Consider the following 136431-nt stretch of genomic DNA (forward strand, 5'->3'; position numbering starts at 1 on the left):
GTTGAGATAAGGTTTTGTGAGTTCTTGTTTGCTTGTTTTTTGTTGTGGTCGTTTTATGTTCAGGATGGCCTGGAATGCATTCCTACTGCTCTTGGCTTCCTGAGTAGGTCTAATTACAAGCATGAGCTATTGCACCTAGCTGTGTTGTTGCTTTTATTGCTGTAAAGTGAAGGTTCTGGGGGTCTCTGTAATCTGAAGATGTTTAGGAACCAAAGGGTGGTGGTTGCCAAATCCCATTGAACTCTGAGTTTCAGATGTGGTTCCGTTACAGAGACTGTTGCTAAGGAGACTCTTGTTGCTTGTATGGGGTTGCATGTCCCACATGCAGTAGGTTAAGCAGTTTTGTATGGCCTGACCTTGCTGCCTGAGGTCATGTGTCACATTCATTGAATGAAAAGATTATATTTTCGTTGATCAAGATCACCGTATATGCTAGAATGGAGGATTACATGAATATAAATGCAGATGTGGTACCAAAAGGAATCATTAAATAGAACGGAGGTTTCCTATGAGGTCCTCTCTACTTTCCTGTGATTTGTGAAGCCCGTACAAGATGGCATTGTGACATCATTATACACAGGAGAAACCTTCATTGTCACGTGGCCTTATGCAGATGAGGACCACTTGCCACTTCCTGACCAAATGCTGTGGCTAGACATCAGAGACGTGCGTGAGGAAGCCTTTGACTGCATCAGGTCCTCCTGATCAGGGGAGGGTGAAGTCTGAGGTGGTAGGTCAGCCTGTCAACACCATTTCCTTTTGCATTCCAGATTAATGCTGATGGCCTTGTACAATGTGAGCATCAATTCCAAAGGCTTGAAATACATCAGCGAGAGCCCAGGATTCATCCCTTTGCTGTGGTGGCTTCTGAGCGGTAAGGAGCAGTGTGCTGACCCATCTAGATGGCTACTCTTTCAAAACTGACCTCAACCCAGGTGCTGGTGCCCCAAATCTGTAATCCTAGCTACTCAGGAAGCTAAGGCCCATGAATTGACATTCACATGATAACCTCGTTTGATGAGATGCAGAAGCTGCTCGGAGGACACAAACAGACTGAGGCTTGATGTCATTGATGAGGTCGTTGGCAATGCTGAGGAAGCCATTGTAGCACAGCTGGCCTCGATAGCCCGTGATCAGCTTGTAGAGTTGGTAATGGCCCTTCAGGTGTACTTTGGTTCTGTGCATCTTGGAAAAGAAGACAGCTTCCCTTACTGGTGGCATGGTCAAGATGTTCACTCACCAAACCCTGACTTTATCTCAGATGCAGCACGCTTGAGACCAATATGCTATTATTTCATGGACTAATTAATACCCAGTCCTGGATACCTTGGCAGGTGCTAGAACCACCATAGATGTGACAGGCTCCACCGCTTCTGGGCTCTTCTTGAATGCTTGATGGTGGCCAATCTAACTGGGGCAAGATGGAATCCCTCTGTTGTTTTGATTTGCATTTCCTTTATGGCCAGGGATGTTGAGCATTTCCTCATATGTTTATTTGGCATGCTTACTTCTTCTGAGAAGTCTCTCCTTAGCTCCTTTTGCCTATTCATTGATTTGTTCATTAGTTTTGGAGAGGATTAGTTTTTTGAGTTCTTTGCATATTTTGGATATTAGGCCTTTGTTGGATGTATCGCTGGTAGAGATCTTCTCCCAGTCTGCTGGCTGTCCTAGTATAGTAACTATGTCCTTTGCTGATGTAATCCCATCTGTTAAGTCTCTCTCCTATCTATGTATGCCCTTGGGACTCTTTTAAAAAAGTTTCTGCCTATGCCTATAAGTTTTAGTGTTTCCTACTCCTTTTTGCAGTAATTTCAATATGGTCTATATGCAGACTTCTTCAGAGAGCTTCCTTTGCTACAGTGCTGGGAATCAGCAGTAATATACACAAGGGGCCAGTTTTAGACCCGGCTCTGTTCTACTGATCCGTTTTTGTATTGGTTTGTCAATATCATTAAGTGTAATGAAACCTAATAGTTTTATAATAAGTCTTAAGTCCCTTCGAAGTTATTTTGGCTGTTTCTAAGCCCTTTGCCTTTTCATATGTATTTGAGAATAAGCTTGTTAGTTTCTGCCAAAAAAAAAACTCCAACCAAAAACACTTTTTGGAACATTTATCAGGACTGTGTTGAAGAGTTCAATTAGGGGAGAATTGATCTGTTAGCAATATTATCTTTTTTCCCCCCTGTGGGGCTTAAACACAGGGCCTGGGTGCTGCCCCCAAGCTTTTTGGTTCAAGGCTAGCACTCAACCACTGTGGGCCACAGCTCTACTTCCTGTTTTCTGGTGGTTAATTGGAGATAAGAATTTCATGACTCCTGAGTAGCTGGGATTACAGATGTGAACCACCAGCACCCAATGCTGTCTTTTTTCCATGAACCTGAGGAACATCTACACTTATTTAGGTGTTGCTAGGACACACAGTGTCTCCTGTGTCTTCACATCCTGGGAGTAGAAAAACAAGCTTCCTGGCTTTTGGCTATCTTTTCAGGGATATGTATAGTACAAACCATTTCCCCTCAGTGCAAAGAGTGGGTTTGTTTACATCTTTGTAGTGAAGACATTGTTTGCCTCTAGGCCAGGTAGGTTGACTACCCATTCATTACATGAGATTTGATCTCTCATGCTATGATACAGACTTTGGCATGTGCATGGCCCTGTGGCATTGGATCTTTTGTTTATTTGTTTTGATTTTGTTGCCAGTCCTGGGGCATAGACTCAGGGCCTGAGCACTGTCCCTGGCTTCTTTTTGCTCAAGGCTAGCACTCTACCGCTTGAGCCACAGCGCCACTTCTGGCTTTTATCTGTATATGTGGTGCTGAGGAATCGAACCCAGAGCTTCATGTATACGAGGTGAGCACTCTACCACTAGGCCATAGTCCCAGCCCCTGGCATTGGATCTTGAACTGGCATAAATACAGATACTCTGGCCATGGCTGTGAGTAAAAAGTGCTTTGTCTCAGACAAATCCACATCTGCCAGTGTCCTTTAGACCAAAGCATGCAACTTGTGAGCTCATAAGTGAGGCGAAACCCCAATCCAGAAGCTGTTGGGGACAGTTTTCTTGTATCCCATGATAAAACCCTTATCTCCATCAGAACTGAAAGCTTAACCAGCTTTTTTCCTCCTGAGAAGCATGGAGGCCAAGGAAGACCCTAGACCTGATCTGTAAGTAGTTACAGGTAAGAAGGGGCTGGCTGCCATATGCAGGTAGACAGTGCCAATTTGTGGGAAGGAAGTCCGGTGAGCTTAGAGAACAATAATTGGGGAAGTCCTTCCTGAGTTCAAGTCGTTGCATTACATGCACCATGTGCATTCACTGATTTATTTCTGCCAGGGACCTAAGGCTAGTTCTGGGTTCTAGCTGAGGAGACTGAAGCTTGAGGAGGCAGAGTAGTTTGCACAAGGTCGGCAGCCGCCTTACACCACCGATAGCTGCTTGGCAGGCGGTGACTTGGGGCCGGAAGCTGTGGTGCTGGAGAAAATCATCTAGTCCATTAGGCCAGGCTTTCCTTGGCGTTAGGTAAGGCTCTGCTTGGTTTTGCAGAGAGTTGCTCTGAAACAACGTGCTGACTGCCCGGGCTGGGCTGCAGCCAGTGGTCCTTCAGCAGCCTCTGTGAGCTGTTTGCTTTCTCATAAAAAGAAGAGCTTAGGCCAGAGATGCTGGCCTTTCCTAGCTGTGCTATTCCAGAAATCACAACACGTTTCACCTTATGCAGCTCCACTGACGGCATGCAGCCCCAGTGCTAGTTTCTCACACTCGTCAGAGAGAGCGTTCTTTGACGTGGGTGGATTTTCTGCCAAAACTTTGGGTCACAGATAGTGTGGGGTAGTTGTTAAGGTATCTTTTGTTGTTGTTGTTGTTGTGAGGCTTAAACTCTGTGCCTGGGTTCTGTCCCTAAGCTCTTCAGCTTAAGTCTAGTGCTCTGCCACTTTGAGTCACAGCGCCACTTCCAGTTTTCTGGTGTTAGTTGGATTTTTTTTTTTTTTGCCAGTCCTGGGCCTTGGACTCAGGGCCTGAGCACTGTCCCTGGCTTCTTCCCGCTCAAGGCTAGCACTCTGCCACTTGAGCCACAGCGCCGCTTCTGGCCGTTTTCTGTATATGTGGTGCTGGGGAATCGAACCTAGGGCCTCGTGTATCCGAGGCAGGCACTCTTGCCACTAGGCTATATCCCCAGCCCTCTGGTGTTAGTTGGAAATAAGAATCTCTCAGACTTTCATGCCCAGACTGGCTTTGAACCACAATCCTCAGATCTCACCCTCCTGAGTAGCTTGGATTACAGTCCTGAGCCACCAGCTACAGGCAGACTATCTTAATGTACCATTCTAGTTCTGGGGTATACCAGGCTTTCTCTCCCCAAAGACAGTTTCTGGCCCTTTCAGTGCAGTAAACAGTTCAAAACACAGCCGCTTTGTACAAGGTCACATCACTTGGCATCTTTAGATTCATTTGTTTTAAAATCAGGCAACGTAAAGTCTACTCAGGGTAGCCCAAGGTATTTAACTACTGTTATATATGGAATTGGATGGGTGTTTTATTTTGAAAGTAGCAAGACTCCATCCATCCAGAGAGGGGACTAAAGAGGAGTCATTGGATAGGTGGTTTAAGTTGTTTTTGTTTTTGGCAGCCTTGGGGATGGAAGTTGGGTCCTCAGATATGCTAGGCAAAGTGCTCTATCCCTGTCCGTGATGTATTTTAGAAAGCTGAATATGCATTGTGCTGTACAGTAGGAAAACAGGAGCAAAAAGCAGCCCCCTGCATAGGTGTGTGCTGCTTGGTGATGCCATTGCTGTTTTCGGAACCCAGGGTGCATGACTGCTTTGGATCAGAAGAAGATTTGAAGCCTGGATTGAAACCTGCCTACTTCCACTCTTGCTTTAGATAGTAGATCTGGTTTGCAGAAAATACATTGCACTGGGGCTCACACTTGCTTAACTTGTTTGCTTGGCTGACAGTCTACCACTCGAGTCATTCCCTTTGCTTATGGTGTGGTTTTAAACTGCTGTCCTTCAGATCTCATTCTCCTGAATAGTTTAGGGCTTCAGGTGTGTTTTTGGTGCTAGTCCTGAGGTTTGGACTCAGGGCCTGGGTGTTTTCCCTGAGATTGTGCTCAAGGGTAATGCTCTAGTGCCTGAGCCGCGCAGCTTTACTTCCAGCTTCTCTCTCTGTCTTTCTCTCCCTCATTTCCTCCCTCCCTCCCTTTCCGCCTTCTCTTTCTTTCTCTTGGTGGTTAATTGGAGATAAGAGTCTCAAGAATGTCTCAGGCTGGCTGCAAACCACAGTCCTCAGATCTCAGCCTCCTAAGAAGCTAGGATTACAGGTGTGAGCAACTGGCACCTGACCTCAGTCTAATTTTTTAAAGATCTGGAGAAATTTTCTTATTTTGTTAGTATCTATTGTTATAAAATTGACGTATTTAAACACAAGTGTTAGACTTAGTAGACCCAGATTTGAATTGAAGCTATCCTACTTGGAAATTTAACTTTTTAGAAGCTCAGTTTTGTGATTTACAAGTGGGAATTTCTACCTCAAATGTCTTAATACCTAATATGGTGGGTGTCAATTAAACAGGTGCTATTTTCCCCTTTTATTTCTAATCTAAATATCTTGTGCTGTGATGGAGACTCCCTTCCTCTCATTTTGCTTGGCCTGGACAAGTTACTTCCAAGTGTCACAACCCTTCTGATCCTGAAGAACTGGACTAGATGCTGGCAGTCTCCTCCCTGAATAGATCATTTCATTCCCTCCAGCCTCTATTGGATTTCACTTCCCTTCCTTTTCTTCATCTACATAGCTTGCTTTTTCCCAGGAGTGGTCCAAATTCTTCACATTCCTCTTAAGCCACAAAACTGGCATAGAACTCTAGCAAATAACTGCTGAGAACAGAGTGTTTTAGGATGGTGAGCACATGTTATGTAACTGCTAATGCAAACTGGTGTCCTCATCACACTTGAACCTGTGGAGCCGTATTTCCTGTCCATGTCTACAGAGCTGAGTTGGACATACAGGCATTAATACCTCATGTGAACATCTGGCTTCTCTGAATAATCTTGTCAGACTTGTGTCTTCAGGCTAGACCTCTCTCCCAAGCTTCAGACTCACAGATCCAATTCTGACATCACTATGTGGACATCTAATGTACCTTTCTGTTCTATTGGAAGTGCTACCTACAGCCTTCCCGGTCCCATTTGATTACAGATCTATTTTGATTTCTCAGGCTATTAAAACCCTTCCAGTGATGCCTGAGTCTTTTTTTTTTTAATTTTTCATACTCCTACTGAATCCATTAGGTATTCCTGGTGGCTCTGCTTTTGAAACATTCCCCACTCCCTGTTCTGAGCAACCATCATCTCATGAGGAGAACACAAAATCCTTCAGGCTATGAACTGAGGGCCAGGAGTATGAGGTAGCAGACTCCTGACCAGCTCTCCTCACTGAACAGTGCCAAGGACTGGGAGAGATACAAAAAAATGTTTTACATGCTCTTTTGAGTTAAAAAAACAAATTATACATAGAGCACAAAAGGGTAAAATGATAGGTGAAAATATTTCAAAGGATGGCAGGAAAAGAAGAGAAAAATCTAAGGTGGAAGCAACATATTCAAATATATGTGCAGTTACAACAAATAAATGAAACAAATGACTAAAGTACAGTATTTCAGACTGAGCTTAAAGCAATTATTTAACTATATGTTATTTACAAGTGATCCATCTAAAACAGCAGAATAAAGACTGAGAGTGGAAGAAAACACCTGTTTCATTAGATTACTAGGAGACAGGAACCATTCTAAACTGATGTAATGTACCCACTAACAGTCTCAAAATGAATAAGAAAAGCTGGAAAAGTATAAGAAATTATTCACAAATCCTCCACCGTTAGGGAGAGTTTAACACTCTGTGGGAAGTAATTAACATATCAGAAAGACCAAAGAATCAATAGGGATGTAAGCCACTTTGCCCTGTTGGATCCATAGAACACTGCATCCAACTAGAGCGTGTATGTTTGCTTCAAAGCACATGGGGGTCATTGGCCAGTTCATACAGACCATATATATCTCATACACACACACACACACACACACACACACTTTTCAGGAGTATCTTTTCTGGCTACAGAAGAATGAAGCAGAGAATCAGTAATTAAAAAAAAAAAGAATTAAAAAGTACTCCATATAGAAATTAAGTATTCCAGGAGTAAAAGATACATTATACAATTAGAGTTTTGTTGTAAATAATGAAAGTATTACATATAAAAATTGGTGAGATGTGTTTAAATCAATACTTAGTGGAAAGTTTATATAAATACTTAATATTAGAAAAGAAGAAAGTGTAAGATTAGTGGCCTAAACATCTAATTTAAGAAATTAAGAAACTGAAAGAACAGTCCAGGGAGGAAAATAAAAGAAACAGAAATGAATGGATTTTACCATTCATTTTACCACAGATGGTAAGTCCATCTGTGGATTTTAAATGGTAGTAGAAAGAACCAGCACATTTAAAAGAAGGTCAGTAGAGACTATGCTGTGTAAACAAGAAAGAGAAAAGACCAAACAAAAATGGTCAAAGCTGGAGAGCTATGGGACCTTGTCGAGCATACCAGGGTATGCATAGTAAGTAGTTCTAGAAGGGAAATGAGAGCAAGAGGTGGAGAACAACTTGAAGAAGTGTCAGAAAACCTCTTAACTTTATTGAAAGAGCGTACATCCAAGAAGTTCAGTGTTGGGACAACAAGATCTCCCTCTGGACACAAATTGTAGTAAAAAAAAGAAATAAAACGATCTCTGTTTGCAGGTAACATCTATAATAGATGCACTCAATTGCATCTGAATCCTTCTGTATTTTAGCATTCAATTTTTTTCCCCTAGCAACTGAAACAAGTATTTATTTAATTTTATCCAAATTCAGGTTTTAGGTCCCTGAGAAAACTTATAAAGTCTCAACATCCAATCACTTAGCTTGTAGAAAGTGACCTATGTACGTAGTAAATTCTTAACTGTTCCAAACTGTTCCCAAGTCCCCAACACTAAAAGACCAAACAACAAAAACATAGCGCGAAGACTTGGATGGGAGAAATGTCACAGGACTTGTTCCCGGGCACTTGTCTAGAAGTTTTCAATGAGAGTGTCCTCTGACCTCTTAGGCATGCGGGGGTGGCCGATACCCCCGGCCGGCAGCGCGCTGCCCTCCCTAGCACACCCAACACGCAGTGCCCAGGGCTGAAGCGCCCCTCCCCGCCACGGGCCATCCCGAGGGCCTGCTACCGTCGCTGCTCCTCAGGACAGCGTGCACAAGGAGCAGACTTGCTGCCCTAAGTCACTACGCAGCTTTTCAGAGCTCTCCTGGCCTGGCTCCATTCTCAGCTCAAATCAGGACAGTGCAGACTCCTCCTCCCTCGGCTGGGCTGGGACGGAGGGACACCTAAGCCTGACAGGGCGGTGGGGAGGCACTCTGCCTTCACACATTTAGCATTCAATCTTACACGTAGATTTCTACTTAAATGTTTCATGTTTTGATGCAATTGAGTACTCTATTAAATTTTTGATTTTCCGATTTTTTTCATTGCCAGCATATAAGTAAAATTTTATCATTGTACTCTGCAACCTGGAAAAACTCAATTAGTTTAATGGCTTCTTGTTCATTCTTTGAGTTTTTCTACTATAGATGTTACCTGCAAATAGAGATAGTTTTACTTCTTCCTTTCCAATCAATAAGCCTTTTACAGAATTTCTCATCTTGCCATACCGGCTAGATCTCCAGTGTGTGTTAAACAGGAGTGGTGATGATGGCACCTTGGCCTCCCAGGAAAGAAGCATGGTCTCCCACCATTGAGATGTCAAGCAGATGCCCTAAATCTGATCCAGGCTGTCCTGAATGCCGTCAGGTTGTTCTGTTCGATTCCGTGACTTTTTTTATTTAACATTATGAATAGGCATTAAGTTCTGTCAGGAATTTTCTTTTTTTTTTTTCCCAGTCCTGGGGCTTGAATTCAGGACCTGAGCACTGTCCCCGGCTTCTTTTTGCTCAAGGCTAGCACTCTACCACTTGACCACAGTGCCACTTCTGGCTTTTTCTGTTTATGTGGAATCAAACCCAGGGCTTCATGTATACAGGGCAAGCACTCTACCACTAGGCCATATTACCACCCCCTCTCTTGCTATTTTTTAAATTTAATTTTGTTGTTGTTGTTATTAAGTAGTTGTTCAAAGAAGTTACAATTTCGTAAGTCAGATTCTTGGTCAATATTACTCTTTCCATCTTTTTTTCCCCATTTACCCCTCCTATCCATACGCCCACCATTTTTGGTGGCTATTACAAGATAAGCAGGGCTTCCAGGTTCTGTAGCTCCTGGGGATATTCACATGAAAAGTAATGGAATATAGTGTAAGTACTGCTGCCTGTGACAGCAGTACTGTGTAACTCCACAGCCTGAACAGTCACTCTATCTATGCCTGTTGTTTCTGAATGGTTTGCCACAGTTGGAATGCAAATCGCATACTAGCTTGAAGACAATTATGTGAGCAAAATTATGGCAAATAATATGAAAAGCCCTTGTGTTAGTCAGCTTTGTGTCACTGTGACAAAATACCTGAGAATATCATCCTAAACGGAGGAAAGGTTTATTTGTGTTCGGTTTCATAGGTTTCAGTGATGCCCTGGGCCTGAGGCAGCATACAGAATGTCACGACAGGAACAGGTGTCAGAGAAAGTCTTCTCACCTCATGGTGATCCAGGAGGCAGAGAGAGGCAGAAGGGGACAAGGTCTCCACACCCCTTTCAGGACACACCCCCAGTGACATCACTTCCTCCCAGCATACCCCATTTCCTAGAGGCTCACCACATCCTAGGAGCACTACAGGCCTTGGAGGCCCCTTCCCAGCTCCCTTCACCCCAGCATCTCTAGTTCATTGTTCTAAATTATATGATTATAGCGTTTATACATGGATCATTGTCCATTTATGCTGATAGTTTTGTCTACTGTTTTGTGAGCAAGGCTTTCACATCAAGAAACTACTTTTGTTTCTGGAATAGCCATCCAGTTGTCACTCAGAAAGAGCCCTCCAAGGGTCGATTCCTGAAGCAGCTCTGATTGTAACCAGAAGTATCACCCATCTTTCTCAGATCCAGATGCAGAGGTATGTCTTCATGTACTGCGGCTCATCCAGTCTGTGGTTCTGGAACCGGAAGTCTTCTCCAAGTCAGCCTCTGAGTTCCGGGATTCTCTACCTCTGCAGCGCATCTTGGCCATGTCAAAAAGCCGCAACCCCCGCCTGCAGACAGCCGCCCAGGAGCTCCTGGATGATCTCCACACCCTAGAGCGCACCGAGTAGGTGCGCTCAGTCACCAAGGGGTTTAGTGACACGCCTGTGTCCCAATACTCCCCAGGTTCCTGATTTTGTAGTCAAACCATCAGTATGTGCCGCGTGACTGACTAGAGATGGGCACGAGTGGATTGGTATCCCACAGCACTCTCTGGAAAGTTACACGCGCAGTGGGTGTTTAATCTTTCCAGAGCAGGGAGTCAGACAAGAATGTCCTCTGGAATGGCCATACCGGGACCACCTGGAAGAGGGCTTTTAGCTCCTTACCACCCCACAAGCCGCACCGTAAGGCTGGGAGACCAGCTCACCATCTGCCTATGGTCGGCATTTCTCCACAGACAGTTCTTTGAAAAACAACCCATTCTCTCTCTAGTAATCAGAATGAATGCCCCTACTCTGCATATTTACCTTTATAACCTTTTGGGGACCCTGCAGTTTCATATGACATTGGACATTTTAGCTGTTTATTTTTTGGGGCCTCTATTTTTGAATAAAGAAGAATAGGGATATTAAAACTATTGTATTCTGAAATGTAAGTTTGATGTTAGGAGATTTATTCCCTTTGTGTAATTGGCTGGCAAAACAAGCTATCTTTGTCTATGGGCTTAGATGTCTAGTTTTTCTTATAACCAATATTGGAAGATTGCCTTATAGATTAGAATTCATGCAGTTAGTTATGATTCTCTAAATGGTAGTTCCATTCCCCCCCCTCTGTCTGTGTGTGTGTACACCAGCACTTTATTGTGTATATGTACCTTATCTGTGTGGTTATCGTGCTGTACAGCTTAAGTTCTACATTATTGGCAGAGAGCAAAGAAGAATATACCATACCTCTTTTAGACATTGCAGGGTGTGAGCCAGAGTTGCCATAATCATGAACTTCTTTCTTTCTGTGGCTGCTTCCTTCTGTGTGTCACTGCAGAGCATTAGGCTCTGTCATCCCATAAAAGAGGAAGTAAGTCCCAGTGTCCCCTCCCCTTTTAATGGGAGCCCAAACAAATCTAAACTTTTTTTTCTGCTGCATGTGGCATTGTAGTGTAACTTCATGTTTTTCTAAGTGGATTTTTAGAGGGAACATGTGGCTTATGGCTGAGGCTGAATGTAGAGTGCAAAGGAAGACATAGTTTGAATTTCACGAGCAAACACATTGTGGACTGCTGGCTCCGCAGATCCAGAGACGCTATAAAAGGCAGTTTAAGATTCATGGAGGCAGATGTGGGTCTATCTGTGCTTTGTGGTTCTGTTGTCTTGGATTAGTGGTGTGGTATCTTTGTACTTGCACTAGGACGATACCTCTTAATGGCTGTTGCTTTGTTTAGTAAGGTAGTGGAGATAAGCTGGCATGATGAGTTTGTGCTGCTTTGTGGAACCACAGGGGTTTTCCTGCCAAAAACTAGGCTAGCCCTGTGCAGAAAGAAGAAATAGCTATCCTGATGTATGTACCTTGGAAGTCATTGCAGATGGACAGGAGTAAAGACTGTTCTTTTCTTCTGATCTGCAATTTTAAGATAGCAAGAGTTCCTGGGCAGACTCCCCAGGAAAAGATGTCACTCAAGCCTGCTCTTCCCGAGTGCCACAGGGAAGGAAGGGGCTGGAGTCCAGAAGCCCTGTTTTCTACTGCAAGGCTAGCAGGGAAAGCCCAGCATCCTTAACTTTTCTGCATCTAGCAGCTTAAAGAAAAACTATTCAGCTAATAAACACAGGGCCAGTGTTTTAACCCTTGTGAATTTGAAAATCAACCAAAAGAAGTAAGGTACTGCTATTAATATTTTTAGTTTAACTTTTAAAGAGTTCCTCTTGTATGTATTCAGTTATCTAACTTTTTTTTTCATTGGCAATACTAACTAGCATGTAAAGATATAAAACCCAACAGACTAAAAGCCAGATTCCATCCATCCCTCTTTCAGTCCCCTGCAAACTATCTCAGTTGCTTTCCTTCAGGCCTGAAAGTCAAGATCCCGCTTACAATGTAGAGTGCCGTCAAGTCTCTGTGAGTGGCTTTGAATCCACTTTCTCATGGCATGACGTGGGGATAAGCTGGTACAGAAGAGTTCTATTTGCCGTAGTTGTACAGCGTGTGTTCCCTATATAGCCCAGTGGCTTTTTTTAAAGGTAGTTGAAGTACCAGGTATAGGTCACAAGTCTGTGGCCTAAGAAAAATCACACCAAGAGAAGAGAGATTTCTTACAATCAACCAAGGAGAGAATATAAGAAAGGATCTAGATTCACATGAAACTAAAAGAGGAGATAAGTAGTAACAAGGTGAGCACACTGGAGTGTTGTGAGTGTGGGCACGGATGGTGGCTCACGCCTATAATCCCAGCTATCTGAGGGGCAGTGGTTGAGAGGATTGCATTTTGAGGCCAGCCTGGATAAAAAGTTAGTGACGCCTCATCAAAACCAACAATCTGGGAGTGACGTCCAAATCTGTAACCCCAGCTGTGAGAGGAGGAATGGGTAGGAAGATGGTGGTCCAGGTAAAAAATGCACATCCCAGAAATAAAACTAGGAGGATGAAGGTGTGGTTCAAGCGGTAAAACGTCGGCCTAGCATGACGTTTGCAAGACGGCGAGTCCACACTCCAGCACTACTGTAAAAAAATTGAAAAAGAAAAGCAAGGTTGCAAATGTGCCTGCAGTACAGGTTCTCGCTGGCCTGCGGGACGTCCGTGCGTGGGAGAGGTTCACCAATTTCTGGAGTGCCACATTCCCGGGGCTCAGAGAGCTGGAAGGGGAGGGAGGGCCCAGAGCTCTGGGGGTCTGCAGGCAGCATGGGTGGGGCGCCCCAAGGACGGCTGTGGAGCCTTTCTTCTGCATCTTGACGACAGGTTCTTGGGGAATGGGGGAGGAGTAGTGTCGATTCTTGTTTTAAGATCACGTGGTGGGGACACTGTGCCTCCAGCCATGCTGTCCTATGGGTGCCCCATGGAGCGGCAGAAGGCCATGACTCCATGACTGATGAGATGCGTTAGTTACCTCCCCCTACCTCCCCCAGGGTGAGTGGCGAGTCCTTGCCACCTGCCCTCATGCCCTGGAGGAAAGTGCATTCCTGGGGCTGCCCTCCTCCTCGCTTCTACCAGCGGCCTCACGCCTGCTTTCCCCTTCTGAGAGTTCACGAGGTCTGGGCTTGTGAGCTCTCTGGCAGGCAGCCCTTTGCTCTGTGCTCGAGAACCACCTTGACTGAGCCTGGCGTAGCACCGGGCCGGGTCTACAAAGGCATTTTTGCATGGCCAGCGGTGGGGGTGCCAGGGCACTGGTGGCAGGGCTTTGATTTGCATCTGCCCCTTTCTGTGGCGACTCTTTGCTCACAACTGGGGTGGCCTGTCCCTTTCTGGGCCTTGTCCATGTCTCCAACTTTCAAACTATGGTGCCGTGCTCCTGGGTGTCTGCAGTTCTGCTGGCGAGGAAAACCAGTGGAAGCAGCCACCTGTCGTGGATATGCTTGAGCGTGTTTGTATGGATGTGTTTCTCTGTCTCTGAGTGTCTGTGCATCTCTGGGTATATGTCCATCCCTGTGCGTGTGTCTATATGTGCCTATCTGTGTATATGTGTGTGTGTGTCTTTGTGCAGGTGTGTATAGATTCCTATACCTTCCTCGCATGCTAAACATACCTATGTCTTTCCTCCTTCCCCAATCTCATGAAATCTTATCAAGGATTTCTCTGAAAATCAGAAAACCCGAGCCTTCACGTGTGGGTTTCTCTCCAGAGTGGAAGGAAAGTGCACTGAGCACAGAGTTAGAGGAAATAGCATCCTGGGAAAGGCAGGCTTGGCGGGATGAGTTTTGCTTGAGGCTATGGTGTACTTTGGTGTTTTAAGTGAGAGCTGGGCCGCTGCACACCTGCTTCTGCCTGTGTTATGTGTACCCCGAGTGACCCTGTTGTGAAGGGGTGGTTTATAACAGATACTGTGGTCTGGCATATACTGTGTGGTGTCCAGGAACCCAGGATACGTTTTCTGGGGACAGGGGGAAGTCCTGGCCCTAGTTGTGTGGGAGTAGAGCTGGGGTTCAGGCGAGCCTCTCCATCCCCACCCCTCCTCGTCGTTGCCCTGGCTGTGAGACGCTAAAGGGAACAGTGGCTACAGGATTCCATGGGCCTGGGAAGTGCAGTTTCACAACCCTGGACAGCCTGAAGTGTCCACATGCCCAAGTGTCCCAGGCCATATTATTTGTGTACCTCTTTTTGGCTGTGATAGGTGACAGAGCTGCCTCTGAGCCCCGCGGGTGCGGATTTCTCTTTGCACTTGCAGATTTGCATTTCTCCTTACAACCCAGCTCACAGCCCTCTGACCAGAGCCCTGGGCAGCGCCAGCCTGCGCTGCTGCCCATCTCACCACCTCTTCCTCCATCTCATTCTTCTCATATGACAATCCCGTTCCTACAAGTTGCCAGAAGAAATACTGTGTTCAGAGTCGAGGACAGGTGAAAAGCCATCCTGTATATCCTCAGTTAGTCACACTCAGTTCTAGGCCAAGCTCTCTGACCTTGGCATTAATCTCTGGTCCTGGAGGGCATCGGAGGGGCTTGACACCCCACACCGAGGCTGCAGCTGGCTTTTCCTCCCTGTAATTTGCAACCTCTGCCCTTACTCAGCACTCACTTTCTTATTTCCAAGTCCTCCCGGAACGTTCTGACCTGGGGCATGTCTTATGCAGTTTCAGAAAGCAGCCTTCGCCTGAGTGGGAAATGAAGAGTTCTTATGCTGGGAGGGCTCAGCCTCCTTCCAGGGACTGCTGTCAGGCCTAGGGAACCTCCATTTCCTCTGTGTGCTTAGAGGCAGGGACAAGAACACTGGCTTTTGCCAGCATAGGCTTGGGCTTCTCTGCCAGAGAGTGGCCTCACTGCCAATGAGGAGAGAAAAGGCCAGGCAGCATTTTGCTTCTGCCCTCCTAGGAGCTAAAGATTATACACACCAAGAAGAACAAAGTTCAAGTGACTGTTCCTTACAAATAGGTGTATATTATCTTTTGAGGGACGGATTACTTACCTTGCTCCTCTGCGAACGATGTCCTGTGTAAAATGACAGACTGCTTCTCAAGGCCCCTAACCTGCGGCCTGTGCGCAGCCGTGGCCACCCACAGGCACCCGAGCTTGAGGCCCAGCCTTCTCAGAGGCGGAACACAGCCAGCTCTATACTGAGAAAACCCATGCAAAACGGCAGGGCGGCTGGTGTGTTTGCACCTTTCACAGAGGAGGAGGAAAACGTGCTCCCAGTCACTCTGGTTACGGTGGGGCACTCCTTCCTAGGTGTGATGACTTTTCTCAGTTCTCAGAGCAACAGGATGGAAAGGGCAGGGCTGTGTCCAGGAACTGAGGTCGGAAGTCCTAGACTTTCCCTCCTGACCTTGGGATGCGTCATAGGTTTTTGGCCTAAGGTTTCATTTCCCCCCTCTGGTTGCCTTTCGTTTGGTGCCTGTTAAAATCCATCTGCATGTCCTTGGCATCCTAAGCACGAGCTTGGTGAGAAGTGGGACTTCAGCCAGGGACCTGGATGTGCTTGTAAACAGCACACACGGAGACAGGCGGCTGGCCTCCTTATGCCTCCCTGCTCCTTACGCCTAAACCTGGCAGCTTGAGCTTAAGAATCCGCTTGGCTTTCCGTGTTGCACAATATCTCCTTGCTGTTCTTGGGGCATCCCTACCCCTCAGTCTTAGAGAATGCCAGCTGGATGGCAGCCTGGCACCCAGTGAGCTTTGGCCCAGGGATTTTTCTCTGCCTGACTCTAATCTCTTATTGGGCACTAGTCTGAGGCTTGGATACTACTGTGTCACATCTTCCAGGTTCATCTTCAGCCACCACTGTACTTAAGTAGGCTGATAGCTCCCCTTAGTAGTCTGGGATTTTTCTGATGAGGGTAGGTGGGAGGACTCCAGCAGGCCGGTAGTCCCACAGAGCAGGCCCATATTTCATCCGGGCAGTAGAGAGTCCCTGAGTACACTGCTTCATTTGTTCATGGAAGTGACCAACCGATACTGGCCTCCCCTCCTCCTCTCTGCCCCGCTGGCCACACTCCCTCCCTAGGTTTCCTGAATATGACCCAACCTCTTGCACAGGAACTCTGCTTCAGGCTCTGCTACAGAAAAACTTGGAACAGGAAAAAGTCCTCCTAAGTTCCTACTTGGTACAGGTCAGTGTGTGTTCCTGGTCATCCAATCTTTCCTACATAATTACATGCATGGAAGGATATAGCATCACAAACGATTGTACAGGTGTGTTATCCACCCAGTGCTTGGAGTCTTCTCCTCTTGGTAGGACTCATCAGTGTGGTTGTGTGTGTGGCAAAGCCACACCAGAGCCACACTATTGGTCCTGAGCCAGACCCAACGATTCATATGTCAGAGTTCTAGGGGCTAGGCATAGCACTGTCACCAAAATACCAAGCTGATGTTTCCTAAAAGCATAGTAGGCAATAGTATATATTATTTGCATCGCTTAGATTCCTCGTGGATCCTCACCAAATCTTCTGGAAAACCCTATTTATTGTTTCCGGGGTGTGGGGGGGGAGGTGGGAACTGAGGGTTCAAAGTCAAGTTGTAGAAGGAGTGGGAATTGCCTTCATCTGGGGATGGGGCAGTGCACAGAGGAGGAAGAGATGGCCTCTGGTGGGAAAGGAGTCTAGTAGCAGTGTGGCCTCTGAATTGGATTCTGAAGGACGCATGGGACAGAAGTTGGATACAGAATAGGGCTGGTGGGGAGAGCCAGGATGTGCACATTCAGGTGGCTGTCACTGGTAAGGCCAGCATGCCCTCACGAGGCCTTAGTGTACCTCTGCAGACTCTGGAGCTACTGCACACCACCTGCAGTAAATGTTGCTGACTTCTCATGAAGGCCTCTTTCTAGGACAGAGTTCTGGAGGAAGAGATGGATTAGAAGGAGCCTACTACAACTCCTTAGCAAGGCTTAGCAAGGGCTTGGCACCTGGCCTTGTTCTGCAGTGGCTAGTTTTTCTGTCTGGTCCCTAAGAATGGTTGACATTGTTTGGATGGGCAAGCTGCTCTGGTGAGGTTGTATTCTTGGCAAGTTTTGGTCATCCAATGTGGGTGACTCACACTGGGGAAGGACTGTGTGTTCTTGAGTCACTGGACCAGAAAAGCAAGAGGAGTGAGGTCACAGAGCTCTAGCTCCACAAATTCAAGGTGGCCCAAACCATCTTTCCCACCCCTCCCTGTCGTGTTGATACGGACACGGTGCCCTGACAGGGCTGCATGATGGGGAGACACTAGCCCACGGCTGCCTCCACAGGTTCTACTCCCAGGCAGTGAAAAGAAGGCCTGAGCACTTCTGTCCACGAGGCCGAGTGGAAAAGGGGTGTGGCAGTCGTACCCTGTGTGAGGAAGAGGCCAGCTGGCTGGTGATTTGGAGGCCTTTTCAGGAGAGGTGGGCAGGGCCAGAAGCCTAACCTCACGGGTTCTGGCAGCAGCCTGGGGGCGGGGCGCCATTTTGTCTCAGAAGGCACTCAGAAGGCCCAGCCTCGTAGCATGATGCTGTAACACTGGATGCCCACTGACTGGCCCCGGAGACTGGAGACCGGCTCTCGACCTGTCGCTCCAGAGACCCAAACCTAGGACTAGTCTTCCTAAAAAGAATTTTCTAGATGACTGGACCCTCCTTGGAACACAGAGGGCTGGATATGCCCCAACCTCGGCATCAGCTTAATATTTGCATCTGGTGGGTTTTTTGTTTTGTTTTGTTTTGTTTTGTTTTGTTTTTGTCTCCAGGGAAGTAGACCCATCTATGTTGGTGACGTTTCAGGGTACTTATTTCTTACCTGTGCCCCCAGATCTGCACCAGCCTTGGGGATTAGGCTAGAGGAGGCTGGAAAGGCTGGGGGCACCTAAAGGTGGCTGTCATGAAGGGTTGGACGGGAGTCATGGCCCAGGCATTCCGGAGGGAGAGTCACAGGAACATGGTAGAGCACTGGGGCCACCCTAGGGACCTCTGGTGTGTAAATGTGTGCGTTCTGTATCATATGTGCGCTTGAGTGTGTATAGAAGGGACAGCGGAGGCACATTCAGGCGTGTGCGTGCACATGTTTGTGTGTATGGGTTGGGATTCACAGGGAAGGAGCACTTTGGTTTCATAGGTCCCCTGCCGTGGGAGCCTGTCCTCCAGGTGCCCGCTGGCATGGTCTCTGGAGAGGGGACTGTGCCCGAGAGTCACCGAAGGAGGCGCTGTGGCAGGGTGCTGTCCCTCCGCCCACGCCGTCAGGCACTGCGTGCGCCGAGCGGAGGCACCTCAGACACCTCCTCACTGGTGTCTGGAAACATGGACTCACCCTGGCGGTCCTTCCGGGTCACCCTTGGCCTACTGTCCCTCTGAAAGACTCCCTCGGGTGTCCCCTGCCTGTCTTTTCCTGCCCTTTTATGATTCATGAACTCCAGGCCCCACCCCAGCAGGCTGGCGTCAAACCTGGACCTCTGTCCACCAGCACAGGGGCTTCCCGCCACTGCCGAGGACAGGGCCTGCCGACGGCAGCCTGGCCTTCCTCCCTCCAAGGCCTTCCCTCCATGGCGGAGCCACACTGAGTCGCGTAAAGGCCACTTCCCTGCCAGCCTGCACTTGTGCGGCTGCTCTGCAGCTGAGCTGCGTCAGGGACATCGGGCAGCTTCCATCCACACATCATCCCCGCTCCTGCTTGCCACACACCAGCACCCCACCTTGCGCCCCCTTCTGTCTGCCTCCTGCCCTTTCCCTCGCACGTCGCTGTCTCAGTGCCCTTCTGCCCACCCCGGCCTCCCCTTCACTCCCCTTTCCTTCCTGGGGTGCTCCTGTCCCGGAGCCCGTCCCCACGTCGCCCGTACCTGGCCTCCGTGTGAGCTGCCACCTAAAGATGGTCGTGGAGACCTTTTCTTCAACACGCTCAGGTGCTTCCTGGGGCGGCGTCCGGCACCGCAGGGCCGGGCTTGTGCCTCTGTGAGGCTGGTTAGAAGGCAGGCCTATGCCCTGTACTCATTGAGGGAGGGAGAGGCCTGACAACTGAGGTGGGCTGCCTGGGAACTCAGCAGGGGCTAAGACAAGGGGTGGGCTTCCTCCTCCCGCAAGAAAGCCTCAGGGGTACTAGAAGCTTCTGCCTAGTAAAGAGCTTCCTGTTTGGAGGTGGTGACTGACCAATAGGCTTCTGTGGCCTGGCCGCGTGGGCTGATAAACTTGGCGATCACAGTCGCCAAGGCTGACATCCTCCTCTGCTATTCAGAAGCCAGCCAGTTAAAAGCAGAATACACCAGACCACATCGCATGACGCTGTTTCACATCCCCCTGCCGTCTGAGCCTGCCGCTCAAGTCCTGGCCCCACTCTCTCAGGTGCAGGCAGACACAGCTCTTGCCGACCATTTGAGGTTTCCCTCCTTGCCTGTGTCCCACGTGTAGAAGGGTGCTTGACACAGGTAGACGGGCAGTAAAACCTGACGAAGGAGAGACGGATGACGTGCACTTGGGTGGTTAAGCATTCTGGGAGTGAGCACCCAATGACACACACCTGGCTGGGGTGCTCACTTAATGACAGGCTCCTTGATGGTCAAAGACGCCCTCGCCCGTCAGTGCCCTGAAGCTAACCTTCCTGAGGTGTGGTGGGCGCTGAAGGCAGAAGATTCCTGTGGCCTGAATGTGTACTGCGGTTAAGCCAGTCTCTTGGTCTGAACCAGACCTGCCCTAGCTCCTCTCTGCCTCCTGGGAACCTGACCCTAGCTGCACACATTTTCTGTCCTGACATTTTGTACGCACCTTGGAGACATCTAAAAAAAGACTAGTACAGAATCCCTCGGGGGACGGCTGTACCCTGGACTTCTCTGCACCGGGAAGCCTGAAGGTTTCTGTTGTGGTGTCTCTTCCTGCCTCTCACCGGGGCCATGGCTTCTTGTCTGGTTCCCATGTGGAGCCAGCCTTGGCTGGTCACTGGTGCTGGCCGCTGTCTTCCGGCCTGTGTCTACCACTAGGTTCTTGTGATGCTAAGATACAGCGTTCAGTTCAGTGAGATGGGCCTAGAGGCCTGCAGCTCTGAGATTTGCCTCCTCTGCGTAGACCAGAAGAGGTAGAGGAAACCCTGGAGGAGTCCCCTGCTTTCCTTTGCTTCACTCAGGCCTCTCTGGCCAGAGGGCCTCCTCCATCCTAGCCAGGCTCTGCCAACTCCTCGGGTGCTGAAGTGTCAGCTGGGGCTTGCTGAGCCAAGAGCAGGCTGCTGATTGTCAGGGATGGAAAGGAAATCAGGGTCCAGATGGCTCAAGTCTCACAGAGGCTGATCTGAACGTCAAGAGGACTTGGATGGGAGCTATGTCCGTCCACCCAGGACCATGCACGGCTGTGGGACTTGAGAGGGGGCGGCTAGGATGTCTTAGTTGCCAGGGTGGGCAATAAATTCCTATTGGGGCTGGAAAGAGGAACTCATGGAGAGTTCTCACAGTTCCAAAGTTCTCTGAATAACATTGAGCCGTGTCTTCCTGTAACCCTGACCTAGGAGTCCTGGCTGGGTCTCCTGGGGCCACGAAGACTACTTTATTCCTTTTTGTCTGTGGCCGACTCACCTCCCATCCACTACCCCATGGACACAAGGAAGAAACCTTGGGAAGGTTTTAGGCTACAATCACTGTCACTTGTATGTAGTGTGTGTGTGTGTGTGTGTGTGTGTGTGTGCACACATATTGAATGCACATGAGTTGCTTCAAATGTTCCTGTTGTTCCTACCTGTGGGATTCTGTGCCCTTTCCCTCCTGCCACGGTGCTGAGACCGTACCTGTCCAGGGGGCCTCCCTGCCAGGGCTAGCCCTCCTACAGCGTAATCGAGGGGACCCCCTGGGGAGACTTCAGTCTGCAGGTGCCAGCCCTCCTGCAGGGAGCATGCCAGCGTGAGCACTCAGCTCCGCTGTTGCTGGGGGTCCTAAGTGGGCAGACACTTGCGTGGTTTAAGGTTCACTGTACCCTGTAGGGTGGCAGGTGGAGGGCCCACTAGCCTGGGGGACGTGGCCTGTGGCAGGTAGAGGGTCTGCCGAGGCTGCCCTGACACCCCGGTGCTGCAGTAATGAAGTACACACGCGGCCTCCCTCAGCCAGGTTCGTTAGGTCACGGCCTGGCGTGGAAGTCCCCGGGCCCCGGGCCAGGGGTCTGGGGCCTCATGGCAGGGGGGGGGTCTCCCCTGGACTTGCCGATGATGTCTTTGCCCTGCGTCCTCATGGGTCTTGTCCTCATCACTCCTTTTCACGTGTGCACAGTGAGGCAGGGCCAGGGTTCTCCCTAATCAGCTCTGTACACACAGACTCCATCTCCAAACGGCTTCGTCCCTGAGTGCCGACGGTCCGCGACCCCCGTGTGGGTCTGGAGGTCGCGGCTGAGTCCCGGGTAGTAGCCTTTCCTGGAGACGCTGGCGTGGCCCCGCTCAGCACGCAGACAGTGCTTTAGTTGCTGATTTACCTTCCCGGAGCTTCTGGAAGGGATATGACATTTTTGAATGTATTTGTCAGTAGCAGGCTTGGATTCGGGGCCTCGGGCTCTTGCTTGGCTTTTTTACTCTTGGCTGGTACTCTACCACTTGAGCCACTTATCCATAACCCAGCTTTTGTCCTGGTTAATTGGAGATAGAGTCTCCCGGACCTCGGCTTTCAGCCTCCGGAATAGCTAACCTCACAGGCGCGCGCCGGGAGCACCTGGCTGTGGAGGTGTTCGTGGCCAGGTTCCCGTCGGGACCCTTCCAGAGCCCCCGAGGGCTTCCCTGGGCAGCTTGGGGGGGGGGAGTGCCCCCTGTCTAGGGGGCGTGGGGGTTTATCTCCGTCTGTGATTGGGCAACTAAGGCATGCAGGGCAGAGCTCCCAACCCGACAGCCCCGGCCGGCATCTTGGCAGGACTCACCCTTCCATCTTGTTTGTGCGCCTGTGGTTCTGAGAACGTGAGGACTAGGGAAGGACTCTGTGGTCCCAAGGGAGGCTTCTCAGCCACCGGGCCAGGTCCCCTGGGCCGTGTGACCTGAGTCCACCTCCTCCCCCGGCCCCAGGAGCGGCTTCCGCTAACACTCAGGCCACGGACCGGATTCCTGGAACTGGCCCAGGGTGGGGGCTCCGGCAGGCCGTGGGGCCGGGCCAAGGCTGTGGGAGGCAGGCCCCGTTGGCCCCCTGGGAGGGATTACTTGACCTTCCAGGAAATCCCTGCCACGGCGGTTTATTGATCGACTGATTTCAAAAGGATTGAATTCAGGCTCCGGCCAGCCGGAGGAAGCGCTGCTCCCACGGGGACTCGCCAGGCCAGCCTCCAGTCAATAGATCAGTTTACTTCTCAGGAAGCGTGTGGGTGGATGGGGGTCCCTGGCTGGGAGCCCCCCCCCCCCGGCTGTCCTCTCAGTCTGTGAGAGGAGGAACGGGGCTGTGGGGGGGGGTCCCCTGCTCTCCCGGCGGCCACTTGGGTGGGCTGTGTGTGGCAGGGCAGCATCCGGCGGTGGTCAGGAGCTTTGTCCCTCCACTCTGCTGGGCTCCTTCCCACCCAGTGAGGTGCTGTGAGGTGCTGTGGTCACCGTCAGGAAGCGCGGGATGAGGGGAGGACACAACTTCGGGCTTCTGTGAGTCTGGGGCCAAGACAGACAAGAGAAGGCAGCCAGGCCGGAAGCGGAGCCGGGGCAAAACCACAGGACAGACCCGAAGGGGAGGCCGCTCCAGAAGAGCAGGGCCTGTCCCATCTGGCTCTGCCGCGGTGTTCCTGTCGGAGGAGGACAGCGGCAGGCAGCGCCCGCTGAGCAACGAGGGACCCCCCCACTGCAGACTGGGGGTGAGGCAGGCAGTGCAGATGAGGACAGAGGAAAGGGGCGAGCAAGTCAGTAGTGCATGGCCAGCAAGGGAGAGCCGGGGGGGGGTGGGGGGGCTTGGCTGCCTAGGAAGGGGTTGGCATAGCATGAGCAAAGACCCCGAGGCCCGAGGGACACTGGACCAAGAACAGGCCAGAGGACAGGCTGGGCTCGGCTGGCGTTGTGGGGTCTCACCAGACCGAGGCCCAGGACTCCCCACTGTCCTCATGGCTTTGTTGGCGGGTGGCCAGTGCCGGCGGGGCCCATGACCTCTCCCCAGCCGAGACCTGCACCCTCCCGGTCCCCTCCCTGGTGATGGTGGCCGCAGGTGGTGACCACAGCTCTAGTAGGTGACCGAGGGTAGGCCACGGTGGGTTCTTCACCCGTACCGCTCCCTTTGGGAAACGGTCCAGGAACACAGAGGCCCCTCCTTGCCCCCGGCGGCGCCCAGATAGCACGGTGTGCAGCGAGCCCCTGTTGTGCAGGGGTCTCAGAGCTCCGGGGCTGTGAGTTATAAATGGACCAAAGCAGCTGTCACCACCACGTCCAGAGTGACAACACCAGGCGCCCTGACAGTCCTCCACACCCTCTTGGGAGCTCGGGGGCTGGCGGGGCCCCGGCCTTCTAAGGGCATTTCTGGCCAGCACCTCCATTCCTGGGGCTCGGGCTGAAATGTGATCTTGGCCAGAGCTGAGGCTCTCCTGTGGGAAGGAAGACAGCTGCCCTGCCCACCCCACCGGTGGCGAGGAAACGCTCCAGACCTGCTCCCTCTGTGCCCGGGCATGGCGGGCCGCAGGGGCGGAGGTGCCCAGCGGAGCCCGCCGAGTCGGAGCCAGGTGAACGCTCTGTGACTTGCAGTGAGCTGCTTGCTAGATTTAGTGCAGCCTGCCTGGTGTGGGCGAGGTCTCAAAGCCCGCGTGCCAATCCTTTCGGGCTAGAGGGGGCCTGCCGAGGCCAGCGAGAGGCTCCGGGGGCCCGCCACTCCGGAGCGGCAGCTTGGTGCCCGCACGCGGGCTTTGTGAGGTGACGGGCGTACAGGGCTCGGCACGAGGCCTCGAGTGGCCCTGGTAGAGCGGCGCCTCTGGCTCAGGCTGCACCGAGCAGGAGACACCGGCCGCACGCGGGGTCCTGCGCCTTCCTAGCTTTGTACTGGAGCTGACCCGCCCTCTAGGCCGGGACCCTCTCCCTGCTCTCCATAGCCCGAGACAGGGGACGGCGTGAGCTTCACACGGCCCAGCAGCCCGCGGGGCAGAGCGAGTCCTCCTCCAGGGTTCCCACCCCCAGGCCGGGGCGCACGGCCCCGAGGGCGGCCGAGCTCCTGTCACCGCGGCAGCAGGGCGGGCCCGGCCGGGAAGGCTGGGCTGCGGGCTGCGGCGCCCCGCGTTGCATGGCGCGCGTAAGTGGAAGGGCCTCGGCCTGATGGAGGGAGCCGGGAGGGCCACGGCTGAGGTCACACTTCACGCCGAGGAGAGATTCTGTTCCCTGTCAGCAGGGCACATGGACGGAGCTTGTTCTCCCACCGTCTGGGGGGCGTCTTGCGGCCTGGGGTCCCGTCCAGCCTCCCCTGGCTTCTGGAGGCACCGCTGGCCTTCCTTGGCCTTCCTTAGTTTGCAGAAGCCTCCCCCGGCCTCTGCCTCCGCCTCCTCCACACCTCCTCCTCGTGCGGGTGTCTGTGTCCAAATTCCTCCTCTCTCTGAGGACAGTCTGCTGAGCAAAGGCCGCCTCCTGGCCAGCACCCTGAGATGGCCTCCCCTCCGGCAGCACGGGTTTCGAGGGACAGAGGGAGAGGAGGCCTCCAGACTGGAAGGGGGAAGCCATCATCGATCAGTAGAAACCCTACCGGGATGCACAGGAAAGCTCCGACACCCAGACGCAGGCTTAGCCAGGCGAACACAGGTTAATGCACAGAAACATCACGTTCTGTTTACTAGCAGCAGATAATTCAACACTGCAATATTTAGGGCTAAATATTTAAGGAAATACTGAAAAGCACAAAACATGGGTGAGGGAAATGAAAGATGCACTCCGTGGAGAGATGGAGAGCGATTCCGCGCCCATGAACTAGACTGTGATACTGTTACAAGGCCAGGCTTCTCGGGTTCATCTGTCCCTCTAGAGCAACAAATTTGGAGGACACACATTTATTTGACTTTAAGACTTCTCATAAATATACCACAATTGAGACTGGGACGGTGCTCAGGCCCTGAGTCCAAGGCCCAGGACTGGCCAAAAAAAAACAAAAACAAACAAATGCAGACACATTTCCACCAAGAGTGAGAGCGTAATTCTGTGGAGAAAGGACCGCTGGTCCTTTAGCAAATGGGGAGGAGCAAGTGCACACGCGCGAGCCCAGAGCGGAGCTTGGACCCGAACTTCCCAGTGCGTTCAAGGCGCACACTCAAGACGGGCCGTGGACTGAATGGATAGCCCCACACGATCAAATCGCTAGGCGAAGATGCAAGAAAGCCTTAAACCTCCCGAGCCCTAGGTTCAACCCCAGATGCACAAGTCACAGAGCAATTGGAAGACTGCACTTGAACTTCAGAGCTTTCCCTCTTGAAAAGGCGCTGTGGCTGGACTGCAAGTCGAGGTGTGGCTCACGTGGTACGGCATCTGCCTGGCAATGCGAAGCCTTGAGTTCAAAATCCCAGGACCGCCAAGGGGGGGCGGTGTGAGGGCGTGGGAGGGAAAGGAGGGAAGGGGAGGTGGGGGGGCGGGAGAGGAGGGAGAAAGGAGAGGCATGGTGAGGAGTGGGGAGAGGGGGAGGCAAGGCAAGAGGGAGGAGAGGCAGGCGGGGGACAAGGACAGGGAGCAGAGTCCGGCGGTTGCTGCGTGGGACCACGTACAGACAGCTAGGATCCTGGGAAGGTGGGCGGGGCCGCGGCAGCTCTGCCCTGCCCCGCAGCAGATGCCGCCCTCCAGCGCTGCCCAGGGCCTGGCGGGGACTGACCGAGAGCTGGGGCAGTGGGCACAGGTGAGGCTTCCAGCTGCCATGGCCGGGGTGGGGGGGGGGGTCAGGGAAGAAGCTTTGTGACACGCAGAAGCAAGTTCGGCATATGTGTTGTATTCCATGTGTGATGTGGCCTGGCTGCCGAGTCACTACACCGGGGCACTACCACCCAGGCAGGTGCGAGAGCGTGGCTGCAGCCTCCCCCCTCCCTGGAACCCTCCCCCTGACCCCCTCCTCAGCCCCTGGATGCAGGCAGAACCATAGCTAGGGATGGCTTCATGTCACGCGAGCCAGCCCTGCCGGAGGCTCACCGTGGTCCTGGGACTGTATCCCCAGCACCGAACCAAGTGTGGAGCCCTTGCTAGAGGCGTCAGTGACAGAAGCCAGGCTGGGCGGGAGCCGTGGACAGCAGGCTCCTAACAGAGCACATTCTGAAGACTGAAACAGAATTGGGTTGCCTGGGTGAAGCCCCCCATTTTTCTCCAAAGCACTTTTTATTTTCTGATCTTCAAACGTTTGAACAAGGAGGGTGGTTTACAATATATAGCGTGTCTATCAAACTTGCCACATTTCGGAGTTAAAAATCCACTTGGATTTACTTGTCAGGTGTTAAATCATTTCCTCTGAGAAAATCCAGAAGCCCCAACCCTTCCGAGTGTCACATTTCAGAAAGTGGGGCATCAAGTTAAGATGTCACACCAGAGCAGGACCCCAGCCAGCGTCCCCAGAGAGAGGGGAAGTCTGGACAGAGCCTTGCTCCCACGGAAACAGTGCTCACGGAAGGCCAAGGCAGAGGTTGGGGCTGATCTTCCCCCGAGCCAGTGACCACTGGGGGTTGCTACCAAACCCCTAGAAGCTGGGAGGCCTGGAGTGGGCTGTGTCTGCCCTTCGGCAGAGAAAGCCAGTTCTCGTTGGCAAGGGCGGGTCTGGCCATGTGGGCGCCTCCGTTGGAGACGGAAGCGCGTCTGGCGTTAGTTCTGCTGTGTGTGGGATTCCTCCTGCGACCCCCCCACCCTTCCCGGGCAACGGCGTGACCAGGGCCCTGCTATCGCCTGACCCCTCTGAGGGACGGCCACACCGTGGACAACAGCCGTCCAGGGGAGGTCGGCGTGAGGGGTAAGATCTACATGCCAGAGAGGGCTCGGAGGGCACCGTGAGGGCGCGCGTGTGTGAGCCAGACAGGCGGCCATCTGTCCAGGGCAGGGGTGGTGGTTGGAGGCCCTGCAGGGGGGTCTGGCCAGCTGGAACCAGTTCTGTAGGCTGCAGTGGACGCATCCAGAGCCAGATGCCACGGAGGGGCGTCAGTCAGCAGGCGGTGACCCCTGACCTGCCTGGTGGGCCCGTGACTGCGTGGCATCCTGTAAAGGCCTCCGGGTCAGGCGTGGCCATCTGCTGTGTCTACCCTGCAGCAGAGAAAGCCAGACCACAGGAGGACGTCCGGCCACATTGGCGCCTGCCCCGGGCATGCAAATATGTCTGGGCCTGGCCTGGCCACCGGGGCGCAGAAAGAGGGAAGCCCCACCTCGGGCCAAGAGGATTGACTGGACTGCTCCTTGAAGGACCCCGGTTTGGAGCGCCACCCTTGGCAGATTCTTGGCGCTGCGCAGGGGTGAGTGGCTCTGTGTGCTCGCGGCCCACGCTGCCCCTTCGTGTTCCACAGAGAGGGGGCCGGCGAGCGGAACCTCACCCCCGTCTTCCGGTCCTGAGACACTCGGCCTGGGCCTCCTCCCTCCTCTTACTTTGAGAAGCTTGAAAGTCAGGAAAGGTCATTGGAGGTCACGACCCCGTCCCCCGCCACGCGGGTCGCCTTCCCCGCGTTCTGGCCCGGCGCGTGTGGCCCGCTCCGCCCCGGCTGAGCTCCGCCCCCGCTGAGCTCCGCCCTCGCTGAGCTCCGCCCCCGCTGAGCTCCGCCCCGCTGAGCTCCGCCCCCGCTGAGCTCCGCCCCCGCTGAGCTCCGCCCCCGCTGAGCTCCGCCCCGCTGAGCTCCGCCCCGGCTGAGCTCCGCCCCCGCTGAGCTCCGCCCCCGCTGAGCTCCGCCCCCGCTGAGCTCCGCCCCCGCTGAGCTCCGCCCCGCTGAGCTCCGCCCTCGCTGAGCTCCGCCCCCGCTGAGCTCCGCCCCCGCTGAGCTCCGCCCCCGCTGAGCTCCGCCCCCGCTGAGCTCCGCCCCGCTGAGCTCCGCCCCCGCTGAGCTCCGCCCTCGCTGAGCTCCGCCCCGGCTGAGCTCCGCCCCGGCTGAGCTCCGCCCCCGCTGAGCTCCGCCCCCGCTGAGCTCCGCCCCCGCTGAGCTCCGCCCTGGCTGAGCTCCGCCCCCGCTGAGCTCCGCCCTCGCTGAGCTCCGCCCCCGCTGAGCTCCGCCCTCGCTGAGCTCCGCCCTCCGCTGAGCTCCGCCCTCGCTGAGCTCCGCCCCGCTGAGCTCCGCCCTCGCTGAGCTCCGCCCTCGCTGAGCTCCGCCCCCGCTGAGCTCCGCCCCGGCTGAGCTCCGCCCTCGCTGAGCTCCGCCCTCGCTGAGCTCCGCCCTGGCTGAGCTCCGCCCTGCGAGCTCCGCCCGCCTGGCTGAGCCCGAGCCTCGTGCCCCGTGGGCGCGCGTCCGCCTCAGCCCAGCCCCCCTCGGGACGCGTGCGTCTCGCCGCACGGTGCCCGCTTGTGCCCGGCAGTCCGGGAGAGGCCACGGGGCCCTGCTGCACAGACTCGGCTTCGCGTCCGGCCGGGAGGAGGCCGGCCGGGCCGTGTGCTCCGAGCCAGGCGCCTGGCCTGAGGGCACCCTCGTGGGCCGTGCGCCCCCTGTGCGCGGGCGTGCGGGGCGGCGGGGGCAGCCGGCCGGTGCCGGGCCGAGGCCGCCCCTCGGGTGCAGGCCTGGAGTGTCCCCTCGGCTCCGGGGGTCGCAGGAGCTGCTGTCCCCGCTCACGCTCAGGCCCAGTACCCCGCCCGGTGCCTTCGCGGGTGGCGGGTGGGTGGCCGTGAGTGGGGGTCTCGGAAGTAGGGGCGCTCCCCGTGCGCATGAGCAGGAGACAGCAAAGGCCGGTGTAGCGAGCCCCGATCAGATGCCTGAGCACCGGGCCGTGCGCCCCCCTGACGGTGGTCCTCTGGGGGCAAGGGCCCGGGGCTCCTAACTGATCCGGAAGCGGGTCACTGGCAGGACCCCAGCTCAGGGCCACGACCGGCGGGCGCGCGGGGCCGGCTCGGCGTTCCGGGTCCCCGGCACATTCCGGGGGAGGTGGGCCGGGCCGGGCAGGGGCTCGTGGTCCCGCGTGGGGGCCGGGCCACCTGTCCTGAAGGCCTGCCCCTTGTCACCCGCTCCCACGGGACTGGCTGAGCCTCCCTGTCACGGCCTGGCTGTGTCCGGAGCTGCCCTCTTGCGCTATGGGCAGCAGGTGCGCGTGGCCACCAAGAATAGCAGCCACAGTGACCCTCCCAGCTGTCCCGGGCCTCCGGTGTGGGCAGGACGTGCGTCCAAGCTTCTCACGGGTTCTTCTGAGAGCGGTCATCTGTTCTCGAATGCCCACACCGTGCCCTCCCTCAGAAGGCCCCGTCTAGCCCCAGGGCTTGGGAATGTTACATCATGTGCCTCGTGGTAAGACATGTTCGCACGCCCAGCGGCTTATGCACGTCAGGTGGACACGACAGGCAGCCACGGTTGGTTCTGGGCCTTGCACGGGGCCCTGGAAGCCCAAACCAAAAATCCCAATAGACTCACTCTTGCTGCAGCTCCACGCCACCAAATGGAAGCTCAGCTGTTGTTAGGAGGAGAGAGCCAGGAGCCAGTTTCCCACACGGGCCGCTTCTGACCACAGGAAAATGAGGTTCCAAGTAAACATCCACCTACCTCAGCGGCTAGGCTGACTATCACCTCACGTAAATGGAATCAGGAAGCGTTTGTCCTTCTGTGTCTGGCTTATCTCGCTGGGCTCGTCTCTAGGTCCTTTCGTGTGGTACTATCTGTAAGTATGTTCTGCTTGTAAGGCTAGATAATATTCCACTGGATGGGAAGACTCCCTGGATTCATAAACTCTTGGCCTGCCTCTGCTTTTTTGGCTACTGTGAGTCATGTGATGAGCATGGATAGCCCCATCGGTTCCTGTGGGTATAGACCCCCAAATTAGCTTGCCAAGTCACAGGGGAGCCCTTCACTCTGAGGACAGGACCGCGTGGTTTGCCCACAGAGCACACTTCACTGTCCAGTCCACCCACACTTGTTGCTTTCTGACTTTTTTTCCCCAATGGTAGCCATCCTTTGAATGTGAGGTGGGTTTTTTTTTTTTAAATAGTGATTTTGGATCTTGGTTTTCTAATGCTTAGTGAGGTTGAGCATATTTTTATTTAATGTGCTTGTTGGCCATCTGTAAGCCTTACAGAAATGTCTATTGAAATTATTGGCTCATTTAAAAGAATGCTATGTGAATTTTAGGGTGGATTTTTCTATTTTTTTCCAAATAATGCCATTAAGAGTTTGTTGGTGAATCTGTGGATAGCCTGAACAGTATTAAATCTTTAATCTAATTGGGCATGGCTGTCCACACCTATAATCCCAGTACTCAAGCATCAGACCAGAGGTATGTGAACTTGAAGCTAGCTCTGTAGTGGGACCTTGACCCCCAAACCAAACCAATAAACTTTTCTAATTCATGAGCGTGATGTGTCTTCCGATGTTTTAATTTCTCTTAGCAGAGCTTTGTAGTTTTCAGTTTCTAAGTACTTCATCGCGATGCTCTTTTTTCCAGATTGCTCACTGTATGTAGATGACGCTGACAGAGTGCTGGCGTGGTGTCCTGAAACTTGGCAGGATTCATTTATTAGGTCTGATGAGGCTTCTGGTGCGGGCGGCCTTAGTTTTCCCTGGGTGGAGAGGCTTTCCTGTACAGCGGGGCTGCGCGGATAACTGGGCTGTGATGAGTGGGTGGGTGTGGTGGGCATACTCATGAACTCGTGTGGGGTCCTGGCTGCCCATTCAGCAGCCTAGCCGCTGGGGGCACCGCTCCTCCTCCCCTGGGGCAGCTGACCCACCCCTGGACCAGGGCGCGAGCGGGAGTTTGAGCAGCCACACTGGGGAACGTGGTGTTTTTCTACTTGTGTCTGGGCCTTGGTAATCCGCTGTGCACCAGCGACGCCAGCGGGGGCCTCGAATGGCCGAGCCGTTTCTCCGCTCCTGGGCCGTCTCAGCTGGTGGCTCACACATCCTGACAGAGGAACCCCCTCTCAGACAGTGCTCTGGGGCAGCAGCTCTTCCTGTACCCTCCGAGTAAGGGGGCACGCCGGTCCCGGCCTGGCCTCCTTTCTAGGAGAGCTGCTCAGCGGCGGGACACCTTCCCACCTTTCCCAAGGGAAGGCCCAGCGCAGGGACTGCCCACAGACTTGCAAGGCCCTGTGGGTCTGTGAGCTGCGTCCCCGCACCTCCCCCCTCGGGGCTCCTGCCCCCGCCGAGAGGCCACCAGCCCTGCGGGAGCCAAGTGTGGCCAAAACCACGCCCACTGCACGATCGTGTGCGGGAACCGAGCTCAGCCCCGCCAGGCTGCCTCCCGTAGCAAGCTCCCCGCACCCACCTGGGATGCGAGGTGCAGGGAGCCGGTGCCCATCTTGGATCTGGGGCACAGTGAGGAGCCCTAAAGAGCCGAGTGCCCAGCAGTACAGGCTTTGAGCCCCCCAGGATTCCCAGAAAACTGGTGCTCTTGGGTCCCCAAGCCAGCAGATGGAAGCAGCTCTCCCTGCAGGCTCGGGGGAGGGGGTACCCCTTGGTCTGTCCCCCTCTTTCTAAGAAAGCTAAGCCCCGAGAAATGCCCCTTGCCCGTGTGTCCTACTGTGGGCACCTGGCAGGGCCACTGGGCTCAGCGCTGACAGCTGGGTGGCGGCGCCCACACCAGATGTCCTTCAAGTAGCCGGGCGGCCATGCCGGCCCCTCCTGCGTCAGCCTCGCCAGCCACCCAGTGCCCACGGGTCAGGTGAGTCACCGAGATAAACACAGGCCTGTCCCGTCCACGCTGGAAGGACGAGGACTCAGTTACTTCCCACAATCCCGTGCTGCCGAGGGGCAGGGGCATCGCTCAAGGACAGAGGGAGACGGAGGGAAAGGGAGAGGAGGGCAGAAACAGAGACGGAGCTGGAGCGGGAGCGAGGCGGAGGGAGCGGCGGGGTAGGGGAGAGGTGGGGAGAGGCCGGAGGCGGGGAGGACCCTCGGATTGGTAGGGGCCCCCTTCCTCCAGCGAGGCCCTGCGGCCTAGCACTGAACACACGAGCCTGTGGAGTTGCAGTCCTATGCAAATCCTAACAGGTCCCGCCCTTGCACGCTCCATTCATTCATTCATTCATTTATTCAATGTATTCTGCCGGGCTGGCTTCAAACTTTGATCTTCCGATCTCAGCCTCCCGAGTAGCGGGGATCGCAGGCTTGAGCCGCCGGTGCCTGGCCATATTTACTTGTGTAAACTTCACTTGGCCTTTGGAGGATGCGAGGGGCAAACGTGTGATCCTGAAAACTGATAAAAAGGGGGGACAGACTCAACCCTTTACCCTGCTGGAACTGGTGCACGGGAGGGGGAAACCCTTTGTAAAGTCAGCTAAGAAATGAACAACGAGTAAGGACTTAACATACCATTGTCCCGCGACCTTCCGGCGAGCTCACGGATGCAGACCTTCAGGGCTGCGGAGGTGAGCGGGGACACAGCTCTTGGGGCTCTTCGTGATGGGCGGGGCAGGCTGGACGGGTCTGGACGCCATTCAGCCCGGTGGTCAGCAGAGGGGCCGCCGGACAGGAGGCCTCCAGCCGGGGTGCAGTGGAAAGGGCAAATCCCCGGTGGGTAGGCTGGGCTGGGCTCCGGTTTGCGGGGGACGCAGCGCCTTGATGAACTGCCCCCGAGGGCACGCCGTCACGGGAAGACGGGAGGAACCGGGACAGACACCCCTGCCTTCCCCACAAACTCCGGGAAAGAAACAGAGAAGGGGTCGAGTCTACTGACTAAAACCATGCACGAGAGGTGGGGGGCAAACGCCACCCTCTGACCTGTCCAGACGCCAGGTCTAACCGAGCCAAGCAACCAGCAGACACACGAAAACCACCCGAGAACCGTCGTGAGGCACTTGGAAACTTGGCTCTCTGGTGGCATTCAGGAGTTATTTATTTTGGGGTGCAATAATAGTACTGGGATTTCAAAGTGTAACAGTCATTCTGAGGTTGAAACGAAGGACTCAGTCCCAAGTGAACCAGCAGGGGATGGGTGGGGTGGGGTACAGATTCGGGCGGGGGGATGTGCACCCAGAAGGGGGTAGTGTTAGTTTCAGGGGAGAGGGGACCTGGGTGGCTAGTGCACCCGTCTCTACCCTAGTGTATGTTTGGCACTTTCTCTCAAAGGTTCTGTGCCAGCACCGGGGCTTGGCCGCAGGGCCTGGGCGCTCTCCCCTGGGCTTTTTTTTGCTTAAGGCTGGCACTTTACCACCCGAACTCTAGCGCCACCTCCAGCTTTTTGGTAGTTTATTGGAGATTAGACTCTCATGGGCGTTCCTGCCTGCCTGGCTTTGAACCTGGATCCTCAGATCTCAGCCTCGTAGTAGCGAGGACGGCAGGGGTGAGCCACCGCCAACCCAACTCTACCAGTTGCTAAGGGACCGATGCCCGCTGAGCCCTCAGAGTCCCGGCGAGCCGGTGCCCTGGCCGGCCACGCGTGGACAGCTCGCGGACACACAGCGGAGGGGGCCCAGGGCGGGGGGCTGCCCAGCCGCTCGGGCCTCATCCGGGGCTGCGGGGCCCGGCGGCGGGTCCACGGCCGCCCCGGCGCGGGCTTCCTTGGCTCGCCTGCCCGCCGTGCGAGCGGTCCGCGGCTCGTGACGTGGGCACCGTGGACGGAGGCCTCCTGGGGCCCCATTTAGTCTGAGCGCAACAACCACGTGGCAGACAGACGGGGCGCATCCTCACCGCGCCGTCGGGGCGCCTGTGTTCCTTTGTCGGGGTCGCCGAGGACGCATTCACTCCTCGAGCCCTGGGAAGACTTCCAAACGGGGACGGGAGTCAAGAAGGCGGGCGCGGGCGGTGGCTTCGGCGACCGTTGCGTTTGTGGGTGTTTTGTCTGCTGTTCCAGAGGTCGCAAGTGTTTAGGGGAACCCTCCGAGGTCAGCCACCACGGCTTCGATGGTTTGAGGGGCTCGCGGGGGGCACAATCAAGCCTTCGGCGGCTAAGCACGCTGCGTTCCCCAGTTTCCTCTGTTCCTGATGAATGGCGCGTCGGGAGGAGGAAAGGAGCCGGTGCCGCCCCTGCGTGAGGCTCCTCCTCGCCCCTGCGTGGGGTTCCTCCTCGCCCCTGCGTGGGGCTCCTCCTCGCCCCTGCGTGGGGTTCCCCCTCGCCCCTGCGTGGGGCTCCTCCCCGCCCCTGCGTGGGGCTCCCCCTCGCCCCTGCGTGGGGTTCCCCCTCGGCCCTGCGTGGGGCTCCCCCTCGGCCCTGCGTGGGGCTCCCCCTCGCCCCTGCGTGGGGCTCCCCCTCGCCCCTGCGTGGGGTTCCCCCTCGCCCCTGCGTGGGGTTCCCCCTCTCCCCTGCGTGGGGTTCCCCCTCGCCCCTGCGTGGGGTTCCCCCTCGCCCCTGCGTGGGGCTCCTCCTCGCCCCTGCGTGGGGCTCCTCCCCGCCCCTGCGTGGGGTTCATCCCCGCCCCTGCGTGGGGTTCATCCCCGCCCCTGCGTGGGGTTCCTCCCCGCCCCTGCGTGGGGCTCCCCCCCGCCCCTGCGTGGGGCTCCCTCCCGCCCCTGCGTGGGGCTCCCCCTCGCCCCTGCGTGGGGTTCCTCCTGGCCCCTGCGTGGGGTTCCCCCTCGCCCCTGCGTGGGGTTCCCCCTCGCCCCTGCGTGGGGTTCCTCCTCGCCCCTGCGTGGGGCTCCTCCTCGCCCTCTCCAGTCCTGACTCGCAGGCCTCCGGTTCCCGGCGGCCTCCCTGCGGGCCGGGCAGCCGCAGCGGGCGGGCGAGCGGTGCGTGGCGGCTCTCCCCGTGGGGGTGCGGGGCGGGGTGTGGAGGGCCGGCCCAGGACAGGGCCCGGGGGATCCCCCGTCCCTCGGCTGGGGACCGGCCTCCACCGTCCGGCAGGCGGGATGGGGACGGGCTACTCCCGGGGGCCCCCCAGAGGCCCGCAGCCGTGACCCCAGGTGCTGGCCTGCGGAGGGAGGGCGGGGTCACGGCATCGGGGCCCGCGGGGCAGGGGTGGCGGCTGCGGGCGTTGACGTCACATGGAGCCGCCTGCACAAACAGCCCCACGGGGCTCGGAGACGGAATGTCCCCGCCGCAGCCGGGACGCGGGCGCGGCTGCCCGCCCCGCCGCTTTTCCTGTTTGTTTATTTGTTTAAGTTTCTCTTGCTTGAGTTTCAGGCGTGACATTGAGAGAGGAGGAGGAGGGCTTCCTGACCCCACCCTAGGTAAAGGGGTGGGGGGGCTCCCCACACCACCTCAGGGGGCACAGCTCCTCCGGCGCCCTCCCTCCCCTCCCCTCCCTCGGTGAACTCCTTTGTTTTGCTGTGCGAGGGCTTTCGCCGGCGGGGAGGGCGGGGTCACAGAGCTCACCTGTTTCGGGCGGACAATCGGGTGATGTTTGTGAGCTTTCTGAGTCACACAGCCACCGCCTAATCCGCCTCGGGACCTTGGCGAGTCTCCAGAAATCCCCGCTCCCGCCCGTCCTCCACCGTGCCGTGTTTCCGTCTCCACGGACGGGCCGCTCCGAGGGTGTCACCGGAGCGTCCGCCGGCCTTGGTGACCGGCTTCTCGGGGCGGCATGTCCTCCAGGCCTGTCCTCCGTGGTGGGGGGCAGCCAGGCCTCCCCGTGGTCACCACCAGCCGCCGTCCGGTTGCGCACGTGGACAGCAGAGCCCTCGGTGCTCCGGTGTGTGCGGCCGCGCGCCGGCTTCGAGGTGGGCGGACAGCTGGAAGCGGAGGGCTTTTCCCGAGAGAACGGGGGGCAGAGAACCAGGGCCCGCGGGGGGAGCGGCCTGCCGCGCCGCAGTCCTCCAAGCCGTCCATCCGTGGCACCTGCTTCTCGCGTTTCCTCCCAAGGCACTCGGCTCGTCCGTCAGCTGAGTTTCACAGGAAGCGCGTCTTCGTTGGGGTCCCTCCCCCCAGAGCAGCGTTGAGCCGGGACGTGGGTGCACGTGGACTCGTTGGAGGTGACCCCAGGAAGCCAGGGCGGGGGGAGAGAAAGATTACGGAAGGAGGGCCCACGGAGGGGGAGCTGGGGCGGAGCGCCCTCGCCGTGAGGGCCTTGGGGGACACCGGGCTCCTCCCGGCCCCCCACCCTCCCAAAGGCGGGAAGTTAGGCCGTGGATGGCACGGCGGCTGTGGAGTCAGCACCCTGGGGGGCTCCCGTCGCCGGTCAAACGCAGCCCTGTGAACCTGCGACAGCCACGGCCACGACAACGCCGAGGGCCGGCAGGACGGGGCGGGAGCCGGCGCCACCGCGCGGCGCGGGACCGCTCGCCACAAGGCCCTCAGCCGCCCGTCCGGGGCCTCGGTGTCTCACGCGCGCGCGCGCGTTTTTCTCGGACACGCGTGTCATTTTCGTAAGGGGCACGTGAAACCCTCTTGCGTGAACGTGCTATCACGGATTTCTGGTCTCCCCGTGGGTGGCCGTTTCCACTCTTGTGTTTCTCCCGGAAACCCTGCATTCGGAGGTCACGAGTGTGGCTGGCCGGCCGGGGGGGGTGGGGGGGGGGTGGGCGGGGCCCGGGCGGTGGGCGGGGCCCGGGCGGTGGGCGGGGGCCCGGGCGGCGGGCGGGGCCCGGGCGGCGGGCGGGGCCCGGGCGGTGGGCGGGGCCCGGGCGGTGGGCGGGGCCCGGGCGGTGGGCGGGGCCCGGGCGGCGGGCGGGGCCCGGGCGGCGGGCGGGGCCCGGGCGGCGGGCGGGGCCCGGGCGGTGGGCGGGGCCCGGGCCCTGCACGGGGAGGCTCACTGTACAGCTCTCCCAACCCCACCACACACCTCGAGGTTTCGAAGGCAACACGTGCACTGCACCGCGTGGCGGGCCCCACCGGGCCTGCTCTCATCCTCAAACACTGACTCGCATACATCAGTTGAGCAAAGGCGTATGGTACTTACACACTGGTCAAGTCTACCCCATCTATAGGATGCGTCCTTGATCCTTTCCCTCCTGTCTCCTTGTATCTAATAACTTTGTACACACACACACACACACACACGATACATTTATATCATATTCACCCTCCACTCTTCTTCTTTCTTCCTTTTTTTGTCCGTCGTGGGGCTTGAACTCCGGGCAGGGCCGCTGTCCCTGAGCTCCTCAGTTCAAGGCCAACGCTCTGCCCCTTTGAGACACAGCTCCATTTCCGGTTTCCTGGTGGTTCATTGGAGGTAAAGAGTCTCACGGGGACTTTCCTGCCTGGGCTGGCCGTGAACCACGATCCTCAGCTCTCAGCCTCCTGAGTAGCGAGGATGACGGGTGTTTCCCGCTCCCCTCTCCTTCCCCCTCCCCCGGCTCCCCCTAAACAGTCCTCCTTTTTACAAGCATGGCATGTTATTTTTTTTCAGGTCCAGGTTTTGCACAGGAGTGAGTACTTAAGACATTGGTCTTTCTGAGTTTGGTTATCTCACTCAACCCTACCCATTTTCCTGCAGATGACACAGTTTTCTTCTTCAGGTCTGAGTAGGACTCCACACAAGTGGACTGACGCCGCTTACATGGAGTCTTATCCAGCGGCACGCGTGTACGGCATTTGCTTTATCCGGCCGTCAGTGATCGGGTGCCTCGGTTCACGGTGCTGCCATAAGGACGGATGTGTGGGCCTGTACTACGCACTGCCTTACAACCCTCCAGGCGATGGCGGAGAGGGGGCTGGGGTCTCTCAGAGGACCCCAGGCCGGCCGGCACAGAGGTCGCGTGCTGGCTGTGTTTTGTGTTTTCCATACCAACGCCCGTAGTGGGTTGCACTAGCTCTGGTTGAGCGGCTCCCTTTCCTCCCCATCCTCGTCAGCAGGTTTTCTTGTCTGCTTTCTTGCTGGCTGCCGTTCGGACTCAGGTAAGAAGGAATCTCAATGCAGTTTTGGTTTGCATTTCCCTTATGGCTAAGGATGTTGAGCATTTCTTCATGTATTTATTATCGGTTCCTATTTCTTTTTTTGAGAACTGTCTGCGCGATTAATGTGCCCATTTAGGAATTGGATTGTTCTTTTATCGCTTAGTTTGGGGGCTCTTTGTATATTATGGATATTAGTCCCCTGGTGGATGAATAACTGGCAAAAATTTCCTCCAATTCTGTGGCTTGTTGCTTGATTCTGGTTATGTTTCCTCTGATGCGAAAGGAGGTTTTTAATTTGATGTAATCCCGTGTGTCAGTTCTTGCTCTTGTTTCCTGAGCAATTATGGTTCTATTCAGAAAGCCATTCCCTGCCCCTGCCCTCCAAGGGCTCCTCACGCGTTCCTGCCGGCGTGGCGAAGTCGCAGGCTTTCCGTCAGGATCTCTTAGGGCTTGTTCCGGGAGCTGCTGCAGGCTGCTACGGGGGGGGGGGGGACGCCCCATCACACACACCCGCCCTGAGATCTCTCAGGCACCCGCACTGTGGCCGCTCCTATGTGAGTGACCCAAGACACCCCTTGTGGGGCTCCTGCCCAGGCAGGGGAGGGGCGCCCCGAGCTGTTGGGTCTGTCTATCCCAGAAGTGCACCCGGAGGAGGCCCTCGAGTTGGGGAGAAGGCCGGGTGAGGGGGGAGCCTGCACCCAGGGCGATAGCTACGGATTCCCCAAGCCCAGGCACGGAGCCCTCCGGGAAGCCTGGGCCCCTCAGGACCCCGGCGCAATCGTAGAACCTGCTTCTGTCGGTGGGGGGGGGGAGAGGGCAGCCCCGGGGTGGGGCGCAGGGGAGCGGCTGCGCCCACTGACTCAGGCGGGTGTGGAGCCCCGGGCCCTGGCCGCCGGCCGGCTCCGCCATGCGCGGCGGGCTTCGGACACAGCAAGCCGGGCACTGCACAGCGGAGAGAGGGGCAGAGCGGTGCTGGGCTCGGGGTGAGCCGCGCGTGGCCCCTGTGTCGCCGGGGGGGAGGGCGGGGGGGGGAACGTTGGTGTTGGCGGAAGGAGCCTTCTAGTGGCTCGAGTGTTCTTCGTTCCCGCGGGTTCTTCCAGGCGAGGACGGGGAGGAGTCCGCCTTGCCGTCTGGACCCCCGAGCTCCCGGAGGGGTCATGAAGGACGCCCGGCTGCCGGGCGGGGCTGGGCGGGGCCCATGACCTGGGGTCCTCGGTGACTTTGGATCCCCAGATTCCGACTTCGTAACAGGGCGCAGGGCTGCAGCCGCGGAGCAGCAGCGTCTGTCTGTGGCTCCGGGCCCGGCGAGCCGACTCTGACGGCACCTGTGGGCGGGCGGCCCGGCCCCTCGTCCTGCAGCAGGGCGGGGTGGCCCGGCCGCCCTTCTGGTAACACCCCAAAGCTCTGCAGCTGCTCACGGCCCCCGCCGGCGGCCGCAGAGCCCCGGGGGCCCCCAAGCCGGCCTCCTCAGGCTCACCGTGGGGCTCCCCGGGATCGGACGGAAGACGGCAAGTCCGGCGCTGCCTCGACCCCAGCGCCTGGCGCCGGGAACGCTCGGCTGACCTTCTGGAAGGGTGCGGTCCCCCTCCGAGCGGCCGTGTGGGCCGCCACGCGACGCCGTCCTTGGTTCCCTGGCTTCCCCCGTGGTCCGCGCATCGCCGGGCTCTGGGATGGCGCGTGGCCCCCGACTCGGGCTCTCCCGCGTGAACACACGTGGGGGGCTCCCTGGAGAGCCGTGGGAGTGCTCAGTAGCCCGAGGCGACCCGAGAAGGCGGTGTGCGCCGAGCTGAGGCGGTGCCACCCGGCCCGGCCCCCCGGCCGGAGGGAGGGCCACGCGGGCTTCCTGCCGGCCTTCCTCCTGGGCTTCTTATCAGCCCCGCGTCCCCCGCAAGGCCTCTTCCTGCGGCCCGCGCGGCGGGCGGGAGCGCCCGGCCACTTCCTCTTTGGGGAGTGCGGCGGAACGCGGCCTCCCGAGCCGCAGGAAGGGGAGAGCCCCGGCTTCCTGCGCCAGGGAACAAACAGGGACGTCAGAGCCCCGCCGCCCGGGACCCGCACCATCCGCCGGCCCGGCGTGCTGGCCCAGCCCCGCGGACCCTGGGCTGAGGGCTTCCCTGGGTGTCGGGGGGGGGGGCCCAGCCCCCGCCGAGCTCCCGGCCTCTACGCCTGCTGCCGGGTCTTGGGGAGCTGGCCGGAGGCCCGGATCTCCTGCGCTGGGGCCCCGGCCATGGCCCATCCCCAGAGGCCCAGAGACTCGGGGCGGGGCTCGAGTCCACGGGACACGGGCTGCAGAGCCCCGCGGGTTTTGCCGTCCCGGGCGCCTTGCTTCGACTCCGGCTCGCTGCGGGCAGGTGCTGGGCAGCCGATGTCCCCGGGAGCCCCGCCGGTGACAGTTGGCGAGCCGGGCCCGGCTTTCCCTCCCCCAGTGCGTGCGCCCGAGGTCCCTGACGGCCCTTCTCCTTCCCGGCCGCCTCCCACGGACTCTGGGAGCCACCCCGCGACCGCTTCTGCTGCTTCCTTGATGTGGGCTCTGGGGTTTGAGTTCAGGGCCTCGGGTTTGCCCATCAGTGAATGACTCCTTGAGCTGTGTCTCCAGCTTCCCATCCTCCTCAGGATCTTGAACCCCACCTCCAAATCTGCCCCTGGGGGGTGGGGGAGGAGGGCCTTCCAGCAAGCCTGTTGCTCCTAGGAAGATCTCTCCCAGATCTTTGCCCGTGTCTGTCTAGGCACCTGGCCAGCACCGGGCTGAGCTGAGGCGGGGAGGGCGGCCACCTGCACCGGCCCCCGCCCGTCCTCCGGCTGCGGGGCTGTGGACGGGGCATGAAGCTGGGGTTCGGCGGAAGGTCTGTTACCCGTGGCACCCAGCCAGCGGAGCACGGGGACCTTGGCCGGCGCCTAACGTGCTGGCATGGCCCTGGCCAGGCATGGTTTCTCTTTCCCCACGCTTCCTGGCTCAGTGGACTCTGCTGTTACATAAAACGCCTTATATAACCTGGGCGCCCACAGAGCCGGTGCACGGAAAGCACTGAGCAAGTCACAAAAGCCCCGCAGGGCTGGGAACCTCGGCAAACAAAGGCCAGGAAAGTGGACCCACTGCGGGGGGCGGGGGGGGGGGCACAGGAAAGAGACAGCCGGGGCGGGCCGCCTAGAGAGAAAGTGGTTAGACAGCAGATGCGGGGGCAGGAGGAGGCCGAGGCCGGCGGGGCGCCTCACCCTCGGCCTGTGGGAGAAAGCTGCAGGGTTCTTTTCCACGTAGGGCCGTGGCAGAGAACACGCATGGGGACCTCACACGCAGATTCGTGTTCCCACCGTTCAAAACTGAGGTTTGAGGGGGACCCTGCTCCCCCCAAGGCTCCTGGGGAGTCCTTCCTTCACCGCCCCCCCGGCCTCTGGGAGCCCCCAGCGGTCCTTAGCTGGGGCCCCATCCCGTCTGGGCCGTCCTCTTCCATCCTACCCCGCGTCCCCACATCGCGGCTGCTCCTTTTCTTCCGAGAACTCGTCCTGGGAGTTTTCATCGGCCAGGACCTCGGGGGCTCGTTCCCCAAGTCCCGAGCTCCATCCCGGCCCTCTAGGGATGGGCGCCTTTCCAGGTGCTGGGAGGCCGGGGCTCCGCCCCAGGTCCTGGCTCTGCCTGTGAGCCAGCTGCCCGAGCTCTAGAGCTGCCGGGAGGGGGGACGGGGGAGGTGGGGGGGGCAGCCTCCCAAGCAGGGTGCCGCCCTCTGACCCCTGTGCCCAGTGCACACCCATACCACCTGCCCAGCCCCTTCCCAAGCCGGCACCCGTGTCCCCGCCCCTCTCCTGGCCGCCGGCGTCGGGGCCCCACGCCGCCTCTGGCCTCCCGGTGCCGGGTGAACGGGTGAACGTGATGTGGGCGAGAGTGGGGACTGTGGGGAGGGCAAGCCTTGGCCTGTTCCGTGCCTGTCCCCACCATTCCGCCTCCCAGCCCCCCCCCCCGCCAGCTCCTCTACACACACGGTCAACACCTCCTCGTCTCCAGCACCCTCCCCACATCGCAGGTGGGGAAACTGAGGTCCAGGGGAGGGGGATGTGTTAGTGTCTCTCTTCTGGTGGGCGCTATCATCGCTCTTCCCTCCCGAGCTAAGCATAGCTGGCACACAGCTCCATGTCTCTCAGCCGAGGCCCCCGCTGACTTTCCGGGGCGCGGCCCCGCTCCAGTCCTGCTGTGTTACCATCCCACCCTGTCTCCCCCCCCCCCCAACCTTGTGCGGCCAAGGTTAATGTCCGGCAGCTTCGCGCACCCAGAGGGTTGCTGCGGGTGACCTTGCCCACTCACCGGGAGGCCGTGGAGGAGGGGGGCGCGGGGGGGGGGCCAGCGTCCAGGTCTGCCTTTGACACACACGGGAAGGGACCCCACGGAGCCTCAGGCTGCTTCTCCTATGGCTGGATGGGACTCTGTGGTGGTTTCCAGCCGCGGGCTGATGGGGGACATTGTCAGGAACCTCGAAACGATGGAGGAGCTCTGGGCCCTGCTGGTCAGATCCCCACAGCACCCTGCATCCCTGTGACCCCGGGAGAGGCAGGGCTGTGAGGGCCGGGGCGGTCAGCCCCAGCTCCCGCCCCTCCACCAGGACCCGAAACCCCGCAGGGAGTTCCCATCCTTGGAAGAGGCGCCGCGCCAGGCGTGACTTCTTCATGTTGGGGTGAAGCGGCGCCCCACTCATCCTGGGTGGGTCCCATTTGCCAGCACTGGACTGCCCGCCTCCCTGCTCCTTGCTGCCGGTGCCGTATTGCCCGTGGAATACGATCGCATGCGTGTCCTTGAATGCCCTTGCGGTATATTCAAGCCCTTGGACTTTTAATGGGTGGCGTCCACCTTTCCTGAGCTTCAGGGACCGTTAGACTCAGCGCTTCCCTTTTTCTTTTAACCCCTTCCACTCTGTGTTCTCACTTCCTTATTTCAGTATGTTGTCATGATCCCTGTTAATGGATCTATTGGCTTTCCCCCCAAATCTCTCTCTCTTTTAAGTCTACCATTTTGGTGGCTGTTTAGAGATGACCACACACTAACTCTAGCCTTTCACGACGAGGAAGTGGGGTGTCGGCAGTCACCGGGGTGTGTCCCTGCTCCCCGTCCCTCCCTCGCTCAGCAGACCAGGTGCCAGGAGAATTCCTCCCTTCTGGGACAGAGAGCTGGGGGACCTCACCGGGCGGCACCGGACACTCAACTCCCAACAGTGGTGCCTGGTTAAAGATTTTTTAAAAAATAGTTTGAAATGTGTCCGTAGATCTCCGGGTTCTGTTTCTCTTCCCTCATTCTGGAAGCCCCCCGAGCCTCCCTCCAGGGTCATTTGCCTGCCCTTCCAGCACTTCCCGGACGGTCTCTCTCGGAGCAGGGCCGTGGTGGCGAATGCTGAGGTTTCTTTTGTTTGAGGACGTCCTCATTGGACTTCTTGTTCCCGAGGGTGTCTCTCCGCTTGCAGAGTGGTGGTGCTACAGTCCTTTCCTGTATCCACTCCGCTATCTTTAGGACTCGGTGTTTTTGTTTATTTTCAAAGGATCCATTTGCTGATATTACGCGTGGTTTCCTCTTGAAGCCGATGGTTTGTTTGTTCTTGCTCTTCTCTCTCTTTGACTTGTGCCGGGGCTCTGTGCTTGCTAAGCAGACACGCTGCCGCTTGGGCCGTTCCCCGGGTTCTATGGCTCACGTGACTTTTTGGGTAGGGTCTCCGTCTTCACCCAGGACCGGCCTCCGACCGCCCTCCTCCCACCTATGGCCTTCCGAGCCGCTGGGACCCCAGGAGTGAACCACCAAGCCCAGCTTCCTTGTGGGAGTCTTGCTGTTTGACTGAGCTGGCTCTGAATTGCTCTGTCTCCTGAGTCGCTGGGATTACAGGCGCGCACCACTGGTGTCTGACCTGGCTTCCAACCGACTTTTAAAGAGTAGCTCTAGGTTTTTAGAACGATTGAGAGAAAATTCCCACACACGGACTCGGTGCCCTGTTCTCAACAACCCTGTGGAACCTCTTGCTCTGGCTGGGGCCTTGACTTCAATTCATGAGCCAGGGTTGGTAGGGATTGCTCACTGGGGGGTGATGTGTTTGCACAAGTGAGCGGCGCCCTGTGCCCACCTGAGGTAGCACGCGAGCCCGTCCCCTGCCCCCTCCCTGCCCAGCCCCGACAGCCCGGCATCCTCCCTGCCTCCTGAGTTCTCATCAGCCAGGATACCCCGCGCTCTGCCGCGGTTTAATGTCCTCCGCGTCCCGCGGTGCCTCTGCAATGCCTCTGTGGCTTCTGATGAGAGGTTGAACCTGATGCCGCCCGGGGCTCACCTCTTGTGGAAACCGTGCGTGCGTCCCGCCTCACACCGCCGGCGTCATGGGGTCTGCAGGGCCGAGGCCCCGCCCCCTCGCCGCCGGCCATGCCCCTGTAGGGGGGGGGGGGGCCCGCCGCCGGGGCGCTTTGAACGCCGGGCGTAGCAGCAGTGGCGGGGCCCCGGGCCTCGGCCTGCGCACAGGGCTGGGGCCTGCGGATTGTCCGGCGCGTTCTCCTCGTCCTGGAGACTCAGCGGATGCCGGTGGGCGGCTTTGGATGGCAAGCCGAGCAGCAGGCGGCGGTGGAAACAACAATCTGGTTTAATTCAGGAACTCATGAGCCCACAGAGCTGCTGTCCCACACTGGCCGTCGGGGGGGGGGGGGGGCGAGATCTGGACGGCTGCGAGTTACGGTGGACGAGCCGGCGGGGGAGGGGGCTGGTGGTGTCATGGCGGCGGCGGGGAGAGGGTGGCAGAGGGGAGCCCCTGGGGTGGGGGGGGAGGCAGAGAGGGCGCCTGGGTTTGCTTGCGGCCCTGTAGGGTGCCGTCCGCGTCCTCACTGCTGGAGAAGGGGGCCGAGCCACGCTGAGTCCTCACGTCCGTGGGAGGGTGGTAAACCCGGAGGCCACGCGTCCAGCTCCGCTCCGCCCCGTGGCGGGCGCGCGGGGCGAGCGCTGCTTCTGTTCCCTTTCACAAGTCCAGGCGAGTGTGTCCCGGAATCCGACAGCGGCCGGGCTCTCTCCTGTGAGCCGGTGGCCACCTGAGGGCCGGGCGCCTGGAAGCTGGGAGAGGCCGAGTTTATTTGCGGGTTCGAGGCTGGCAGGGCCGTGTGGTGTGCAAGGACCGGAAGTGAAGAGACGGGACGCGCGAGGCCAGTGTGCACGGCGGCGTGCACACACACCCGCGCACACACGCCCGCGCACACACACCCGCGCGCACACACCCGCGCACACACGCCTGCCCGCCCCGGCGGGGCCGCCCCGGAGCGGTCTATCCCGAGAGCAGGGGGAGCGGGCTGGGGACTGGCTGAGGCTGGGGGGCTGGGCGGATCCCCTCCCAGGGGGTGAGAGCCTGTGGCTGGCACGGGGGGGGGGGGGTCCCCTGGGCGTTCCTGCCCCGCTGAGGGCACCGCGGAAGTGAGGGGCCGGGGCGGGGCTGCGTGCGGGAAGCGGGGTCTCAGGCGTGGCGAGCGGGCTTGCGCAGGCCGGGCTGCTCCTGTGCGGGGCGGTGTCGGGGTGTGCTGGGGTGCCTTGCCGGGGGCACCCCGGCACCTCACCACTTCACTGCAAAGCGAACCGGGGAATCTAGTCCCATCAGGGAGGCCGTCCCCGACCCAGGGGCCAACGCCGGGAGAACCCTGGCGTGGTGACGGCCGTTGGGAGGGCGGGGCTGGCGGGGCCCTCTGCGGGCAGCCGCTCACCCGGGCCATGGCGCGAAGTCCGCGGGGCCCGGGGCTCATAGCTCCCCACCCTCCGCGGGGCGCGTGGGGCCCACACAGTCCCGCGAGATCTGTGGTTCATTTTGACGCAAGCTGTGTGAGCCAACAGGCTACAATGCTGTGTGGATTACAAGATCCGGGCATCTCGAACATTCTAAAGGGATGAGATTAGCAACTAAGTATCATAGCAGTGGGTGCTTTCTCACAGAACGCTTGTTTCTGTGGATGTTCATTTCTGATCCTATATTTAATGCTTTGTCCCACGATTTTCGCAACATCAAGAGCTGTCATGGGAGCAGCATGGCCGCCATGTTGGTTGATCTCCTCCATGTCACCCCTCCTCTGCCCTAAGCTCACGTCACCGGGAAGCGGGCTTGGTGGGCAGCTCTGCGTCAAAAAATGTCCCCGCAGTGCCCTTATCAGGCCAACATGAACAATTCTTTAGTGAAATGCAGCTGTCACTGCTGAAAGCCCCTTGATGGTCTCCTGGCTTCCTGGAGGTCGTTTGATGACCAAGTCCATGGCCGAATACCCCAAGTCTCCTTTGCGCTGTGAGTTTCACTGCTCTCTCCGCTTGTCCTCTCTCCTCTCCTTTCTTCCTCTTCTTCCCCCTGTCCTCCTCCTTCATTTGCCATTCCTTTGTTGAAGAGGTCTGGCTATTTGTCCCGTAGAGCTTTCTAGATTCTGGATTTTGCTGGCTGCGTTTTCTTTGCGTTCTTTAATGTGGTCCTTGGTGTTGGAGATGCCCGTACGCTGTTGGACCAAGCTGGAGCCTTGATTACACTTCATTAATGATGATGGAGGTGGTGGTGGTAGTGGTGGTGGTGGTGATGGTGGTGGGGGTGGAGGTGGAGGTGGTGGTGATGGTGATGGTGATGGTGGTGATGGTGGTGGTGGTGGTGATGGTGGTGATGGTGGTGATGGTGGTGATGGTGATGGTGGTGGTGGTTATGGTGATGGTGGTGATGGTGGTGGTGATGGTGGTGATAGAGGTGGAGATGGTGATGGTGGTGATGGTGATGGTGGTGGTGGTGATAGTGATGATAGAGGTGGTGGTGGTGGTGGTGGTAGTGGAGGTGGTGGTGGTGGTATTGGTGGTGGTGGTGGTGGTGGTAATGGTGATGGTGATGTTGGTGGTGGTTATGGTGATGGTGGTGGTATTGGTGGTGGTGGTGGTGGTGGTGGAGGTGGTGGTGGTGGTGGTGGTGGTGGTGATGGTGATGATAGAGGTGGAGATGGTGATGGTGATGATGGTGGTATTGGTGGTGGTGGTGATGGTGGTGGTGATGAAGGTGGTAGTGGTGGTGGTAGTTAGTGGAGGTGGTGATGGTGATTGGTGATACTGGTGGTGATGGTGATGGTGGTGGTGGTGGTGGTGATGGTAGTGATGGTGGTGGTATTGGTGGTGATGGTGGTGGAGGTGGTGGTGGTGATGAAGGTGGTAGTGGTGGTGGTAGTGATGGTGGTTTTAGTGGAGGTGGTGATGGTGATTGGTGATACTGGTGGTGATGGTGATGATGGTGGTGGACGCCCTCCCCGGTGGCATGCCCTTCCCCAGGGTCTGGCTGTTCCCTCTGGAGTAGCTGTGGAGCCTGCATGTGGGGCCGGGTTTAGCACTGTCTCCTTCGACCGTAGCGGCCCTTGGGGATTCCTGCCTGGTTTGGTCTCTCGTGGTGCCTCTTGAGGGTCGGGTCTGACGACGGTCAGGGGCTCTGGACCGGAAGAGGAAGTGGCAGGAGCCGGGTCACAGGGGGCTGGTCCCTTGAGATGACCTGCTGACCCGGGCGGCCCTGTGGCCTTCAGCGAGTCCCTGTGCGGTGGGTTGGCAGCACACCGGGGCCTTCTCAGGTCTCCCAGCTGGGCCGCAACCAGCATCTTGGCTGCGGGGCCCGCCCTGCTGTGGCTTCAGGCCCTGTCCCGAAGGCAGAGCAGGCTCCCTGGTGTCTCCTCACCCCCCCCCCCCCACCGGGGGTCAGGGAGATGCCTCGAACTTCCTGTCTTCCCTGTACCTACCTGCTCAGCCCGCCCAGAGCACAGCTCAGCTTCTCTCCTGCAAGCCTGGCTGAGAGAAAGCAGGGGCAGAGAAAATGGGCGGGGGGGGTGGTGAGGAGAGAGAGGAGAGTTGTGATAAGAAAAACGTGTTTGTTGGCAGGAAGCAGGTGGCGGTGTTCGAGTCCCATCCCGTTATCAAGAGCAGAGTCTTAGCTTGCTCTGACACCACGGGCTGCAGTGATGGAGGGGCCGGGCACGGTGACCACGGTTGCCAGGCCGTGGTCCTGGCCACCCACGGCTGCTTGCTGGCAGACCAAGTGGACCTAAGGTCTCCCCAGCTGGCTGTGCCCTGCGGTGGCATGCCACACGCGCGCCAGGGCCCCAGCGTGCCAGGAGGCCGGGGAGGGCGGCTCCGGAGCCTTAGTCATCCTGCACCCATGATTCATGTTCCTGGCACCTCCGGGCCCGGGCTAAGCGGCGATTTGTCCAAGCCTAGGGGAGCCAGCGAGCCCTGAGCTGGCCCGCTGCCCCGGCCCGGCCCTGAGTCAGGAGCCAGGCAGCCCTGCTGACAAAGCACGCAGCCAGGCAGCCTGGAGGGTTGGCCTGGGAGCCCGAGCAGGGCGGCCTGCCCGGGGCCTCGGTGGGGGGGAGCCAGGGGCCTGCTCCTGGGGCCGCTCTGCAGGGGACTCCCCCAGACAGCCCACACCCTGGAGAGCTGGGGACTCCCCCAGACGGCCCGCACCCTGGAGAGCTGGGGACTCCCCCAGACAGCCCGCACCCTGGAGGGCTGGGGTCTCCCCCAGACAGCCCGCACCCTGGAAGGCCGGGCTTCTTCAGACAATAGCCACCTCAGTAGTCTTTCTCCTTTGCTTTATTTTTACCATTGACTTTGTGTTTTTTAGGGACATTTTTGTGTATCAGAAAGTAGATTTCCACATTGCCTCCCTCTCCCTGTCACTGTCGTCTTGCTCTGGCGTGGGACACTCAGCACAGCTTTGCGCCAGTACCTGTGCACTCCCAGGAACTAAGTTCACAGTGAGCCAGTACCTGCACACCCTCAGGAACTAAGTCCCCAGTGAGCCAGTCCCTGCACACCCTCAGGAGCTAAGTGTGTAGATCCCGTCGGTTCGTTCTGGGGTTGCCCCTTCTTAGGGTTGGTTGCCCAGAGAGTCGCTGCCCTCAATCTGTGCACCACCAAGTGGCCTCGTCTCCTGCCGGAACCCAGGCAGCCCCGACAGCCTGCGGTCTCCCTGGCTCCACTTTCCCAGACGTCCTGTGGTTCCAGTCCCTCAGCAGCTCCCCCTCCCCCGGGCCTGCTGCTCCCCCTCCCCCGGGTCTGCATCCCCCTCCCCCAGGCCTGCCGCTCCTCCTCCCCCAGGCCTGCATCCCCCTCCCCCGGGCCTGCCGCTCCCCCTCCCCCAGGCCCGCAGCCCCCCCGGGAGGCTGCAGGGAGGAGCCCTCCACCAGGGCACCTGGTCTGTCCTCTCGGCCCCTTCCCGGGAGGGGGGCCTGGGCGCGGGCACCCAGCAGGACCGCCCATCGCAGGGCACACCGCAGGGCATGCGTGCCCGTGCACGCTGCCATGGCTACTTGATCTGTGTACAGTTTTGTGGCGCGCACGCGAGCGCAGAACTGTGTGTGCTGGGCGTGTTGGGGCCGTGTCCCGGCAGGCGCGTGCTGTGTGCACGCGAGGTGCTTTATTGAGCAGGGCCCCGCGTGCTGGGGTGACCAGCAGTGACACGGGAGGCGGGAGGTGACAGGGCTCCTCTTTTGGGGGGAGTGTGTGGCCCCCGCTGCCGGCAGGGCGGGTCATTCTGCTCACGGCCCGTCTCTGTAGCTCTATCTAGGCGGCCTTCGCGTCCTCCCTTCCATGGCACGATTGCTGCCCTTCACCTGCTGTTCCCGGTCCCTGGGCCGCGGAGGCCGCGCTGCTGGCTGGGGAGGGGGGGCGGGGGCCGGGCCCGGCCGCAGGTGTCCTGAATGGCCGTCGCGGGGGCCTGTGGCGGGCAGAGGCTGAGCCGGGGCTTCCCGGGCTACAAACCGTTCACTTGGTGTTTGTGATTCGCATCCACTGAGGAGACGGCTGACAGGGTTCAGCCCTCACCTGCCCGTGCCCACGGGGACACTGCGAGAGCCAGGGCTTCCCCCCCCCCCCGCCTCCCCTTCCCCCACCCCTGGGCCACCCCCCCTCACCGCTCCACGGGTGGGGCCCCTGGACCAGGCCCCCTCTGAGGACGCAAGGACAGCACCTGCTCTTCCAGCCCCTCTTGGTGAGATGATGCAGCAGCCCCAGGAATCCCCCCCCCGCCGGCTCTCTGCGCTCCTCCGTCGGGAGTGCTCCCTGAGCTCCTCCGAGGGGAGTGCTCCCTGAGCTCCTCCGGGGGGAGTGCTCCCTGAGCTCCTCCGGGGGGAGTGCTCCCTGAGCTCCTCCGCGGGGAGTGCTCCCTGAGCTCCTCCGGGGGGAGTGCTCCCTGAGCTCCTCCGGGGGGAGTGCTCCCTGAGCTCCTCCGGGGGGAGTGCTCCCTGAGCTCCTCCGGGGGGAGTGCTCCCTGAGCTCCTCCGTCGGGAGTGCTCCCTGAGCTCCTCCGGGGGGAGTGCTCCCTGAGCTCCTCCGGGGGGAGTGCTGTCGGAGCCCGCGGGCCGTCGGCCACCCCCCACCTACCCCAGTAGCATCACGAGAGGGAACTGCGGCTGGGGGTGGGGATCACGGTCCTTGTTCACAGGAGGGGGCCCGGCCCAGAGCCCCCCCTCCGTGGGGTGCCGGGTGGGGTGGGGCCTGCAGCGTGGAGGTGGGAGGCTGGAAGCCAGGCCTCTTCGGGGCGCTGTGAGAGGCGGGGGGGGGCGTGTCCACGGGGTGGGGGTGTGTCCACGGGGTGGGGGCGTGTCCACGGGGTGGGGGTGTGTCCACGGGGTGGGGGCGTGTCCACGGGGTGGGGGCGTGTCCTGTGGGGGGATCTGGCCATGGGAGTGTGTCCTGTGGGTAGGTGGGGCCCTGGGTTTGAATGAGGGCCCTGCTGTGGGGGACCTGGCCTGTGGGGGTGGACATTCCCGCAGGGGGGAGCACAGGGGCGCACTCAGCGTCCCCGTGAGTGGCAGATGCTTGTGGGGCTCCCCCCACCCCCTGCAGGAAGCCCCCCCCCCCTCGCCGGCTCTGAGGCCCCTGCCTGGCAGTCACACGTGTGCGGCCCCGCCGTGGGGGCTGCTGGCCTCCTGGAGGAGCGGTCTTTAAGATGGCGAGACCCAGGCACCAGGAGAGGCTGGCCAGCGTCTCCTCGCGCGGGTCAGCTGGTCAGCACGGAGCAGCGTGCTCGTGGCAGGACCTGTCCCTGCGCCCTGTGCTTCCCGTGACCCAGCCTGTTGTGTCATCGGTGGGGCTGGCCCTTCACGGAGAGGCTGCTCCGCGGTCGCTGTCATTCTCCACGCCGACCCGCAGGTGCGGACAGGATGACCCCCCCCCCCCCCACGGCCTGGACGCGGCTCCTGCTCCCGGGGGGAGAGCCACGGGGCCTGCTGTCCGCAGGATGTAGCTCTGGCACCCAGGGACTTGGAGGTGACCGTGGGAGAGACCAGGAGACGCCCATTCACCAACACAGCCCCCCCCCCCGCCCTCCCAGCCCAGGGGGCGTTCACAAAGCAGAGAAGACGGGGCCCCCAGCAGATCCGTCAGGGGCACGAGCAGCAGCAGCTGGCGACGCTGTGGGCTTCAGGACCCGGCGTGGAAGCTGTCCCACAGGGGACCAGCACACAGGAAGAAAGAAGGGGCGCCCCCCCCCTCGCAGGCTGCCCTAGAGGCGCGGTGCTGGTGAGAGGGGCCAGGGCGGAAGGCTCGGCGCCCACCGCATCCTTTACCCGCGGAAAGCCCGGGGGTCCGGGTGGGAGGCTGTCCCAGGCCTCTTCCTCATCCGGCAGGGCTTCTGAGACGCGCGCCCTCCCCCCACGGCCCCCGCCGGACCCCACGCTCCTTCCTTGCTCTACAGGGTTTGGGACAAGCACTCCCGCCCCCCACTTCCATTCTTCCACCTCCCGCCCAGGAGAGCCTGATCTTGGGGGGCTGCCTGTGGCCCCAGGAGCCACCTCATAGGGAAGCGGGGATCAGGGCCCCCGTGTTCTGGGAGATGACCCCCGAGGCTCAGCTGGCCAGGCGGGGGCACCAGCGGCAAAGGGGCCGGGCGGAGGGGCGCTTTCCTAACAGCCGTGGGTAGCGGTGGGACCCAGGGGCTTGACAGACAGTCGTGTTTGCCTGGCCAGGTGGCTGGGAGGTGCGTGTGTGTGCGTGTGTGTGCGTGTGAATGGGGGGTGGCACAGTTACGATGACAAGGAAAGCATTCACGGGCTGGATTCCAGTCTTTCTCCGGGGGAAGGAGGGAGCTGAGTCACTGGGCTGGGGTGGCGGGGGTGGCGGTGACAGGTGAAGCTTCCGGACAGGCGGGTGGATCGTGGGCCTGCGGAAGCCCCGCTGCGTGGCTCCGGCGGCACGTCCGTGGGGGCTGGAGTTGGGCCGCGGGTGCCGCCGGCGCCTGGCCGAGTGCGCGGCCTGGGCTCCTGTCCCTTTGCGGGCACGGGGGACACGGCACCCCGGGGCAGCAGGCCGGCAGGGGCTCACGGAGGCTTCCGTGGGAGGAGCAGGCAAAGCCGGGCCAGCTGGCTGAGGCCAGACGGTGCCAATCCCTTCCGCAGGGTTAGGGCGTGTGCGGAGGGGTGCGGCCGGAGGCGTGGGGCGGGGGTGCTCGGTGGTGGCGGGTTCTATTTGAGGACGCCCTGCGGGGTGTGGAGGCTCATGCCTGTAATTCCAGCCCTGGGGAGGTTGAGACGGGATCGTGACCCAGAGGCCGTCCCAAGCTCTGCAGGGAAATCCGGCCCCCAAAAACCCAGCGAGCCGGGCACTGCGGCGCACCCCTGTAATCCCAGCCACTGGAGAGGCTGAGAGCTGAGGCCCCCAGCCTCAAGGGAGCGCAGGCAGGAAGGGCCCGGGACTCTCACCCACGGGGAGTCGGCAAACAGCTGGTCTGAGGGTGCGGCTCCAGCGGTCCAGCGTTAGCCTTGAGCAGAGAGAGCTCCGGGAGGGAGGGTGCCCCGGCCCTGAGTTCAAGCCCCAGTGCTGACACAAAAGAGAAAGAGGAGGAGCAGGAGAAGCAGGAAGAGCAGGAGGAGGAAAAAGAGGAGGAAAAGGAGAAGGAGTAGGAGAGGAAGACGCCCCTCCCTCCCCTCCGACCCCGCGGGGAAGTCTGTGTGACCCGGGAGCTGGGTCAGCCCGTGAGGGACTTCCTGGGTCCCCATGTCACCCCTCAGGGGTGACCAGCAGCCGGCCTGGCCTGTGGTTCCCGCTGCACATTGAGGTCCCCCCGTCCCCTGCATGGGATTCCCTAGTGCCACCAGCCCGCCGGGCCTGCTCCTTGCCCCGGGTGCCCCTTGGGCGGGTCTGGCTCGCCCCTGTCCCCAGAGTGTCTCCAGGACGTCCTGAGTTGGGAGGAGTTGGGTCTTGGGGTGCGGAGGGGACCCAGCCCAGGGAGCCCTGGGCCTTCGCAAAGCGCATCTTGAGGTGTCCCCGGCCTCCGCGGGGTCTCCCCGGACGTGGTGTCCTGGCTGTTTTGGGGCTGCCTCCCTCCTCTCCCGGGCGAGGGGGTGGGGGGCCGGGGCACACGCCCGGGTTTCCATCCCCAGCGGTCAGCGGCCTGTCCACGCCCCTCTGGGGGACCATGGCGTCCTCACCGCCCAGCGGGGGCTCTGCCGATCGCGCCGCGAGGGCTGGGGAGCCAGATGGCCGCGTGGAAGCCGGGGGCGGCGCTGGGCCTCTGCGAATGGCGGGGCGCGCATGGCTCCAGCTCCCGCGGAGGGGAAGCGAGAGTAAACAGCAGCTGCCGCCCGCACGCCTCGGGAGAGGGGGACCGCGGAGCCCCAGCCCGGCCAGGCTGGAGCAGGGGCAGCGCCCAAAGGCCGGGCCGCGCCAGCCTGGGCCGCCACGTTCCAGAGCGGGGGTCGGAGTCGGGGCACAGGGGAGCGGGCGGGAGCCACCGCTGCTGGGGGGGGGGGGCGGCTCCCGGGCTGCTCTGCACCTGGAAAGAACCTTCTGGAGGGGCAGCGCAGCTCCCTCCTTGCTCTCCTTCCTGCCCACAGGAACTGGGGTACAGAGGGTCGGGGGGCCTCAGGCCTGGGCGACTTCTGCCGAGCCGACAGGGCTCCCCGGTCTCTGCGATGCCCTTTCGCCCACCTGGGCTCCCGCCAGCGCGGGTCGGCGAGGGTCGGTGTGGTCAGCGCGGGTTGGCGCGGGTCAGCGTGGGTCAGCACGGTCAGCGCGGGTTGGCGCGGGTCAGCGTGGGTCAGCACGGTCAGCACGGTCAGCACGGTCAGCGCGGGTCGGCGCGGGTCAGCGTGGGTCAGCACGGTCAGCACGGTCAGCACGGTCAGCGCGGGTCGGCGCGGGTCAGCACGGTCAGCATGGTCAGCGCGGGTCGGCGCGGGTCAGCACGGTCAGCACGGTCAGCGCGGGTCAGCACGGTCAGCGCGGGTTGGCGCGGGTCAGCGTGGGTCAGCACGGTCAGCACGGTCAGCGCGGGTCATCGCGGGTCAGCACGGTCAGCGCGGGTCGGCGCGGGTCAGCACGGTCAGCACGGTCAGCGCGGGTCAACACGGGTCAGCGCGGGTCAGCACGGTCAGCGCGGGTCAGCACGGTCAGCACGGTCAGCATGGTCAGCACGGTCAGCACGGTCGGCACGGTCAGCGCGGGTCAGCACGGTCAGCACGGTCAGCACGGTCGGCACGGTCAGCGCGGGTCAGCACGGTCAGCGTGGGTCGGCGCAGGTCGGCGCGTGTCAGCACGGTCAGCGCGGGTCGGCGCGGGTCGGCGTGGGTCGGCGCGGGTCAGCACAGTCAGCGCGGGTCAGCGCGGGTCAGCACGGTCAGCGCGGGTCAGCGCGGGTCAGCACGGGTCAGCACGGGTCGGCGCGGGTCGGCACGGGTCAGCACGGTCAGCGCGGGTCAGCACAGTCAGCGCGGGTCAGCGCGGGTCAGCGCGGGTCAGCACGGGTCGGCGCGGGTCGGCACGGGTCAGCACGGTCAGCGCGGGTCAGCACGGTCAGCGCGGGTCAGCGCGGGTCAGCACGGGTCAACACGGGTCAGCGCGGGTCGGCACGGGTCAGCACGGTCGGCGCGGGTCAGCACGGTCAGCGCGGGTCAGCATGCTCAGCGTGGGTCAGCACGGTCAGCGTGGGTCGGCACGGGTCAGCGCGGGTCAGCACGGTTGGCGCAGGTCAGCACGGTCAGCGTGGGTTAGCGCGGGTAGGCGTGGGTCAGCGCGGGTAGGCGCGGGTCAGCACGGTCGGCACGGGTCAGCACGGGTCAGCACGGGTCAGCGCGGGTCAGCACAGTCAGCACGGGTCAGCACGGGTCAGCGCGGGTCAGCACAGTCAGCACGGGTCAACACGGGTCAGCGCGGGTCGGCACGGGTCAGCACGGTCGGCGCGGGTCAGCACGGTCAGCGCGGGTCAGCATGCTCAGCGTGGGTCAGCACGGTCAGCGTGGGTCGGCACGGGTCAGCGCGGGTCAGCACGGTTGGCGCAGGTCAGCACGGTCAGCGTGGGTTAGCGCGGGTAGGCGTGGGTCAGCGCGGGTAGGCGCGGGTCAGCACGGTCGGCACGGGTCAGCACGGGTCAGCACGGGTCAGCGCGGGTCAGCACAGTCAGCACGGGTCAGCACGGGTCAGCGCGGGTCAGCACAGTCAGCACGGTCGGCGCGGGTCGGCGCGGGTCAGCACGGTCAGCACGGTCAGCGCGGGTCAGCACGGTCAGCGCGGGTTGGCGCGGGTCAGCGTGGGTCAGCACGGTCAGCACGGTCAGCGCGGGTCATCGCGGGTCAGCACGGTCAGCGCGGGTCGGCGCGGGTCAGCGCGGGTAGGCGCGGGTCAGCACGGTCGGCACGGGTCAGCACGGGTCAGCACGGGTCAGCGCGGGTCAGCACAGTCAGCACGGTCAGCGCGGGTCAGCGCGGGTCAGCATGGTCAGCACGGGTCGGCGCGGGGCCTCTGCACACGCTCATTGATTCCAGCCGATTCTCTGCGACGCAGTTACGTAAAGCGCGGCGTCCAAACCGCCACCTAAGGACACGCAGCGCCGCCCCGTCCCGAGCGGGGTCCCTCCTCCAGCACCCCTTCTTCACCCTGCTCTCGCTTTTTTCCCCGGTGCCAGCACTCGGGTTTGAACACAGGGCCTGAGCGCCGTCCCTGAGCTTTTTCCACGCAAGGCTGGCGCGCTAGCACTGGAGCCACGGCTCCCGTCCAGCTTTGGGGGGCTTAATTTCAGACCTAAGAAGTCTCGTGGATTCTCGCTTGGGCTGGCCTGGAGCCCCGTCCTCAGAGCTCAGCTCCCTGAGTGGCCGGGATGACAGGGCCAGACCTGTGCCCGGCCTTGTGTGGGCTCCCCGGCCCGCACCCATCTCTCATAGAAGTCCCCCCCCCAGTTGAAACGCCCTCCCCCGCAGAGCCGGCGGCCAGGGCGGCAGAAGACAAGTTCGGCAGCTGTCCTGTGGATGCCACAGATCCAAGGGTTCGAGCCCACCCAGGACCTCGGGATGTGGCCGTCGGTAGTGGTGAGTAGTCTTCCCAAAGGTGATAAAGTTCAATGTTGGGGTGAGCACAGAGATCAGGAGACAGACAGGGCGCGCGAGGAGGCAGGGAGAAGACACTGTCCGCAAGCCCGGGAGAGAGGCCCCGAGGGCCCGGCCTGGCGACAGCGTGGCCTCGAGCTTGCGGCCTCCAGGGCTGGGAGACGAGCAGGCGAAGCAGCTGCTCTGCGGTGCTCTGCTCTACTCTGCGGTGCTCTGCTCTGCTCTGCGGTGCTCTGCTCTGCGGTGCTCTGCTCTGCTCTGCGGTGCTCTGCTCTGCGGTGCTCTGCTCTGCTCTGCGGTGCTGTGCTGTGCTCTGCTCTGCTCTGCGGTGCTCTGCTCTGCTCTGCTCTGCGGTGCTCTGTGGTGCTCTGCTCTGCTCTGCTGTGCTCTGCTCTGCTCTGCTCTGCGGTGCTCTGCTCTGCTCTGCGGTGCTCTGCTCTGCTCTGCGGTGCTCTGCTCTGCTCTGCGGTGCTCTGCTCTGCTCTGCGGTGCTCTGCGGTGCTCTGCTCTGCTCTGCGGTGCTCTGCTCTGCTCTGCTCTGCTCTGCTCTGCTCTGCGGTGCTCTGCGGTGCTCTGCTCTGCTCTGCTCTGTGGTGCTCTGCTCTGCTCTGCTCTGCGGTGCTCTGCTCTGCTCTGCTCTGCTCTGCTCTGCGGTGCTCTGCTCTGCTCTGCTCTGCTCTGCTCTGCGGTGCTCTGCGGTGCTCTGCGGTGCTCTGCTCTGCTCTGCGGTGCTCTGCGGTGCTCTGCGGTGCTCTGCGGTGCTCTGCTCTGCTCTGCTGTGCTCTGCTCTGCTCTGCTCTGCGGTGCTCTGCTCTGCTCTGCGGTGCTCTGCTCTGCTCTGCGGTGCTCTGCTCTGCTCTGCGGTGCTCTGCTCTGCTCTGCGGTGCTCTGCGGTGCTCTGCTCTGCTCTGCGGTGCTCTGCTCTGCGGTGCTCTGCTCTGCTCTGCTCTGCTCTGCTCTGCGGTGCTCTGTGGTGCTCTGCTCTGCTCTGCGGTGCTCTGCTCTGCTCTGCGGTGCTCTGCTCTGCGGTGCTCTGCTCTGCTCTGCTCTGCTCTGCGGTGCTCTGCGGTGCTCTGCTCTGCGGTGCTCTGCTCTGCTCTGCGGTGCTCTGCGGTGCTCTGCTCTGCGGTGCTCTGCGGTGCTCTGCTCTGCTCTGCTCTGCTCTGCGGTGCTCTGCTCTGCGGTGCTCTGCTCTGCGGTGCTCTGCTCTGCTCTGCTCTGCTCTGCGGTGCTCTGCGGTGCTCTGCTCTGCGGTGCTCTGCGGTGCTCTGCTCTGCGGTGCTCTGCTCTGCGGTGCTCTGCTCTGCTCTGCTCTGCTCTGCTCTGCGGTGCTCTGCTCTGCTCTGCGGTGCTCTGCTCTGCTCTGCTCTGCTCTGCTCTGCGGTGCTCTGCTCTGCTCTGCTCTGCTCTGCTCTGTGGTGCTCTGCTCTGCTCTGCTCTGCTCTGCTCTGTGGTGCTCTGCTCTGCTCTGCTCTGCGGTGCTCTGCTCTGCGGTGCTCTGCTCTGCTCTGCGGTGCTCTGCTCTGCTCTGCTCTGCGGTGCTCTGCTCTGCTCTGCTCTGCGGTGCTCTGCTCTGCTCTGCTCTGCTCTGCTCTGCGGTGCTCTGCTCTGCTCTGCGGTGCTCTGCTCTGCTCTGCTCTGCTCTGCGGTGCTCTGCGGTGCTCTGCTCTGCTCTGCTCTGCGGTGCTCTGCTCTGCTCTGCGGTGCTCTGCTCTGCTCTGCTCTGCGGTGCTCTGCTCTGCTCTGCTCTGCGGTGCTCTGCGGTGCTCTGCTCTGCTCTGCTCTGCGGTGCTCTGCTCTGCTCTGCGGTGCTCTGCTCTGCTCTGCTCTGCGGTGCTCTGCGGTGCTCTGCTCTGCTCTGCTCTGCGGTGCTCTGCTCTGCTCTGCTCTGCTCTGCTCTGCGGTGCTCTGCTCTGCTCTGCTCTGCTCTGCTCTGCGGTGCTCTGCGGTGCTCTGCGGTGCTCTGCTCTGCTCTGCGGTGCTCTGCGGTGCTCTGCGGTGCTCTGCGGTGCTCTGCTCTGCTCTGCTGTGCTCTGCTCTGCTCTGCTCTGCGGTGCTCTGCTCTGCTCTGCGGTGCTCTGCTCTGCTCTGCGGTGCTCTGCTCTGCTCTGCGGTGCTCTGCTCTGCTCTGCGGTGCTCTGCGGTGCTCTGCTCTGCTCTGCGGTGCTCTGCTCTGCGGTGCTCTGCTCTGCTCTGCTCTGCTCTGCTCTGCGGTGCTCTGTGGTGCTCTGCTCTGCTCTGCGGTGCTCTGCTCTGCTCTGCGGTGCTCTGCTCTGCGGTGCTCTGCTCTGCTCTGCTCTGCTCTGCGGTGCTCTGCGGTGCTCTGCTCTGCGGTGCTCTGCTCTGCTCTGCGGTGCTCTGCGGTGCTCTGCTCTGCGGTGCTCTGCGGTGCTCTGCTCTGCTCTGCTCTGCTCTGCGGTGCTCTGCTCTGCGGTGCTCTGCTCTGCGGTGCTCTGCTCTGCTCTGCTCTGCTCTGCGGTGCTCTGCGGTGCTCTGCTCTGCGGTGCTCTGCGGTGCTCTGCTCTGCGGTGCTCTGCTCTGCGGTGCTCTGCTCTGCTCTGCTCTGCTCTGCTCTGCGGTGCTCTGCTCTGCTCTGCGGTGCTCTGCTCTGCTCTGCTCTGCTCTGCTCTGCGGTGCTCTGCTCTGCTCTGCTCTGCTCTGCTCTGTGGTGCTCTGCTCTGCTCTGCTCTGCTCTGCTCTGTGGTGCTCTGCTCTGCTCTGCTCTGCGGTGCTCTGCTCTGCGGTGCTCTGCTCTGCTCTGCGGTGCTCTGCTCTGCTCTGCTCTGCGGTGCTCTGCTCTGCTCTGCTCTGCGGTGCTCTGCTCTGCTCTGCTCTGCTCTGCTCTGCGGTGCTCTGCTCTGCTCTGCGGTGCTCTGCTCTGCTCTGCTCTGCTCTGCGGTGCTCTGCGGTGCTCTGCTCTGCTCTGCTCTGCGGTGCTCTGCTCTGCTCTGCGGTGCTCTGCTCTGCTCTGCTCTGCGGTGCTCTGCTCTGCTCTGCTCTGCGGTGCTCTGCGGTGCTCTGCTCTGCTCTGCTCTGCGGTGCTCTGCTCTGCTCTGCGGTGCTCTGCTCTGCTCTGCTCTGCGGTGCTCTGCGGTGCTCTGCTCTGCTCTGCTCTGCGGTGCTCTGCTCTGCTCTGCTCTGCTCTGCTCTGCTCTGCTCTGCGGTGCTCTGCGGTGCTCTGCTCTGCTCTGCTCTGCTCTGCGGTGCTCTGCTCTGCTGTGCTCTGCTCTGCTCTGCGGTGCTCTGCTCTGCTCTGCGGTGCTCTGCTCTGCGGTGCTCTGCTCTGCTCTGCGGTGCTCTGCTCTGCTCTGCTCTGCGGTGCTCTGCGGTGCTCTGCTCTGCTCTGCTCTGCTCTGCTCTGCGGTGCTCTGCTCTGCTCTGCGGTGCTCTGCGGTGCTCTGCTCTGCGGTGCTCTGCTCTGCTCTGCGGTGCTCTGCTCTGCTCTGCGGTGCTCTGCTCTGCTCTGCGGTGCTCTGCTCTGCTCTGCGGTGCTCTGCTCTGCTCTGCGGTGCTCTGCGGTGCTCTGCTCTGCGGTGCTCTGCTCTGCTCTGCGGTGCTCTGCTCTGCTGTGCTCTGCTCTGCTCTGCGGTGCTCTGCTCTGCTCTGCGGTGCTCTGCTCTGCGGTGCTCTGCTCTGCTCTGCGGTGCTCTGCTCTGCTCTGCTCTGCTCTGCGGTGCTCTGCTCTGCTCTGCGGTGCTCTGCTCTGCTCTGCGGTGCTCTGCTCTGCTCTGCTCTGCTCTGCGGTGCTCTGCTCTGCGGTGCTCTGCTCTGCTCTGCGGTGCTCTGCTCTGCTCTGCGGTGCTCTGCGGTGCTCTGCTCTGCTCTGCGGTGCTCTGCTCTGCTCTGCTCTGCTCTGCGGTGCTCTGCTCTGCTCTGCGGTGCTCTGCTCTGCTCTGCGGTGCTCTGCTCTGCTCTGCTCTGCTCTGCGGTGCTCTGCTCTGCTCTGCGGTGCTCTGCTCTGCTCTGCGGTGCTCTGCGGTGCTCTGCTCTGCGGTGCTCTGCTCTGCTCTGCGGTGCTCTGCTCTGCGTTGCTCTGCTCTGCTCTGCTCTGCTCTGCGGTGCTCTGCTCTGCTCTGCGGTGCTCTGCTCTGCGTTGCTCTGCTCTGCTCTGCTCTGCTCTGCGGTGCTCTGCTCTGCTCTGCTCTGCTGCCCCAGGACGCTTGCATCGCACGGGCGCGCAGCCCAGTTTCCCTCGTGTGCGGGCTGCGTTTGGCTGCAGCACAGCCCCGGGCGTGGGGTCCACCCACAAGATGCCCGAGTCCTCCCGAGCAACCGAGTGACCGGGACACCCGAAGAGAACTTGCCAGCCGGATGAAAGGAAACTTCTTGAGACAGAGGGATTTCCCAGCATGCTCCTCGTGGCCTGGAACCCAGGGCGGAGCCCCCCCCCCACGGAGCTCCCACAACCACGGCCCCGTGGCCGACAAGAGCCACTTCCAGCATCCAGTGGGTGGCTTCAGTACCAGCCCGGGTTCTAGAACATTCCACAGCTTGTGCACTGATGGAATCGGCGGTGAGCTGCCGCTGAGCTTCTGTCCCTCGTGCTGTACACGAGGCGGGGTCGGAGCTCGGCTCTGCCAAGTGAAAGGGGCAAACGGGAGCCCCGGCCGCACCGGCACTGCGGCCCGGGGCGTGGCCTTGCGTGGACGGAGGGGCGGCCCGCCCTTGGGCTCCCGCTCGCTTTGCGGGCACCGCCCCGCCGCCGAGTCCTGAGCCGGCCTTCCCTGCCGCGATGCTGCGCTGTGGCTGAGTGGGGAGCCCACCCCCGCCCCCTCCCCCTCCCCTCCCCCGCCCCCCTCCCGCCCCCCCCCCGCAGGACGGCGCAGGAAGAAGCTGGCGGGCAGGGGACGGCTGCTGCAGGGGTGTCGAGCCGCAGGGGCTGGTGGGAAAGGACACCCCCGCGTCCGGAGATGTGGTGGTCATGGCGCAGCTCCGGCCCGATTGGCCGAGCCCGTCCTCGTTCCAGAGCGCGCTCAGGTCGGGGTGGGGGCTGGGCCACAACGAGGCCTCAGTGCACCCCGCGGCAGCCCGAGCCCCTGGCCTGCACCGTCTTCCGGAGAGCGGCGGGGGCTGTGGGGTGGGAGGCCGGGGTGGGGCTGTGGGGTGGGAGGCCGGGGGGGGGCTGTGGGGTGGGAGGCCGGGGGGGGGCTGTGGGGTGGGAGGCCGGGGGGGGGGCTGTGGGGTGGGAGGCCGGGGGGGGGCTCCCAGCGGCTGCCGTGTCCCCGTCCCTGGGGTCAGGCTGGCCCCGGGGCCCGGCCATGTGGCCTGGATGCCCCCTGGGTGAGCGCCCGAGGGTGGACATCCTCGCCTCCCCCTTTCTGGGGTTCTGGGGCACCCCGGCCAGGACTGAGGACAAAGAAGAGACACACACACGTGCACACGTGCACACGCGTGTATGCACACCACCCGTGCGCGCAAGTTCACGCGGGCGTTGGCCGAAGCCCCACCCATCTCGGGTCGATGACGGACTGAATGGCTGCCACCTGCTCCGTAGCTGTCCCGGGCCGCGTGGGCGGCCGCACCCCAGGGACCGGGGGAGCGGCGGCCCCCGGTTCGCTTTCCGTCGGCGGCCTGTAGCGTGCGTGATCCGCGCTCCCCGCGGGTTTACCGCAGCCTGCCCTGCGCAGGGAGCAGGGCCAGCGGCAGCCCGGGGCAGAGACACACACGAGAAGCTGCACACGGGGTGCCCTGCTCCCCGCCCCGACGGGAAGGGCAGGGAGCAAAGCTGGGGCCCCGGCCGCCTGCCGGCTGAACCCCATCAGAGCACTGGTCTTGTTGAGGAGACCCGGGCCTTTCCCGAATCCGTTCCTCCGCGTCGTGTGTGTGTGTGTGTGTGTGTGTGTGTGTGTGTGTGTGTGTGTGAGCGAGCACGTGATTGTGCCTCTGTGATCAGGGACCTGTGTACGATCACGCCCGAGCACACGTGATCACGTGCGCGATTGCGTGTGTTATCACGTGTGCACGCAGTCCCGCTGCGCTTGGACGTTCCTTCGTCCCTGAGAACGTGGAGGTGGACGCCTCAGGCCTGGGGGGCCCGGCCCTTCCCCTTCTTCTTTGTTTGGGGCTGGGGGTTCGGTGTTGCCTTCCTAGCTCGAGCCTCGCCCGCTGTTCCTGCCTCCGGGACGCGCCAGAGCCCTCTGTGGGCTGCCCAGAGGCTCTCAGGGCCAGGAGCAGTGACTGGGGAGAGGGAGGGAGGGAGGGAACCCCTGCTCAGCCCCCCCACCCCGCCGCCCTGAGGCAGGGGGCAGGCAGCTTGCCTCTTTACACCTAGCAGTATGATGTAGGGAAAAGAGGGGGGGTCCTCCGGGCAGAGCCTGGGAACAGAGTGTGCACCGAGCGAGGGGGAGCCCCGATCCCAGCCACTTCCACCCCCCTCCCCCCCCCACCCGGCCCGTGGCCCCACCCAGAGCACCGGCCGCCCAGAGGGGTCAGGGGACTGTTTGCCTTCAGGTCGCAGGCGGATCAAAAGGCTGAGCAGTTCAAGGCCGGGCTGCTTACCGCGGGCTGGGATGGAGCGAGGGCTGGGATGGAGCGAGGGCTGGGATGGAGCGAGGGCTGGGAACGGCACCGGGACCAGAGGCCCCGGGCACACGGGCGGCGCTCGGCGTCCGTCGGGTGACCGCAGGCGTCGATCGCCGGCTGGCCTTTCGTCAGGGGCAGCGGTGGCGTCTTTGCCCTGGCACTCACCCGTGACTTCTGTGCGGAGGACAAGCTTTTCCACGCCGACTCACTCCCGGAAGCAGCAGCTCAGGTCGCTCTCTGCCCCTCAGTGGCCTCGTTACCCCTGAGAACGCAGCCTGGTGGAACACCCGTCCGGATTGTGCAACGCGGCGCCCGCCCCCCCTTCCTGCAAGGCGCTGCTGCGGTCGGAGCTCAGGGACGCGTCTGCCGCTGGGGGAAAGGGTCACAAAGGCACAGCCAGAAAAATGGGCAAGAAAAGGTGCAAAGGACGGAGGTTCTTCATATGTAAAGAGCTCTCAGAATGAATTAAAAAAAAATCCTTTTGATTCTTTTTGGTTTTGCCTGTCCAAAGCGGCTCTTTGGTTGGGTTACAGCTCCCAGGAGCCAGCCCTGTCCCCTTGCAGTTCCGGTGACTTTGTGGGCTGACCTCTGGCACCCCCTTTGCAGATAAAGGGCATCCTCGAGACAAGCTGGACCTAGTGTGGATGGCGAAGCTGTCCTAGTCTGTCCTGTGAGGCTGGACAGTGTGTAACAGGGAGACATTCAAGCTCCAGGGATGAACTCTGTCAGGGACCTTTGTCTGCACTGCCCTGTGGTGGGGGGCAAGGGGCAGGGCGGGGGAGGGGGGCAGCAGCCCGGCCTGCGGACACCTGGCTGACACTGGGCTCTGAAGCCATACAGCCCAGGAAGTGAACACGGATCCAGTTCTTGCTTCTGAACATAGCAAAGTATTTTTAAAATAAAAATTCCCCCACATCGCCAGGGTTTGAGGTCAGGAGAACCCCAGCTGTCTCACGTGTCAAAGGTCCAAAGGCATCTTTCACTGCCAACTCCATTTTAAAGGCTGTGCAGTGGAGAATTCCATGCCAATCCTACAAAAGTAAGCCGAGTGGGGAGGGGGTGGGTGGGGTGGGGTGGGTTAGAACTTGGAAAGGGGCCACATGGAGCAAGATGCATTGTCTTGGCTGGGAATGTGGCTCGGCGGTAGAGCGCTTGCCTGGCTTGCATGAAGCCCTGGGCTCGACTCCTCGGCACCACACACACAGAAAAGGCCATAAGCAGAGCCATGGCTCAACGGAGAGAGTGCTAGTCTCGAGCAAAAGAAGCTCAGGGACAGTGCCCTGAGTTCAAGCCCCAGGACTGGCAAAAAAAAAAAAAAAGATACATTGTATTCATAAACTGACTTTTTATATGGCAATTCTTTTGTAAAACTACTTAAAGATAACAAAAAAGTTGACATAAAAAAATTAAGGGCTTGATTCTAAGGAAAAGTTCATATAGGAACAGATACAATATCATTGTCTATGATAATATGAAATAAATATCTCAAAATAAGAAATACTGAATGTGAGTGCTAAATATAAAATATTAGTTCCTCTGAGCCTCTGATCATACAAAATTCTATAGTATTTACAAAATTGAATTCCAGGAAATGGAAAAAAATCATTCTTGCCGACCAATCCCAGTTATTCAAGAGGCTGAATCCTGGAGGACTGCGGTTTGAAGCCAGCCTAGGCAGAAAAAAACTGTCAGAATTTCAAAATAACCATTTTCAAAATATCCAGCAAAAATCCAGGTTGGAGGTATGACTCAACTACTAGAGCACCAGCTGAGTGCGTAAGCAAGCTGAGCAAAATTAAGTCCCCGGTGCTGATGAAAGATGGGGGAGGGGAGAAAGAGAACACAGTAAACTATGTGTAGAGGGCTCAACCCAATTTTAAAACCGATCTATTGTACACGTTTGTGGAATTAGAAACATCTACCAAATGCACCACCCTCCGTCCTGATTAGAAGAGTGGTAAACTCATGGGCCATCCGAACTTGATGCTTGTTGCTTGTCTTTATTTTAACGCATGTTTGTTGTTGTTGGGGGGTCTTTCTGTGTCGCAGGCTGGCTCTGAGCTGCTGCGCTGCAGTGATGGTCCTGCCTGGCCTCCTCGGGTGCTGGCTGGAACGCTGCACCGGGGGAGCCGGCTCGTGGGCAATGTTCTCCGCAGGAAGCCTTTTACAGCTCCGAATCTCGTAATGTGCAATAATCACGGCACTCACGTGAGAGGAGCCAGTGTTTGAGAAGCTACGCCGCGACCCGCCAGCTCCCGGAGGCAATAAAGCCATTCGGATTCGGCAGCAAAGGCCACGAGGGGACGCGGCCGCCGCCCGCAGCTCCGGGCTAGGAAGTCGTGATTTCTTTCTTTCGGCCGGTGGCCTCTCCTGCCCTTCCCCCTCCAGCCCTCCTTCTCCCCGGGGACGGGAGGTGGAGTGGCTTGTGCCAGGCCACCCCGTGGGTCGCAGCCAGGAGAGAGGCTGGGAACGGGGAGGACACGTGGGTGTGCCCTTGGTGTGCCCTTGGGAGGGCAGAGCCCTGTGACACGGCCTCCGTGGCCTCCCGGGCCCCTGCCAGCCCGGGTGGACAGCCCGCCGCGTCTGGGTGGGGGGGACAGGGTGGGCTGGACAGGGCGGGCTGGCCCGTGCACTGTCCCTCCGGTCGGGCGGGGGCCGGGCTGAGGAGGAAGGAGACCCTGGCAGGGGGGCGGGGCTGTGGGGCGCCCTGCCTCAGTAACCCCACCATGCGCTCTGTCTACCTGCCGGGGTTCATGGGCCCCTGGGAGACGCTGTACCCAACAGGGCGCAGAGCAGGCCGTGGGGCCCGGGCCGCGTGACACTGTGTGCGCGCTCCGTCTGGCCCGGTGTGCACTCCCACGCCACTGGCCCGCCGTGTGGACCCCTCCCAGGGCCGCCCGGGGCTCCCCTGGATGAAGAGGCCGCGCCCCAGAGCCGGGCGCCTGAGACGCGGGGGGGGGGGGGGAGGCTCCCCTCCCGCCGGCCTCCTTCCAGACCCGCAGTGGCCGGGGCCTCCCGGTCCCACTGGCCCCCCGCGGCCCGCACAGCCCCCGCCCCGCACAGCCCCCGCCCCCGCACAGCCCCCGCGGCCCGCACAGCCCCCGCGGCCCGCACAGCCCCCGCGGCCCGCACAGCCCCCGCCCCGCACAGCCCCCGCCCCGCACAGCCCCCGCGGCCCGCACAGCCCCCGCGGCCCGCACAGCCCCCGCCCCGCACAGCCCCCGCGGCCCGCACAGCCCCCGCCCCCGCACAGCCCCCGCCCCCGCACAGCCCCCGCCCCGCACAGCCCCCGCCCCTGCACAGCCCCCGCCCCGCACAGCCCCCGCCCCGCACAGCCCCCGCGGCCCGCACAGCCCCCGCGGCCCGCACAGCCCCCGCGGCCCGCACAGCCCCGCCCCGCACAGCCCCCGCGGCCCGCACAGCCCCCGCGGCCCGCACAGCCCCCGCCCCCCGCACAGCCCCCGCCCCGCACAGCCCCCACGGCCCGCACAGCCCCCGCGGCCCGCACAGCCCCCGCCCCGCACAGCCCCCGCCCCGCACAGCCCCCGCGACCCGCACAGCCCCCGCGGCCCGCACAGCCCCCGCCCCCGCACAGCCCCAGCGGCCCGCACAGCCCCCGCGGCCCGCACAGCCCCCGCGACCCGCACAGCCCCCGCGGCCCGCACAGCCCCCGCCCCGCACAGCCCCCGCCCCGCCGTCTCAGCATCGGGGCCAGCGGCGTCGGAAGGCAAGTGGATCTTCCCCCGGCCAAGTGCCCTGCTCCCTGCAGACCCGGTGGGGCACGGGGGACGCGCCAGCGCCACCCCGACCCACGCTGCCCCCTGCCCTTTGTCGTCTGGGGCGCACAGAACGTGGGGGCTGCCGGCCGCCATGGCGTCACGAGTCCTCACCACCCACATGGACAGACAATGGTCCCCCACGCCACGGAAACCAGGTCAGCGAGGATGAGAACCCCCTGCGGCGCCAGAGCCCGGCCTTCCTCGCGGGTGCGGAGCCTGGCGTTGCTGTGGCAACCCGCCACCCGGCCCCCGCGGCTCCCACGGCGGTGACGAGGGGCCGTCGGGGGGCCCTGCCCTCGGCCTCCAGGCCCATCCTTCCTGCCCGTGTCCTCAGGGTGCTGAGCTGGCTTCCCGTCTCAAAGCCCACGTCCCTCAGACGCCGCCGTGTCTCAAAGCAAAGCTCCTGGGGACCGAGCCTGAGGACTGGCTCCATCCCCCAGGCCTCGGCCCCTGCCGCGAGGCCACCTTCCTAAGAGGTCCCCAGCACTCCGGACCGACCCGACAGCGCCACCCCCAGTGACGAGGCCAGCGGCCACGGTTCGGACGCCGCTTGCCTCCGCGGGGCGCTTCTGTGCGGAGGAGGGCGGCGGAGCCCTCGCGCCCCAGGGCCCCGGCGGTCTTTGTAAGAAGACAGCAGCATCCGCGCAGCTCTGGCAGCTCGGTCCTGTGGCATTTCCGCACTCTCTACACTTCCTGTAGCACACAGATCACGAGTGGCCAGTGTGCTCACACGGAACACCCCCCGCCCGCTACTCTCCGAGCCAAGTGCTCAGATGGGTCGTATCAGAGCCCAGAGCCCGTGTTTGAGGGGTGCTCACCGGCGTCCTGACGCTATGTCAATGCCCGTGTCCCCCCTCCCCCGTCTCCTGGTATGGGGGCCCCCCACCATCGCTGAGAACCCCAGGCTGTGGGCAATCAGGAATTCTGCCGGGGGACCACCTCGCCGCACCTTTGTTAAAACGCATTAGTAGCCCATTCCGGAATTAGTGATTGATGTCAGTCTCTTACCATGCCTGACTTCCAGTTGAGCGTTATCACAGGCAGATAAACACGGAGGAAAACAGCCACGCAGGAGATAAAGGTATGCGTGCACCTTTGTCGTACACATGGGTGTACAGATGGAAAAGTGGGAAGTGTATAGACCACAGACCGTGCGTGTGGGGTTGGTGCTGCCCTCAGTATCAGGAAGAGTCAGTTTCCACTGAGGGTCTTGAACAAATTCCTTGCGGCCAGCTAGGGACGACTGTCATCTTAATACTGCGAGCTGCCCCCCCCCAAGACAATTCTCCCCACTCCAATGCCAGAAAAAGAAGAAGGGGGAGGCGAAAAGGAGGAGGAGGAGGAGAGCAAGGAAAGAGAAAGAAGCAGGAAGAGGAGGAGGAGGGAGAAGAGACAGGAGGAAGGAGGAAGAGGAGGAGGAAATGAAGGAAGAGGAGGGGGAGAAGGAAAGAAAGAGAAGGAGGAAGAAGAGGAGGGAGAGGAGAAAGGAGGAGGAGAGATGGGTCTGCCGAGGGCCTCTTCACCGGCTCTCCCTGGGCCCGCCTGGAATCTGTGGAGAGCACCAGGCCCCCAGCCTTCCTATCCACTGTGCCTATTCCTCTCAGCCCGATGGGAGCAGGGCGGGGCCGGGCACCCTCCAGGGTCTGAGATGGGGAGCAGGGCGGGGCCGGGCCCCCCTCCAGGGTCTGAGATGGGGAGCAGGGCGGGGCCGGGCCCCCTCCAGGGTCTGAGATGGGGAGCGGGGCGGGGGCCGGCCCCCTCCAGGGCCTGCACCTGGCAGCGTGGCGTGGTGGGGCGTGGCGGGTCGTGGCAGGCGTGCGTCTGTGTGGGGACTTTCCACCCTGGGCCTCCCTGCTTCTCTGCCCCCTCTGCCAGCCCTTATGCCCAGGCCGACCTCATGGCCTCTGCTCGGTTATCAGCGATGCCCCCACTCTAGGTGACCCCACCTTGCCATCCCTGCTCTCCAACCACGGAAGAGGCACACGGACTTGCGGGCCACACGCTGACTGCCATGAGTCTGCCATGCTCGTTTCTCCTCCCGGCCCACGGCCCCGGCTCAGGGCGGGGGAGGGCGGGGAGGGGCCGCGCGCTGCCCGCTCGCTGCTTCCGAGGCTGTGCCCGTCCCAGCCGCCGTCCCTGCCGAGCTCGGTCCCGGCACCCTGCCCGATCTTCTCCCTGCGTCAGAGAGTGGTTACTCATCATGTGCAGGGTCAGGATGGCGGCCGGGACAGAGGGGACCCGTGACGTCCCCCTCCCCCCCGAGCCCCAGCGCCCCCGCAGTGCCTCCCAAGCTTCCTGCAGAGCCCGGCTTGGGTCCCGTCACTCCCCCCCCTCCCTGGGGACCTGCCCTCCCTCCCACTCCACTGCCACCCGCCTGCTCTGCTCAGCGCTGTGTTCGCGCCCGCAGGGCCGGGCGCGCGGGGAGGCCGGCCCTCCTGGGCCCTGGGCGGTGCGCGGTGGGCTCTTGCCACCCCGCGTCCAGCGAGCGCGGGTGGAGGAAGGCGTCCCCCACGGCGGCCCAGCTGGCGGTAGGTCGCTCGGTCCCCCACACGCCCGAGCCACTGGCTTTGGGAGGCGCCAGGGACGGGCAGGGGTCCCGGGCCCGTGGCGGCCGTGGCCCGCACACCTGCTCTGTCTCGAGCGCGGGGCGGGGCTGGCCACCAGGCGGCCACGTGGCACCAGAGCTGGGCGCCAAACGCCTCTTCTTTATAAGCCGCACCCGCCTTGGGGATGTGGGTAGTCCTCTGAGGTCCCCCAGGAACTTGTCGTCATTTTGGCCCCCCCCCGACCCTGGCTGGGGCGGGGAGGCCCATCCAGCACCCCATCTCCAGCACCCTCAGGCTCCAGGGCACAGAGTGCAAAGGCAAATTCAGTCCACAGGTTTGAAACCCGCCTGCTTGAGCATCACAGCGAGCCCCTTAGCTACACGGGTCATTTGTGCGGACGACAGAAACCTTAGACCCTTGGAAATGGGGGGGGGGGGGGCAGGACACACACAGGCCCGTCCCCACTGTGTTGCACAAGTGCCCCATTATCCCAGTTCTGTGGATCAGGCCCCTCCCCACCCTCCTGACGTCCCCGGGTGGCGGGGTTCCTCCCTCCGCTCCCTGGTGGGTGGCGAAGGGCCTCGCAGAGGGGTAAGGGACTCCGGGAAGCCCTGAGCATGGGGCATTGTGGAGCCAGGCTTCCCGGGGCGGGGGGTGGGGATGCAGCCCAGGGCAAAGCCAGGCCGCCTGGGGGGGGGCCCTCCCGGGGGCCGGGGGGTCCACTGCCTTCCTCTCCGCTGCCGTCCTGGGCAGGGCTGGGACCCCTGACTCAGCCCACGGGCTGGCTGGCCAAGTATCCCGACTGGGCCAAGCAGACCAGGGCTGCCCTGGGGGCCATGGGGCCCACCTCCCCCGCCCCCCTCCCGAAAAGCCCTGGATGGAGGAAGCCTGATGGAGGAAGCCTGATGAGAAAACACCAGATGAAACAAAGCCAGGAGGGCAGAGGGGGCCCCAGGGGTTTGGAAAGCAGAGGTGAGGAGTGAACCTTGTCCCCCTCCTTGTGACAGGGGAAGCCTCCGCCTCAGTTACAGCAGGCGTGAGGCGTGGAAGGTGGGAGCGACGGGGTCCCTGCCCGGTGGACCGGGCGTGGGGACCCCCAGATGTGGAGAACAGCAACTGCACACAACTCCGCTGGAAGGTGCTAAAAAGCACACCTCCAAATTAGGGGTGGAGAAACCCAGGATGAACAGAGGCAGATGCCCCTGAACCTGTACCCCGAGGGCCCTTCCAAACAAACTGGCCCTGCGGGGTGCGGGTTGGGGGTGGCTGAGACAAGCTGGCGGTGCTCTGCCAACACGGGGCCTCTCCCGGGCCAGCTCCCGGCCCCTGCCCGCGCACCAGGCCTGGGGGGGGAGGGTATGTGTGTCTAGCTCTAAATCAACGTGGGTTCGTTCTTGCCCTGTGGACACAGGCAGGGACGGTCACGTGCTTCCACTCTTTGTCCCACCTGGCCCCGTCCAGTGGGCCCTGCTTCTGGGCAGTGACCGCCAGGGCCACCCCCAGGGTGGCAGGGGCTGTGCGCCCCCCTGCGGTCCGCCGGCGCCCTGGTGCGTGGCAGTGAGGGCCCCCACGGGTGAGCCCGCAGAGGCCCCAGGCTTGTGAGCACAGACGTCCCCAGTCCTGGCTATGGGGGGCGGGAGGGCCCACCGATCACCCGTAACCCCCAGGGATCAGGAGAAGGCCGGCTGGGAGGGGCGGGGTCACCCCTGTGGCCTGGGGACCTGCCGTGGAGGCGGAACTTTCCAATTTGCCAAACACTCCGTGTCTATCTGTCTGTCTGTCAATCTCCACCGAGCTAACACACGTGGTCACAGGCACAACCCCCCTGGCATCTACCTCCCTCCCGCCTGCTGCCGGCCCTGCGCCCGGCACCGGCTGCGGTCGGCCCGGTCTCCAGCGTCGGTTAACTCACCTGCTCCCCCCACCTTCCTCACTGTCATCCGTCGCGTCCGTCTGTCTAGCCATCTCCGGGCCGACCACCCTGGCTGGGGGCCCGGGGCGGCGCGGAGGGCGCGGGGGGGCGGGGCGCGGGCGCGGGCGCGGGGCGGCGGGGCGCGGGCGCGGGCGCGGGCGCGGGGCGGCGGCGGTGTCCGCGGCGCCCGGCAGGGGGCGCGCCGCGCGGCCCGCGCGCTCGCGGGCTCGGGCGGCCGCGGCCCGACGTCACCGCCCGCGGTCGCCCTGGCGACGGCCTCACCGGCGCGCGCGTCAGAGCCGCCAGTCTCTTGGCAACGGCCCGATCTCCGCGCCCCTCCGCCCGGCACCCGGCCGCGCGTCGCTCTGGCGTCAAAGCGACGTCAATGGGCCGTGGCGATCCGGCGGGGGGCGGGCCGGGGGCGGGGCCGCGCGGGGCGGGGCGGGGCGGGGCGGGGCGGCGCCGCGTGCGGCCGGCGGCGGCGGCGGCGGCGGCGGCGGGGCGCTGACATGCGGCGCGGCCCGGGCGGCGGCGGCGGCGGCGGCGGAGCGGCGCGGGGCGGCGGGCGAGCGGGCGGCGGGGCGCGCGGAGGGCGGCGGAGGTGAGCGGCCGGGCGAGCGCCGCCGGGGTCCCCGCGGGCCCGCAGGTGCGCGCGGGGCGGCGGGGGCTCCGGGGCGGCGGGGCGGGAGCGAGCCGGCGCCCCGCGGGCTCGGGCGGCCCCCGGGTCCGCGGGCACCGGCGCGGGCGCGGGGCTGCGAGCCCGGCCGGCCGAGTCCGGGCCGCGGGGGGCGGCTGGGGTCCCGGCGGCCGGAGCGGAGCCGACCGCGGCGACAGGTGTGGGGTCGCGTCCGCGCGTCCCGCCGGGGCTGCGCCGGGGTGGCCGCGGGGCGGCGCGGGGCGCGGGGCGCGGGGCCCGGGCGCAGCCGCCCGCGGGCTGGGGGCTGTGGGAGCTCGAGGGCCGGGGCCGGCGGGGCGCGCGGGGCGGGCGGGCCGGTCGAGCCCCCGCCGAGCGCCCCCGGCTGGCCCCGCAGGTGCGGCGCGGAGCCATGGTGATCATGTCCGAGTTCGGCGAGGCCCCCGCGGGCGCCGGCCACGGCCTGCCCAAGCCGCTCCGCGTGGGCTTCTACGACGTGGAGCGGACCTTGGGCAAAGGCAATTTTGCCGTGGTGAAGCTGGCGCGGCACCGGGTCACCAAGACGCAGGTGCGCGGGCCGGGGGGCCGGGGCGGGGGTCCCCGGGGCGGGGGGGGGTGCGGGCCGGGGGACACCCCCTTGCTCCCCCCGGATGGGTGGTCCCCCCCCCCCCCGTCAGCTCTCAGCGCAGTGAGGTGAGACAATGCTTTGTTTTCTATTTCCGCGCAATCCGTCCAGTTCATAGAGAAGGGCCAGAAAGGCGACACCGGACCAATCCCCAGCCCCCGGGCGCGCGGTGGCCGCCGGGCCGGGCCGGGCCATACCCGGGCCGGGAGCGGGGCCCTCGGGTAGCAAGCCTGCACATAGCCCGGCGTGCATCCACTTAACTCTGATTCCTCCAGATAATACGAGTGGTTGCTTTACTTTTCCCCCCTCAACTTTGTGTAACTTTTTGGAGGTGTTCGATGTTGTTTTTTTTGGGGGGGGGAGGGAGTGTATGTAAATGAAGTCAAGAAGCAATTTCTCTCTTAATATTTTTTTTTCTTTATAAAATTCTGTAGGTGGCAATAAAAATAATTGATAAGACACGACTGGATTCAGGGAATTTGGAGAAAATCTACCGGGAGGTCCAGCTCATGAAGCTCCTGAATCACCCCACATTATCAAGCTCTACCAGGTGGGTCCCTCCACGCTGCTCGCCAGCCCCCCAAGCGTTCTCGTGGCGAGTTCCTCCCTTCTTAGTTTCCCACAGCCCGTGCTTCCTGTTCGTTGCCCCCTTTCCTAATGTGGGTGGGAGTCTGGAAACTGCTTGTGTAAAGTAGATCTATTATGGTGCGCTGCACAGATAGAGCTACGGTTATTTCCTTGCTTTTTGGCTGCACTTGAGATTCTCTTCATTAAAGTTTTACTCGCTGTCACTTGTTCCCGTGTTGAACGGGTTGCTGTGAGGATCCCACCCCGTGTGGCTGCCCGGCAGCCTCCGAGTGCAGAAAGACAGATTTGAGTGAAACCAGAAACTCCCACCTTTGCAGATAATCATCAAACTTTAAAAGCAACTGCTCCTGCCGGTGTTGTTCAAGTTGCCCGTGCTATGGCGGCAGTGAGCCTTTGTCTTCCCGGTTTTAACTCTTTAGGGTCGGGTGGAGAGATGGCAGGCGCCACTTGGAGTTTGCCCTTTGTGCCTCACCCTGGCTGTCTGTTGGTTTGTTTTATGACTTTATTTTTGTTGGTGTGGGAATTATTAATTATGTCTTTGAGAAATAAGGAATCAGGAATCAGTATGTCTCCCGCGTACTTCTTGGTGATAAAGACAAAATGGAGACTAGTCAGAGGGCTCGTTTTAGTGCAGGAGGACAGAATGCGGTGACTTCAAACGTTCCGCCCACTGGCTCTTGCACTCTGTGTAAGTAAAGGCAGACTTGTCGGCGCTCGCGTCTCACCCGGCACTTCTGAGCACGGGCTGGGGCTTACGCTTTATTGTGGCTATCCTTTTTAAGTTGTGCTCTGAGGTAATTAAGTTCTCTCTGGGGCCACGGCCGTCCACACCTTGGCCCCCTCCCGTGGCTCCTGCCTTCCCCACGGCCCCCTGCTTGGAGCCCTGCTGAGTGATGGACCGGTGCTCTCCATGCTCTGCTGCCTTAGGCCGCTCCACCTGCGGGGCTGGGAAGCGCTTCATGGAGGTTTAAAAGTTGAACCTTTCTCCTTCTTGTCCCTTCTCCCCTTTCCGTGGAGAAAAGGAATTGGTGGTGATCTCACCATGCGAAGGACAGTTAGAACTGTCAACTGAATTGCCAGAATTCCAATATCACTTCCCTTATTCAATTCACAGCTCAAAGCAACTCACTTTAAATGTGCCTTTTTAAAAGAATAGCTGTATTGTTTTTTTCTCCTATAAGATTATCTCTCTAGTTCTGAAATATAATATACAAAGGCACAGATTGTTGTGTTGGATTTTACCTTGTTTCTTAATGAGGCAGGCTTTAAGTCCTTTATTTTTTTAGGGTAATATAAAATGCCTGGTCAGTGAGCAAACTTTCAAGGTGTGTGTTGACACGGAAAGATGCTGAGCTCTTCGAGTCCCCGTGGCTTACCTAGCCGAGTCCTGTTCTCATGCCACGATATTTGGCAGTGTGTGGGAATAGGCCATTGGCTTAAACAACCTGTTGCCGGCGAGGCTCGGGGAAGAAGGTGGACGGGAGGGTAGAGGCTGTGGCCTGCGGCTCCCTGGAGGCGTGGGAGGCAGCCTGAGCCACAGGGCCCGGGCGTCGCAGAGAGCACAGGCGGGGTGCACAGGGCCCGGGCGTCGCAGAGAGCACAGGCGGGGTGCACAGGGCCCGGGCGTCGCAGAGAGCGCAGGCGGGGTGCACAGGGCCCGGGCGTCACAGAGAGCAGCGCACAGGCCGGCTAGTGTGCATTATTATGGCTGAGTCTTTAAGGTTCTCCCTCTCTCTCTCTGAGCAGGAATTTCCTTGTGTCTTCATTGAGTAAGCTTTATTTATTTATTTATTTTTCCTGTTCCCCCTTCACGGCGAATGGACTTGTCCAGGAGGAGTGAAAGATTTACTGGTATTCACATGGATAATTGAGCCCTTGGGTTGGTTCGTGTGGCTCAATGCCAGGTCTGGATTTTGTTCTTTTTAGGTTATGGAGACAAAGGATATGCTTTATATTGTCACCGAGTTTGCAAAGAACGGGGAGATGTTTGGTAAGCCACCCTCGCTGCTGTCCGTCGAAGCCCGCCCTCCCAGTGCTGGGCCCCCACCCCGCGCCTCCGCCGGGCAGACCCCGAATCCCGGGTCGAGCTTGGCTCTGGGTCTCCGCAGATTATCTCACTTCCAACGGACACCTGAGTGAGAACGAGGCACGGAAGAAGTTCTGGCAGATTCTGTCTGCCGTGGAGTACTGCCACGACCACCACATTGTGCACCGGGACCTCAAGACCGAGAATCTGCTGCTGGACGGCAACATGGACATCAAGCTTGCAGGCGAGGGCCAGGGCCGCGCTGGGAGGCCGTGGAGGCTGTGCCTGGGGGGCCGCTGCACACGGGGCCTTTCTAGTGACGTTGTTTCTTTGTCTTTCAGATTTTGGGTTTGGGAATTTCTACAACCCAGGAGAACCCCTGTCCACGTGGTGTGGCAGCCCCCATACGCAGCCCCCGAAGTCTTCGAGGGAAAGGAGTATGAAGGCCCCCAGCTGGACATCTGGGTAGGAGCCCGTGTGTGTGTACACGCGTGCGTGTGTGTGTGTGCACGCGCGCACCCTGCTCTCCCCCGGGGCCGTGTCCCAGGGCCGGCCGGCCCCTGACCCCCGGCCGTCTCCGTTTCCCAGAGCCTTGGGGTGGTGCTGTACGTGCTGGTGTGCGGCTCTCTTCCCCTTCGACGGGCCCAACCTGCCAACGCTGAGACAGCGGGTGCTGGAGGGCCGCTTCCGAATCCCCTTCTTCATGTCTCAAGGTGAGGGGGACGCGGCCCGGGGTGGGAAGCGGGCGCCACGGTGCCCGCCGCCGTCTTGTCAGCCTGCTGTCCAGCCGCGCCCCAGGCCCGGGGGACTGGGCTGCCAGCGAAACCCGACCACCGCTGCTCTCCCGTGCCCCACTTACCTGGGGGGAGCCAGGCCTCCCCGCCGCGACCCCGCCCCTCCCCCAGCCTCCTCTGCGCGGCCCCAAGCTCCCAAGCGCACTCTTGTGTTGCCGAAGGATGGGAAGGATGTGGGGCCCATCGCCAGGCCCATGGGTGGGGGGGGGCGCTGCGGGCTCCCTGCGGAGCGCGTCCTGAAGGACAGTGTCCCCGAGCCCGGGCCGGTGGGCAGCACAGGCCGCCGCGCCCAGCCTCAGCCTTCCTCAGGGCCATCCCCGTGGTGGGGGCACCAAGGTGCCTGCAGGCCCGGCCACCCCAGAACACGTGCGTGTGTCCCCCCCCCCAGACTGCGAGACGCTGATCCGCCGCATGCTGGTGGTGGACCCCGCCAAGCGCATCACCATCGCCCAGATCCGCCAGCACCGCTGGATGCAGGCCGGGCCCCGCCCCGCCCTCCCCGCGCAGGCCTACGCCTCCCAACCTGGGCGACTACAACGAGCAGGCGCTGGGCATCATGCAGGCGCTGGGCATCGACCGGCAGAGGACGGTGGAGGTGAGCGATGCCGGAGCCCGGCTGCCCCGCGGCGTGGGGGCGGGGGCGGGGCGCGGCCCCTCCCGCGGACGATGACCCAGAGCCGCCGTGCTGGGGAGGCCCGGCCGGCTCTGACCCCTCGCTGCTGCCCCAGTCCCTGCAGAACAGCAGCTACAACCACTTCGCCGCCATCTACTACCTCCTGCTTGAGCGGCTCCGCGAGCACCGGAGCGCCCCGCCCGCCCGGCAGCCCCGGCCAAGGAGCTCCGACCTCAGCGCGCTGGAGGTGAGTGGCGCAGGCCCCCTCCCCTCCCCTCCCCTCCGCTCCTCTCCCCTCCCCTCACCCCTGCTGCCGCCCAGCCCCGCCTCACCTGCAGAGGGGGCGCTGGCTCCGTGCACCCCGCTCAGCGCCGCTGCGGGCCGGGCCCAGCTCCCCGGCCGCGGCGGGAGGCGGGCTCCGGCTGGCCTCTGACGGCCCCCATCCTCCGCGCTCCCCAGGCTCCTCAGGACGGCTTCCCCTGCGACCCTTTCCGGCCGTCCCCGCTGTGCCCGCCGCGCCCGGCCCTGGCGCAGTCCGTGCTGCAGGCAGAGCTGGACTGCGAGCTGCACAGCGCACTGCAGGTACGCGAGCGCCGCGCCGGGCCGGCCGCCCCCGGAGCCCCGGGGCCCCCCGAGCCCGGGAGTGACCGGTGCCCGTCCCTCCACGCAGCCCCTGCTCTTCTCCACGGACGCCCCCGGCGCCGGCGCGCCCCGCCCCCCGCCCCGCCTCCCCCCGGTCGCCTGCTGGACACGGCCATCGGCGAGGAGGCGCGGGAGGCCCCGCCGGGCAGCACGGGCCGAAGACACACGCTGGCCGAGGTCTCCACGCGCTTCTCCCCGCTCACCGCCGCCCTGTGAGTCCGCCGAGACCCCGGGGCGGGCTGGGGTGCACAAGGCCCCGACAGGCTCGCTGCTCACGCACCCTCTGCCTGGCAGCCTCCTCCCAGTCGTCCCAAGACCATGGGCCCCCCTGGCCCGCCCCCGCCCCCCCTGGCCCGCCCCGGCCCTGGCCCCCCCTGGCCGGCCCCGCCCCCCCCCCCCCTGGCCCGTCCCCGCCCCCCTGGCCCGCCCGCACCCGGGGCCCCAGGCCTCCTCTTACCCCCCAGTCTGTCCGTACCAGGCTGGGCCCCGCGCCTACGGGGCTCACCAAGACCTAGAGCCGTCAGCTCAGTCCCGGCCCAGCCCCGAGGGTGCGGCGCCTGTCGTCTCCCCTGGGGCCCCGGCGGGGCCTGGCTCACGCGCGCGCTCCCCGCAGGCATCGTGGTCTCCTGCTCGGCCTCTGCGAGCCCCACGGAAGGAACGAGCTCCGACAGCTGCCTCACCTTCTCCTCGAGCGAGGGCCCCGCGGGGCTCGGGGGTGGCCTGGCCGCGCAGGGGCTGCTGGGCACCTGCGCTCCCGTCGGGCTCACCTCCCCGTTCCTGGAGGCGCAGTCCGCCACCCCCGTGCTGCAGGCCCCGGCGGGCCTGGGCGGGGCCGTCCTGCTCCCCGTCAGCTTCCAGGAGGGGCGGAGGGCGTCCGACACCTCGCTGACTCAAGGTGAGGGCCCCGCGCTCGCGTCCCCCCAGCCCCGGCCCCCCCCCGTCCGGCAGAGCCTCGCCCTGAGGGTGGCGGTCCCCACATTCTCGGCCGGGCCCCAGGCAGGACTGGCCAGAAGGCCCCCCTGGCTCCGGGCACCCGGTCTGCCTGGCCGCTCCGATGAGTGTTGGGGGCGCCGGTGCCAGGCGGCTCCTGCTGGCGGTGGGGTCTCCAAGGGCCCCCAGCAAAGGCGGCTCCACGCCCACCGCGCTGCCGGGGGGAGGGGGAGGGGTTCCCTCCATCCCACGAGCCTGTCAGCCCACGGGGCCACCAGACCCACGCCGGGGTTACATTAGACCTGCTGCCCCGCACCTGCAGGCAGAGGCTCGGGATGGCGGAGGGGGCCGCAAGGCCGCTGGCCCGGAGGAAAGCCGCGCCTCGCTCCTCCCTCCCCCCCCCCCCCCCCCCCCGCGGACTCGGCGGGCACCGGGGTGGCTGACGCCCGCCGTGCGTGTGTCCGCAGGGCTGAAGGCCTTCCGGCAGCAGCTGAGGAAGAACGCCAGGACCAAGGGGCTCCTGGGCTTGAACAAGATCAAGGGGCTGGCGCGGCAGGTGTGCCAGCCCTCCAGCCGGGCGCCGCGGGGCGGCCTGGGCGCGCTGCACGCGCCTGCCCCGAGCCCGGGGCTGCCGGGCGGCCCGGCGGGCGGCCGCGAAGGCCGGAGCCCTGCTGGAGGAGGTGCTGCACCAGCAGAGGTAGGGGCTCCCGCGGCCGGGCGGGGCCGTCGGGGGGGGGGGGGGGGGGGGGAGGGGGACCGGCAGGACGCCGCGGGCCGCCGCCTCCGCCTTGCGCGTCCACGCACGCCGCGCAGCGGGGTCGGCGCGGCGCAGTGACCGTCCCCCCCCCCCCCCGTGTCGCGCCGCAGGCTGCTCCAGCTCCAGCACCACCCGGCCGCCCCGGCCCCGCCGCCGCCCGCCCGCCCCCCTACGCGCTCGGCCCCTGCGACGGGCTCCTGCCCGGGCTCCCGCTGCTGCCCGCGCCCCTCCTGCAGGCCGGCGGCGGCTCCCCCGTGGCGTCGGCCGCGCGGCTCCTGGACGCCCACCTGCGCATCAGCGCGGAGCCGCCGCCCCGCCCCGCCCGGCGGGCCCCGCCCTGCCTCGCCCGGCTGGCCCCGCCCGGCGACTGCGAGATGGAGGACCTGACGCCCAGCCCGCGGGGCACCTTCGTCCTGGTGCAGTGAGGGCGGCCTCTCCCGGGACGCCTCCAAGCAATAATTTCAGAGATGTGAAGACCGAACTTTCTAGAAGCGAAACAAGCAATACGTTAGGTGTACGGGCCTTTTAGTTTATTTTGGCTTTACTTTTTCTTGCACTGAGTGGCTGCGACTACGGAAGCTTCTGGAAGAAAAATGATATGGGGGGGTGCCGTGTGGGTGGGGGATGGGAGGCGGGCAGGGCGAGGGAAGGTGGCTGCCACCCCCAGACAGCAGAGCAGAGGGCCCTGCGCGCGCCTGGGCCACCGGCCCCCCACCGCCAGCCTCATTGGAACCCCGCGCTGTCTGCGGGCGGGTGGGTTGATCGGTGTACCCTTGGGTTTTCAAGTTGCGAGTTCTCCACTTCCTGGAGCATCCGGGCTTCAATGAAAGCTGGACTTGCTGCCGGAGCGGCTCCCAGGCCCGGCTCCCAGGCCCCCGGCTCCCAGGCCCCCGGCTCCCAGGCCCGGCTCCCAGGCCCGGCTCCCAGGCCCGGCTCCCAGGCCCCCGGCTCCCAGGCCCGGCTCCCAGGCCCCCGGCTCCCAGGCCCCCGGCTCCCAGGCCCAGCTCCCAGGCCCCCGGGGGGGCTCCCAGGCTGAGCGCAGGTGCAGTCTGCATTCTTGGAATTCTTCCCGTTCAGCCAAGCCGCTTCCACTGCTGAGGGTCAGCTTCCAGAATTCTCCCAAGAACCCTGTGGGACCGGGAAGAACACAGGCCCCGGCCACGGGTCTCAGACGCGCGCGCCTGGAGGACACCGATGAGTTCTGCTGTATCTCACTTCGCTGCTAATGACTCAGTTCTTAGGCATTTCATGCCAGGGTCCACAGGGACTCCTGACTGGGGGAATCGTGCAATAGCGCGGGCGTGGCTCGCACCGGCAGAGCTCACCGGCAGTGGCCGCGCTGCCCTGGGCCACGGCCCACCCGGGGGACGCCGCCCCCGCACCCGGCGGGGCTTTCCTGCCAGGACGCTGGGTGAGAAGTTTGGTCAGTGTTTATAAAGCTTTGTTTCTGTTTTTTTAAGCAAATACTGTATATGTGTACAATCAGGAAGCAAATGGACACTACTTATTTTTTATATTTTTGTACTACACTTTTGTGTTTCTGGTTTAGACCTCGCTCCGTCGTGTCCGCACCGGGCTGCACTGAGGAGGGGCTGCGGGCCCGGGAGGAGGCGGCCCGGGAGAGCCGGGACATTGCCTCCCGCCCGTCGGCCCCCCCCTCCCCCGCCAGGTGCCTTCCGCTCACAGCCTGCAGTGTTAGGAGGAAGGGGAGAGGCGGGTATCTCTAAAAGCCAAAGATTGACCGAGTTACTTGAGGGCAGGAAGGGGTCCGCGCACAGCCCCCCGTGGGCTCCCCGCCCTGCCACCCCGTGGCCGGCTACACGCGGACTAAGGGTTCCCCCGGGAGTGGACTGGTCCCTGCCACTGACAACACCAAAGTCCCCCGACCCGCCGACTCCGTGTGGGGGGCCCTCCCCCACGCCGGGTCCCCAGGCCTCGGCACCCGCGTGCCCCTCCGTCGGAAGCAGTGGCAAGCACTTTACTTTCACGGTGGGGTGTGTGTTGGGGTGGCTTTGACCCCCCGGGAGGAGGGCGGCCCCGGTCCCTCCCTCCCTCCTAGGAATGCTTGTCCCGCCGTAGCTCCGCGAAGACCACGTGACCTGCTTGATGTGTGCGTAACTGTTTTGTTTTTTACTACACCTGGGTTGTTCATTTCCTACGTTAACATGAGAAACGTATGCCAAATGGTTAGTTGATGTATGTTTTTTTAATTTAATATTTAAATAAAATGTTTGGGGGGACCTTGACTTTTCTCCTGGTTCCTCTCCGAGCACCTGACTTGGAGCCGCGTCCCGGAGGGACTTGGGGTGGGCAGGCGTTGGGAATGTTGGAGTGCGGGGAGGGGGAGGCGGGCAGGGCCAGCCCCAGGCCGTGGAGGCTCTGGAAGAAGCACATAAAAGGCAGAACTACCTTCCAGACGCGGCGTCTCACCAGAGGGAAGGCCTACTTCCTTCGGGTCCGTTTGTCCGCTCTGCACACCAGCCGCGCTCCTGGTGGGGACGCGCCATGGCCAGACGCCGCAGAGAACCGCAGAGGCCCGCAGAGGCCCACCGGGAACCGCAGCGCCTCCTCTGGGCCTGTCCCAAAGACTTGCACGCAGGACTTCAGATAGTTACACACAACTCGCCATAAAAGCAGAAGCGACCTGGGTTCACGGGTAGTCACCCGTAGTGCAGACTGTCATCACCCCGAAAGTCAAGGCCGGTGCTGGGCACTCACACCTGCAGCCCCAGCTGCGGGAGGCTGAGGTCCGAGGATGGAGGTCCACGCCAGCCAAGGCGGAAACCTCCCTGGTGTTCTCATCCCCCTTCAGCTGGAAAAAAGCCACAAGTGGAGAGAGAGAGCCCCCGGGTCCCGAGTTCAAGCCCCAGGACTGGCGCATACTGAGAAGGCCGGGTGAGACCGCATACTTCCCGAACAGCTAAGCAAGTCCCCCGCAGGGCCCTGGCCCGCCTCCCTCGGCTCGGGGCCCAGGCTGGAGACACAGCAGTGCCCACGTGTGCCGTGGTGTGAACGGGGCGTGGGCGGGGCGTGGCCTCCGAAGCCCACGTTGGCGCGGGCGGGGCGTGGCCTCCGAAGCCCACGTTGGCGCGGGCGGGGCGCGGCCTCCGAAGCCCACGTTGACGCGGGCGGGGCGTGGCCTCCGAAGCCCACGTTGCCTTGAGCGGGGCGCGGCCTCCGAAGCCCACGTTGCCTTGAGCGGGGCGCGGCCTCCGAAGCCCACGTTGGCGCGGGCGGGGCGTGGCCTCCGAAGCCCACATTGCCTTGAGCGGGGCGCGGCCTCCGAAGCCCACGTTGCCTTGAGCGGGGCGCGGCCTCCGAAGCCCACGTTGCCTTGAGCGGGGCGCGGCCTCCGAAGCCCACGTTGCCTTGAGCGGGGCGCGGCCTCCGAAGCCCACGTTGCCTTGAGCGGGGCGCAGCCTCCGAAGCCCACGTTGACGCGGGCGGGGCGTGGCCTCCGAAGCCCACGTTGCCTTGAGCGGGGCGCGGCCTCCGAAGCCCATGTTGCCTTGAGCGGGGCGCGGCCTCCGAAGCCCACGTTGGCGCGGGCGGGGCGTGGCCTCCGAAGCCCACGTTGCCTTGAGCGGGGCGCGGCCTCCGAAGCCACGTTGACGCGGGCGGGGCGTGGCCTCCGAAGCCCACGTTGCCTTGAGCGGGGCGCGGCCTCCGAAGCCCACGTTGGCGCGGGCGGGGCGTGGCCTCCGAAGCCCATGTTGCCTTGAGCGGGGCGTGGCCTCCGAAGCCCACGTTGCCTTGAGCGGGGCGCGGCCTCCGAAGCCCACGTTGACGCGGGCGGGGCGTGGCCTCCGAAGCCCACGTTGACGCGGGCGGGGCGTGGCCTCCAGAGCCCACGTTGCCTTGAGCGGGGCGCGGCCTCCGAAGCCCACGTTGACGCGGGCGGGGCGTGGCCTCCAGAGCCCACGTTGCCTTGAGCGGGGCGCGGCCTCCGAAGCCCACGTTGGCGCGGGTGGGGCGTGGCCTCCGAAGCCCACGTTGACGTGAGTGGGGTGTGGCCTCCGAAGCCCACGTTGACGCGGGCAGGGCGTGGCCTCCGAAGCCCACGTTGACGTGAGCGGGGCGTGGCCTCAGAAGCCCACGTTGGCGCGGGCGGGGCGCGGCCTCCGAAGCCCACGATGGCGCTCGCGGAACCTGCCTGCTGCTTAGGGATCCCAAGCCCAGTCTTGCCTTCGAACCTCCGGATGCGTTCCAACCTCAGAGGTGCCGCGCTAGGTGACACGAAATAACACGTGCGTGTGTCTCCACGTGGCACGCAGACAGCCCGCTTGTGGGGGGGGAGGTACACCGCCGTGTGTGGCTCCTCCACCAGCAGCTGTAGAATCTTCTCGAATCTTCTAGAATTTGTGCCACGATGGTGCTGCCTAGCGCAGTGCGGCACACGGGTCACGGGGGGGGGGGGGGCGGGGGGGAAGGGGGCCTCCCCAACGGGCACTAAGGAGGAACCGAATCTGACCGAGGAGGAACTGGGTGGCTGGGGGTGGAGGCTCCACAGTGGGGTCCAGAATGGCAGCAGGGGGTGCCCCCCCCGGGGGGGGGCAGCCCAGCCCTGCGGAGACCCCATCTTTTTGGAGTTTGGCTGGAGAAGGGTCTTTGGTGCAGCCTAAAGAGTCTCCTACTTTTAAGGGCCCATGGGCCATCTCCAAGGTCAGCCGGGGCTCCAAGGTCAGCCCTGAGCTCTGCGGGCTGCGGTTGGAGCCGGGAGGAGCCAGGGCGGCGGAAGTGCTGAATCGGAAGAGATCTGTGCAGGGCCGGGAGAGGTGGGGTTGATCGGTTTCACTTCCTCTTCCTCGGGGAGCTGTCTGCGCTCTCTGTCTCTGTCTCTCTCCCCCCCCCCTCTCTCCCCCCCCTCTCTCCCCCCCTCTCTCTCTGTGTCTCTCAGCTTTTTTACCCAGGGCCAGCACTCTACCACTTGAGCCACAGCGCCCCTCGTGGCTTTTTGGTGGCTCATTGGAGCTAAGCGGCTCGTGGACTTTCCTGCCCAGCCTGGCTTCCAGCCACGATGCCCGGCTCTCGGCGTCCCGAGTGGTGAGGCCCACAGGCGCCCCCCTCCCACCCCCATTCCCTCTCACGATCATGATTTCTTATTCGGAGGGGATTTCTGTCAAACCTAAAGGACTTACTAATCCTCGGGGACCCGGGTGCGCCGTGGCCAGGCTGCGCTCTGTGTCGGGGACCACGCGGGGGGGGGGGTGTGCGTGCACACGCGCGTGCGCTCCGGGTGTGGCTGCCCTCCCGGGCGTGCTGGGGCGCGGCTGCCGGGTCCGGAGCTGCCTCCCCGGCGGTGTGGGTGCGCCCTGGTTTGTTTACCCCTCGCCTGGTGACGGGGTTTGGGGCGTTTCTAGGGCGCGGCTGCGGGCGGTGGGGAAGGTTTCCCTTCTCCAGGGCGAGGCAGGCCCAGGGCCGTGCTGCAGCCGGCTTAGAGGAAGCCGCGTGGGTCTCCCGTGGCGGCCCCTTCCGTGGCGGGGCCCCTTCCCGCCTGCACTTGGTTCTGTCCGTGTTGATGTGTTAGCCAGGCTGATTGTCCGCAACGGTGTCTCACTGTGACTTCATTTTGCATCCCCCCACCCCCTTTACTTTTTGCTTTATTTTATTTTGAGATGGGGTCTCACTGTGTAGCCCAGGCTACCTTGGAACTAAGCCCATATGTAGCTCAGGTTGGCCTTGAACTCAGATTCTCGTGTCTTTACAGGCATGTACCACCGCTAGGCCGACTGCTGATTTTTATTTTATTTTATTTATTAAATTTTACTGACAAGGTGATGTACGGAGGGGTACAGTTACATAATAAGGTAGTGAGTGCATTTCTTCCGACTGGTGATTTTTAAAATGTTCTAATGAGTTAGGCAGCCACTTTACTTTTCAAGATTATTTGAATTTATTTGCTCCTTCCTCCCTCCCTCCCCCCTTCCTTTCTCTTTTGTGTGGTTTAGTGGTAGAAATTGAACCCAGGCCTCATGTACGCTGCATCTTGAGTCTGTGCTCTGCCAATGAGCTCCACTCCGACCCTTGCCAATTTTTAATAGGTTGTTTGAGTTTTCATACAACTTTTATTTGAATTATAGGAGAGCTTATGTATTCTGCACTGATTTCTCTTTGATATGTGGTTATGTGTGTGCATAGAGACATAATATATATTATATGCAGAAAAAAACTTTCAATTTTTGACTTATCCATCATTTGAAGAGTAAAGAGTTAAAGGTTTTAATAAGTTGAACTTGTGAACTTTAGTGAATTCTAGCATCTCATTTTATACTTCTACAATTAGTGTGCTTTCCTTGTGTTGTCTAAGATATGTCTGTCTGTCTGTCCCCAGTGTTCCTAACATATTTTGCTTTTTTAGGAGGTTTGCAATTCTGTCATAAACTTTAGCATTGACTTTTTGGTTTCCACCAGCTGATTGAACGTGTATTTGTGCAGATTTACGGGTAGTTATCTCTTCTGTGAGTGTTGGTGGAATCCATCATGTCTGGGGCTGACTAATGTAAATTAGAGTTGTGAAGGTCGCACTAGCGCTGTTCAGGTTTCCTCTCGTTCTGAGTGAGCTTTGGCAGCCCATGTGGGGTCTGGAGCGTCACGGATTCCCGTTGTGTTTTGTAGAATGGCGCCATGTGCTTTATTTTATGACAACCACAGAAACAACACGAGTGAGCGCCTGGGAACCGCTGGCCTCGGTGACCGCCTCCGCCGAGAGGCGAGAGCACGGGGGTGTGCGTCCCCTGAAGTCCCGGGGCGGCGCGAGGCCTAGCCGGGCTCTGCTGGCAGGACTGGGTGCATCCAGGCGGGGTTTGGGGCTCCCTGGCTGGGGGCGGTGCCCAGCTCCTCCCTGGCGAAGCTCCGGGGCCTGGCAGAACTGCAGAATCGCCGGGAGACCATTCCACGGGCCAGCCGGGGCCCGCCAGCCGCGGTGCCTGGGGTCTGAGGACACGCGGGGGCAGGTGCCACGCGCTGCGCGGCCAGCGGCTGTCGTTAACCGCCCAGAAGCCCCTCCTGCCAGCCCTGCTTGGCTTCTGCTGGGCCCCATGGGCACTGGGCCTGGGCCGGTGTCGCTGCCCAGGGGCGGCAGAGCCTGGTTTCCAGCCTGTGCCGGGAGCACCTGCCGCCGCATCAGACAAGGCTGAAGGACCGGGGGAGGACGAAGAGCTCGGGTGGACAGGCCCAGCCGCCCCGAGATGGCCAGTGCAGTCTTCCCGGGTCGGCCCATGAGGTTCCAAGACACCCCACACCCCCCCCCCCCCCCCCGCTTTGGACAGCCCTGGCCCAGCCCCTCCTGGCCCGGAGCTGTCCCCAGAGCTTGGCTTTCGAAGGACCGTGGTGTGGAGGAAGGGGGCGAGGCGGGGCTGGCCGTCCCCGGGAGCCCCGCAGGCGGCTGGGGTGGAGGGGGCCGCTCCCCTCCCCTCCCCTCCCCTCCCCTGGCCGTCCCCAGGCCGCGGAAGGCTGCGCTCTGGCATCCGGGCGGGCGGGCGTGCTTGGGACATTTAATGGGCGAGCGCTCCCGGCGTGGGGTATAATTAATTTTCCTGAAATAGCGCAGCAGCCCGTGGTCTCGCGGCTGAGTCAGGCAGCGATCGTCGCCCCCCTCGGGCCTGGCACGCCACCAGCCACTCGGCAGCCCTCGGCCCTGCTGGGTGGCACTGGCGCGCGGGGACCTTGTGACACCCAGGGCAGGGCTGCCTGGAGCACAGCGCGGGGCCCGGGGGCCCAGGGGGCGGAGTCAGGAAGCTGGGGACCGAGGGGCTCCCCGGGAAGCTTGCGGGGTGGCTGGGGCCGCCTTGCACGAATAGAGGGGAGGGTGCGCCCCGCCAGGCCACCGTCACAGGGAGAAAGTCTCGGGGCTCTGTGGCGGCAGGCGGGGCCCCCCTTGGGCACAGCAGGAGCGGGCGGCCCGGGCAGAGGTGGCTGGGGTGACGGCCCTGGCGCACCTCTTGGGAGGACGCGGCCTCCGGAGGGCCTCGGGGCCTCGGGCCACATGGCTTCTCACCCCAAACCCCGCCGTCACCCAGGCCTGGCCGGGAGGTCCCGCCCGGCCCGCACGCAGCTCTGAGCAGGCCGCGCTCCTTTCTGAGCCCGGGCGCTGCTGGGTCGGCTCCCCGGCCCCCGCCCCGTGTCCCGCGGGTGCTGTCCCGCGTCCTCGGCCCCCGCCCCGTGTCCCGCGGGTGCTGTCCCGCGTCCTCGGCCCCCGCCCCGTGTCCCGCGGGTGCTGTCCCGCGTCCTCGGCCCCCGCCCCGTGTCCCGCGGGTGCTGTCCCGCGTCCTCGGCCCCCGCCCCGTGTCCCGCGGGTGCTGTCCCGCGTCCTCGGCCCCCGCCTCGTGTCCCGCGGGTGCTGTCCCCGCGTCCTCGGCCCCCGCCCCGTGTCCCGCGGGTGCTGTCCCGCGTCCTTTCTGCCTAGAGCTTTGCACTGCAGACGACACAGGCCCAGAGGTGCGTGCGGGCCTCGGCCCACGTCGCCCTGCCCTGAGAAGGCTCGGGGGAGCCGGCCCGGGGTTCGGCGCCCTGCACGCCCTCTGCCCGGGAAGGAGGCTCTGCAGCTGGGCTCCGTCAGCCCCTCCCGTGGCCCCCGCACGGCCTTGGCCCGCAGACCCCGGATTTCACACACACACACACACACACACACACACACACACACACCCGCCGTGTGTGTGGTGGATTCAGCACAGCAGCCAGGAAACCCAGACAGGCCAGAGCCACGCGCGATCCTCGGCGAGGGCCCCGGCCCCGTCCCGCCCAATGCCCGCCCCGTCCCGCCCCGTCCCGCCCAATGCCCGCCCCGTCCCGCCCCGTCCAGCCCAATGCCCGCCCCGTCCAGCCCAATGCCCGCCCCGTCCAATGCCTGCCCCGTCCCGCGCCCGCCCCGTCCAATGCCCGCGGAAAGGGAACCGGAAGCCGCAGGGGGAGCGGCTGCCCAGCTAGGGGCGCAGCCAGAGCGCTGCCCGCGGCCGGAGCCCCGGACACACGTGAGGTGGCCCCGTGATCATCAGGGGTTCCGGCCCAGTGGGCTGGGCAGGTGCAGGGCCATGAGTGTGGCCCCTGGGTCCCCAAGGGCTCCTCGGGGGACGCCCCCCATGCAAACCCCATTCTTGGCTGCGGTCTCCACCTGCCCTTCCCGGCCCCGGCGGGCGCGGTGGGCTCGGTGCTGCCCCGTGGGTGCCACGCGGCAGGCAGCTCCCCAGGGACGAGGGCGCCGAGCCGGGCTGGCCTGCAGGAAGCTACCGGGGCGGGGGGAGGGGGAGGGGGGCTGGCTCAGCACTGTCCAGCCTGTGAGGGGGGGAGGGGGGAGAGGGGGGGTCCTGGCTCAGAGGCCCCGGAGCACCGGCAATGTCTGTGTTTTGTCTTGGGCCAGTCCTGGGGCTTGAACTCAGGGCCTTGTGCCTTTGCTTAGCTTTTTCTGTTCACAGCTGTCACTCTACCACGCGAGCCACGGCTTCATTTCCAGCAGTTTCCTCACCGCAGAGAAGAGTGTTTTGGACTTGGGCTGGGTAGACTTCACACTGGGGGCCTCAGATCTCAGGCTCCTGGGGAGCTGGGACCCCGGGCCAGGGCCCCAGGGCCTTGGCTGAGCTGGGTGGGCAGACGGGACGTGCGCGGGAGACAGGCAGGGGGAGAGGCCGCTGCTGGTGGACGTGAGCCCACGGGAGGCCGGCGCAGACAGAGGTGGCCGGCGGCGGGAGGTGACCGCAGGGGAGGGGGGGCCGCGGGGGCGGGGGGGCCGCGGGAGTGGGGGGGCCGCGGGGGTGGGGGGGCCGCGGGGACAGGGGGCCAGGAGGGGTGGAAACCACAGGGCCAGGCAGGGGTCAGAAGTGGTCAGTGGGGACCCTGCAGGGGTCCTCAATGGCCACAGAGGGAGGGATGCATCCAGCCACGTCCAAGAGAAGCGGGACCGCATCCCGGCTCCAAGGGCTCGGGCAGAGGCCACCCTTTCCTTGTCCTTTAGTTCTTGACAGACCTGGGGTTTGAACTCAGGGCGCTGTGCTTTGCTTCCAGCCCCATTTTGCTTTCATTTGTTTTTCAGACAGGACTGAGGGCTTCTTACCCAGGCTGGCCTTGGACTGCAGTCCTCCTGTCTCTGCCTCCCTGGTAGCTAGGATCCCAGGCGGGAGCCTCTGCCTTCCGATCTCTGCCTCCCACGTCTCGGGGGGTCTCTGCCTTCTTGCCAAGTAGCTAGCCTTGCTGTGGCCACACAGGCCCTTCCGTGCCAAGAGCAGCGAAGACCCCGGGGAGGGAGCTGCCCTTCCTGCCTTCTGGGACGGGACCGTGGCTCCATTCTGAGGAGACAAAGCCAGCCCTGGGAAAGCCCCGGGCCGCTTCCTCCTCCGGAGGAAGCCCCGAGCTCTTCCTGGAGGGATTCCCCTGACCGCGGGGGCCACACCTGGGCTGTTCACTGGGAACACATGGGTGCTCCCGGAGGAGCAGCTGTTTCTGGGGCTCCTGGGGCCTGGGGCAGCTAGGGAGGGGCGGGGTGAAGGCACTGGGGTGTGTCCTGGCTGGTTGAGAATTTCGGAGTTTTGTTCATCAGGACTTGGCGCTCGCACGGTGAGTGTATGCGTGCACACTTGTGTGCGCGTGCATGGTGGTGTTAGGGCTTGAACTCAGGGCCCGAGTACTGTCCTTTGGCTTCTTCACTCAAGGCTGACACTTTACCCCTTGGAACACAGCTCTACTTCCCGCTTTTTGCTAGTTAATCAGAGAGGTGAGAGTCTCGCAGACTTTTCCGTCTTGGCTGGCTTTGAACTGTGATCTCAGATCTCAGCCTACTTTGTAGGCAGGGTTAGGGCACAAGCCACTGGTGCCCAGCTTAAGTTTTTTATTTTTGAAAGTACTGCACCAAGACTTTTTTTTTTTTATAAGATAACAGTTTTATTTGGATTTACGTGTTTAGAATTTCCAGCTTGGAGTCAGTTAACTTGTTTTGCACCTGTGACAAGGCAGCACACCATGACAGAGCAAAACCACGTGCCTCACGGCTCAGAAGCGAAAGGGATTAGGGGCATACCAAGACATGATTGGTCCTGGTTGCTAAGTTGTTAGACTCCTTGTGGTTTGTCCCAAACGAGTGCCTCGGGCCAGCAGGCCCAGCCTTCCTCTCCTCACCTGGATTGGGGGGGGGGCAGGGCTAGCTCTCACCAGGACCTTTGCATCATCTCCCGCCTGAGCTCAGGAGGGCGGACGTGCTGGGTTCCCGCCCCACCGGGGCCCTGGCCGGCCCTCCCCGCCCCGGTGGGAGCCCTGTGCACGGCATCCGCGGGCTGGACAGCACAGCACCGCGGCTCAGGACGCGGGCTGGGGGCTGGGGACAGCGTGGCGGGGGCCAGCCCGCCCTGGGAGCCCTCCCCCGCCCCTCCCAGCCCCCCCACCCCCAAACCAGGGTCACACCCCAGACCAGGCTTCGGGAGGCCAGTCCACCTGGCGCCTTGCGTCCACTCACCCTGAGCCCGCGCAGGGCGCCTCCCCTCCTCAGCGGGCTCCTCCGCCCGGCGGGCTCTGCCTGGGGGCAGCCGCCGTGGGCTCTGAGTGCCGGCTGGCCGCCCTTCCAGCCCACCCCCCCCCCCACGCCCATCAGGGCGCCTCAAGGGTCCTGGGTCCGTGTGTTACCTTGGCCTGGCCTGGTCTGTGCTGACTGTAGAAGGCTCCACCGTGTCCCGCACACCCCAGAATGTCCTGCACCCTGCCCCCCATCCTCACGGGGCTCCAGGGTCGCCCCAGCCTGCCTCCCCTCCCACGGGGCTCCGGGTCCCCCCAGCTTCCTGCCTTCCCTCCCACGGGGCTCCGGGGTCCCCCCAGCCTCCTGCCTCCCCTCCCACGGGGCTCCGGGGTCCCCCCAGCCTCCTGCCTTCCCTCCCACGGAGCTTCGAGGTCCCCCCAGCCTCCTGCCTCCCCTCCCGCGGGGCTTCGGGGTCCCCCCAAGCCTCCTGCCTCCCCTCCCACGGGTGCCCAGGCCTCCAAGGTTCCTGCCGGAGTCCACGGAAGCCCTGTGAGCGGCGGTGGGGAGAATCGGTGCCGGGCCCCACGGGGCTGCCTTTGGGAACAGCCAGACACCAGATGTGACTGCAGGACGCCCCCCCCCCCCCGCCTCTCCTCCCGCACATGGGGTGCCTGGCGAGAAGGGCCTGCCAGCTGCCGCACCTTCGGCTCCGATTCCCAGCTCCGGCTCTCAGCTCCGGCAGCCCCCTCCCCAGCTCGCCGCTCCCTCCTTCCCTCCCCCTCCCGCCCTCTCCTGCCCCTCCCTCCCAGTCTTCGCTGCCTGCTCATGCCCTGTGTCAGAGATTAATCACGGTTGCTGGTGGCTGCGTGCTGGGGGTGGGGAGGGGCGGGCAGCCTCTCCCTGTGTGGGTGAATGTCACCCTTCACTCAAAGGGAGCCGTGCGGGGCCCAGGAGGATGCAGAAGCGCCTCTTCAGAACCCCGCGACGGCTGGGGTGTCCTGGGGGAGGAGGGGCAAGGGTCCCCGGAAGGCTGCAAGGGCGGAGCTTCGTCCTGGGAGGTGCTGCAGCAGCGGGGTTCGCAGTCCCCTTCCCCGGCCAGCGGAGCCTCTTTGCTTTCTTGGGGTGCCCAGAGAGCCCTGGGTCACAGCAAATTGGGGGTGTTCCGCCTACCAGAGAGGTGCTGAGCCCGGGAAGGAGGAAGCAAGGTCTAAGAGGCATGAACTTCACAAAAGCACAGACCCCCTATCGTTAATTGTGTGTGTGTGTGCGTGTGCGCGCGTGTGCGCGTGTGCGTGCACGCGCCATATTAAAGCTGGAACTCGGGACCTTGCCTGCGTTACGCCGGTGCTCTACCCCGTGAGCCACACCCCCAGTGGAGTGGGGTGACCTCTGGATACCATCTGGTTTTCTCCCTGGCCCCAGGCTTGGTTCCTTGGGGGAGGGGGTTAGAGTGGCTACGGGCGTTTGGGGACCTCGATTCTGGGCTATCCAGCTTGTGTTTCAGGTATATTTATGCCGACAGCTTGTGGCCACGTGTGGGACGCTGCGGCCATCTGGGTCACAGACAGTTTCCGGAAGATTCCCACTCCCCACGCTACGAGCACCGTCCTGGGCCTGGCCGCCCACCTGGAGCGCGCTCTGCGGTCCCACGTGCCCTCGGGCCGGTCTCCCCAGAGGCGCTCCGGGAGGGAGGGAGGGAGGGAGGGAGGCCCAGCTCAAGCAGCTAGGCAAGGCCGTCCTGCCCTCTCCAAACCCCCCCCACCGGCTGGGGAGCACACGGGCCGCTCTGCCGCTCCCAGGTTTCCAGCGAGTGCGGCAGCTCCTTCCAGGGCAGCGGGCACCGCACCCCTCTCTCCGCCCGCAGGGCCCGCCGGCCTCCCCCCTGCCCCGGCCTGGCCTCGGGCTTGTGCCTCCTCCCTCCTTGGGGCGCAAGCGTGCTCTCAGGGAGCACGGGCTAAGTGAGGGGGACCAGAGACACCAGGAGCCCAGGCCAAGCGGGGTGAAGCCGCCGAGGCGGCCCTCCGGCCCACGCCTCCCCCACGGGCGGGGGGCACACCCAGGCTCCGGGAACGCTGCGGGCCTCGGGGTGCCGGAGCCCCCCCCCCCCCCCGCAGCGCGGCACCTCGAGCCAGAACACAGCACCGCGGCCCGCAGCTGCCCCGAGTCACGGGAAGGGAAGGTTCCGGCGGGCGGCCGGGGCAGGGGAGGCGGGGCGGCCCAGGTGCCCGTCCCGGGCTCCTCCCACGCCGCCCTCCGCCCTGGGGGCCGCAGCCCAGGCGCACCGTGGTGGCCCCACTGTCCCAGCAGAAGCGGGGGCAGCGCGGCCCGGGGCGGGCCGGGGGAAGGGGCAGACCGCCGCCCTGCTCCCCTGCTCCGGGGGGTGGGGATTCGGCCCTCTGCCCCGCCACGCCCACCCCCAAGACGGGCCCCGCCCCACGGGCTTGGCTTGGCGAGGAGACTCAGTTTCCGACTTTGGTTCAGCACAGACTCCCAGCCTCCGGGGGCTCGGGGCTCCCTCGGGGCGCCCAGTGCTCCTGGAGGCAAACTCCACCCGGCTTACCACCACACCCCGCCCCCCTCCCCCCCTCCCCTCCCCTCCCCTTCCCCCCCCCCGCCTAGCCTGGCGGTCCCCATCTCTGGACGTCTGGACCACGTGTAGAACAGGGACTGACGTGGCTTCCTGGGGAACCCCCCCCCCCCGCCTTGGGAGGGGGCGGGTATGCATCCCAGACCCCGAGATCCAATGTTCCCTCCGTGCCCACCGGGGAAGGGGGCGAAGACACGGGAGACAAAGCCCGGCCCTCGCCCTGCTCCGGGCGGGAGCAGCTGCGTCCCCTCGCGTTCTCCTCCCGGAGGCTGGCCGCGTCCTCGGTCCCCCAAGGTGACGTGGGTTAGAACAGGTTCCTGTGACTCACGGAGCCAGCCCTGTGCTCCGCCTGTCACCGCCCGCCCGCCACGGCGCTCTGCTGACGGCTGTGACGGCGTGACGGGCCGGCGGGGTCGTTCAGAGGCCGCCCCCCCCCCCCCCCGCGGTCCCGGGCAGCCCGCAAGCACCCTGTGCACCTGCGCCGGCCCACGCCCGTGACCCCTCCCGCCACACGCACGCGCGACCCCCCTCCCGCCACACACGCACGCATGACCCCCTCCCGCCACACACGCACGCGTGACCCCCTCCCGCCACACACGCACGCGCGACCCCCTCCCGCCACACACGCACGCGCGACCCCCTCCCGCCACACACGCGTGACCCCGCTCCCGCCACACACGCACGCGTGACCCCCTCCCGCCACACACACACGCGCGACCCCCTCCCGCCACACACGCACGCGCGACCCCCCTCCCGCCACACACGCGTGACCCCCTCCCGCCACACACACACGCGCGACCCCCTCCCGCCACACACGCACGCGCGACCCCCTCCCGCCACACACGCGTGACCCCGCTCCCGCCACACACGCACGTGCGACCCCGTCCCGCCACACGCACGCGTGACCCCCTCCCGCCACACACGCACGTGCGACCCCGTCCCGCCACACGCACACGTGACCCCCTCCCGCCACACACGCGTGACCCCCTCCCGCCACACACACGCGTGACCCCGCTCCCGCCACACACGCACGCGCGACCCCCTCCCGCCACACGCACGCGTGACCCCCTCCCGCCACACACACATGGGCCTGCTCCCGGCGGGGGCCGGTGTCGTCCCCCCGCCCCCGCCCGCGGTGAGCTGGGCCGCAGGCCTCCCCTCTGTGCTGGGGTGCGTTCAGGTCTGAGCGGAAACCGGCTGAAGCACACGCTTCTGTTTGCCCGTCTGACCTGGCGCGGCTCCAGCCCCGCCAGGAGCGCGGTGGCGGTTGGCTGCTTAATGTCACACTTACTGACACCTGCAGGGTCAACCTTGGTGCCGCGGCACCGCAGCTCCCTGCTTGGAGAGGAGCCCGCGGGTCACGTGCCCCCGGGGGGCGGGGGGCGGGGGGCTCCTCTCTTGCTGGGGTCTGATTCGCCACCACTGCACACTGGGTTTTTTACGGCCGCTTTCTCTTCGCCCTCCGCCACAGCGGACCCGCAGGATGAATCATGAATGATTCATTAATCTTAATTAAAATGCAAATGCGGTCGCCAGCCTTCTCTCCTAATTAAAGGCTGTGGAGGGGCTCCGCGAGGCGCGGCTGCTTCTGGGCTGGGGTTTCTTTGGCGGGAGCACACAGTGGCCTCTTGGCTCCGCCTGAAGTGGCGTTGTCCTCGGTGGCGGGGCGGCGTGGCCGGTGTGGCGGGGCGGCGTGGCGGGGTGGCGGGGCCGGGCGGGGCGCTCTCTAACGACGTGGCTTCCTCCGGCTCCCCGCCTGCCACACGCAAGCCCTGGGCACCCGGCGCCAGCCGTAAGCGGAGCCCAGCTGTCATTTCCTCAGCCGCACCAGGCCTGGGAGCCCCCGACTTGACAAGGGAGGACATGCTAATTAAGGCGTCGCTTCCTGCAAGACACAGCCCGTCTCCCCCTCCCTGTCCCCGCGGCCTCCCAGCGGGGCCAAGGGCTGCAGGGTTCTTGTGAATGCCTTGCTGGGAAGAAAGCCTTTCTGAGCGAGCCGGGGCTCTGTGCGGAGGAAGGGCGGCCGGGGCCGGGGCTCCTCTGAGCCCAAGGAGCCCAGGTATTTGGCTGCAGTTCCTCCCAATGCCCTGGTTTCCTGCCATGGACCCCCCCAGCCGTCAGGGGGCTCGGGGGTGCCAGGGGGCGGAGCCTCTGCCGGTGCCAGAGACGACCTGGGGGTCCATTCCGTCCACCCAGACAACTGTGTGCACTGATGCTGTGGGGGACGGGGGGGGGTGCGCCCACGCGTGTGCACTTGCACAGTGGGAGGGGGACCCACTCCGGGGCATTCGGCCTGTGGGCGGAACGTCTTGTGGGGAAACGGCACACGTGGGAAACCTGCGCAGACCCGCTGCCCGCGACCTCATTCCCAGCCCGGGCAGCCAGCCTGGGCCGGGCCTACGCCGTCGGCCGCCGCTGCGAGGACGGGGAAGGATTGAGTAGGTTACGCGTGGACGCTGTGCCGTTCTGCACTTACTCTATCCATCTATCTATCTGTCCGTCCATCCATCCATCCATCTAATCTCTCTCTCTCTCCTGTCAGGCTTGAACTTGGGGCCTGGGCACTGTCCTTGAGCTCTTTGGCTCAAGAGTAGTACTCTAATACTTGAGCTACAGTGTCACTTCTGGTTCTCCGATAGTTAATTAGAGGTAAGAACCTCACAGACTTTTCCTGCCCGGGCTGGCTTTGAACCGTGATCCTCTGATCTCAGCCTCCTGAGTAGCTGGGATGACAGGCAGGGGCCACCGGCGCCTGGCAGCTCACGGGTCTCCCCCTGTGGACTCTGGGTAGGAGTCCCCAGTACCCTGTGTGGTCTGCTATCTTAATAGTTTCCATCTGAGATTTGGGCCTGTGTCTACTGGAGGGTTAAAAAAATAAATTAGCTTGTTATCTATCAGATTTAAATTATAATACACCTTGGAAGCTAAAGGCAAACCTTATATGTTAACGTGTCACACACTAGAAAAAAAAAAGTCCATTCTAGCGAGAAAATGGAGCCCTGGAGGGCGGGCTGGGCACATCTTGTGGACAAGGCCTGCCCTGCCCCTGGTAACGTGGACCTGACCTATATCCCGTCCTGATTGCTTCTGGTAGTGCTCTTTGCAATATGGGCAGGCTAGGCCGCAAGCCTGCCGTGCTGGGGACATAATTCAGCTCCCCACACCTGCCCTTGCTTCCCCCCCCCCGTCCCCCCCGCCCCCCCGGGAGAGCTTGCCCCGCGGGCACTGGTCCACCTGTAGGACTTAGTCCCTCGGCGTCGCAATGCCTGTGGCCGCTTCCCAGCGACCTCAGCGGTCTCGCCCCCCCCCCCTTCGCTCGGGACCTCACCCTACGTGGCACAGGCGGCGGGATCTGCCAGGCTGGGTCTCTGTGCGTTGGTTCTCGGCCATGGGTTTTCCCGACCGTCCTGGCGCTCAGCAGCACGAGGCCCGGCTGCGGTCCTCTACCAGCGAAGACGTCGATGCCCAGGGAGAGGCTGTGCCCGCCTCTTCCCGAGGGACACGGGCGCGGACAGTCCCTACCCCCACGGTGGCTTTGCTGTGCTTCAGGGGCCAGCGAGGACCACAAGCCTGGCCCTGGTGCTGGCGACGGAAAGGCCGGGGGCAGGCCTGTCCCGGGAGGCACTGGGAACCCCCAAAGTACCCACAGTGTGTCCAAGAACAAATCATGCAATCCCGGAGGGCTTAAAAATCAGAACGAAGGCGTGGGGTTTTACCTGGGACGGTCACCTTGATGGCTTAGGAAAGGCCTTGTTGAAGGGCGTGCAGGGCTGCGGTTCTGAATATTTCCTTATGGCAGCTCAGGCTCCTAGGCAAATGGAACAGAAGGGACGCAGGACCCCCCATTGCCAGCCCCGGGGCCCATTTGTTCCCAGAGACTGAGTGCACGTGCTCCGGCCCCCCATTCTCAGGGGCCCCGGTGTGGACGGGAATTCCCCCGGCCCCCCGTCACCGTGCGCGGCCAGCGAGCGCGAGCGCAGGGCCCCCCTTGGAGACACCGCCCGCGGAGCAGCAAGCGCTCATCTCCCGCATCAGCGAGTGAGCAGGAGGGGACTCCCTCGCCCGGGGAGTGTGGTTCATTTGGCTGCCGGCACAGCCCCCTTCCTTCCCCGCCGCCCAGCGGACCGTGCGGCCTGCAAGCCGACGCGGGGGGCGGCACGGACAGAGGGGGGCGTCCAGACGGAGGGGCCGGCGGCGGGGGGCCCCCCCGGGCCTCTGCCGCACAGCAGGTGGGAGGGAGGGGGGAGGGAGGGCGCGCTTCCTGCCTGCCACCCGAGGGGCACAGGTCACCGCGGAAAGGAGGGCCAGAGCGAGCGGGGGTGACGCCAGGGCCGGTGCTCTGCGTGTGGCAGGGACGGAAAGCCGGAGCATGGGGGTGGGGAGCGGGGGGGGGGGGATTTTCCCCTGGGAAAGCACACAGGCTCCCTCCGAGCCCGGATTCAGAACCCCAGATGACGGCAGGATAGGCAGCAGTGTCGGTGGCGAGCTGCGCGGCGTGAGCTACACGGAAGGCCCCTGTGCCCCTTGCCCTCTGACCCCCGGGGGTCACTGAGTTCTCCTACAGGGAACATGGAGCAAGATGACGGGCAGGTTCTGGGGCTCAGAAGCATGGCGAGCCCCGGTTGTGGGGGGGGCGGCGGTGCCTCTGTGCTGTCCTTCCTGCCCCGGAGGAGCTGTTTGATGAGGGGACCCCGAACCCCGCCAGCTAACATGAGGGACAGGGCCCTGCTTGGCCTCTGCGTGGCTCTGCGATCAGATCCCTGTGGGCAGCAAGGGGTGGGCAAGGCATGGGGGGCTGCTCCCTTTGGAGGAAGCCCGGGGGGGACCGGGCTTGCAGGCAGCATATGCTCAGGCAGCGGTCACGGGGGGTCACTGGGGGTCACGGTGGGTCACTGGGGGTGACTGTGCGGTGAGCTGGGAGGCGGCAAGGCCTCTCCCTCAACCCCAGACTCCCTTCCGCTCACTCTGGGGGCCTGGCTCCGCCGGTGCCCGACTCCTCCGTGGCTCTGGGATTGCTGGCAAGCTTTCTGACCCCCCAAGTCCTCCCCAAGTTCTGTCTTTGCCGCCTCATCAGGAACTCAGGATGTTTAAACTACCATGCGGCGAGCCGCCGGCTCCTGCGGCAGACCCAGGCTCGACAGCCAGCAATCTGAGGGTCAGAGCCCTCTCCCTGCGAGCGGCCCGGCCGCGTGTTTGCACCGTTAGCAACTCCACGCCCCGCCGCAGGGCCCGGCCCCGTGCTGGGTCCGGAGCTCACGGTCACCTGACTCTTACCGCACTTTCAGCCAGTGGAAATCTGTTTTATTCCCTCCGGAGGGGCCTAACGCGTCTGTCAACGGCCGCCCCCCGGGGTTTGCTTTCCCTCAGAGTCAGGACAGCCCCTGAAGCGGGAGGCTCAGAGCAGGGCGAGCGGGCGAGGACACGGCCGGGGGCTGCGTGTCCGCCCTGCGGGGCCTCAGGCCTGGAGCCCGAGTCTTCCTCTCTCGGGCCGTCCGCTCCTCCGCAGAGCCTCAGGCCTGGAGCCCGAGTCTTCCTCTCTCGGGCCTGGGGGGCGCCAGTGCGGTCCCGACCAGCTCAGCCACAGAGCCGCACTGATCGCACCAGCTGGGCCCCCGGTGGGGTGTCCCATCCACGGGCGCATAGAGCCCCACCCCTCCCAGACCACACGCTCACCCCCCAACTGAGCGGCGGGGGGGGGCACAGCTGCGTGAGTCACAAGCTCACCTCAGAGGGGGTGTCCCCACCCCCGTGCCCCCCACTCAGCCATCTTCCCTGCCCTCCATGGCCGCCTCGTCTCCCCCGTCGTGACGTCGGCTGGGGCTGCCGGAACGAGACGCGCCCACGGGGGCTTTAGCGGCAGACGTGGGCGTCTCCCCATCCAGGGGCGGGGGGCCAAGACCCGGAGGTGGACGGACGGCCTCTCCCCTAGCCTGCACACCTTCCAGCAGGAGAGCGCACGGCGCGCCGCGCGTCTGGGTTCTGAGCTCCTCTTCCTCTAAAGAGACCCGACAGGTCAGATGAGGCCTGGTCCAATCGCCCGGCGGACCCGGCCGCCTCTTCACAGGCCCCCACGTTCGAACACAGACACGCGCGGAAGGATCGGGGGTCAGGGCCTACGTACGCGAATACCGTTCACCCCAGAGCAGCCTGGGAGGGGGCCCTCCAACCGGTCGTGTTCACAGGCCCCCCTCCCCGGAGCCGCGTCCTGTGTCCCCCAAGCCCCTGCTCTGCTTCCTGCTTCTCAAAGTGGGGGTGGGGGGGGACATCCCAGCTCAGTAGATCACTGAGTCTCACCTGCACATCTGCCTGTGAGCCGTGGGCACTGCGGGGGGCGGGGGGAGTGGGGGCAGGAGAGCCAGGACGGGGGCGGGGGGGCAACTTGTGCTTCAGAGTGCTGAAGAAAGTGCCTTTGTCCGGGAGCTGTCCCCCGCGTGTCCTTTGTTAATTGAGTCGTAAGGATTTCTCCTCCAAACAATAATGGCAATGACTTCACAACACTAATAATTCGCACCTTGATCTGGTTGACGGGCTCATCTTGGAAATCCTGGAACAAAGGGATTCTAAATGGCGGGGCTGGAGGCAAAGGGGTGGTTTCCTGGGGCTGCGGTGTGAGCAGCCGGGAGGCAGGAGCCTCCTGTGTTCCTGGGGCTGGCCGGGCTCCCAGCCCCAGAGCCGGCCCCACGCCGGGCGACACACAGCTTCATTAACCTCCCAGCGTCTCCCGTCTGCGTGGCCCTCGGAACGCTTGCCGCGGGGAGGCCTTGAAGTCAGCCACATCTGCCTTTTAACAGTCTACCCGCCAGGAATGAGGCACATCAGAGCGGCCATGAAAGGGCTCTGAGCTCCAGGGCGTCTCCCCTGCGCCATTCGAAACGGTATCAAGCCGGGAAAGACGCAGGCAGCTGACGGACAGACGGCCCCGCTGCCCGGACGGCGAGCCAGGCCCGGCTTGGTTACTGTTTACAGAGACTAAGAATTTGTTTTCTTATAGATAAATGCTGCTGAACTCTAGCCAGACTCCAAGGTCGTCTGGTAAGTGTCGAGAATCGGCACTGAACCTATCTGGTCCTTTGGGGTGTGAAGTTGCGGGGGGGGGGGGGGGGTGGGGGTGGGGTCTGTGCAGGAAGCGGACCGCCCCTGGGCCTGGAGTGGGCTCTGCGGCCTCGACTGTGCCCCCATAGTTCTGTCCCTGTCCCTGCCCCTTCTGAGGGCTGTCGGTGCCATGGAAGCTTCCGGGCTGCAGCAGCAGGGACTGTCCCAGGCAAGGACTGGACACGGGGCATGGGGAAGCTCCCCACAGAACCCTCTGTCTGGCTGGGGGTGGGGCGTGGGGGGCACAGGGGGGCAGGGCCCCGTTCCTGCACGCACACGCACACATACGCACACGCACACATACACATGTACACACACGCACATGCACACGCACACACGCACACACATACACGTGCACACACATACACACACACACTGATTCTATTAAACAGCACTGAGCACCGGGCCACTGTGCACATGGCTGCTTCCGCCTGCAGGTGGACTCGGGAGTGGTGCCTTAGCAAACATATTGCATGCACGTGTGCGTGTGCATTGCACGTGTGTGCACATGTGTGCTCGCAGCGGACCCTGGTGTCGCCGGCCGCGTCTGCACAGCCACGTGTGACAGTTCCAGGGGGGAGAAGGAAGGGCCTGGGAGAGGCCGGGCCAGCCCCCGGCACCGGGGCGGCCAGAGCTGCGGCTATGCCGTGACAGCGTGGGCCTCTGCCGGGTCTGGGGGTGCCGACGAGGGGCCCTTCCCCGGGGAGGGCCTGCCCCGACGTGGCGGCCCCGAAAGCCACACGCGGGGCTGAGGTGGGAGCCGCCGGGCTGGGGGAGGGGTGAAGGTGGGGAGCCCGCCTCCTTCCCGGCCCCCGCGAGCAAAGCCTGGGGAGACGCCAGCGTGGGAGCCGGCGGGCCGAGGGGCGGACGCACGGGCTGCGTGCGGCTTGGCGGGGCTCCGGCTCCACCGCGCGCTCCCCGCGGCGCCGGGGGACCCCGAGCCGGGTCCGCACTGGCCGCGAGCCCTGCGTGGCCGCCCTTTAAGCCCGCCCCGTGCCCAGCCACCCCCCTTGCACCGTCGGTCGGTGTGGGTCAGCTCTGAGGCCCTCGGTCCGCCAGCTTCGCCTGGGGGGGCGGGGGGGGGCAGAAGCTGCTCGGCCTGGGGCTCGTGGCGGGGGCCCGGCAGGTGTGGCTCTTCCTGAGCAGCCGGCAGCCCCCGCAGGCGCCCCGGGAGCCCCGGGTGTCTTTCCAGGACCTCCGGAGGGATGAGCGCATGGGTGAGGGGCGGGAGGAGGAGGAGGGGGAGGAGGAGGGCCCGAGGACCGTCCGTGTCCCCCAACCCTGGGCTCTTCCTAGAACAACCCGGAGCTCCCCTCCGGAGGGAGGCGCAGGGCCGGCCCCGGGGTCCTGACCAGGAACGGCGTGGGTGGAGGCGACCCGTGTCCCCACAGGGGCGCCGAGAACCTTCCGGCAGCAAGCACGGCCCGCGTGGGCGGGAGCCTGGCGTCTGTGCCGGGGCTGCCATCGCAGAGCACCCCAGACCAGCTGTCCTCAGCGACAGACCTCCTGTCCGTCCACGAGCCAGGCGCGGGTGGGGGGTGGGTGATTTCCAAGCTGGAGGGGTGAATCTGGGCCAGGGCTCCCCGGCTCCCGGCGCTGCCCGGCTGCCCCCTCCGCCTCCCCCCCTCTGCGCGGGGGTAGGAACGCCGGGAGGCCGGAGGGGGGTTCGCCGCGCTTCCTCACGCCTCACCCCAACTGCCGACGCCTGTGGCGACCTTCATCCCACGTCAGTCACGTTCCGGCGGGGAAGCGGGAAGAGGAGTCGCCGGTGTTTGTCACCTAGCGATCGCCTGAGCAAGCAAAGACGACGTCCAAAGGGAAAAATAGCCCCCCCCCCCCCCCCGCCCGCCTCAGCCTCCAAGACGGGTCAGGACCCAGCGCGGGAAAAGGAGAGCCTCCGATGAGACACACAGTTCACACGCTGCGGGTCACGCTTGCACAGTCCCCGGGGGCTCGAAGGCTCCTGTCACGGCGTTGAGTGACACCCTCGTACCTGTAGTGAAATGACACAAGGATGCGGGTCGGGAGCCTGCGACGGAACGTCAAGGCAGAGAGGCCGGGGCCGCCGGTGGCTTCATCAGTGACGTCGGCCAGGGGCAGGGACTCGCGGGGCCCGTCCTCTCCACGAAGCGCACGTCTGTCCAGAGGGAGCGGGTGCGGGGCGGAGGAAGCGGGAGAGAGCGGGCGAGCGCGGGCGGCTGGAGTCTGAAGGACTGCAGGGCACAGCGCCACGGGGCGAGGGGGGCGGGGGCTACCGAGAGCCGCGCGGGAGAAGACACGGGCTTCCCTCATGTCCGCGGCCCTTTCCCATCCCCCGCGCCCGGCCCTCTCCCGCTCCTCGCTGACGCGCAGACCTGCGGGGGGGGGGGGGACACGCGCCACGCTGGGCGAGGGCGCGTGGCAAGGCGCGCGCGTGTGCAACAAGCACGTGTGGAGGGTGTGTGCACTCCCGGCTTAGGGCCGAGGGGTGAGCCTGGGGGGGACGCGCGTCACCTTGGCGCGACTCCCGCGGTCTTCCACGCGCCCGTCGGGAGGACCTGCCGCCCCCCGGGTGTGGCCTGCCCAGGGCCGGCGGCATCGCTGGAGGGAACGGCCTGCTTTACCCCGGTGAGCCAGCCCGCGCCCACACGCCCAGCTCTGGCTCCTCCAGGCCGATGGCTTCCCGCCTGACCCAGGGGTTTCCGGAATAGTCCACAAGTCCAGCGAGCGTGGGAGGGCAGGTGGAGGAGGGCTGGGCTCCCGCTGCGCCGGCGGTCCGGGTGGGGGGACGGGGCTGCAGCCTGGGGGGGGGTGGGGGGGCCTCGGCCCGCAGCGGCCGTGCCCATCTGCGCACGCGTTCCCCCATCTGCGCACGCGTCCCCCATCTGCGCACGCGTCCCCCATCTGCGCACGCGTCCCCCATCTGCGCACGCGTCCCCCATCTGCGCACGCGTCCCCCATCTGCGCACGCGTCCCCCATCTGCGCACGCGTCCCCCATCTGCGCACGCGTCCCCCCATCTGCGCACGCGTCCCCCATCTGCGCACGCGTCCCCCCATCTGCGCACGCGTCCCCCATCTGCGCACGCGTCCCCCATCTGCGCACGCGTCCCCCCGACGGCGGCTCGCCAGACGGCTCAGCCCCGCCAGGCAGATTTACGGCTTCCAGCACGGCCATGAAGCGCTCATGTTTCAGTAGCCGAGCGGGTGGCCTCCGCGGGCGGGCCGAGGTCCCGCCGCCTCCGGGAGGACAGCGCACACCACAGCCCGCCCGCCCGCCCGCCCGTCTGTCTGTCTGTCGGTCTGTCTGTCTGTCTGTCGTCGGAGCCTTGGGCCTTCGGGTCCTTCCAGCCGCCCGGCGGGGCCCCTGGGGGCTGAGCCGCCCCGGGGGACCCCGATCAGACCCCAGCTCGGCCGGCCGGCGGGGGAGAGGCTCGAGCTGCTTCCACGAGGACACGGCCGGGCTGCCGCCCCCGCAGCCAGCCTTCCCACGGCTCCTGCCGTCCGGAACCCAGGCCTCGGGCGAGGACGTCTTTCTCAGAAGTAGCTCCTCAGCCCCCCCCCGGGGCCCTGAGGGCAGGGCGGGCGCGGGAGGGTGGGCCGGGAGTCCACATCAGGAGGGCCGACGCTTGGGCTCCTTCAAGGGAGGCGGACAGTGGCCTTGCCGTCGGCCTCCTGGCGGGCAATGGGGTCTCCTGCCCCGGGGCGGGGCGGCCTGGGTGACACTGGACGATACCCTGCCTGCACGGAGGCAGGGGAGGGGCCCCGGGAGGCCGGCTTCGTCCTCACGCCCACGGGGCAGGCCGGGCTTTAGCATGTAGAACCTTCTCTGCGATTCCACTCCCTCCAGCGTGGAACGGGGGTGAGTCCCCATGGGGGGGGCAGGGGCACGCCGGACACCTGTGCGCTCCCCAACGCCGGCCCGCCTGCTCGCCCACCAGCCCCGCCCGCCTCAAGTTTCCCTCTGACCCGGGGAACCTTCTAGAATGGGGGTGAAGGGATCCAGGGGAAGCTGCCTGGGCTGCCCTGGGCCCCAGGGAGGCGGAACGGGACAGAGGGGCTCACTGGGGCTGGGCTGGGGCCCGGGCTGCGCCCCGAGGAGGCGGCGGAGGCCCGGCGGACCCGCTGCTCACGTGACCAGACCCGGTGCTTCCCCGGGGAGGCTCCGGCCCCTCGCCGGCCGGCGCTGGTCGGTCACCTGATTCACACGGGATGGCCACAAGGCCCTTCCCCTCCGGCCGCTGCCGTTGCCTCATCCTTTCTCCCGCCCCACGCTACAGACGCCGCTGCCCTTCCCCCAGGGGGAGGCCAGGGGCCCCTGGGAAGAGCCAGAGCGGCTCCCGGAGGCCGGGGGCCCCCGCGATGCGCCCGCCGGGCCCCCGGAGCTCCCAGGCGGCTTGTTAATATTTGAAGACCGCGGTCAGGGTGCCGAGCACCGCGCTCCGGACGCGGCTCCGCGCGGCTCCCGGGAGACGCCGCCCCCAGGGGCAGCCCTCCCCGCCCGGGGTGCCCGGGAAAGGCGCCCGCTGGGAGCCCGGCCCGTCCGGAGGTCAGCAGCCGCGCTGGAGGCCGAGGAGGCCGGGCCCCGGTCCTGTGCCGGGGCCTTCGTGTTCCTGTCCGCACGCGTGACTCCCGGTGAGGCCCACCCCGTCCTGTGTTCAAGCACCACCCCGACTTCAGCCCCAGGCCTTCGGGGCCGGAAGCCGCCCCCGTCGCCCTGGCCAGGGCCAGCCGGGCGACGGGTCGTGGCCGCTCCCTGTGGCGAGCGCGTTCCGCCACGGCAGCTCCGACGCCAGGGCCCTTCCCTGGCTCTCCACCCCCACGACCGGTAGGGGCGGGCCTGACCCCCCCCACCCGCTCCACGAGAGGCCGCACGCCGGGCCTCCCGCAGCGCCGGCCAGGGGAGCCGCTCTGAGCGCGGCCGGTCCCCCCTTTCTCAGCCAAACCCAAGGTCACGCAGGAGCCCGGGCCGAGAAACGTCCCTGCGCTGCACAGACCCCCGCGTGGCGCGGGGCAAGAGGCCTCCGCGGGGGGGCTGGGGGGGGGCTGGGTCTCTTCCCTCCCCCCACGTTCTGCTCTGTCCCCTGGCCTCGGGGACCGTGGAGCCAGGCCTCCCTCCCAGGCCGTCTAGAAGGAAGGGCGGCCGTGTGTGCGCACCACTTAAAGGATCACTTCTGATTGCTTTCTTAATGGAAGAGCAAATATTTGCGTCTTTGGAGCCGAAGGGCGGGTCGGAGTGCGGGGTGTTGACTCCCGGGGCTGCCCGGCGTGAGGGGGTGGGGGGGCCGGGCGCCCCGGGGGTGCCAGGCCGCGGCCGCGGGGACCTCTTCCTGTAAACACACGAGAGTGCCAGCCCCGGCTTCCGGACCTCTGCGGACGGCCCGCCTCCGTCTACCTGCTCAGGGTGGGGTCCTCCTCCTTCCGGACCCCAACCCCACCGCGACGCCCCGCGGCAGTGTTCTGGATTTGTCCTCCGCCCCCTCGCCGGCACGGCGCTGCGGGGCTCCCTCTTCCAACGCACCTGCTGTTTCCCCGACCCCTTGGACAGCCCCATGGCCTGAGGCCGCGGCCCTGGTGCCCGGTGGTCCTAGAGCCGTCGGGGGGGGGCGCCGGGGTCGCCAGGGTGGCGGGGTCTGCCGGGTGTGGGCACTCCATCGCAGGTCACAGGGAGGCCAGGACAGCTGTGCAGGCCAGCAAGGGGGGAGGGGGCGAGACCTCCAACCCGCCGTCCGCGCCCCAGGCGCCTGTGCTGGGCCGTTCTGTTCTGAGGGAGGAAGGCGCAGGGGTGAGCCCCCCCAAGATGTTCCCAACGGAAAGCCTGCCCACCTTCCTGCCGCTCCAGGGCCCACCCCTTCAGCGGGCCCCGAGGGACGCTGCGGGCCTGTTCCGGTCGGGGTCTCCTGCGTGGCAGGAGCTCCTTCTGGGTGTGCCTGTGCGGCCGAGCCGCCCCTGGCGAGGGGGGGCTGGGGCTCAGCCCCCCCCCCCGGAAGCCCAGGGGGGCTGCTCCCGGCCCCTCGAGCTGCCCCCGGCTCGGCCGCACCAGAACTGCTCTGCGCCCTCTTCCACGCGGCAACCCCGGACGGGGGAAGGGCTGCACCACTGCTCTCGGGGCGTGCGCGTGTGCACACATGCGTGTGCGCCCGGCCTGCCTTCCTGCCGTACCTCTGGGGTCATGACGACCAAATAACCAGTGACGGGAGCCCCCGGACCCCCGGGCCGGGCGCAGGGACGGGGCCGCGAGGGCGGCGGTTTCCCGTTGGCCTTCCCGCCCCCCGCTCCGCCACGCTGGCCGTCCCTCAGAGAGCAGCCGATCCCGTGCCACGCCAGCCCCGCGCCGCCACGCTGGCCGTCCCTCAGAGAGCAGCCGATCCCGTGCCACGCCAGCCCTGTGCTGTGGGCCGGCGGCGGCAGCTGCTCGCAGGCTGGAAGCTTTGGATTTGCGTCAGCGCTGAGCTGGCCGGCCGGGGCAGCTGTGTGGGTCACGGTGACATCACGGGGCCCGGGGGGGGGCGGGGGGGGCGTCCCGGGGCTCGGGCCGCACACCGGCGGAGCTCCGCGGCCCGGCCCCGAGCACGGCCTTCTCCCCGCTCGCCGCACGGGTGCTGAGCCCCCCAGAGGAGTGGGGGGGGGAATGCCACCTCTCCCGTCTGGCCCCCCGGGAGCTCTCCCCCCCCCCCGGGGCTCGCCGCCCTGTGGTTCCCGGGGATCGGCTAATGGAGGGCTTGGCAGGAGCTGCGGTCACTCCAAACCGGCAATTTGCTGAGATAACAGGACCCTGCCCTGGCCCCGAGAGCGGCCACGCGGCCGCCGGCGGGGTCGGAGGGGGCCGAGGTGTGCGCCCGGCCCAGCCGGAGCCTTCTTCAGGCCCCGTGTGCGTCCCCCCCAACACCCCCCCCCCGTCACTCCCCTCCCACCCAGAAGGAACCAATGTTAGCCACCTGGGGATTGGCTAAGGTCTTCAAAGAAGGACCCCTCCCCCACCCTCTGTGAAGGGGCGTCTGGGCTTCCCCAAGGCCACCCAGGCCACTTAGGGTGCCAGCTGTCAGCACGACCCCCTCGACGCCTGCTGCGACCCCACGGGCCGCCCTGCTCGGCCCCCACAGCCCACGCGTGCCAGCGGTGCCTCCGTTTACCTATCAAGGTGCCTCAGCCGCCGAGCAGGAAGCGCCTGGGGACACCCGTGTCTCCTCGGGGTTCCCACAGCCCTGGCCCTCAGCACCCCGGCCTCCTGCGGGGCGGCGGGGGTCCTGTCCCCCACGTCCGCTCCCGGCTGGACAGAGACCTTGCCGGCGGTCCTCGTGATGTGCTGGCCGCGCTGGGCGCCCAGCTCCAAGGAGCCGCGGGCCCTGAGGTCTCGTCCCGGCCAGCCAGGGGCTGCTGGCCTCTGCAGCCCCAAGGATGGAGATGACAGAGTCCCTTGGGGGGCCCGGCACCCCCTGCCCCTTCCAGGGGAGGCCTCAGGCCTGGCCAGGAAGCTCAGAATCCCCCGATCCGGGGGACCCGGAGGCCGGGGTTGGAGTTTGGGGTGACAGACGGCTCTGGGGTGGCGTGGGGGCTGGTGAGGCCACCCCGTGTCCCTCCCCAGCTGTGCGGTTGAGGGGGTCCTGTGGCTGAGCGTCCGGGGGCCTCCCCTCCCCACCCGTCCCCGCCCCCGCCCCCCAGCCCGCAGGCTGAGTCCCGCAGTGCTCCAGGCCGAGGGCCTCCCGCCGGAGCCCCTCCCGGAGCCAGCGACCGCTCAGGAAATCGACTGCGAGTCTAGGGCCGTTCGTGGCGTGTATCGTTTGGCAGAGCACGGGCGGCGCATGCCCGTCATCCCAGCTACCCGGAGATCTGAGGATGGAGGTTCAAAGCCGGCCCGGGCAGGAAAGTCCGTGAGACTCAACTCGTCTCCATTTCATCACCAAAAAGACAGAAGTCGCGCGGTGGCTCAAGTGGTAGAGCAAAAAAAAACCTCTGAGGGATAGTGCCCAGGCACACGCGCGTGCGCGCGCACACACACACACACTATACAATTTTAAATGCTTGAAAGCTAGTCACGGCTGGGGTGGGTGGGTACACCCCCTCCCCACGCCCCACCCGCCCCGGCCATCTGCCGCACTGACCCCCCACTTCTCAAGGGCGTGGCCTAGCCTGCTGAGACTCCCCCTGACCCCAGCCAGAGCAGTGACTCCGGGCCAGAGCCTCCCCGGGGGGCGGGGGGAGAGGGGAGCGGGGAGGGGGGACCGGCTGAGGATTGCTGGGGAGGACGCGTAGCCACAAGCAGTCACGTGGGTGTGTCAGCCACACCATGCAGGCGGTGGGGGCAGGGGCTGGGCCTGGTGCCCACACCCAGGCTCGGGACACCCTAGAGACCAAGACAGGGGCTGCCCTGACCTAGAACCTGGGGCCCCAGCTGTAGAGAGCGAGGCCCCCTGGCTGTAAGAGACCAGGTGTGCTGTCTGCCGCGTGGGAGAGCCCAGGAGGCGGCTGTCTGGGGTCCCCTTCCTCCCCGGAGGCAGTGCGGGTAGCTCCGGGAGCCTGGCCCTGGACGGGGTCCCCGGGGCCCGGGGGAGGGAGCGGGTGCCGTGTCTGATGAGGTGCGCTGAGCTCTACCCGTGGTGCGACCCCATCCACTACCCCACCCTGCGGGACGGGAGGCCCAGGCCCCGGCGTCTGCACCCGGCCCTCGCTCGGCTCACAGCCCCCCCCCCCGACCTCAAGGGGCCCCCGGGCCGCAGCCCCCGGCCGCCCTGAGCCACCGGGTCCCCGCGCGTGGGCAGGTGCCACTCGGCGCCATGAGGACGTGGCGGAGCTGTGCCCTGCTCCAGAGACACGGCCGTGCTTTGGAAGGAGGGTCTGCGGGTGCCCGGCGGATCGGGGGTGGCAGTGCATGGCTGGGGTGCGTCCTGTGGCATCAGCTCAGGGGACTGACCCAGACTGGGGCTCTGACACGCGGCCGCACTCCGCCCCCCCGCGTCACCGCCATCTCTGGCCCTGGGGGGGGGGGTACGGCAGGCCGCTGGGGGGCTCACTGGTGTCCCCGTGACGAGGCGTGGCGGCCCGTGTCCCCCCCCCAGCCCTGCCCCTCCCTTCCCACCGGGGCGCTCGCCTCTTCTGCAGACCACAGCAGGTGGAACCCCGTTGTCCGGAGCCCTCCTGGGGAAAGGGGAGGAGGCCCCGTCACGGGGCACGCGTGCGCGCGGCGGACGGCAGGCCCGGTGTGGCGGCCACCGCTCAGTGTGCGCGTGGCTGTCACCCCCGTGGCAAACGTCCACAGCCTCCGCGGGTGGACACACACCGATCCACCCTCCGGCGGGGTCGCTGGGGGGCCGGCTCCTCCCTCGGCTGCGGGAGTCCGTGGGCACGGCGTCGGGCCCCGGGCATCTCCGGGGCCGACCCCGCCGGCCGCCGTGGGTCACGCTGGGGATTGGGCGCCACACGGGGCGTGGGGGTGACCGGCTCGCTGACCCTCCGCTCACCTCGTCCGTCCCTGGCGCCGGGCCTGGGGCCCAGGAGGATCGGGTGGCCAGGGGCACAAGCCGCCCTTTGTGTCTGCGGGGGGGGGGGGGGGTCCCCGCGCCGGCCCGGCAGGGGCAGCATCCTCCCGTCTGCTAAAGAGGCCTTTGTGCGGGCGGCGGGCCCCACCCTGCCCGGCACGGGCCGCCACCAGCCTCCCATCCCAGCTCCCCTGCCCGCCCCTTGGGTGCCCGTGCCGGCCATGTCCGCGCGCTGCCCCGGGGCTCGAGGGGAGGACTCCGCTTCTGCTGGAGCGCGGGGGTGGAACCCCGGAGGACACAGTCTCTTCTCCCGGGTTGTTGTTTTTAATAGAACTATGAAATGCTAGGGAAGCAATGGTGGAGCCGAGGGGCCCTGGGCCCCTCCCACACCCCGGGGTGCTGTTTGTGGTCCCCACGGGGCAGGGGCCTGGGGGGAGGCTGAGCCAGCCCGGCCAGGTGCCCTGGCCCCGCGGGGCAGAGGGCCCTGGCTGCTGGCTTCGGTGCCTCCAGGCTTGGGGCTGAGGACAGGCTTGTCACCGGCCCGGGTGACGAGCCCACCGCGGAAGCAGCGGCCCTGAGCTCTCCTCCCGCCTGGGAGCTCCGCCCGGAGTGCAGGCCGGAAGAGAGGAGCCGGCGGCAGCCGTGGCCCGGAGCCGCTTCCGTGTCTGCTGCCGAGGCTTCAGGACTGAGGAGCCGCCCGGGAGGAAGGAGGAAGAGGAGGGAAGGGAACTCCTGCCGCAGACACGGAACTGGCCGGGGCGAGGGCAGGGCACAGGAAGGACGCGGAAGGGAAGGCGGGGATGGAAGTGGCGATGGAAGGGCAGAAGCCCACTCTTCTCCCCTCTACCTGCCCCCCAAGCCTCAGGACCCCCGCTCCCGCGGGGCAGCCACGCCAGACCCGGGGTCCTCGGGGGTCTCCATTCCTCGGGCTCCTCACGCGGTCGCCTCCGCAGCTTTTTCCTCGCCCGGCCCCGCGGGAGCGGCGCAGAGGCAGGGCTGCGGACGCGTTGTCCAGTCATTACCCCAGTGGTCCTGACTAGGTGGGGAGGGCGGAGGTGGGGTGGGGGAGGTGACGATCATGGTGCTTGCTGTGGTAGTGGGTACACGTAGTGATGGTGACAGTGGTAGAGAGGTGGCGGCAGCGGCGGCGGTGGTGGGTGGTGGTGGTGGTGGTGATGGTGGTGGTGGTGGTGGTGATGGTGATGGTGATGGTGGTGATGGTGATGGTGGTGGTGATGGTGGTGGTGGTATTGGTGGTGATGGTGATGGTGGTGGTGATGGTGGTGGTGGTATTGGTGGTGATGGTGATGGTGATGGTGGTGGTAATGGAGGTGGCGGTGGTGGCGATGGTGATGGTGATGGTGGTGATGGTGGTGGTGGTGGTGATGGTGGTGATGGTGGTGGTGGTGGTGGTGATGGTGATGGTGGTGGTGGAGGTGGTGGTGATGGTGGTGGTGGTGCTGGATTTGGTGGTGATGGTGGTGGTGGTGGAGGTGGTGGTGGTGGTGATGATGGTGGTGGTGGTGGTGGTGATGGTGGTGGTGATGGTGATGGTGGTGATGGTGATGGTGGTGGTGATGGTGGTGGTGGTATTGGTGGTGATGGTGATGGTGATGGTGGTGGTAATGGAGGTGGCGGTGATGGTGGTGGTGATGGTGATGGTGGTGGTGATGGTGATGGTGGTGGTGAGGGTGGTGGTGATGGTGGTGGTGATGGTGGTGGTGATGGTGGTGGTGGTGGTGATGGTGGTGGTGATGGTGGTGGTGATGGTGGTGGTGATGGTGATGGTGGTGGTGAGGGTGGTGGTGATGGTGGTGGTGATGGTGGTGGTGATGGTGGTGGTGGAGGTGGTGGTGGAGGTGGTGGTGATGGTGGTGGTGATGGTGATGGTGGTGGTGGAGGTGGTGGTGATGGTGGTGGTGATGGTGGAGGTGGTGGTGATGGTGGTGGTGATGGTGATGGTGGTGGTGAGGGTGGTGGTGATGGTGGTGGTGATGGTGGTGGTGATGGTGATGGTGGTGGTGAGGGTGGTGGTGATGGTGGTGGTGATGGTGGTGGTGGTATTGGTGATGGTGAAGGTGATGGTGGTGGTGGTGGTGGTGGTGGTGATGGTGGTGGTGGTGGTGGTGGTGGTGGAGGTGGTGGAGGTGGTGGTGGTGATGGTGGTGGTGGAGGTGGTGGTGGTAGTGATGGTAGTGGTGGCAGTAGTTGTGGTCATGGTGTTGGTGGTGGTTTGGTGGCAAAAATGCAGCCAGTGCCGGAAAGGACAGTGGCCGTTGTCTAGTCACTTGCACTGGCCCTGTGGCATTTTGTCCAGGCAGCACCGGCTCAGCGCCCTGAGCGCCTCCCAGACCACTCGGGTGCTGCGTCACAGGGACAAGCAGCCCTCAAGAAGCGGCCGCTGGCCAGGCCGAGTCCTGAGCGCCGCCCCCCTCCCCGCCCGGCCGGTGCTCCCACATCGTCCTGAGGCCCTGCCCCTCCCCGGGCGGGGGGCCCGGGGCCCGGGGGGGGGGGGCACGCCTAGCCAGGTCACCCGTTTCCCCAGGTCCTGGCAGGCCGGCCGCCGGAAGTCACCTCTGGTTCTTGCCAGGATCCCCCTGCGCTTTCCTGACCCCGATGCCCCCCAATGGGCAAAGTACACCTCCTCTTCCGACCCCGCCCCCCCCCCGTCCTCTCCAGCCTCCCCTCTCCTCCCGGGAGGCCCTCACACCTGCCAGCAGGCAGAGCCTGCAGCTGTGGCCACTCAGCCCCCGCTCCCCTCCTCCCCCCCGCCCCCCTCCTTCCCCCCGCCCCCCTCCTCCCCCCCGCCCCCCTCCACCCCCCCAACCCCCCTCCCCGGGATGAGGGCAGCGTGCGCGCTCGCTCAGAGCCTACGAGACAAGCCAGCTCCACAGCCCCGCCACCGCACGCCCGCCCGGGCCCCTCCAAACAGGTGTGAAAACACACGCGCGCACACGCACACACACGCACACACACATCTACCGGCAACACTTCCCATGCAGAGCCCCCAGCACGCACGCACACATCTGCACACGCATGCAGCACGTGGAGCACACACTCACTCATAGACACACACACACCAGGACCCACACGCGCACACACTCACGCGTGCTCACACACGCCCGCCTCACCGCCTGTGGCCGGGCCCTGGGCTGGACTCCCGCGGTGCCCCCCCCACATTCCAGGGCCCAGGGCACCTGCCTGGCAAAGCCCGGAGCCCGGCCAGTGCCCCTCTGCCAGGGGAGGGCGCCGGTCCCCAGAGCCCCCCACCCCCGCCAGGCCCGGCGCTCCCACCAGCCTGGGGAGGGAGGCGCGCCGTGAGCACAAGCGTTGCGGACGGAGGGAATGACCGCGCGGGATGCAGCCCCATTTCCAGCCCCTGGGGGAGGCCAGGAGCCCCTGGAGTCCCGGCTTGAAGTCGCCCTCCTCCCAAGGCCTGGGGAAGGGGGGAGGGGGAGGGGCGGGCGGAGGCTCCCGCCGGCCCCTGCAGCTGCCCCAGCCCCCGACACCTGGGGGTCTGGCCTCTCGCTCAGCCGAGGGCCGTCCCCCCCTCGAGCTAGCCGCCAGGAACGCCAGCCTCGCCCCCAAATCCAGAAGCAGCGAGCGCGTGCCAGCTGGCGTGGGCCGCGGGCCCCGCCCCGTCCCGTCCTCTCGGTCACAGCGTCCCCTCCCCCGGGGCCACCCCACGAGTCACAAGGCAGAGTTTCCATTGGCGTCAAATGGAAGCGGATGTCACAGCCGGCGGGGGCCGTGTAAGAAAATTCACATGCCCAGGGGTCACACGGAGGAGGGGGGCGGCTCCGCCCCCCCCCCAGGGGTGAGGTGGAAGCCCTCCGGACCATGGGGGCGGGGAGCCGGGGCAATGGAGGGGGCCCAGGAAGGGGGGCTAGGAGACTGGCCGGGAGAAGCCCAGGGTCTCTGGAGCCCCTGCGAAGTCCACCGAGGCCCTGGCCGTCCTGGGACCCAGAGGACCCCGAGGGCCCCTCGCGAGGCCTAGAGCCCTTCCTGCTGGCTGAGCTGGTGCTCCACCACTCAGAAACACTTCCAACCCTGCTTTGGGCTGGGTTTGGGGTTTTTTTTTTTTTGCCAGTCCTGGGCCTTGGACTCAGGGCCTGAGCACTGTCCCTGGCTTCTCTTTGCTCAAGGCTAGCACTCTGCCACTTGAGCCACAGCGCCACTTCTGGTCATTTTCTGTCTATGTGGTGCTGGGGAATCGAACCCGGGGCTTCATGTTTGGGAGGCGAGCACTCTACCACTAGGCCACCTTCCCAGCCCCTTTTGCTGTATTGTTGTTGTTGTTGTTGTTGTTGTCTTGCTGGCCTTCTGAATAGCTGGGATCACAGGCAGGACCCGCTGTTGCTTGGCTCCACCATGGTTTTAATCAGTCAAACAAAAATCGAGACTGTGATCAGTCCTTAAATAATTTCTTCTCTCTCTCTCTCTCTCACACACACACACACACACACGTACACACACACACACAGACACACACACACACACACACACAGCTCTTGAGACTTTGTGTCCATGGACACTGGGGAATCCCCTGGGGAGAACCGGGACAGAGAGGGTAGCCAGGAGGCCAGGGTGCCCGTGACCCCCTCGGGGTGCCCGTGGGTGCCCGTGACCCCCTCGGGGTGCCCCTGACCCCCTCGGTGCTCCCTCCTTCCAGCCCACGCGGCCATGCGCTGCGGACGCCTCGCCGGTCTGCGGAGGCGTCTCCTCCCCGGAGCCCCGGGGCCCTGTGGCCCCTCTGCCCCCTTCCACTTCTGTTCCCCAGGGCAGCCGGGGCCCCCGCCAGGGGACGTCACCCTCTGCCGTCACGCCCCCGGCTGGGTCCTCCTCGTCCCGTCTCCAGCATGTTCCACACACCCCCGGAGGGGGCTGCGCACGCCGGGCCTTCGCGCACAGTGTGTCCCGGTGGCGCCGCTCCGGCCAGCGTCGCTGGAAACGACTAGAAGGCCGTGTCTTGTGATCTGGAGCCCAGAGACGCCAGGTCAGCGTCCGAGAGACCAGGCTCATCCAGCGGCGAGGGAGGAGGTCCTGTGCCTGGCCCTGCCCTCACCCTCAGCCCGGGGCCCCCCGTCCTGGGCCTCCCGTCCCGGGCCCCCCAACAGGTGTCCAGGCTGATGTGGCCCCATGCGGCCTCTCCCCTGTTGAGCCACAGACCCAGGCTGGCCTGGCCTTGGCGCTCTCTCGACACCTGCAAAGCTGAGGCTTACCGGGTCAGGTTCTGTTTGCGAATCCAGGTGGCCGTGGGCTTGGCCCTGCAAACCGTCTGATGAAGCCACGGGACTGCGGAGGACCCGACCCAAGCTGAGATTTGTGCAGCTAGCAGGGCGGGCGCCCGGACGGTGACCTGCACCCACGCCTCCCCCGTTCCTCTCCAGCAGTCCGGCAGTATCCGTCCCTAGGAATCCACGCGGACCTCCCTCTTCCCACACGGTGTGGTGAGGGGCGAAGCGTGGAAATGCACCTGCCGATCGGTATTTGAAAGAAAGGCCCCGGGGGAGATAAACCAGAAACTGTCAACATGGCGTCTGCGGGGCTGGTACCATCAGAGCCAGAAGCTGGGCTTTCCCACGCACTTAACCGTGACATCGGACACGAGAACCAGGTGAACGTGTTCCACGTTTGAAAAATAAACCTAAGAGAAAGTTTCCATCTCAAAGGACACCAACAAAATTTAAAAACAAACCTCATAGAGCGTTTGTGATATAACCAAACAAAGAAAAGATTCATTTCAACTGAGGTGAAAGCAGTGTTTAGACTAAGCTCTTTTTTTTTTTGGTACATGTGATTTATTTTAAGGACAACAAGAATGACAAGGAAATCAAACACATTGCTCAGTAAATGGCATTGTTCTCATTAAATACGGCATTGTTAATTGAAGTGATTTTTTTTCTTTTCTAAGATAGAGCCAATAAGTAATTATGTGAATGCATACCATTTATAATGGCAAGAGAAAAAATATAAATACAGAATCAAGCAGGTTAAGAAGAAAACGGTCATCTTAGATGTGAATTAGAAATATAAGTGTAATCTCACGAGTTAAAACCCAAACTCACATTTCCTGGCTTTTGCCTCTGACCGGGCTGGAAGGAACGGCGGTTCCGTCTCTCAGCAGAGATGAGCCCAGAGACGCTAGGCTTTGACCTTGAAAGCCCCTTGGGCGCTCTTGAACGGAGTGTGAGTGAATTGCGGATTCCAGGTCGGAGCAAGGAATGCCTGAGCTGGAGTCTCATCTTGTGCCAGAAATCAAAGAAGGCATCGGGAACTAATGAGCTCACGGCCAGAGGCTCAGAGCCAAGGTGAAGAGCCCTTCACGGCCAAAGTCAGCCGGAGCCCAGACAGCCGGCTGGCGAGGGGCTGCACAGACGTCATGGTAAGTCCATTCCAGGGCTCGGGCGCGGCTCGGGGGCAGAGCCCTGGCCTGGCACTGGCTAGGCCCCGGGCTCATTCCTGCAGTCCAGAAAATCCCTCCGTTCCTAGCGGTACTGCAAAAGAAAGGTTAAAAAAAAAAAAAAGCTGAACTCATTTGTTACTATCGGAGGTCATTGGTGCACCGATTCCCGACTCTGAAAATGGGCAATTAAGTGGGAAAAGAGGAAAAATAGATACCCGTATATATGTGACCTATACATCTCTCTGTGTGTGGCATATATTATATAGAATATTCTTTTTTTTTTCCAGTCCTGGGCCTTGAACTCAGGGCCTGAGCACTGTCCCTGGCTTCTTTTTGCTCAAGGCTAGCACTCTGCCACTTGAGTCACAGCGCCACTTCTGGCCATTTTCTGTATATGTGGTGCTGGGGAATCGAACCCAGGGCTTCAAGTATACGAGGCAAGTGCTCTTGCCAGTAGGCCATATCTCCAGCCCCGGCATATATTATATAGATCATACATGTATCATGTGTCATTCCCAGTGCCCCCTCCCTCCCCCCCCTCCTGCTGACCCCCCTTCTATACCCATACCCCATCTCGGTCGGTAGGGTGTCATCATCACCACCCTCATCACCAATCTCGGGTCCTCGATTTCACATGTGAGTGAAAACATGCGACATTTGGCGTTGGGGGCTCGGCTGATCCTCAACCATGCCGTCTACTTTCCTGCAAATGACATCACCGTGCACTTTGTTTACTGAGACTCTGGAGCACACCCTGGCATGGAGGACAGGCTGGGAAGAGCTGCCCTAGATCAGAAAGACATCGACGTGATATAAATCACCTGCCCCGGGGTAGCTGGCTCGGCGGGGCTGAGGCGCACCCAAAGGTGGGGCCGCAGGTGCTAGCAGGGACCGGCGTAGCCCGCAGGTGGCTGGTGACCTGCCAGAGCAGCTGGCTGACGGGGCCGGCTGCAGTGGTGGGGGGAGGCCGCGGCCCCCAGCTCAGCCCCCCTCCCTCCGCAGGCCAGCCCCCGCTCCTGGCCTCCACCGGCTACGGGGAGGGCAGGTCAGCCTTCAGGAGGAGAAAGGGGCATCTGGAAAGGTCAGGAAATCAGCGTGTGCAGGCTTGCATTCTTTAAAAACAGTGCCAGCTTCCAGTGGTATCATCTGTGTGCAGCGTTGTTTCCGTTTTCTTTTTGCTCTGGTTCTGGGGCTTGAATTCAGGGCCGGGGTGCTGTCCCTCGGCTTTTCTTTTTTCATTGTTATTATAAAGGTGATGTTCAGAGGAGTTACCATCGCATAAGGCAGGTGGAGAGGACATGTCTTGTTTGTCCCTCAGCTTTTGAGCTCGAGGCTGCTGCTCTACCACTTGAGCCACAGCTCCCCTTCCGGCTTTAGTTTTCGGTAATGAGTTGGAGATTTGAGTCTGGTGGACTTTCTTGCCAGGGCTAACTTCCCACCGCAGCCCCGAGATCTCAGCCTCCGGGGGAGCTGGGCTTCCAGCCGTGAGCACTGGTGCCCGAGTTTAGTTCCTCCTGTCTCCTCTTCATGGTGATTCCCTGTCTCTGTTTTGACTTGGGGTCTATTGGCTCTGGCTCAAGCACAGACACACACACGCACACACACACACACAGACACACACACACACAGACACACACACACACACACACACCCCTGGCTGTCAGGAACACCCTTCCCTTCCCAGGTGTCAGGTCTCCCGCTCAGCAGGCAGGGAGGGCAGGGACTATGGGGGAGACTCGGGGTGGCCTCGCCCCCCAACACGGCGCCATGGCGTCAGAACTGCCGTCTCAGCTTGCCAGAGAACTCTTCTCTGAAACAGCAGAAAGTCCAAGGGCTCAGAGATGGAGACTCGACGGGGCGGGGGGGGGGCGGCAAGGAGGGGGGAGGAACGGAGGGAGGGAGGGGCTCCTTCCCGCTCTCATCCGCCCCACCAGGCAGGTGTTCCCCAAGCCTGCCCTGACGCAGCATGGCGCGGGCCACTCGCAGGGTGACTCGAGACAACAGGAACCTGTTCTCTCCCCGCTCTGGAACCCAGAAGTCGAGGACAAGGGTGGCCAGGTGGGGCTCCCCCTGGAGGCCCGGGGAGGGGACCCCCCCTCCTCCTGCTCCTCACGGCTCCCGGCCTGCTGGGTGACCGTGTATGGATCTGTCGCCATGGACACCCCAAACACAGCACGTGCGTGTCTCCTGGGGACGGTCCTGAGGGCGCGGAGGGCTGCGGGGAGCGGGCGTGGCCCAGGGCCTCCGGACCAGCGTGCCCAGCGCCACCCCAGCCCCCTCACTGCCGTGCCCAGCACCACCCCAGCCCCCTCACTGCGGTGCCCAACGCCACCCCAGCCCCCTCACGGCCGTGCCCAGCGCCACCCCAGCCCCCTGCCCGCAGGCGCGGACGGCTGACCCGCGTCCTCTGCCGGGCCCCGCCGTGGGCCCCAGCTGCGCAGCCCCAGCCCCGCGCAGGCCACGCGTGGGCACTGAGGCAGGGCCTTGCAAGCGCTCTCACGTCCGGCTGGGGCCCGGTCCCTGCCAGGCCCGGGGGGGGGGGGGCAAGGCCAGCCGGGCCTCTCCTAACGGGGCCCCCAGCCCTGCCGCGGGAGGGAGCCCTGGGAGGGAGGCGGCCAGCGCGGGATCTGCAGCTGGAGGGGGGGGAGTGGGGGGTCCGCGCCCTGCTCTCCCCGCCACCCTGGGGACGCTGCCCTGCCCGGGCCTGGGGGAGGCCGGCTGCCCCCCGACCCCGTGCGCTCCCACTCCTCATGGCGGGGGGGGGGGGGAGGGGAGCAGGTGCGGTGCTCAGGAAGGAGAGGAGGGGCTGACGTGGCCCCCAGGCGGAGGGGGAGGGGAGGGGAGGAGGGGAGGGGGACCCGCAGCACCTCGTGGTCCGCTCCCCACCGCCGCGCTGCCCCCCCCGGGAGTCCCCCCCCCCCGGTGGCTGACTGCTGTTTATCCACCGTGCACGCACCGGAGCGTGGCGGGCCCGCGTGACTCACCCTGACGACAGAGCGGGCTTAATGACGCGGAAGCCGTGCACCACCGCATTGTCCGGGCGCCCGCAGGGACTGCGTGACTCAGGCTCCGCGCGGCAGGCGGCAGGCCTGGGGGGGGGGGCCGGAGGGGGCCCTGCTGAGCTTGCCTGAAACGGGGACGCCACGCTCTCATTAGAGAGGGGCGTGGCCGGCGCAGAGAGGGGCCCCCGGCGGGTCTGTGGGGGCCGGTGACCGTGGCACCCCACCCTGGAGGGGGCTGTGCTGGTCCTCCCCCCCCCCCGGCAGCTCAGGGCCCACAGCTGCCCCGCGGGGACAGACGTGAGTACAGAAGACACCTTACACAACCCCACGTGACTTTACACCAACCCGGTACACCGCACAATCCTTGCACCAACCTTCTATAAACCCAGTATCGCCTTACACCGACTTCACACCATCCTTGCACGACCTTGGCGAGCCTTACACAAACCTGACGCCGCCTTGCACGAACCTTGCACCACCTTCCACCCACCTGATGGCGCCTTGCACGAGCCCGATGCAGACCGCACACAAACCTTGGACACACCAGCGACGTGGGGGGAGCTGCGTGGATTGAGGGGTGGCGTTAGGCCTTCGCTGAATGGGCCCCGAGCCCTTCGATCCCTTGACCTCTGGGGGCCGAGACCGGGCGGGGCGGGGCAGGCGGTGGCAGTGCGCAGGGGCCTCCGGTCCCCTCTGTGAGTGGAAGACGGTGCCCTGCGGTGCGCAGAGGTGTTCCCGCGGCCTAGACCTGCACAAAGCCGGAGCTGGAGGCGTGGCTCAAGGGGCAGAGCGCCGGCACACCCTGCCTGGATTTGCTCGGGCCCGGGGCCGTAACTCGTGGGGGTGACGCGGCCTCGCGGGTTGTAACAGCTGCCCGGCACTAATTCCACAGCCTCCACGTGTGACTGTGTCCGTGACCTGCCAAAGCCGTCTCCGGCGTTTCCCCCCGGGGTGGGGGGGGGAAAGTGTGCCCAGTCACCCCATCAGGGTGTCTGCTGCAGACACACACACGCACGCACACACGCGCACACACGCACGCACGCGCACAGTGCAGGAAGCGCCCCAGGCCGCAGGGTTGGTGACTGTGCTCTGCACCGTCTGGCAGGATGCCGCCCTCCGTGTCCGCAGTGGACTTGTGCCAGCTTGGCAGGTGAGACTTAGCGTGAGTGGTTCTAACTCTTAACCCGCCCTCTCGCTCGTCCCTTGGGCGTGTCCCGACGTCTCCCGTGCATAGGATTCCTTGGGGGGTGGGGGAGGAGGGGGGCGGGGGGGGTGGGGACGTGAGCTCAGGGCCCGGGCGCTCAAGGCTGGCACCCGACCCCGTGGAGCAGCAGCGCGGCCTGCCGTGCTCCGGTGGTTTGTTGGAACCGGGCCTCCCACCCTGGGCCGGCTCGGAACGGGGCTCCTCAGATCTCAGCCTCCCGGCCGGAGACGCCACGGGGTGCTGCGGCCATCCGGGGGGCGGGGAGTGGGGCCGTGATGGACGCACGGACGGTGGCGGTGTGGACGGGCCCTCCCCCTCCTGCCCCCGGGGCTCGGCAGCCGTGCCCCTCCCCCTCGGCGGGGACCTGGCCGGAGAAGCAGCCGCACGCCCCACCGGGCTCCGCGTGGCCGGGCCAACCCCCGTGTCTGGATGTTTTTCCCCAGCCACGCGACGGTTGGAAGGCCCATTTGAGCGGGCGTCCATCGACTCACGAACTTAACTCCTGCGGTGCTGGGGCGGGGGCCGCGGGACCCCTCGCCACGTGGCTGGACGCCGCGGGGACCCAGTGCTGCCCGCAGCCCCCGGAGCCGTGGGCTCCGTGGGACGCGAAGGGAGCCCCGAACCCCTGTAACTGCTTTGTAGCCGGCGGCGGCCTGCCCTCCAGGGACAGCATCGGCTGACCTCGGAGGGGCAACGGCCCAGCCTCGGGCCCGTAGTCCTTATGTCCATAGCCGGCCAGCACCCGAACCCTGGCCGTGAGCGCCCGCAGAGGCTGGGGCGCTGTGATGGCGGGTCAGGCCTGGCCGGCACGGGCCCCAGCCCCCCAGGTCCAGAGCGACCTCTCTCCCGCCTCCGGGGCCTGGCAGCGTGGCTGGCTACAGTGCCCTCGCAGACTTGGGGGTGGAATCCCAAGCTCTCGGAGGGGTCAGGGCCATCTTGGCATGACTGGACAAGCGGGAAATGGCCCCTGTCCTGCGGTGGTCCGAGCCGTGGGCGCGGTGAGGCCTTGGACCCGCTAGTCACAGCCCCCCCTTCCCTGCTGAGGAAGATTGGCGTGCCCGGGGAACTGTCTGTTCCAGCTGGGACGGGGCGGCAGCTGCCTTCCGGGCGGCGGCCAGCGCCCCGCCCTGTTCTGGGACCGTCCTTTGCGTTCCCGGTACAGCCTGTTCAGCCGCCCGCCCCGCCCAGGCCTGGCAGCTGCGGCTCCTGCCGGCGGCAAAACCCAGGTCCACACGGGTGTGGGCCGGGGAAGAGAGCCCGGGGGAGCCAGCTGACACCTGGTGGGGCTTCCCCACCATTCTGGGGGTCCCGTCTGCAGGAGGAAGCAGCACCTGTCCCCCCCAGGCCCCCGGAGCCCCACAGGTCACCTTGAGCAGGAGCCCTGCATCCCGCCATGTGCCCCTGTGTGCCCCTGTGTGTCCCCCGCCGTGTCAGGTGTCCACTCCGACGGGGGAGAATCCCACGTTCAGCGTTCATGAAAAGGAGCGTGTTTTCATGGAGACGCGGGGCCGAGGAACAAGCCACGCCCGGAAAACCACCCTACACCAAGGAGGCCTTCGTGGGCTGAGATCCTTCTAGAAGACCGCGCCGGGAGCCGCAGGGAGGCAGTGGAACCGCGCCCCGGCACTGGCCCTGCTCCAGAGCTCCCCGGCGGAGCTGGGGGGGGGGGGAGGCAGCTCCCCTTCCCCCCTGCGGGGAAGGAGGCCGGGGCGTGGGCTCGCCTCTCCCCGGCCCCCGGCCCCCAGGCTGTGCTGACCTCCAGAGGCCGCGCACCGCACCGCAGCCACGTGCCCGGCCCCCAGCGCACCCCTGCCGCCCTCTCTCCAGGTCCCTCGCGGCCAGTGCCAGCGGGAGTCCAGCCGTGGACAGCTGCTGGGGCTGACCACGCAGGTGCTTGGCCACCCCGGGGGGCTGACGTACAGGGGCAGAGCCACTGGCGTGGGGATCTGCTGACGCCGAGGAGTGGGCGTGGCCTGTGGAGACCCCTCCTCCCCCCCCCCGCGTGGGGATCTGCTGACGCCGAGGAGTGGGCGTGGCCTGTGGAGACCCCTCCTCCCCCCCTGGCGTGGGGATCTGCTGACGCCGAGGAGTGGGCGTGGCCTGTGGAGACCCCTCCTCCCCCCCGCGTGGGGATCTGCTGACGCCAAGGAGTGGGCGTGGCCTGTGGAGACCCCTCCTCCCCCCCTGGCGTGGGGATCTGCTGGCGCCGAGGAGTGGGCGTGGCCTGTGGAGACCCCTCCTCCCCGGCTTGCTCCAGGCCAACCCGGGCCCAGGAAGGCAGATCCCTTCCGCTTGGCCTCGCTGCGGTGCCGCCGGTGCCCGGGAGGGACCTCCATGCTGAGTGACCCCGGGACCCCAGCAGGGGGCGTCTGGCCCCCGCTGCAGAGCTGGGTGCCCTGTCCCGGAGTGGCCCAGGCTGGAAGGACAACGTCGACACCTGCAGCTGGGCCCGGGAGGCCCGGGCAGCCCGGGCGATGGGAGGCACGCGCGCACCCCGTCAGGTTACGGCACGGGCTGCCGGGACTGGCGTCCACAGTCCCCCTCGCGGAGCCCCCGCCCCCCGCGTGGCGGCCCCAGCCCCGCCACTGGGCCTTTGAGGTGTCCGCCCCGGGTGCGGGTGCAGTCGCGGGCTGAGCATCCCCAGCATCCCACGCGGAGAGGGCGCGGCCCCCCCCTCCCTCCCTCCCGCGGCTCCGCTTGCATTTCCCTGCGGTGATGGCGTCTATTCCAGGCTGGAGCGCCTGCCTAGCGAGCGCGAGGCCCTGAGTTCAAGCCCCAAGAGCCCCTTCCTTCCCTCCCGGGAAAGAACACAAAGCGGGCGTCGCCGTGCGCTGGGAACTGGTCTTGGCATGCCTGCAGCCCGCAGCTCCGCGGGTACCCCGCTTGTCCCCAGTCGCTACAGACACCCCGAGTTCAGGCAGCTGGAAGTCGGGGGCCTGGCTCTCCTCGGCCCCCAGGACCCCAGCCCCGGGTCCCCGCGCGCAGACGTGCGTGCTGCTGGCCGGCTCGCTCAGCACCCCGCTCCCGGTCCCCCCCGCCCCCTCGGCCCCGTGCGGCCAGGCGAGGAGCTGTCAGGCTAAAAAAAGCAGCCTGGTTCAGCCCGCGCGGCTTGGACGGGCCCGGGCGCACCCCCCACGCGGGCGGTCACGTAGCGCGCGGCCTCCAAGGCCACGGGCCAAGCAGCTGGGCCCGGGAGGCGGGGGAAGGCGGCCTGAGGCCGGGCGGGCGGCTTCCGGTGGGATCCCGGCCCCCCTGGGGCAGACGGGCCTAGGGACTGGAACGTGAGGCCCGCAGCGTGCTTTCCACTTGGAAACAGCTCTGAGGGAGGGCGGGGGTGGGCGCGGGGGGCGGGCAGAGGCTCAGGAGGACGGCCAGCTGTCTGTCCAGGGACACCCCCCCCCCCCCCCGCCACTGCCTCCTCTGGGTGAAGCCTTTCACTTTTCGCCTTCCGGAAAGATCCCCCCCCCCCCCCGGCCTCCCATGCCCTCTCGACGGTCATCTCTTCTGTCCCTCGCCCTTGTCGCCAGCCCGGCACCCCACAGGTCACGGGGCTCTGAGCCTACGCTACCCAACGGGAACCACCCCCCCCCCCCCCCCCCCGCCGCCACCGCTCCTCGGAGACGCGTGACCGGCGCGCCTGTCCCCGCCGACGCCGCGCGATGCAGATGACCGTGGAAAGCCTCCCGCGTTCGAACCCAATGAGAATGTCCCAGTGGGGGAGACCGAGGCACGGAGGGCGCCCCCAGGCAGAATCCCACGGGAGGATTGGAGGCTCCTTCCTTGTGTGCGGGTGCTGAGGCTTGGACGAGGCCCGGTCCCCGAGGCCCAGCTCTCCCTCTGGCTTCTGGGGGGTGCACGGGGGATGAGCGCTTCGCGCACTTCCCCGACCGGGCTGGTTTTGAACCAGGATCCTCCTCCCTCAGCCTCCCGCGTCGCCGGGGTGACCGGCGTGAGCCCCCGCGGGCAGCGTCCCCCCTCTCTGCGAGCACGCCTCTCGTCTTCACCTCTGGGGGGGCGGGGAGAGCCCCCCCCACCAGCCTGCTCCCGAGGCCGCCGGGCCCGCCGCGGCTTGGGGCTTGGTGGGGGGCCCCGTGACCTCTGACCCGGATCCCGGCCATGACGACCCCTCCTGGGCAGCAGCAGGACGGGGGAGGCGCGTGAGCGAGACGCGCTTCCGGAGCGGGGGCGGCCGGTCAGACAGCCAGAGGGGCGCTGCTTGATGCGTCCCAGCCGACGGGTGGCCTTTCCGAGGGCGCAGACATCCGCGTCTCCCGGGGGGGCGGGGTGTCCCCCGGCAGATGGGGGCGGGGTGTCCCCCGACAGACGCCTGCTGTCTGCCAGCCACGGCCACCGCCTCTGGGCGAGCTCGAGGACACCCCCACGCCCCCCTCCCTGCCCAGGGGACACGGGCTGGGCTGAGCCCCCCCCCCCATGAGGACCCCAACGGCCTGCCTGCGGAGAGCCCAGAGCAGGGAGGGGGTCCCCGGAACCTGCCCGGCCGGGTGGACAAGGAGGCGGCGTCGAGGCTCAGCGTGTGGAACTCGCAGCGCGGGCGAGTCCCGGGCGGCCCGGCGGCGCCTGACCCCGGCGGCTCCTCGGTGCTCAGCCCTCGCGCTCCGCAGCCAGAGCCCAGAGTCGAGGCGGAGGCCGGGCCGGGCGCCGGGGGCGCGTGTTTGCCATCCCGGCTGCCAGCAGGCGGACGCCCGAGGACCGCAGCTCGAAGCCAGCCTGGGCAGGAACGTCCATGACACTCTTAACTCCGGAGAACCACCAAAAAGCTGGAAGCGGAGCTGTGGCTCAAGTGGCAGAGCTGCTTTGAGTAAAAAAAAAAAAAAAAAGGGGCTGGGGATATAGCCTAGCGGCAAGAGTGCCTGCCTCGGATACACGAGGCCCTAGGTTCGATTCCCCAGCACCACATATACAGAAAATGGCCAGAAGCGGCGCTGTGGCTCAAGTGGCAGAGCTGCTTTGAGTAAAAAAAAAAAAAAAAAAGCTAAGGGACAGCACCCAGGCACTAAGTCCGAGCCCCAAGACCGGCGTGCGCACACGCACACACACGCACACGTGCACACACACGCACACACACATCGTGGCGGGGCCCAGCTTCCTCTCAGTCTGGGGGAGGGGCCTCCCTCCAGCTCTGGGGGGTGGGGTGGGGGGTCCCTTGGCTCAGCCGGGCACGTCTTGGGCCCCGTCTTCACAGGACCAACGCCCACATACCTGGCTCCTCTTCTGCCCCTCCACGCAGTGACAGAGGAGGTAGCATCGGGGGCCCAGGGACAGCCCTGCTCTCTCTCAGCCAAGCAGGCGCGGGGGGTGGGGGGGGCGGCGGGGGGCCTGATTTAGCTCTAAGAGCCAGAGGCTGGGGCTCAGGGGAGAGAGGGAAGTGAGCAGGTTGGGAGCGGAGGGGAAACCCCCCAGAACGCTGTTGATGCTGAAACCGTGGCTGGACGCGGTCCCCAGGGCCACCGGGCCTGGCTGCTTCCACGCACGCGCGCCGCGAGCGAGGAAGCTGCGCCAGTGGAAGCCCCGAGTTCAAGTCCCACCGCATGCCGAGGGCAGTGCGGCTCACTGCTGGCCCGTATACAGCCAAGGGTTCCGGGGTGGGGTGGTGACCCCCGCGGCCCCCCAGCTGCTCCTCAAGACTCACGCGTGCGCTATCAGGCTGCGGAGGGAGGGTGAAGCTCCGGAGGCAGGAATGGCGGCGGTCGGCCCGGGGTGGAGGCCTTGTCAATGGAGTCCCAGAGGCAGGCGGGGAGGGAGGCCGCGCTGACGCGCGTGGGCTCAGAGGCCCCGAGGAGTCGAGGCGGGTTCAGGAGGCGTCCAGCCGGCCAAGCCAGCCCCCCCCCCCCCCCCCCGTGCCCAGCAGCGTTCCGCCTGGGAGAACCGCCCTCTGCCCGCCACCTCCTGTCGAGCCCCACACTTGGCCTTTGCAAGTGGCTGTGTTTGGGGGGGGCCGGGGCCCCAGGGCAGGCCGAGCTGCCCCCCCCATCCCTCACCCCACTCCCGCCACCCCCTTCGGAGAAGAGCTGACCGGAAGCGGAAGAGTCGGCTCAGGGCATCTGCTCCCCACTCTACCTTGCCAGACAGGGCAGGGTGGGCGGGCCAGGCCCGAGCCCCTGCCGACCTGCCCCCTCCTCCCAGCCACGCGACCCTCCGCCCTCCCCCTGCCCCCCCCCCCCCCCGCTGCTCCAGCGCTAGGCAGGGAGACCTGCTGTCACTGTGCAAGGACCCTGAACTCTCAGCTGCTTCCTGAGACGTCCGTCCTCCAACAGCCCCGGGCCCGTACCCCTGTGTGAGAGCAGTGGGGGGGGAAGGACACGTCCCCTCGTGACCTGCACCCCCCCATCCCGCCGCTGAAGCTGGGACGTGCCAGCTGTAGGATCTCCAACGCTCAGTGGAGCAGGAAGGGCCGGCCAGAGGGGTCAGAGGCCAGAGGGCCGGGCCAAAGGGGTCAGAAGCCACGGGGCCACACCAAACCCCCACCCCCGCAGCAGATGCCAGCCGGCCCCCCACATCAGAACTAATCTCAAGCTAGCATCAGCTAGGAGACGCCCAAGACGGCCGGCCCGGCTTCCGTCCCCCTGAGGGGCTCAGCCACAAAGTTGTTTCAAACATAAACACCCCAAACCAGACACCCAGGCCCTGAAAAGTGACCCTGCAAAGGCACAAAGCTCGGAGCGTCACCTTCAAGCCCCGACCAGCGTGAGTGGGGTCCACTGTGCCCGCCCTCCCGTGTGCCCGCCCTCCCGTGTGCCCGCCCTCCCGTGTGCCCGCCCTCCCGTGTGCCCGCCCTCCCGTGTGCCCGCCCTCCCGTGTGCCCGGGGCGCACCGGTGCGTGTGACACAGCGACAGCCCTCACCGGGCCGCGGCAGGGGCGGGTTCCCAGCAGCCTCCGCTCACACACGCACAGCCAGCACACGCGCGGCCCCTGATGGATGTGTGCTCCGGGCAGAGACGCCTGCTCCGCCCACGCCGCTAGCTCACCCACGCCGAGCGGCCGCGCTCGCCCCCGCGCGAAGCCCACTAGCGGGCTTCCTCCCCGCGCCCTGGCCGCCTCCCTGTGTCCGGGCGGGACGGGGGCCGGTCCCGGTGGGCCTAGCCAGGCACAGCCGGAAGCCAGGCAGGGGTGACCTCCAGCTGGAGCGGCAAGCGGGGCCCCACGCCTGCCACCCCCTCACGTGTCGGGGGTGGGGGCCGGGGCTCTGAGCAGCGGTTTGGAGCTAGACGTGCACTTGAGCGGCCGGCGAGTCCACCGACGGAACGTGGGGCCGTCTGCTCGGCAGCTCCCACCTTTCTCCCTGCAGGCAGGGAGGGCAGACGTGGAGGCAGAGAGGACGGGGTGCTCACCTCTGCGCCCCTCTCTGCTGAAGGCCACAGGGGTGTGTAGAGTCACTCCATGTTCTTGGGCTGGTGGGGCTGGGCGCTCTCTCTGTCTCTCTCCGAGGCCTCTGTGCCCAGGAGCTCAGGATCGGGGGCCTGGGGCTGACCTGGGTGCGCGGCTTGCTCCCCTCCACCTCCCCTCCACCGGTACAGAGGCCATGGAGAACCAGAAGCTTCCTGCTACCCATGGGCCGGGTGCCGCTGTTCCAAGCTCCATCTCAGGAGCCGCTCAACCCCGAGCTGGAGCGAGGACAGACCCAGCCCCAAAGAGCCCCATCCCTCCCCGACTACAAAGCAGCTTTTGGGAACTGCTCAGCTTCCTAGAGAGGAAATCCAAGGGTAGGGCTTCGAATCCTAGCTGCTTGGGAGGTAGGGGTAGGACTGTGGTTCAAGGTCCGCCTCGGCACCCTGTGGGAGATGCTACCCAAACAGTAATAACTAAAGCAGTTGAGTGCTGGTGGCCCGTGTAATCCTAGCTACTCTAGAAGCTGAGATCTGAGAGTCCTATGCAAAAGAGCTCAAAGACAATGCCTAGGCCTTGAGTTCAAGCCCCCGAACCAACACACACAAAAAACTCCCCAACATCTTGTGGGGGATGGGGGGGACTGGGAGAGAGCAAGGGAAGGAGTGACACTGTCCAAAAAGAAATGTACCCTTTACCTGACCTATGTAACCTTGGCCCCTCTGCACATCACCTTTATAATAACAATAAAAAAAATTGTTTGAAAAACTAAAGCCATGGCCCAGGGACTCACACCTGTAGTCCGAGCTACTCGGGAGGCTGAGATTGGAGGACCTTGGTTTGAAGCCAGCCTGGGCAGGAAACGCTGGGAGACTCTTATTAAACTACTCACACAGGCCGGAAGTGCCACTACGGCTCACGCGTCCGAGCCACCTGCCTTGAGCAAAAGAAGCTTGGGGACAGCGCCCAGGCCTGGCAAAATGAGACAAATAGGATGATGGTTGGGGTTGGGAGGGATGAGTGATGGAAGGGGTGACATTCACCGAGATGCACTGAATCTATAAACTGACACATTGAGTTAAAACCCCTTTGCCCAGCTCCTTGAAGATAATCACCACGGTGACACGCGTGCCGGAGGAGCCTTTGACAGCTTTGACAGTGGGGACCAGGCTGGGGCCGGGGCAGCTGCTCCTCACCGCCGGTGGGCCAGCACCCTCCCGCGCCGTGTCAATTATAACTCGGGCGTCATTCCTGAGCCGGCCGCCGAAGCCATGCAGCTGTTTTCGGAGCCAGCGTCCGGCTGCGGGCGTCCAGCTCCACGTCCCGCTGCCTCCCGCCCGCAGCCTGCCAGCCTCCGCTCTGCAGCGAGGCCCAGGGGCGCCACGCGGCTGCCGAGCTGGGGTCATTACAGGCCATTTCCCTGAGATGGAGACGGCACGGAGTTCCCCGAAGCCTCTGCGCAAACACGGGCACGCAGAGAGGGAGGAAGTGAGCTTTTCCCTCCGGCCGACTCCGGTCCCGGTGCTCCTGGCCCGTCCGGGGCTTCCCCGGAGATCCCGGTGGGGTCCTCAGCCGGAGCCCACCGGCCCCTCCGCAGTCCACGAAGCAGAGGCCGGCCTCCCCGACACGGAACCTGCACGGAACCTGGGCCCGCGGCCTCCAGAGCTCTGACACAAAGTGCTCTCGTTCACCATGTTCCCCGACAGCAGCCCAGACAGACAGGCAGACAGGCAGACCGACCGACGGTGAACAGGGCATGCATCCTCTTGCTTCCGGGGATGGCACCCTCTGCCCCCCGGCTCTCAGCGGGGACAGTGGCCCAGATGAGCCCCGGGAGCCTCCCCTGGGGTCATCCCTGGAGCCCAGCCGCCTGTGGCTTGCACCGACGCCCGCCATACTTGCCCAAGGGGACAGGACAGCCGAAATGGCCCCCGCTCAGAGCCACGCCGGGCGCCGCCTGGTCCCGTCCTGTCCCTTCCCACGGGGACTGCACCCGCCCAGCCCCGTCGCCCCATTCCTGATGAAGGTGAGCTGGGGGGGACAGCGGGTCCCGGGGCTGCTGTCGCAGGCTGGCCCTCAGAGGAGGAGGCCGCGGGCCGGCTGGGCCCTGGGAGGCCGGTGACCGGCCCCCGGCCAGCGGGAAGGGCCAGGTCGCAGCCAGGACCCAGGAGACCGTGGCCTCCCTGCCTGGGCAGGGGCCTCGGATCCCGGGATTCACTGTGAGCAGGGAAGGGTTCACCCACCTTGTGGCTGGCCCGGAATCCTGCGTGCCCAAGCCGGCCGTGTCACCAGGCAGTGATTCACCCCGTGCTCCACCCCCCCACACCCGGGGCGAGGGCGCCATGTCACTGGCGATCGAAGCCACCGCCAAGCAAAGAGCCATCAGGGACTTGAGAGCACTTCCTCCCTGCCCCCCTCCCCGGCCCCCGCCAGCTCCAGGGTCCCCGGGGAGCCCCTCGGGGAACAGGTGCAGCCCCCACCCCCACCCCAGTTGGGTTGCGATGGCCCCTCCTTGGGCGGGCGGGCGAGCCTGGGCCGGCTGGGGGCCTCTCCCCCCGCACTTCCGCCCCCGCCACCGGGCTCCTAATGACAGATAATGGCCGCCGCGGCCGTCGGGGGCACCTCACCGGCAGAGACTGAAAGGAAATGAACGCCGGCCTCTGAAAAGACCAGGGCCGAGCCCCCGCGCGGCGCGTGGCAAGGACCCGTGATTTTCCTTCACTTACCAGCTGAAGAATCAATTTAGAAAATTGCGGCAATGACGCTTCCCTGCCTTCGCCCGGAATGGCGCCTCCCTGCGGCCAGAGCGCGCACCCCGCCGGCCCTGGCCCGCCGCCCTCCCAGCGGGGGCCCCGGCAGGGGCGGGGCGGGCAGAGCCAGCGCCCGGGGCAGGCCCGGGCAGACAGAAGCTGCCCACGCGGGGCCCGGGGGTGACAGGCCGGAGCCCTCGCGTCACTCGCATCCTCCCACGTGGAGCCCCCGCCCACCCCACGCCCAGGGAGGCTTTGCGTGGGGGCCCTTCCTCGGGGTGACAGGACGGACCGTCTACCGAAAGACCGAGGGAGCCCCAAGACCAGCGGCGCTCCCCACGTGCTCTGCACACCCAGCCATTTACAGGTGAACTAAGAGGCGGACGCGCGCCTCCTTCCTTCCGGGGCCCCGGAGCTCGGGCGCAGGCCTCAGCCCCGCCACGCGGGTGCTCTGCCGCTTCAGCCACACCCCAGCCCTCTTCCTCTCGTTTTATTTTTGCCTGGGCTGGACTCAAGCCCCACTCCTGCCCTCTCCTCCTCTCTCCGACGTGGAGTCGCAGGTGTAAGCTGCCACGTTCCGCCTGAAGAGACAAAAAACGCGACCGACCTCCGGAGCCCCCGGCAGCGGGTTGGTCTCCCCAGGGAGCTCCTCTGTCGTCGGAAGGGCGTCCTGGACTCTGCGCACCGGGCGCTGCGGGCGGTGGCCCCGAACTTGGTCCGTGGTGGCGGCACCGAGCGGGCCCGAGGGACCCCACCGCACCCCCTTCCCTGCTTGCTGGCCGCGGACCCGTGAGGCCCGAGCGAACGCCTCCTCCCTCGCAGCTGTGAGCGCTCAGGCTCCGGGAAGCACAGCTGAGCCCCCCCCCCCCCCCGCGGGGTGCGGGCTCCGTAACGGGCTCCGTCCCTCCCACCGGGAGCAGGGGGTCCCCGGACAAATGGATCCGAGAATGGGGGTGGGGGGGCATGAGCCTCCGCTAGCAGCACGAGGGCCGGCCCCGCTCCGGAGTCTGCGGTGGGTGGGCGCGGCCCCGGTCTGTTCTGGGGACAGGGGGATCCCCCTCTGCTCTCTGCGGACGCGCTCGGTTGGGCCGGTGTGGGCTCCCCAATCCACCGCACAGCCCCACCCCTGGGGAGCCCCTTGGTTTATGGGGAGTTCAGGAGCCACCTCTGTAAAGCCGAGCCAAGGACAGGAGCCTGCCCCCCAGCTCGGCCGGACAGGGCTGACCGGCCCCGGCCCCCCCGCAGCCGGCGAACCCTCGGCCTCCGCCTGGGCCCCGACACCCCCCGGCAACTCCAGCCAAGGACGGTCGGCGTGGGGGCACCCCCACCGCGGGGTGCACACGGCCCAGGCGGACGCCGAGGCCATGCGGAGAGGGAAAGACTCGGGGAGCACAAGAGCAAAGCTATGGGGGTCAGCTTCATCCTGAGGACCCAGGGTGAGGGCGGGGGGGGGGGTAGGGGCCAGGCTGGAGTCTGGGAGGAGGGATAAAGCAGCAGTGAGGACCCCCAGAGAGACGGGGGGGGATGTGAGCAGCCCCCCCCCCACCCCAGAAAGAATGTCTGCGGGGAATGGGAGGCCTAAGATCTCAGAATGAACGCCTGGGCTCCCAGACAGCTGCCGGCAGCAAGAGGCCGCCCGGGCTGACCTGGCCGCGGCCCTCGGGACGCAGGCCGGCGGGTCCTGGGTCCTGCGGGCCGCCTCGCACCTCACTAGCGTCCTCCCCGCGCTCCCTGGCTGGCCTCCTGGCTTGGGGTCCCCGTCCTCGGCGGCGCGCTCTGCCCGCTGCGAGAGCCGCAAGGACCGCCCGTCCCGAGCACGGGAGTGGGAGAGGCCGCTCCCTGCCGAGCGCCCTGCACGGAGTTTAGAGACACCAGTCTGCCGGGTTCCTGATGGTGACGGAATCGGAAGGATGGCTACGTGAGCGGCTGCTGCTTCTAGCTGTGAGAGAGACGTGTTGAAATCCACTGTACGCGTGGGTTTGGCTCTGCTCTGCTCTGCTCTGCTCTGCTCTCTGCTCTGCTCTGCTCTGCTCCGCTCTCTGCTCTGCTCCGCTCTCTGCTCTGCTCCGCTCTCTGCTCTGCTCCGCTCTCTGCTCTGCTCTGCTCTCTGCTCTGCTCTGCTCTGCTCCGCTCTCTGCTCTGCTCCGCTCTCTGCTCTGCTCCTCTCTCTGCTCTGCTCTCTGCTCCGCTCTCTGCTCTGCTCCGCTCTCTGCTCTGCTCCTCTCTCTGCTCTGCTCTCTGCTCTGCTCTCTGCTCTGCTCTGCTCTGCTCTGCTCTGCTCTCTGCTCTGCTCTGCTCTGCTCTCTGCTCTGCTCTCTGCTCTGCTCTGCTCTCTGCTCTGCTCTGCTCTGCTCTGCTCTCTGCTCTGCTCTGCTCTGCTCTGCTCTGCTCTGCGTGTCCGCAATCCGGTAAAGCATGGTGGTAAATCCATCCATTGGCTCTTCCGTCGACAGGACACACTCCGGTGGCGGTTGCCCTTGGCTTGGTGCGGGGGCGGGGGGGGTGACTGGGTTCTGCCTGGGTTCCACCTGGGTTCCGCCCAACTCTGTTGTGCAGTAGGAGAATTTCCAGCCTCCACTTCCAATTTCTGTCTATGCACTTCAGGTCATTTCCTGTACTTGGCGTATAATCAGGTCTTGCTTTTTTAATGCAGTCTGACAATGTCTGCTTTTTAATTAGCACGCTTAAGCCACTTACAGGGGATGTAATTACTGATATGGCTGGGTAAAGCCTTCCCAATTGGCTCTTTCTTTCCTGACTCTGTGTTTGTTTATCATGTCTCTGTTCCTGGTGGATTTCAGATTCGGCTTTTATTTATTTCCACTATTGGCTGGCTTACTATTTGTCAGAGGTTGCTCTGAGTTCACAGTAGTCTACAATCACAGCCCATGATCCCAAAACACTAAGTCACATCAGACATATAACTTAAACCTTACAAGAGAAACTTTTGTTTATTCCCAGGAAGCAATCTCCCCCCTTTCAAAAATGTTGCATTTGTAGACACATGGCCGTCGACAGAGGCTGTGCACACTTGTGGAGGCAGAGGCCTGTGCACACTTGTGGAGGCAGAGGCCTGTGCACACTTGTGGAGGCAGAGGCCTGTGCACACTGTGGAGCCAGAGGCCTGCGAGGAGGCAGAGGCCTGTGCACACTTGTGGAGGCAGAGGCCTGTGCACACTTGTGGAGGCAGAGGCCTGTGCACACTGTGGAGGGAGAGGCCTGTGCACACTGTGGAGGCAGAGGCCTGTGCACACTGTGGAGGGAGAGGCCTGTGCACACTGTGGAGGGAGAGGCCTGTGCACACTGTGGAGGGAGAGGCCTGTGCACACTGTGGAGCCAGAGGCCTGTGCACACTTGTGGAGGCAGAGGCCTGTGCACACTGTGGAGCCAGAGGCCTGTGCACACTTGTGGAGGCAGAGGCCTGTGCACACTTGTGGAGGCAGAGGCCTGTGCACACTGTGGAGCCAGAGGCCTATGCACACTTGTGGAGCCAGAGGCCTGTGCACACTTGTGGAGGCAGAGGCTTGTGCACACTGTGGAGGCAGAGGCCTGTGCACACTTGTGGAGGCAGAGGACTGTGCACACTGTGGAGGCAGAGGCTTGTGCACACTGTGGAGGGAGAGGCTTGTGCACACTGTGGAGGCAGAGGCCTGTGCACACTTGTGGAGGCAGAGGACTGTGCACACTGTGGAGGCAGAGGCTTGTGCACACTGTGGAGGCAGAGGCCTATGCACACTTGTGGAGCCAGAGGCCTGTGCACACTTGTGGAGGCAGAGGCTTGTGCACACTGTGGAGGCAGAGGCCTGTGCACACTTGTGGAGGCAGAGGCCTGTGCACACTTGTGGAGGCAGAGGCCTGTGCACACTGTGGAGGCAGAGGTCAGCGAGGAGGCAGAGGACTTGCGGGTTTCCGAGCAGAGTGACCCACGTGGATTGTCAAACACACCACGGCACTTCCCAGTCCCAGGGTTAAAGAAGCTTCTTCTGAGGAAGAGAAAGATTAGCAAGCTTTCTGGAAAGTTCTGTTCGATTGAACGGTATTGATACTGGATATTTGCCCACAAGCCCTGCCCAGCGGATAACCCTGGGTGCCCCGTTTTGTGCCGTGACCGCAGGGAGCAGCACACAGACAGCAACAGCGAGTTCCCAGCCAAGGGGCCCAGAGACGCCCCCCCCCCCACCCCCGAAAGCACCTTCTCTTGCAGGAGCGAGCTAATGAACGCCAAGGGAACCGGGCGTCTGCCTGAAACTCGGGAGGTGCTTAAAAGGTCGAGGGCCAGGCTGATCCAGCCCCCCGCGCTGCCCCGGAGCGAGACCCCCCCCCCACAGGGCTGCCCTCTAAGTCCCTCTGGCTTTCTGTTATCTTTTACGTGGAAGACCCCACCGTCACCCCCCCTCCCGTGAAGTTCACGACAGCCTCTTCTATTTGTCTCCAAACAAACGTCACACAGAACGCAACGACCCCCACCGCGTTGGAAGGGAACGTGGGTGAGCTGGCAAGAAAAAAGAAGACGAGTTCATGGCTGGCCGTTTTGGCGAGCGGGAGGGCTGTGGCGGACGTCGGAGGCGGGCGGGGCGGGCGGGCGGGCGGTAGCGGGGTCTGCTTCACAGACGGCTCCACGCGCTGCACGGCGCGTGTTCAGACACTAATAGACCTCAGTTCCCCGCTCCACGGGATGAATCGGGTCTGGTGAGGCCGAGCCCTGCGTGTCCCTGACGGCGGCGCTTCCCCGGGTGGGGTCTGGGGGTCTGGGGGTCTGGGGCCCGCACCCCCGTCTCTGCAGCCACACGGAGACTGCCCACACGCGTGTGCACACTCTGAGAAGGAGCTCCACGCCTCCTGGCTCATGGATTCTGGCTACACCAGCCTAGAAAAAGACCTTGAGTCAGAGGGGTGGGGGCCTCCCGGCTCCCCCCTCCGCGGGCTGGGGGCCCCGAGCAGTCCGGCCCCGGGGCCCCCCCGGCCTCCCTGGGCCCGGCCACGCCATCTCCTCCCTGCACCGCTGCCCGATGTCATTCCAGCCGCGGGGCTTAGTGTGCGGGAAACCGCGTCCCCAGCGTGATTCCGGGGGACGGGCCCGCGGCCTGGGCACTGGGCACTGGCTCGGGGCTCGAGGGCGGACCCCGGGCTGCAGGGGCCTGCGGGTCAACAGATCCACGATCCCTCCTAGCCCAGCCCTGCCCTCTCGCTCCCCGGCCCTGCACGCCACGCGGGACACCCCGTCCCCGCCCCAGAAGGCCCTCCTCCCCCTCCCTGCCTCTCCCCGCACCACACGCTCCCTGCACACAAGGCCGGGGGGGGGGGGCTGAACTCCCATCGGGCACAGCAGCCGGCTCGCAAGGGCCCGCGGTCTCTCCTCACCCCTGCCTGCTCCAGTGTCCACTCCACGCCTGCCCCCGATACAGAGGGACAGTGCCCCCCCTCCTCCTCCTCCCTAAGCCGAGCACCGGCCTCCTGGCACACCTCACCCCTACTGCGCACCTCACCCTGCTGCACACCTGCCGCACACCTCACCCCTGCCGCACACCTCACCCCTACCACACACCTGCCGCACACCTCACCCCTACCACACACCTGCCGCACACCTCACCCCTACCACACACCTGCTGCACACCTCACCCCTACTGCGCACCTCACCCCTGCCGCGCACCTCACCCCTGCCACGCACCTCACCCCTACCACACACCTACCGCACACCTCACCCCCGCCGCACACCTCACCTCTCTTCCTGCCTCTCTCAGAGCCAGGGTTGCGTCAGCTGTGGGTTGAGGCAGTCGTGCGAGCGTTTTGCTGAGCTGGCCCTGAGCCTCCCCTCCGTCTCCCCGAGGAATGGGGTCGCAGGCACGCGCCACCCACCCAGACAAGGTCGCCTGTCACCCTAAAAATTCTCAGCAGACACGCGGGGCCCCCGTGGCCCACGCCTGTCGTCCCCCGCGACTCACGAGGCCGAGATTCGGGGATGGCAGTTCAAAGCCAGCCCAAAACCGTAAAGTCCGTGAGACTCTGATCTCCGATGAACCACCAGAAAACGGAAGGAAGCGGCGCTGTGGGCTCGCGTGGCGGAGCTAGCCTTGAGCTGAAGGGGCTCAGGGGCAGCACCTGGGCCCTGAGTTCAAGCCCCACCACCGACCAAAAGAAGAAAAAAAGTTGAAGCAGAAGAGCGAGGCCGGAGCTGTGTGCACACGCTCCTGGCCTAAAGCAATTATCGTAAGACAGGAAGAGACAACACAGAAGAAATCGGCGCTTGCAGAAAGCTCAGGGCCAAGAAAAGCAACCTTTTTGCTCTTTTCTGAGCCCCTAAAGAGCCCCCCGAAACAGAGCGGGCTGGCGCGCCCTTCCTAGCCCGGTGGAGGGGCGCCATGGCTCGCCAACGAGGCAGGCGCCAGGCCCGGACCCTGCCGGGTCCTCCCGGCCGGCAGCCGACGCGACAGCCACCTACGCCCAGCTCTGGTCCCGGGAAAGAGAAGACGACAGGGCAGTCCTTCCTC

At 63.9% G+C, this 136431-nt stretch overlaps 2 protein-coding genes and 1 pseudogene across 2 annotated transcripts in view; 2 read left to right on the forward strand and 1 right to left on the reverse strand.

The window, feature by feature from the left end:
- Positions 1 to 10825, forward strand: part of LOC125351419 (heat shock transcription factor 2 binding protein) — a 51033-nt gene extending 40208 nt beyond the window's left edge. Inside the window, 2 exon segments of the mRNA XM_048346164.1 lie at positions 771 to 874; positions 10117 to 10825. Coding sequence (XP_048202121.1) covers positions 771 to 874; positions 10117 to 10325 — 313 coding nt within the window. The 3' untranslated portion in view covers positions 10326 to 10825.
- Positions 10826 to 17773: 6948 nt separating this feature from the next.
- LOC125351600 lies at positions 17774 to 114377 on the reverse strand (annotated as a pseudogene).
- Sik1 (salt inducible kinase 1) lies at positions 72044 to 79569 on the forward strand. The gene is given in 21 exon segments (XM_048346169.1): positions 72044 to 72263; positions 72755 to 72848; positions 72851 to 72870; positions 74835 to 74898; positions 75017 to 75178; positions 75276 to 75329; positions 75332 to 75399; positions 75523 to 75564; positions 75566 to 75647; positions 76117 to 76247; positions 76249 to 76323; positions 76457 to 76588; positions 76801 to 76923; positions 77012 to 77056; positions 77059 to 77187; positions 77189 to 77195; positions 77597 to 77878; positions 78381 to 78580; positions 78582 to 78610; positions 78781 to 78809; positions 78812 to 79569. Coding segments are annotated over 21 exon segments (2208 nt in total). The 5' UTR covers positions 72044 to 72107; the 3' UTR covers positions 79096 to 79569.
- Positions 114378 to 136431: the final 22054 nt, after the last annotated feature.

Source organism: Perognathus longimembris, chromosome 5 (assembly GCF_023159225.1).
Source record: "Perognathus longimembris pacificus isolate PPM17 chromosome 5, ASM2315922v1, whole genome shotgun sequence".
NCBI lineage: Eukaryota > Metazoa > Chordata > Mammalia > Rodentia > Heteromyidae > Perognathus > Perognathus longimembris.